General features: G+C 37.3%; 12 protein-coding genes and 1 long non-coding RNA gene across 18 annotated transcripts; 10 read left to right on the top strand and 3 right to left on the bottom strand.

The window, feature by feature from the left end:
• The first annotated feature begins 3,092 nt into the window (after positions 1-3,092).
• Positions 3,093-14,504, top strand: LOC143460079 (condensin complex subunit 3-like). Of its 2 annotated transcripts, none has more exons than XM_076957455.1 (21): positions 3,093-4,274; positions 5,862-5,983; positions 6,686-6,791; positions 7,987-8,096; positions 8,445-8,563; positions 8,784-8,929; positions 9,181-9,324; positions 9,394-9,527; positions 9,795-9,956; positions 10,074-10,219; positions 10,351-10,480; positions 10,604-10,730; positions 11,165-11,362; positions 11,683-11,949; positions 12,358-12,489; positions 12,563-12,658; positions 12,770-12,951; positions 13,113-13,302; positions 13,493-13,669; positions 13,800-13,959; positions 14,164-14,504. In XM_076957455.1, the coding sequence occupies exons 1-21, from the start codon at positions 4,164-4,166 to the stop codon at positions 14,313-14,315; spliced, it is 3,111 nt and encodes a 1,036-aa protein (XP_076813570.1). In that variant the 5' UTR covers positions 3,093-4,163; the 3' UTR covers positions 14,316-14,504. The 2 variants fall into 2 exon arrangements, with proteins under 2 accessions (XP_076813570.1, XP_076813569.1); XM_076957454.1 differs by having other exon boundaries at positions 3,988-4,274; positions 14,128-14,504.
• Positions 14,040-16,775, bottom strand: LOC143460081 (E3 ubiquitin-protein ligase RNF113A-like). Of its 2 annotated transcripts, none has more exons than XM_076957456.1 (8): positions 16,607-16,775; positions 16,301-16,429; positions 15,810-15,911; positions 15,517-15,699; positions 15,205-15,349; positions 14,947-15,130; positions 14,767-14,873; positions 14,040-14,676 (listed from the first exon to the last, which is right to left on the bottom strand). In XM_076957456.1, exons 1-8 carry the CDS (start codon positions 16,679-16,681, stop codon positions 14,621-14,623), a joined length of 981 nt encoding a protein of 326 aa, XP_076813571.1. In that variant the 5' UTR covers positions 16,682-16,775; the 3' UTR covers positions 14,040-14,620. The 2 variants fall into 2 exon arrangements, with proteins under 2 accessions (XP_076813571.1, XP_076813572.1); XM_076957457.1 differs by having other exon boundaries at positions 16,301-16,426.
• A 515-nt stretch (positions 16,776-17,290) lies between these two features.
• LOC143460200 (protein SDA1 homolog) lies at positions 17,291-24,804 on the top strand. Its single transcript, XM_076957624.1, has 16 exons — positions 17,291-17,495; positions 18,178-18,282; positions 18,484-18,582; positions 18,874-18,984; positions 19,131-19,202; positions 19,631-19,789; positions 19,904-20,010; positions 20,304-20,440; positions 20,583-20,744; positions 21,299-21,434; positions 21,842-22,016; positions 22,209-22,341; positions 22,519-22,589; positions 22,805-23,007; positions 23,288-23,447; positions 24,558-24,804. Exons 1-16 carry the CDS (start codon positions 17,412-17,414, stop codon positions 24,687-24,689), a joined length of 2,046 nt encoding a protein of 681 aa, XP_076813739.1. The 5' UTR covers positions 17,291-17,411; the 3' UTR covers positions 24,690-24,804.
• Positions 24,805-25,220: 416 nt separating this feature from the next.
• On the top strand, positions 25,221-27,583 carry LOC143460201 (protein rolling stone-like). The gene is made up of 3 exons (XM_076957625.1): positions 25,221-25,428; positions 25,736-25,955; positions 26,175-27,583. The coding sequence occupies exons 1-3, from the start codon at positions 25,345-25,347 to the stop codon at positions 26,723-26,725; spliced, it is 855 nt and encodes a 284-aa protein (XP_076813740.1). The 5' UTR covers positions 25,221-25,344; the 3' UTR covers positions 26,726-27,583.
• A 4,861-nt stretch (positions 27,584-32,444) lies between these two features.
• LOC143461156 (uncharacterized) lies at positions 32,445-33,157 on the top strand. The gene is made up of 2 exons (XR_013118006.1): positions 32,445-32,723; positions 32,853-33,157. It is a non-coding gene; the product is annotated as an uncharacterized LOC143461156 (long non-coding RNA).
• A 1,941-nt stretch (positions 33,158-35,098) lies between these two features.
• LOC143460994 (carboxypeptidase E-like) lies at positions 35,099-40,553 on the top strand. The gene is made up of 15 exons (XM_076958717.1): positions 35,099-35,411; positions 36,563-36,680; positions 36,821-36,926; positions 37,040-37,149; positions 37,232-37,344; positions 37,468-37,580; positions 37,764-37,931; positions 38,033-38,185; positions 38,450-38,614; positions 38,789-39,001; positions 39,138-39,240; positions 39,315-39,454; positions 39,560-39,659; positions 39,737-39,849; positions 39,985-40,553. The coding sequence occupies exons 1-15, from the start codon at positions 35,294-35,296 to the stop codon at positions 40,126-40,128; spliced, it is 1,977 nt and encodes a 658-aa protein (XP_076814832.1). The 5' UTR covers positions 35,099-35,293; the 3' UTR covers positions 40,129-40,553.
• A 3,177-nt stretch (positions 40,554-43,730) lies between these two features.
• On the top strand, positions 43,731-52,702 carry LOC143460437 (solute carrier family 49 member A3-like). The gene is made up of 10 exons (XM_076957935.1): positions 43,731-44,382; positions 47,073-47,202; positions 47,306-47,562; positions 47,729-47,933; positions 49,593-49,808; positions 50,055-50,178; positions 50,380-50,644; positions 51,080-51,312; positions 51,438-51,614; positions 51,925-52,702. The coding sequence occupies exons 3-10, from the start codon at positions 47,344-47,346 to the stop codon at positions 52,091-52,093; spliced, it is 1,608 nt and encodes a 535-aa protein (XP_076814050.1). The 5' UTR covers positions 43,731-44,382; positions 47,073-47,202; positions 47,306-47,343; the 3' UTR covers positions 52,094-52,702.
• A 1,783-nt stretch (positions 52,703-54,485) lies between these two features.
• On the top strand, positions 54,486-58,731 carry LOC143460695 (synaptobrevin homolog YKT6-like). The gene is made up of 6 exons (XM_076958300.1): positions 54,486-54,639; positions 55,143-55,326; positions 56,838-56,896; positions 57,086-57,197; positions 57,358-57,459; positions 58,028-58,731. Exons 1-6 carry the CDS (start codon positions 54,533-54,535, stop codon positions 58,064-58,066), a joined length of 603 nt encoding a protein of 200 aa, XP_076814415.1. The 5' UTR covers positions 54,486-54,532; the 3' UTR covers positions 58,067-58,731.
• Positions 58,732-62,479: 3,748 nt separating this feature from the next.
• LOC143461032 (large ribosomal subunit protein uL2m-like) lies at positions 62,480-64,682 on the top strand. The gene is made up of 6 exons (XM_076958773.1): positions 62,480-62,880; positions 62,982-63,109; positions 63,324-63,474; positions 63,834-63,994; positions 64,117-64,252; positions 64,454-64,682. The coding sequence occupies exons 1-6, from the start codon at positions 62,586-62,588 to the stop codon at positions 64,564-64,566; spliced, it is 984 nt and encodes a 327-aa protein (XP_076814888.1). The 5' UTR covers positions 62,480-62,585; the 3' UTR covers positions 64,567-64,682.
• A 4,888-nt stretch (positions 64,683-69,570) lies between these two features.
• LOC143460767 (6-phosphofructo-2-kinase/fructose-2,6-bisphosphatase 1-like) lies at positions 69,571-83,444 on the top strand. Of its 3 annotated transcripts, XM_076958387.1 has the most exons (15): positions 69,571-69,751; positions 72,887-73,012; positions 73,339-73,432; positions 73,868-73,931; positions 74,189-74,263; positions 74,437-74,615; positions 74,933-75,068; positions 75,243-75,314; positions 75,500-75,646; positions 75,916-76,020; positions 76,285-76,326; positions 76,492-76,579; positions 77,318-77,445; positions 78,969-79,022; positions 79,364-81,737. In XM_076958387.1, the coding sequence occupies exons 1-15, from the start codon at positions 69,721-69,723 to the stop codon at positions 79,457-79,459; spliced, it is 1,437 nt and encodes a 478-aa protein (XP_076814502.1). In that variant the 5' UTR covers positions 69,571-69,720; the 3' UTR covers positions 79,460-81,737. The 3 variants fall into 3 exon arrangements, with proteins under 3 accessions (XP_076814502.1, XP_076814500.1, XP_076814501.1); XM_076958385.1 differs by lacking the exons at positions 78,969-79,022; positions 79,364-81,737 and adding an exon at positions 81,752-83,444; XM_076958386.1 differs by lacking the exons at positions 69,571-69,751; positions 78,969-79,022; positions 79,364-81,737 and adding exons at positions 72,348-72,400; positions 81,752-83,444.
• A 24-nt stretch (positions 83,445-83,468) lies between these two features.
• On the bottom strand, positions 83,469-84,528 carry LOC143460768 (uncharacterized). Its single transcript, XM_076958388.1, has 3 exons — positions 84,376-84,528; positions 83,969-84,086; positions 83,469-83,893 (listed from the first exon to the last, which is right to left on the bottom strand). The coding sequence occupies exons 1-3, from the start codon at positions 84,461-84,463 to the stop codon at positions 83,731-83,733; spliced, it is 369 nt and encodes a 122-aa protein (XP_076814503.1). The 5' UTR covers positions 84,464-84,528; the 3' UTR covers positions 83,469-83,730.
• Positions 84,529-84,622: 94 nt separating this feature from the next.
• LOC143460766 (uncharacterized) lies at positions 84,623-89,495 on the bottom strand. Of its 2 annotated transcripts, none has more exons than XM_076958384.1 (13): positions 89,311-89,495; positions 88,953-89,151; positions 88,341-88,547; positions 87,737-87,920; positions 87,413-87,571; positions 87,203-87,340; positions 86,992-87,129; positions 86,758-86,901; positions 86,448-86,673; positions 85,669-85,864; positions 85,306-85,536; positions 85,078-85,167; positions 84,623-84,852 (listed from the first exon to the last, which is right to left on the bottom strand). In XM_076958384.1, the coding sequence occupies exons 1-13, from the start codon at positions 89,325-89,327 to the stop codon at positions 84,814-84,816; spliced, it is 1,968 nt and encodes a 655-aa protein (XP_076814499.1). In that variant the 5' UTR covers positions 89,328-89,495; the 3' UTR covers positions 84,623-84,813. The 2 variants fall into 2 exon arrangements, with proteins under 2 accessions (XP_076814499.1, XP_076814498.1); XM_076958383.1 differs by having other exon boundaries at positions 84,987-85,167; positions 89,311-89,491.
• A 1,319-nt stretch (positions 89,496-90,814) lies between these two features.
• Positions 90,815-105,320, top strand: LOC143460765 (uncharacterized). The gene is made up of 20 exons (XM_076958382.1): positions 90,815-92,433; positions 92,642-92,701; positions 93,200-93,287; positions 93,953-93,978; positions 94,389-94,441; positions 99,743-99,847; positions 99,993-100,102; positions 100,239-100,310; positions 100,432-100,475; positions 100,688-100,798; positions 101,065-101,190; positions 101,553-101,648; positions 101,869-101,967; positions 102,219-102,329; positions 102,921-103,095; positions 103,246-103,361; positions 103,885-103,978; positions 104,214-104,293; positions 104,515-104,745; positions 104,904-105,320. The coding sequence occupies exons 1-20, from the start codon at positions 90,907-90,909 to the stop codon at positions 105,198-105,200; spliced, it is 3,621 nt and encodes a 1,206-aa protein (XP_076814497.1). The 5' UTR covers positions 90,815-90,906; the 3' UTR covers positions 105,201-105,320.
• Positions 105,321-105,819: the final 499 nt, after the last annotated feature.

Genomic DNA, 105,819 nt, shown 5'->3' with positions numbered 1-105,819 from the left:
CATCAACTCATCATATATTCGTATCCATTCAAACTATATAGGACTATTTTTATAGTTCTGACCCAAAGTGTTGATTACGAATACGGTAAACAAAAGTAAAGCTACAGGCTGCATTCAAATCTAACAATCGTACATCAACTGACCTTCTCACCGCAAGTTTAGCATAGTTGTTATTCTATTTACTAAAGTTTAAGCTTTGGTATATAAAAGGCCTACACGAGAAAGCACTAAGCTGCTAAGTTCACGAAGAACCCTACTTTACGTATAAAAGACTTGCAGGGAGCCTACTGAGTTTCAAAAGCAACTTAAATAGTTTTTCCTGAGCACGCAAACAAACGAAAAATTAAGCCCGGCTATATAGTAGTTTATAGAATAGGCAATAGCTAAACTTCTTGATTTGGTCAAATCACTCATACGGAGTCCTTTCCGTCTGTTAGTAAATCTTGACGAGCGGGAATTCTTGTGCGGTTCTGATAACTTTGTTTTCCTGTTGGCTAGTTAAAGTGTGCTGTTTGTGGATGATAACGTAGCCTAGATTTCCGTGAAAGCAGATAGAGAAAAACTTTGGTATCTGAAATTATTCCGCAGTTCAAGTTGCTTTTTAATGATTGACTCGTTACGCTATCCTGCATATTGAAAAACCAGAAGGCTAAGATCTTCGGGCTAATCTTGCCTTTCAAATTTGGAAGCGTTATCCTTAACTGTACCACGAAATATTTTTCAAAAATATTTTACCAAAATGATCTGTTAATAATGTTCTTTCATATAAGATCAACTTGTTTTTGGACTTTCCCCTCACTTTAAAGGCTGGTACAGGTGGACAAATAGGCTTGATAGACACAGTGATTTCACGCGAACACTTTTACATGTTAAAAAAGCGAGCGACTTGATATGTTTGATAATTTCAAATAAATCAAGATGTCGGTGTCTTTAATGGCCACGTAGGCCATAGATTATAAATTACACCTTCAACGTAATGTTTACGTGTAGGCTATTGAACACGTTACCCTTGAAATAAACCTTAAATGCCGAAATTCTTTTTGTGCTTTTCACAACATTTTTATATTAGCATACAAATTTAGCCCCGATTAAAGATTAATTGATTAGAATCTGGCCATCGTTTTGTTAACCTCCGTGCCGATATGAAGTGGTACCGGCTCGGCTCGTAAGTTTACATGTTTCTATTGGTCTTAGATTTTCATTTATGAAAATACTGTTTTAAAATATCCTCATGCTGACTCCCAGTGTAAATTTCAACGATGCACTTTGAAAATCCAGGCCAATAAGATAAGTATTGTGTACGATAGACTCTCGTGCCATTGTTTACAATTATTGAACACTTAATTGAACATTAATAGCCTATATTTGTTATTTTATTTGAATATATGTGCAAAGTGTCAAGACAAACTACATAAATTTTTATTCAATATTGTTAGTACTAGTATTGTATTGTTGGGATGAAAATATTTGTCGTCACAAGTTGGCACGGCATTTTCACTATCATCAGTCAAATTTAACATGATCGTGGTTGTGGTCGTTCTGAATCGGGGATCTCTTACAAAGATGTTCTTTGGGCAAAATTGACTCCAGACATTGCTTTTCTTGTTATTGTATATTGTAATATGTTATTGTAGCATAGTTATTGTAATCACTAGCGTGTAGGGGAGACCAGGGGTTAGTTGGAAAGCGGGGTTAGTTGAAAAATCGCAGTTTTAGTACTCCCCGAACATCTTTGTAAATCTTTACTGCCCCTTAGTGATTGATAACGATGTTATCTATTCGCCATGTTAATTTTATTGATCTCGGAGCAGAAGCATAAGAGTGGCACACGTTTTTCTGTTTTTTACACTTTGAACTAAAATTCGAGCTTGTTGGTAGATATAGTGTAACATAGTGCTCTAGAGAGACAATTGAAAGTTCATTAGTCTATATTGACCGTAGGTGCCATGGTACCAGAAAAGGCAGAGGCAATTAAATTACCTGGTTTAATGGCTACATAAAAAGTAAGTTTTCTCTCCCATGTGCATACGGGGTTAGTTGGAAAATTTTGAATGGGGTTAGTTGGAATATGTAAAATCGTATGAGTAAATATTTCTTTTATTAATGCTTGATGGAACTCATATTTTTTACTTATACAACCTCGTACAGTTAAGTTGGAACTTTTTATTTGATACAGATCGATAAATAGGCCTATCTACACTTTTTAATTGAAAGTATGCGCGAGTACAAACGCAAAACTCAACGTGAATCTACGCGGATCAACGAAACGCTGTCAGCAGAAATTTGTTTTCCCTGTTGACTTGTCGGGCTACAATCCACAATAGATTGATTGACATTCAAAGAACAGACACTTTTGAATACTGTATATAACAAATTGATATATTTTCCAACTAACCCCGTATGGTTTCCAACAAACCCCGGCTTCGGGGTTAGTTGAAAAATGTGACTGATATCTGAAAAAATAAAGTTTTTGCGTAAACCTGTAACAATTTCTGGTCAGTCTTTTGTAATAAGTTGTAGACCAGCGTAGTCATTATGCCAGACTAGATAAAGGTTTCGAAGATCATTCTGAATTTTGGTGGTTTAAATTTTCCTAAAATTTTTTCCAACTAACCCCGGTCTCCCCTATAGGTGATAGTCGTCGTATCCACTATTTATCACAAATGCAGTAGTAGAAGAGAATGTAGAAGTATGATTTCCTCATGACATTATTATGGTTTTTATTTGATTCGTACTGTCTATAATTTATATTTTTGTGGGACTCAATGCTCAACAAGATTCCAGTCCCTAGAATAGAGTTTTTTTTTAACCATCCATGTACTGTTGTTTTGTACTTAGATATTCATTTTCATTTTAAGGGAACGATGTCACTTGTGCTATAACTACAACGGTTAGCATCGTAACTGTCGCGCCGCAGAGTTAATGGCGAAATATAAACAATACAATACAATGCTATTTGTACAAAGATTATGATTATTATGTGTCTATGAGAAAATTGCGATGATCCCGCGAAAAGAGTTCGAACGACTCAACCAAAACCAAACATTAAAAATAGAAGGCTAAACAACCCTTCTGGAAAGTTTGTATGATGCGCGGAATTTGTCTGGCGCAAAATTGCCGTTTTACCCTATATTCTGTATTATAAGTATTATGTTGGCGTGACGCAAATTTTAACATCACATTTATTAGCGCATTTATCCGACGCACTGAAAGCAAATTTTCCAGTACCCTACAGGGCTAAACAGTCAAAAGCTTGGCACCGTTACCAACTTAACAGCTCGGCCAACAGCACCCATTCAACTATAACTATAAGGCTATACAAGTTCTTGTCGAAAACGACAAAAAGATGCAGTCACAGACAGAATGTAGTTTATCGTTAAAACGTTGGTACTATAGGCCTAGGCATGGCTTATGTACGTCCATGGGTTAGCCTATAGGTCACCGACTGCTGGTTAGGCTACCTAATGTGAAAAAGCAGTTTCAGTAAACGCGGCGTATCTCATACGTTTGCATTTGGACTTGTTGGCCTGAATGAGAAGGAGTTAAGAAACAATAGAGAATAAATTAGGGCATGATAGCCGATATGCCTGAACTGGCCCAATTCTTCAATCCGAATGAAAACGGCCGTTTTCAACGAGAAATCGTGTGTGCGTAGACGCAAATTTTGGCGTAATGACGTGCACTAAGACGTCATATCTTTCTTTATTTATTATAAATGGGCCTGTAAATAGCTTTTCTTTGTTTATCATACGATAAAAAGTTTGGCGTGCACATTAATGAATCTTCTGCATGCCATAGCCTGGTGGAAAGTGTCAGGCCTGTACCCATATGAAAAGAAATTGTTTCCCGTTTTTTTTTTGTTTTTTTTGAAGACACCAATGTGTTAAACTGCAATTGGGCATATAACTGAAAATATAATCATATGTTAATTAAAGTATCTGCTTATATTATTTCAACTTTAAATGACTCATTAGTTTGTTTTTTTTTTGTTCTATATACTGTAGTCATTTATAAAAATAGGTATAGGCTATGTACATTAGCTACCGGTAGCCTATTTTGTGGACTTGTTTTCAAGCTTTGTAATTTCTATGAGTTTCCCACGTGAACTTTTGCTAAAAGCTTGATATATTGTGCTTGTTTATAAAGTGTAAGTTACGTGAGAAATGATGGATTATAATATCAAGGCCAAGATTCGAAGTTCTTTTGACAAGTGCCAAGAAAGACGATGCAATTTAACAAAACTTTCTGAAACTCTTAAGAAATTCTATGATGAGGTATTAATAATATATGTATAGTATGTGTAGTATGTATGTATAGCCTGAAGAGCTGTATATTTACTACATTAGAATCCGATTAATATGACCATTTGCTACAGTCGCGAATTTTTCCATATTTTTCTGTCATATGTGTTTAACTTTGTCGATCCTGGTGTGGTTAAACAGTTCTGTAACAGTTTCGGTTGTGAACATTTGGATATTATGACCAAAATAGTCTGGTCTCAAAGTGGTCATAATAAGCAGATTCTTCTGTATATAGCCTATGCATGAATTGTTTTAATAACAATGTTATTTTTTTCATACCCTTGGTTATTGACACTTGTCATTAAGTAGGCCTATATACAGTCAAACTTCGTTAACAAAGTTCTCTACGTAACCCGTTTATAACGTTTACACCTCTACAATGTTCAGATTTTTAATTTCCAAACTCAGCTAACATATTATAATATAGCTTTTACTCGTATTAGCTACAGTGAACATCTTTATAACGCCCAAATTTTGGCTGAAAAGGCAGAAAACTGCTTTCTACACAACATATACTTGCTCCAGTCATTGATAAAAGGAGAGCTATAACTGATCAATTAGTAATTTTTACATCACAAAGATCGATAATTGATAAAACGGCAAATGTAAGCGGTGAAACTCATTTACTAGGCCTACTTCATGGTTTAGCCCTGTTTGCCAAGAACTCTTAACTTACGGGAAAGGAAAGTGTTGGCTTTTGTATTTTTTTTGTTAGTTTTAAGGGTGTGATCGACAATTATCTGAACAAAAAACGTCTCATTGTGAGTGTATTTTCAATTCAGTACTATATCCTTATTAGCAAAACTGCAGACATCCAGCAAACATTTAAGTCACTTTATGTGTGCAAATTGATATTATTCTGTGGTCAAGATGACAAGTGATGTGATATGTATTGCTTTAATATTATTTTATGTTTTTCTGCACACTATACATGAATCTGTTGTTTACTTAAATATATAGCTACTGGTTGTAACAGACTATAGATATGTTATTATAATGTATATACATATTTTCGGTGTCCCCAAGTGTATGTTATAACAAGGTTCAAATCTGTACGACTGTACATTTCCTAAAAACTCTTGACCGTAAGTCAGAAAAGGGTTGTCAGTAAGTAGGCTACAGCAAAGAAAAATATTTTCAACGATATTTTTATTTAGTTGTTAAACAGTTGACATACCTGACAGCAATTATGGCATTATATTGTGAAGTCAACATGCTTCGTGGGAATGCCCTTGATGTCTTGACCTCAACATGTCTTAAGCCATGATTGCTTTTTTCTCATATTTTCCTCTTTCACAGTAGACTATAATTGTGTAGGTAAAGTTGGCATTTATGCAGCACTTTTCTGGGCAACAACTACTTAACCACTAAATGTCATTAAAAATTCTTTCTCGGGTATACTTACTGAGAACTAACTACCGACTCTACGCTCTTACGTAATTATATTTTACAGTTAGGTGACAGCTGATTTTTCATACAAAAGCACACGATGTCAATGCATGTAACTGATAACTGTCGATAATTGTCAAATGAGTAATGATTTCTTTGTGTTATTTGTAGAAATGCAGCGAAGCATTGTCAAGAGATGAATTCTTCTCCCAATTTCTTTATCATGTCCAATGTCTGCTTCAAGAACCAGCTCGTGATTTTGCCACCGAAAGATGCATGCAATTTGTTGCAAAGTTAGAGTTTTGCCATCATGTTTGTGATACTATATTGGGTTGGCTGGATCAGTTAGTAACAGTAGAGCAACTGTTTCACAATCTCGTGAACCTGGTTGGATAGATTTTCTGTAGCATCGGAAAAACTCTATTTGCGTGAAGATGATGCAACATATGACTACGAGTATTTTATTTATGCCTGATTATGTAATTTTAGTATTAATGAGTAATAAATTGCCGTTGCTAATAGGCAAGCAGTGTTGTCAATTGCATAATATTGTTCCTTGGAACCGCATGTTTCCTTTGGTTTTTGATACTGCTTTTCAGTTCCGTGCCAAACATTTCATAATGCAATCCTTATGATTCGATCTTCACTACAAAGAAAATATTGAAAGTCACTGTCACGTGCTAAAACCCAATCCAAATAGATATTTTTTTAACAATATGTTTCAAAAATCTTTTACGGGCAAGGGCCTCAGCACATATAAAATTGTATAAATTGACCTAAAGTTGACCAAATTGACCTGAAGTAACCCAAATCTCAAAGCTGGTAGGCTGCCATACCTCCACCACCCCATGCAAAATAAAAGTTGTCGCTTTTGTATATAGATCTCTGTTTTCTGTTTGTGTTCTATTGTACTTTTATAAATATATATACTCTTTAGCGTATATTATATCACTATGTGACATTTTAGCCACGTAACCATGCAAACAAATTCATAGATTTGCTTCTCTTTTTGCGAACACATTTGATGAGGAGGAGGAAACAGAAGAAGTAGTGGATGATGACCTGTTCAACTTCTTACTAAAGTTTGTTTCACAGCCAGAGGTGAGCTTGTTAGTTGCTTATTTCCCATCTTTGGTGACAGCAATTTTTTCAGATTCGGCAAACTTTTTTGAACGATTACAACTTTGCTTTGGATTTTGCACTACGATTTTTACAGCTTACTTTGCTTGGTGCTATAAGCGAATATCATACTATATTATATATATACATTTTTTCATTTTTTGTTTTGTTCATTTATTGTTTTTTATGATGATTTGTACATATTAATTTATAATAGGAGCACAAAAAATTTTATTGACTTAGGTCACACTCAAGATTTTTTCATAGCACACGACTTGCTTGAAAACTGTCATTTGTGGTAACTTGTAGCAGCTTGTTTTGTGATGATGTACGATCATGTATGTACAAAGAAAGTGATTGCCGAATATCAACACATTCACAATCAATCGCATCGAAACAAGCAAGTTTGTTTGATTTGCAGCGTGCGATTTAAGGCAGCCTTGTAACTGGTCGTGCACCTGTCGTACATTCAAACAATTTTGTTGGTCATGCCTGGATGTTATTTCTGAAAATATCAAAGAACTGTCCCAGCAGCAGCTTAAGTTGAAATATGGCTCTGTAGCCTTTTATTGAGTTAACTGAACAAAGCCAGATTTTAGTTTTACTGAACAAAAAGGTTTTTAGTTTAAGTCACATAGTGTACATATGTTATGAAGTAAAAAGTGTGCTAGCCTAGGGCTAAGGTGTAGCCTAACTGATAATTGCATCCAGTGTGCAGAAACCGTAACAAACATTGTCATGAGATTTAAATCGAGTTTTCTTTTATGCTTATGCTTTGACATCCAACTGTAACATATTCTGTCACACTTTGTTTACGCCACACTCAAATATTAGGAGGTGAATTAATATTATTAGTCACATGGCGCAATGATTGGCCGCGTTTTCGCAACAATGATGTAACATGAAGTTGCATAACATACGTTATATCTGTATATCAATTTTAAAATCTTTATTTTTTTACTGAGTGCATGTCATCAAAAATGGTGCAGTAAGCAGTCATAAGTGGAAGCCCACTAAAGTATAGAATTTTGCTTGGTTCTTAGGTAGTTAGTTGGTTAGTTGTCACTTGACAGTTTATGTTATCTATTGCTTTCATGGACTTCCTTAAAGTAATGAATAAAAATATCTCTGCCGACAGCAAAATGTAATTAATTACCGTAATTTTACAATTTTGTAGTATCATTGCCACAGCAACAAAACCATCCGTTTTCGAATATGTCAACTTGTTCAGCTTTTTCTGCACTCAGTTCCACGAGATGCCGCATTGGATGAAGATCTAATGGACTGGTACGAGACTAAATTTTGACTTGAAGTTTTTCAGAGTTTTGGTCCCGTTTTTATTCGTCCTAGTTTTGAGCTCAAGTCAATTTTACCTTCCATTATGACATCACCGTGTAATCAATATTGGCGTGTTACTCCAAGTATATACATACACTTGTTTAAGAGTTTCAAAATGTTAGAAACAGTAAAAAGTGAAGAAAATTTTTTCCTTCAGAAAGCATGGCACCTGGGTCTAAAAACTATGAAATTCTGTGTTCACATCATTGCAGTGAACTACTTTTAAAGTTGTTTGTTTTAAAGTTGCTTTTTATACTTTTTCTTTTCTCTCAGCTGAGCTTTTTTTTATGTTGTTAGCATCACAAAAGTCATGCTTGACCGAATCGATGACAAGAATCCAGTAGTACGATGCCAAGCTGCAAAGTCATTGAGCAGATTACAACAACCTGCTTTGCAAGACTGTCCTGTTATAGAAGGTATGGAGATGTTGATGTTGTATGTTTCTTTGTGATAAAGCGTCACATTTTATCTTGGGTCAGATGTAAGGCTTATGCAGCATCTTAAATTTTATAGAATCATCCATATGATATTCATACTATTCTAAAAATGATAAAATTATTAATTAGGTTAAGGTTAAAGATGTTCTGCAATGGTTGTTTATCCATTCTCGTATGTGTTGAATTTCTTTTCTCTCAGCTTATCTCTTCCACATGGCTTGTGACGAGAGCTCCCAGGTGAGAGCTGCTGTGGTTTCAAACATATCTTTGACAACTAAAACTTTGCCGTGTGTCCTCGATCGAACGAGAGATATATCAGAAGCAGTCAGGAAAATTGCGTTTCAGGTTAGAGCTCACACATTTTTGTTATTCTGATCACAAATTAGGTGTTAAAAAAAGTGTGTCTTTTACTATAATTCCCCAGTTCCAATTTTATGGTTATATGTCGCTAATACTACCAATGACTTACTTCTGTTAAATTAAGATAATTTAATTGCTCCTTTCATCTTTAAACGGACAAGTTTCCACTTTAACAATGAATTTGAATTATTTCCGGTATTATTTTTGCATTTTTTTATCGCTTGTTTTTGATTCAGATTATAGCACAAAAAGTGAGCATCAAAGCATTGACCAGCTCTCAGAGGTTGTATTTGATAAAGCAAGGTCTCCAGGATCGATCAGATGTCGTGCAAAAAGTTGTGAAAACCCAACTTTTCCAGGCTTGGCTGTTGACATTTGATGTAATTCAGCGACTACCTGACTTTTCAAAAACAAATTTCCTGCCGTTAACAAAAACATTTCATATCTAGGCAAACCTGATAAACCTTCTTAAGAAGTTAGATGTGGTAGGTGCATATGAGACATGCTGCAGGGCGGTCAAGGCTATGTATGAGTGGTCTAATATCAAGGACCTTATTGAAGGTTTCAATTTATTGAATGACAAGTAAGGACCATTAGCATTTATTTTTCATTGGTTTAATGTTGTTCTCCCTGGGTTGGTTGGAAAATTTGGTTTAGAATTTTGTTTTCATAATTTAACAAATGGGTAAAAACTTTCATAAATCTTTAAAAGCAATTTTAAAGTTCAGTAGTGACCTTGGGGAACACATTTTTATGAAATTTATGATGGTTCCAATGCCTTTTAAGGCTTATTGGAGGCTGGGGCCACTGCTATGTTATAATTGGTTGTTCTATTTTACCTTGATTTTAGTAAAACTGTCGATTTCAACCAGCTGACCCCAGAAGCAGCATTGTACTGGAGCCAACTGTTTAAATACGTGAGATCAAAGGGGGCTGGAGTGGAGCATTATCTCGATGTCCTCTTGCCAAGTACGCTCTCATTTTCGCAATATTTGGAAGAATTTTTGAACAAGTGAGGACACATTTTGTACGGACGCCACATTAAAGCATGAACTTTTACTTTGCCGTGACAACTAACTTTTGTGTAATATTCATTTCTTTTCAAATCAAACTTAAAACATCTTCACAGATTTCTCCTGCCTTTCATGGACTTAATGGAGAGTAAGAACATAGTTGACATCAGCCCCGAAGAAGAAGATGATCGCATAGAAAAAGAATTTGTCGCTCAGCAGTTAATCAAAATAGCGTCAAAAATGGACATTTCCGACAATACAGGTAATACTAATGTGTCTGTAGCTTTTGTACTATCATCCTTGTAACACTATTTTCTCAATGCATCTAACAGTACGAAACAATCTCGCTGTGGTCAAATTTAGTTGTAGCTTTTTTGTTTCCCCATTTTTCAGGTCGAAATGGATTGCACGAATTTTTTGAGAAAGCCTTGATAAAGATTGACGTACTCTGCTTTCCGTGTCTCGTGTCTCCACTAACTTCCGGATTGCTCGAACTTCTTTCCGCATCATCGGCCTCAGTAGGGTGAGGAAGATAGAAGTTAGATTAGATTTCTTCACAATATTTAAAATATTGAAATATTGAGGAAAAGAAAATTTTAATTATAAAAGGAAAAAAAGGAATTGGAAAATATCACTTATTGTGCAGGGCATGCGAAGAAGGAAAGGTTTGTCTGGTCGCAAAGTTGATTTCGACAATTCGAGATCCTCATGTGCCCAACACACCACCAGCCCTGTGTATGTCTGAGGATGAAATACGAAACCTCAAACAAGAAGTGAGTATTACTTCTAACAGGGTCAGCTTCATTTGTCTGCTGATTTAATTATTTGCTTGAGAAAGTGACAATGAATAAATTTAAGCGAAATATATTTGATGAAATCACAGCTGGATGATGCTGTTACACTAGGCCTACTACATATAGTTTATTTGCGTCACCTGTACCAAGTCTTTTCTGCCCACAATGAATGAGATCTCTAATAACCTTGATGTAGCAAAAATAAATATGTTTGCGTTACAATAGCCGCTGTTGTTGCTAGACATAGTTATGAGCAGGGGCTTATTTACCCAACAGTGAAACCTTGTTAACTTTTAAGTCAAAACTTTAGGTTGCACAAAAGTAACGTTAAAGAAAAAACCCGTGGGCTTGGTGTGGTTTGTTTTTTTTTGCCTCTCAACATTTGTTGTTAAAATTACACAACACTTGTGCAGATAGCAAAGATCAGTGTAAAATTGTTGGAAGCCAAAGAAGACATGGAAATCAGCATCGATGCAAAAGACTTCGTGAAGGCGTCTGAGATACAGAAGTTGATTGAAATCGAATTTGCAAAGAAATCGGAAATGGAAGATAAGCTGAAAATCAACAGTCGGGCTATTCAAATCGAAGATACTTCTTCACTACCTGAAAAGGCATGTTAGTTTCTTTCTGCAAGAGATTTGCATTTATGAGTTTTATTGGTGGCCAACAGTGCCTCATTGTGAAACCTGGTAGAGCTTTTTACTCACCATACACAATTTGAAAGAGAGAGTCTCTTCTTTCAAATTGTGGAAAAAAGTGGAAGAAAGAACCAAGTTGCCGGCCTATAGGTTTAAAATCACTCGACCATGATCCTTTTCTCACATTCTGAATGAAAAGTGAAGGCTCTAATGTAAAATAGATTTTTGCCAAAAGCCTAGGCAAAGGCCATCAGTTGGGAACATAACAGCTTTATTTTTTAATTTGGATACAGAGTGATGTTGGTACGCTTATCAAATGTCTACAAATAATCAAAGACCTTCTGGCATCATTGTTTGAATCACGATGCGCCGCAAGTGGACTAAAAAAGTCTGTTCCCAAAAGCATTCATCCAACACTTTTGCAGTTATTGGACACTCTGGTCATTCCATCAGTTTTAAATACAACGTCTGACGTCCGCAAGGAAGCTATTCGTGGCCTTGGTGTGGCGTGCATGTTTTCTTCTGTGCTAGCAGCTCGTCATTTCCCACTACTCATACAGGTTCACTTTAAAAAATGTTATGACATTTTAATTTTATATTAAACAGAATTAAAATGCGGAATAAAGTGGTTGTATTTTCAATAAGAATAATGATAGGAATCCTACTGAGACTGACCGAAATGTGACTTTATAGTCGAATTGACGTTGTACAAAGCCGATATAGACAAATTCAACTGTAGTAAATGTAAATACAGTACAGCATTTAATTTGGTAAGAAATGGTATTGGACTTGAATTGCGGTGAAAACGAATCTTAAGTAAAGATAAACTCTAGGTATTTGGACCTGTCTATAAATAGATGTCACTGGACAAACAATCTTTGGGTTTAAGTGTGAAGTTGTTATTTTAGTTGGACAAAATATGTTCTTAAACAAAGTGACAAAGCACTTTGCGTATGATTTTAATTCAGGTTGCTCAGGCAGATACATACTTGGTAAGGGTGGCTGCCATCAACGCAACGAATGATTTGATTCGCTTATTTGGCTTGAGACTACTCTTCGCGTGCAAGAAAAACAAATCTTCCAAGGATGAGGGTGTAGAGGTACATCGGACGATTTGTCATGCATTTAAAGAATGATCTCGTGCAAGTTAATAAATAATCATCTTTGCAACAGGAGGAACACACAGCTCACGACAGTGACAATGAATACGATGATGAGGATGTAGGAGCAGCAATCATGACCAAATTCCTTGACATGCTAGACGATGAGGTAATCCAAGGAACCGCCAGACATTTGCTTTTAAAAACAGAGTTAAACCGGTTTAGGTTTTGTCGTATCACAAAATATTGATAACTACAAGATTTACTCGCACCATTCCAGAATGTTGAAGTACGCCAAGCGGTGATATGTCTTCTCGCGAAAGTCCTCGTATCCCATCACATCCTCTCACCGGCCGTAGTGTCCCGGCTCATTCTCACGTGGTACAATCCAGCCACCCAGGATGAGCCGCAGATCCTCCACATGATCAGCAACTTCCTCAACATCTTTCCGTACATGTCAAAGTATGAAGATCGTGACTTCATTTTTGAACAACAGCTTCAGTATCATACTCAGCCAGCTTACTTCTAGTCGATGGACTGTAAATTGTTATCAGTTACGTACTAAACCTCAGTCACAGTGTGAGCAAACCTATTAATGATACATTCCAAAACTTACCTTCCAGACAAGCCCACGAGTGCATGGAAGCTGCTTTTCTTCCTATCCTTCGAATTTTATTTAACGCACCTTGTTCATCACCGTATGCTTCTGTCAACGCCGATAACGTTGCCGAGTTGTTGGTCAGCATCACACGACCATCTATAATTCAGTCGGCTGATCTCAAAGGGATATGTGAAGAACGTGACACAAAATGGGTGGGCTATGTTGTTACTGGGAAGGGTGTGGTGTACGCAAACCACAGTGTTGCTGTTCAAATTTTTATGTTTTATTTTTTTGCTGACGTCGTATTTTAAGAAGGTAGCCCTCAACAAAGTTTTGACGTATTTCAAAATACCATAAACCACAGAGATGTACCATTAGTTTACATTTTCGTCATACTTTTAGTTGAACGATGGGTCAGCTCACGACAACATCGCAATGATGGTCTCAAACGAAATTTTATCTGATGCCCGATCCCCGTATGTCAACACGTTGTGCAAAATCCTGCCCACCTTGGACATCAACCCAGATTTGACGGAAAATGTAAAGGACCTGAAGGTTCTTTGCGAAAATATGCTCAAGGTACAGTGTTTAGTTATATGTGTGCAGTCAGTTGTTGCTAATACCCAGCATTAGCTATTACATCGCAGTTTGTGATTTGAACAGTGGATCACTTTCGCGGTGACGTGTCAAACTTGGCTATGTCTTTTAGGAAGTTAAAGACAAACATGCGATTCGACACATTCGTAAGTTTGAAACTCAACTGACAGGTTTTAAAAAACAAGCAAAAAATATTCCCGCCATTAAGGTAAATGATTTACCAGCAGAAAACGTTCCAGAACCCACTACAAATAAAACAGCACTAAATGAACGTGAGTGTTTCTGTCTACAAAGTGTGTGATCTTGTATTACCGTCATTTAATTGTATTGTGTAACATTTCACAACATACTATGAATGAAAATAATTTTTATTTTGCATCAAAGTGAATAACTGTAGAAAATACCATATGTACGTTGTAATTAGCAAGTTTTCCATTCAGTTTTTGTGTCAACTGCAAGTTCTGCCACCTCTCCAGCACTGCCAGAAAGAACAGGAAAAGGGAAAAAAGCTTCCAAGTCGACGATTATTTCCACAAAAAGTCGAAAAAAACGTGTAAATTCCAAATCAACTCTGCCTTCGACTCCGGTGAAAAATCTCAACAAAGACTTAGTGGAAGCAGAACTTTAATTTTTTTGTGATTTTTTTACGATCCAAATTGCAAACTTTAGCAACTTTACATAGATTTACGTTTGTGTTTGAGCATCATTGCAGCAATATAGACACTGCCATTTGTACGCTCTGTGCCAATACATGTGCCTGATAATCATATTAAAAAGTTGTTTTGTATTTTTTAATAAAACGAACAACGGTACTGTTTCTGTTTTCAGCAGCAGAGCTTTCGGTACAACAAGGGCAGTGCAAGTGCATTGTTAGAGCTCCTGGTATAACTCCACAGTTTAGCGGTGATTGTTAAGTTGTTTGCAGCACTTAGATCAAGCATCCACAATTTCACAATCCCTTCTTTCCTTTTCCATCTTTGCAACAATTTCTTCAAAGCAAAAACATAAAATTTACACCTTAAAGAAATCAACGTGATATATGGGCAATGCTCGTTTCGGTCAGTTTCCAAGGGTAGTACCTTTGGCCGGGTTGAACACACCAGCGGTTGGTTCCCCACACACAAAGCATCGTTTTGATTTGCGATAATGCTTAAGAACACATTTTTCACAGAAGTAATGCTTGCATCTGCATGCATAAGAAATGCATTAAAAATTATATGACATGCGTTATTCGAAGTAATGCAACTAAGTTGATTTACTTAGTTATAACCGGGTCCTTGAAGCTTTCCCTGCAAATAATACATTTAAAAGGAAGTTCATCGTCACTGTCAGACACTTCCCAATTTTCATCTTGGTTTTGGCCAAAAGTTCCTTCATTCATTTCACGTTCTATCTGCCAGCCGTGCTTGTAGTCACTTCGATCGTGAAGGAACTTGCATGAATCTAGACGAATATAATGAACATGAACAGTAATTTTTCCAAAAAAAAAAACCTTTAAAGGAAAATTGTCCACTTACCGCCAAACCCACAAAAACCGGTTTCCTTGTAATCTTTGCAGATGTCAGGCTGATAGTCCCATCTAACCGTGGCACGTAAATGTTCAGGGGCACGGATGGGACCTTTTCTGACCATTCCTGAAGACGCATTCCCTGCAGCTGTATCCTGTTTAATTCCATAAAAATAGAAACCTGCTAATCTTCGCAATTAACTAACTTCACTGGGTATATATATTCTAAAAGTAGACGAAAACATTTTTGTGAACCATGTCATAAAATACTTCTGTAAGTTTACAAATGTGTTTTACTTTTACAGTGCATTGCAAATCATACTCGTGCTTTAATAAACTTTCGATAGCCGGATGAGCCATGGTAAACATTCTCGTCAGCATCTCCTGTCTTCAATTCTTCCTGCAGTTTCTCTCCACGTTCAAATACCGCTTGCGCGTCCCGGTCTTTCTCTGTATCGAGTTCGAACGTCTTTGTGGCTCCCATGTCATCAGGACCAGATGGTTTCTGAATTAATGGACAGTTTCCATGCTAGTTTGTTTTTTAGTTTTTTTCTAAAACAGCAAAGTCTTGATATAAAGTTATAAACAGTTTGCAGGATACAAAGTTGAGTTTACGGCGGATTGTGTTGACTTGTATGAGACGCTGATCGATCCAATCTCCTCTTCACCGGATGAAGTGCTGCTGTATACAGCAGTGTTAAGCTTCTTCTTTTTAGTCTGACAAACATTGGATATTTACAAATTTTCTTTGAAGATGGTACTATGAAGTATCAATCTTAAAGGTATGGCAGTTATATATTCATGAAACATTCTGTGTGTGGAGGCAAACATTTAAACATGATCGCATGATTTAAAACTACAATTGTTTATTTATTTAAAATTCATCTTTCAAACAAATTTGCCTTGTTTGTTTACTAAACTACACTGCATTTGTTTACGTGAGTGTGCATCTCCCTTGTATACTTTTCACTATGGCCATTATTCTGAATATCTATCTATAAATATCTATCATCAAATGTGTCCTTTATTTCAATTTTGTTTAGCTTGGGTGAAATTGAAATTTAAATGAAATCAGTTTCAATAAAATTTATGCAATATTTACATACAGTTTGTTTCATGACATTGTGCAAAGTCTTTCTTTGTTTTTGCACAACTGCTGATTCTTGGTCACTTGAACTTCCATCACTTTCCCGTTGAGCTTTTCTTATGGTTCGTTTATTCCCAGCTCTTTTCTGCTACAACCAAAATGATAAGTTTAATTTGTCAGCAATTAAGCTATTAAAACTGTAAAACTTTTGAAAGCAAATTTTTTTTAATAATATTTATGTTTTGTGTTCAACGGTTGATACTTTTTACTAGGTAAAACTAAAAATAACTAACTTTATTTCGATACACATTTACATAACACTTACAGATTTTTTCTTGAAACCAAATTTTTCGGGCTGCAAAACTTGTGTATCGTCAGCCATATTATAGGTTACTTGCATATAAAATGGCAAATATTAACACCAGGTCACTTAAAAATGAAATTTTATACTGATTACAACAGTTAAGCAATTGTTAAAAAACTGTGTCTTTGATTTTTTCTGCTAAAATAAATTGGTTAATAAACGTCAAAAATCTATTGGCAGGTTATCATTTACTCAGGCTAACACTAAACTCTCTAAAGCAGGTTTTTTAATTTTTTTTCAACAGTCTAGTATTCCACAGCAATTTTTCAAAGGTTTCATCATGGTCTCTTTAAAAAGTAATCTATGGCTCCATAACTTCCATTCAATTTTGAAAGCATTCCAGGGGATAACCCTAAGTAAATCTTTAAAAAATGTAGAGTGAATCATACAAATATCTTGATTTTGAAACTTACATATCTGCTCCAATTTAATAGATAATGTACAGTAAGAAACTCTAATGACAAAAATTGTGAAATAATTTTAATAGTTTTAGCACAAATACGCTTCGCATTGATGAAAGCATTATTTCGAATTTTTAAATATTTCCACAAGTCGCAGTAGTAATTTAGATAAAAAGGGGATTTCCCAAAGTCCAGAGGTTTGTTATCACGTGTCCAACCTGCCTACTTTCTATTAACTTTGAGTGAGAACTGAGAACCTTGAGTTAGAGGATTTTCGTGAAATTTTATTCCAAGGTAAGGATTGAGAAATCACCGTCACTGGCTAACATAGTGTTCACTTAAAGCTCGGTTTACTGTAGAAAGTGATGGGAAAGACAAATCAACTTCCCGACAATCTCCCACAGTTGCAGAATCTAATTAAACGGGATCCAGAATCATATCAGACAGAGGTAAGTTTATTGCGGAAATTATACATCATTTGCATACGCACGAGACTTATCAACGTTAGTAAATGTAGTTGTCTGAACTATATGATAAATAACAAAGATTTCATTCTGATATTTATATTGATAAGATTTGATATTGCATACCATAACTATCACGCTAAATTTAGTGTTTTTGCACGCTCAATTTCTTGTTGAATGCTGCTATAACCTACTTTTCATTTCAAGATAAGTTTCACTTGCAAAAGAGCTCCCATTAGGCTTGATAGCCGGTTGGTTTGAACACTGGCCTTACAGCAAATGTTGCTTGTGTTCTGTGTTTGATACCCAGTGGCACCATACCGTTGCAATGCTCATGGGCAAGATATTAGTGACACTTGCTCTTGTCTGCATGTTCAGTGGACCGGATGCACAGTTCTAAATTCACGCAACGCTCTATAAAAAATCCAAAATAAAGAATGTGTACCAATCGGAACTTGCAGAAAGGCTAGCTTGGTAACTAGGGCTCGAGCGATGAGGAATCATCGCCAGGTTTAAGTCGTACAAAGACTTTCCTTCATCTGAGGATAAAGATTATATCATTCCATACCATTAGGCCTATTTTTTTGGAACAAAATGTTTTACAACTGTTTTATTTTAAAGACTGGCTTGTTTAACGTTTATGAATTCAAACCAACATTTTTTACAGTTCTTGCAACAATATCGGCAATTTGAATCAAATTTTCAAGTGTTTCTTTTGCAACCAAGTGAAGATGCGAAACGTTTATGTGAAACAATAATGTTCATTGCCCAGGTTTGGTTTTGAATAATATATGCTATGGTTGTATAACATTTCTGAAAAAAATCATGTTGCGAATTAATTGATTGTTCACACTGCATCGATTAATCTTATTATTGACATGATTGGATTGGTAACATGACCAGATGTTATTAGGCTTACATACTTTTTAATATTTTACTGAAATTGTCTTTAAAGTTCTTCTGTTTTATTCAGGTAGCACATTGTTACCCAGATACTGTGAAAGATTTTCCCATGAAACTGAAAGATGTTTTGCAAAAACACGGAGCATCACTAAATCCAGAAGTTCGAATGGTGGGCTTATGCTTGAGTTTGCAATTGATAAAGAATAACCAACGTTTTCCGCGTTTCTATTCTAGTTAATTGATCAGTTTAAGCATTGAAGTTAGTGAGTGGTAATACCTTTGGTCATCTGCAATGCTAACAGTTATAAACGCTTTTCCCAAAGATTATCGTCGTTGACATGTAGAATGCTAATTCCAAAAATTGTAGGCTATTGATCACTGTAGTCTTCTGGTTTGCATTGTGTCAGACAAATGGTCCGAAAGAATCATTTTTATTGCTTGGCTTCTACTTTTGATCCAGATGTTCTGTCGTGCTCTCATGTTGTTGCGAAACAAGAACCTTATCACTCCGTCTTCTCTTTTTGAGCTGTTCTTTGAGCTTCTGCGATGCCCTGACAAGCTTCTTAGAAAAGTAAATAAAAATTTTTATATAATTTTTATTTTAGGTTCAAATCATAAATGGTAAAACTGTAATAGAGCAGTTTATAGTATATATATGTATGATTTGATAACAGTTTTTATATGATTTATTTTCGTTTTAACATGTATTTTTCTTAGACATTGTACAACTTTATTGTTCAAGACATTAAGAACTTAAACACTGGTCACAAGGACAATAAGTTAAACAAGGTATGTGAATGTCATTAGAAAAATAAAAAGCTTTGTTCTATCAGTAACGTGGCTTAGTTTTTGATGTGGCTGATTGCAATACACTACGGCATGATACTAAAAGATCTTAGTTAAGAATTATTTAGTTGAGTTGAGTTATTTAGTTACTGTAGCTAATCAAAAAAACTGGTTGACATTATTTCTTTCACCAGAAAATATGTTTAAAGTAATTATATATTTACAATTTAACAGTAACTATACTTGAAACTACTTTTCCTTATCTCACTCAACCAGATATTACTAAAATCTTCTAATTTAACTGGAACTCTATTTTAGTCTTAAACTATTTTTAATTCGTGTCTCACTGTTGACCTGCTTCAGATAAACTAGTCATTTTCTAAAATTACATATATCTACCTAAACTACTTAAATTCACATGGCGTTTGCAGGGATTGCAAAATTTCATGTATACCATGCTGTCCGATAACAATGCAACTGCGGCTAAGATGTCGTTGAATGTCATGATGGAACTTTACCACAGAAAGATATGGAATGATTCCAAGACAGTTAATGTGATTAGTACGGCATGCTTTTCGAAATATTCTAAGGTAAAAATTCCTTATTTAACATCAGTTGTTTGGTGAAGTCCTGTATTGCCTGAGTAGCAATGTGTTTTATATTCAAACTGCATATTTTTAACTTAAAATATTTCTGATTTCCAGGTTTTAGCAACAGCACTTAGATTTTTTCTTGGACAAGATCAACAAAAAGATGAATCAGATTCGGATTCCGGAGAAGAAGGTCCAAGTGCTCGTGACATCATAATGAGGTAATTATTCCATTAAAATGTTTCTTTTTATAAAGAACTTTTTTAAATGAAACCTTCATAAACATATCTTTGCAAAATCAAATGGATGAAATTAAACGAAATGAGAATTTTTTATTCCACTTTGATTTGATTATCACAACCAAAACAGTGGTAATGAAACTACAGTATTTGTGATAAAAAATGAGACTAGTTTCAACTAAACATTTCTTTTATTAATTTTTTTACTTTGTTACGTAATGTAATTTTCTAGGCAAATTAATAAATGAAGTTTAAATTTGTTTGTTTTGTTTTAGATTCGCCGTAAATAAAAAATCAACAAGAGCAAAGCAGAAACGTGACAAGGCATTGAAGGTTTTGAATAAACACAAAAAGAAGGCGAAGAAATCAAACACAGATTTTTCTGCCACCCATTTACTTCATGACCCCCAAGGTAAAGTTGCCGTACCTGTGCATGTTATATCGTAAATAATTCGATTTTCTTGCTTATCTATAGTTAATTATTTATATTATGAATCTATTTTATTGTATTTCTTTAATTTTAAAACGTGTCATAATGCTGTGTGTATTGATAGGTTTTTCAGAGCGACTTTTTAAAAAGCTGCAAAAATCAAATGACAGTTTCGAAATAAGACTTTTGATGATAATTGTCATATCACGGGTTGTTGGGACTCATCAGCTTTTCCTTTTTAACTTCTACCCGTTTCTACAGCGCTTTCTTCAACCCCATCAAAGAGGTTTGTGCCGAGTAGTTTTTTAGTGTTTAGTCTGCTTACTTAATGTATTTTAAGTAACGTTGCGACATCAACTTTGCTTCCATTGAAACATTTGTCATCAGTGTAGAGCATAGGTGTCAAACTCCCGGCCCGCGGGCCACATCCGGCCCGCTTTACAATAAAACTTGGCCCGCAATGCTATTTTATACATTGAACTATTTCCGGCCCGCGAGATCATTGTGCAGTATAACTTACTTTTTTCAAGCAAAAACAAGATTATAACAAATCGCACAATACAGCAGCACAACAGTTGCCTCATCATACGATAGAATAAATCGATTTATTCCCAGCCAAAACCGTCAAAAAAAACAAAAATTTGGTGCTCTTTCGCTGACTGTTCCATTTCATATACTCGTGTCACGAAACGTTCAATCAAGTTTTATCCTTACGGCCCGCGGCGTTAAATAAGTTTTGAGTTTTGGCCCCTGGTGCGATTGAGTTTGACACCCCTGGTGTAGAGTGATCATGATCTGTTCAACTTCTCATGTTATGACTAGTTATCCTTCTCTTTACAGAAGTAACAAAGATTTTGCTGGCTCTAGCTCAAGCCAGCCATGAGCTGGTTCCACCAGACATAATCCAGTCTTCAATCATGACCATTGCGAACAATTTCGTTACTGAGAGAAATTCTAGTGAAGTCATGGGTGTTGGGTATGTGTCTGTATCTCACTGCGCTTGCAATATGCAGTGTGCAACTGTGCAATGACTTTGTATGTCATCCATTTACAATTTAAGTTGATGTTTAATGTAATTCTTGTTTTTAAACTTTTTTTTACCAAATGCAATAACAAACTCACTAATCATGCAAACATGTAAAAAAGAAAGTTGTACCAAAGTATTGACACTAATATCCGTTGATTACGTCCTTATAATAGCAGTAGAGTTGAATAAGAAATTTACAACAGTATGTTAATACTGTGATATGCAAACCTATACTTTTATAATGCTTTAAGTTTTTTATGTAACTGTTTTGTTAGCATTTTATTCTTACGTTAAATTTTTGTTGTTTATTAAATTTAAGCGATTTTAGTCGCATTGCTCATTGTTTTCATTTCTAGGTTGAATGCAATTCGTGAAATTTGTGCAAGATGTCCGCTTGCTATGACTGACGAACTGCTGCGTGATTTGACCATGTACAAAACAAAACACGATAAAGCAGTTACTTCTGCCGCCAGATCACTCATGCAGTTATACCGAAGAGTAAATCCAACACTTCTACGCAAAAGGGATAGGGTTTGTCCATATATTTGTTTTTCCGGGTTTTTTGCGTTGTTTTAGAATTTCTTTGAATAGCAAACAACTATGACCTCAAGGTAGAAAGAGTTGCTGTAGATGAAATGCATTATGCGACACTATTTGGCACTTTTACAACAGTTAGACGGTTTGTGTTGATTATGAAAGCTACATAATAACTTGTCACTTCAGGGCAAACCGACTGAAGCCAGTGCAGAACTTACAACTGTGGCATACGGAGAAGTGGTATCTAAGGATTATATTGCTGGTGCAGAAGCCTTGCCAGAAGAGCAGGGGAAGGATGATGATTATAAAAAGGCACAAGGTGGGAAAAATATCTTTCACAAACGTTGATAGATCAGCATACATCTTAGACTCATATCGATGGCGATGTATCGATTACGGAAATAAGACAAATACATTCGAGATTTGACTGATATTAATCATTTGTGTGGTTTTTGAGGTTTATTTTATACAAATATTTTCAATATATGTTGTACAGATGGATGGGAATCATGTTCGGATGAAAGTGACTCAGATGGAAGCTGGCATGATGTCTCATCTGATGATGAGGTAGTTATCCTAACGTTTAACTCTTTGATTAATTATTGTTTTCTATGTGGATAATTTCTTGTTCAATAAATTCATACAGCTAGTAAATTGAATTTTAACCTTTGGTGATTTTAACTACCCTGTTAAAATAATTTGTTGATCCAGGTAATGAATTAATTCATTTTTACCCATAAGTTAAATACATAAGTTACCCATAGTTTACTTATTCGTCGTAGACAAAGGATGTCAATGCAGAAAGTCTCCCGAAAATGAGCGAAAATGAAAAAGTTGCCAAATCAAAACTCGTCAGTCAATCCCGGATCTTAAGTCAGGATGACTTCAAGCTGATGCGAGCTGAGCAAGCCGCCAAAGAAGTGACTCCCTCTTCCAGGAAAGCTCTGAAACGGAAGATCACTGACATGGAGGAGTCGAAAGAAAGGTGGAAAGTGACTCTTATCTTTTTGTTCTCAATTTCAGGAAGAAGTGGGAAGAGTTAATGAGTGATTGAATATACTCCTTCAAAAATTTACATGTTTTTGTTTTTTTTGGAAACCTCCGCAGTGCCAATTACAAACAATATAAATGAACACACTTAACTAATCGACGACTTGGTGAATTAATCACTGACTAATACAAACTAGTAACAACTTTCTATCAAAATCATATCCTAGAACGTTTAAATTTAAAAATATCTAATATATTCCTGACTTTTTTCTTAGTGGCGAATTGGTGGCACTGAACGACATCGAACTAGTCCATTCGAAGCGCCCCCACGACAGAGAGAGCAGACTAGCGACGGTACTGGCTGGTCGCCAGGATCGGGAAAAGTTCGGTCGACGAAAAACGAAAATAGATCCCTACGCCAGCACAACTAATAAAGTGAGATTATTATAATACATTTTGCGTTTATATATTTTTCATAGAAAACTGAAGTTTACTGTCATACCATGGCCGCCTTGCGGTTACAAAGATATGATTGTGCTAGTGTTTGGCAACATTTCGGCACACCTGCTATGCTCATTTTCTCAGAAGAAGTAAACAACACCTGCTTCACCTACTTTATTTATTACCTTTTGCTATTTGTGCATTCGTAAATCGACGAGTTGTATACATTCCGATATTAGCTATCAAACGTACATTGCTACGTAATGTAGAAGATATCACCTAGTAATATATAAACAAGAGATGTCGTGTTGAGCGTGAGGCAGGAGCACTGTTTGGGGAAGTTACGCCCGGAATCTACACCTTTATCTTTAGCTTGCAATTTGTGGCAATCTTTCGCGCGAAATAGTTTCGTGTAAAAATTGAATGCGGTGTCATTATGCATGGCCAATCGAACGTGAACTTTTTGTCATTAGGATTTTGCTGGTTGCACTTACCCGGGTTTAAATTTTACCGCTATTCCCGATTTCTGGTTTCCTTTAACACGCAATATTAGTTGCAGTTTATGATGTGGCATTTGTGCTGGTATTAACACAATGCGCATATTCCTGCTAGTCGTTGCATTGCATGTGACGTCAGACTGTCTGGTCACACGTTTGACCGGAAGTGACATTTCATTTACTTCATTCTGGCTAATTAAGTCATTATAAATCATACGCCCGGTCATGCTTTGTCTGTCTGTAATTTTAGCCCTTCAAAGTTTGGGCATTTTTACATGTCTAAGTTTGCCCGATGCTTTCAAGCGGGGGGGGAAACGTTCGGTTTCGAACAAAATTTGAACAGTATGCACGCTAGGCCTCTATCTTCGGAACATTTGGAACCAGAGAACCGCAGTGTTAAGCCCGTATTCTTTCGTTCAAAAGTTCCTATCATTGTGCAATTACCACGTTGTCGTCACTTGTATGTTTGAAACAACATAATAACCCCTTTTTAATATCCCTGCCTTTCACGCAGAACAATTTTTGAGCAATTTCTGCTCAGCTATGCTTTGCTTTGAATAACCCAGTTTTATTTTTGTTTACTATTTATCTATTTTTCTTTTTGCAGCAAAAACTGAAAAAGAAACCGTTCATGATGGTAAGGCAGAAGATGAAGAAAAAGCAATCTGGAAGATCCTTCAGAGAAAAACAAGTGGCGCTCCGAAATTCTCTTTTGAAACGAGCGAAGCACTACAAATGATGGTTGTCTGAGCCCAGTCATTCATGGTTCAGTAACTTTTTCGCTTAGCGATTTTTACTTCGGTCCGGTGAACTTTTTTCCAGTGTTTAACAAATAAAAATGATCCTTGTCCGTACCCATTCAAAGTTGCTTTTGTCCGGCTCACGTAATTGCGTACGTCTTCACAAAAGCGTAGGTGCAGTATTTTTAAATCCGAATAGGTGTATAAAGGTAGATCGCTCTAGTGAACCGGTACGTATATAGCCCGAAGCCCACAGGTGTATGGTATTCACGGTAGTATACAGTAAGAGTGCATGTAATGGTCGTTTAAAAAGCCTCCTATTAATTCTAGTTCCGGCACTGACGAGGCTTTTTGATGACGAACTAGTCAAGAAATCGTGAAGCACATTTTACAGTAACGTCATTGTGACTGATGTTAGAGTTTAAGATACCCACATACAGCCATCTCTCTGTTTATCATCGCTTGCATCTTTCACACCGTGAACTCACGCAAAGCATTTCGATATTAGGATAGCACAAAACGGAATTTGTAGGTTTAGGAGTAGCTCGGTTTGTTTCAGAAGTAAGGTAGGCTATTTCTAACGTTATTTTAATCTTAACCAATGTTTTATGGACAGCCCAAAGTGCACGTAAACCGTGTTTTAAGCCTAAGATAATGGCGACCAGTTGTAGATATGAGTTTCAAGCAAAGCATTTTGGCTTCACCGACGCAACACCGGATTTATTTCATCAAATACAGGTGAGAGGAAAATTGTTAACATTTGGAATAACTTTAGGTATATCATCGTTTAATGATATAATACTCCTCAACCGGGTAGGTAGTAAAAGTAGAGAAATTTTCTGCGGCTAATTACTGTAACTTATTGGAGACTATTTTCTTGTAAAAACTTAATTCACAAACTCTACGTCCCTGAACTATCTCTCTATAGGCCTAGTGTTGAGTCTGAGAAATGAAAATCTAAATAAAGACGTTGTAGGCCAAACAAAACACCAAATAATGTCAAATTGATTAATTTCACCTGTTGGTAAAATTTGTTACATATCAGTGGACCAAAAATCGATGGGTGTTTCTTGGATACCGCTTCTTCATGGCGGCTTACTGCGTTGCATGGTTCTTGTACGCCTATATCGACGTAAGAAACGACAACTTCTATCAACTGCTCAGTAATTGGACGGAAGGGGTCATGAATGTCTATTTTCTTTGGGCATTTTTTGTGTCTATTTATGCAGTCGTCACTCGCAAACGATATTTTGAGCAGACACTAGGTAATTGATGGTTACAGTCTAGGCCTCTAGGCTTATATAGGGTCGATTGAAATATTCTAGAGTGATCTTGAAAAAAATATGCATAACGTAAAAGCATTGTAAATTTGTCACACGAAATATAGTAAAGTATTTGTCACGTATGGCCTACTGTATAAGCTATACAAGCAGGTGAGAAATAAATTGGTTAAAAAAACAAATTCAAGCCGTTCTGTTTTACAGGCAAGCTTCGATGGTTCCACATCGTCAACTGGTTACTTTTTTGCGTTGCTGCAGATGCAGTTTTCCAGATCAGCATCTTCTATTGGGCTCTTATTGCTCCAGGAAGAACTGCGGAACAAAATCTCCGACCGGTCACTTTTCACATCCACGCCACTAACTCTATTCTTCTTCTAATCGATATCTTCATGGTTGCTTTTCCAACACGCCTCCTGCATTTTATATACACTGTCTTGTACGGTGTTCTGTACGCTGTCGCTCTACTGGTCTTTCACTTTACCGGTCTCAATTCACAAGTGTATAGCGTCATAGATTTTGCCAATTCTCCAGGCATCGCCGCAGCGTATGTTGTAGTCTCGGTAGTGATTTTTCCGACCATTCTACACTCGGTTGTGTTCGGGTTCTACCATCTCCGAGCGTTTATTGCCAGAAATACTGTCCTCAAGGATTCCTCAACGTCGCGGCCAGCCGGTAATCTAGAAATGGGAACTTTCAATCAGGCGTTTGAGGATACCAGCCCTTCGACACACCACAACGGGACGCTAAAGAGTTAACGGAAAATTGTTGACAATTCAAACTTCGGGCAACATTTAGTATCAGTGGAAACCAGTCGGAGCAAGATCAAATGTATTAAAAATTAGATGAGATAAGTGAAGAATTAAATCTGTGCTTAGTTATACTTAAGTCAGTGGAGATTGGGGCTTATTCTATGAAGAACTTGTGATGTGTATTATGTGATGTTCGTTTCGGCATACAGTATATTCCAATTTAATCTAACGGTCGTAAATGGATTTTAAAACCTTATTTTGGCTACAGCTTCCGACCTTGGATGGTCCATTAGCATAAAGCTTTGTTGATTTTAATATGCGCACAATCATTAATAATTTTTAATACAAGTTTTACGATTTTTACCTTTATCTTGCAAGAGGTGTATATTGTACATACACATTATTTAGACTTTTAGTCAATGAGCACTGCTACATATACGCTCTCGAGGTTGCAATGCTAAATGGTTACACATATCTCGTTCCCATTTATCTATTATTTTATCTTATCGTCTTATTTCTGAATATAGTATTAATTACTGTATTTGCTACTGTACTGTAGCTCTAAATATGTCATATATATTTCCTAAGCTTGTTCACCGATTAATCGTCGCATATTGTATACAGCTGAGAATATTGTTTTCTGCTTATGAGTACACTGTGCAAATTGTTTGAATTGTTTTGCTGATGTTGTCAGCAAAGTAAATAATTACGAAAATAATCCATAATTTTTTTTTCAACAATTCGTTCACGCTCTGATTTCTGTTTCCATCATCTTTACAACCCGTTTTTTATCGGTCAACAAAATCAACAGCATTGATGCGAAAAATCGGTTGTATTCCGTAATACAACATGAGCATAAGCATCTTTCAGGTACAGCATATCTATATTGATACAATAATCACGTACGATTTTGAAGCAAAATAGACCATATTTTTGATACAATTTATCTAACGGACAGTGCAGAGAATGTCGGCTGTTACGTATATTTTATAAACCAAGGCTGCCAGCGTTTTTTAAAATTACTCTGTTACATCCGGATGATCAATTATATCGCTCAAAACGCCAGCTAAATTAGTTTTACTTTTATGGATAGAATGCTTTGGTATTTCTCGTAAAAGCTATATCACTTGGGAACATGTTTAGTTATTTATAGCATTTCCGTTTTGTTTGTCATGATGATTTTATGACTTTTGCCTATTCTAATCAGGGGAAAATTATTTCCTCATCACAATTCCAATGATGTTGACAAAATGTCCAAACGCATTTTCCAAGAAACTTGTCAAAGCGTAAATATAGCTGCTGCAGGACTTCATACTGAAACGAGAGAGGAAATAAAAACGTGAAAGTCACAAACAGGGAATATTTGAAAACCAGAGCTGTAAACAAATATATTTGATTTACATCTCGAGTACAACTGCTTATACTGTAGTTTAGACAGTGACTATTTCACTGAAAGTAGGTAACCCAACCTGTTGTTAAAGATGGGCGGTGACGTTAGGAAAATTGCAAAACCTAGAACTTTAAAACAGAGCTTTGCATGCACGATTTTTCCGGTGAAAAAGTGGCAGCCTTTAGTTTATCAAAATATTCGAGTACTGTAAAAGGTTATTTTTCTCGCGTAAAGAAGCTCTGCTGGGGATTTACTTGTAACCTTCCTCTAGGATAGAATAATAAGTTTCTTGTAAAAATCAACTATCCTAATGTAGAAATGTAGGCTACGTAGAGACCCGTAGTTTTGCTGATTAATCGGTTGCGCTTACTTAAACTCTACTTCCGTAATGTGCATTTACATCAGCAAGGAATTGAAAAACTTTGTTTGTGGTGCGAGCGTTTGAGGGTGTTGAATAATTTATTTTGTTCAATGACAGGTAACGCCATATCTTCCAGCAACAGCCATTCTGGCTACGATAGCAATCTGTCAAGGTTCGGCGCCTGTGTAGATTTATTTTATGTAGAAACCATTCTGCGATTATTTACGTTAAGACGGTGAGTCAGACAAACAAATACCGTCATATAAGGTCTCCACTGGTTTGTCGCTAGGCACTAGGAAAGAAGAATAATAAGACCGCAGAGCCTGGGTGTGATAATAAAAAACGGTTTTCATTGCGGTACGAGTGCTGGTTTGCTGCGTGTTATATCGGTCCATTTTGAATAAGAAACCATAGGAGATTCGAAGTGGACATTGAGCATAAACACAACCGCTTTCTCAATGAGCGATGTATGAGCCCGCGGGCAAAATAGGAATTTAAAATATCGTCTTGAGTAACCGTTCGGCCTATTTACAGTAGGATTCTCGGAAGACCTCGTGTTATCCGAATTAGCACGTTGCTGATGTAGCTGACTCGATAGTGAAAAAGGCACTCTTGAAGTGTAAGAGAAAAATTAATTTCGATGACCTAATCAAGTTAGTTAGTTAGTTAGCCAATGCTCGTTTCCGTTTAGTTTCCAACGACAGGGATTGCTGACGCTTTTGTTGACGTGTCATTACGCAAGACCTACAGCTGAGGTTTGTGAAAAACCTTCCCATGCTTTCAACTGAGTGACATACGATCGGCAGAAAGGATGTATTTATAGGCCAGGTTAAGCTTTTCCGCTGAAAAATGAAAAGGGCCTTAGACCAAAGGAAAAATAATTTTGTGGATGTATTTGCATTGTGCACCACAGTTAAGTCGTCTTTTAACTTCGAAGTCAGGGTAATTCTAACGCTTTAAACGTAAGCTGTAATGTTCAAATATTGGTGGCATGCAACTGTAAGGTATCTTTGTGCTAAAAGAGTACGTCTGTTACAGCGTTGAGTAGCTAAACGGCATTGCATATTTAACGGAGAGCGAAAGTTAAATATATAGGATACGGCAATTTTTACTTAAGTGTTCGTCAGAGCTATACTAAAGCTGTTCGCATGGTATTAGGCTTATGTCTGATACCCAGTGGCGTTAAGTTCTTGGGCAAGACATTAACGACGCTTGCTCCTGTTCAGTGGACCTGGTAAGTAGCGGCAAGATGAGGCAAAAATACAAAGAAATATGCATTTGAAAACGCATACTGACGAGCTTGGTGATCTGGACTCCAGCGGTGAGGAAACATCGCCGAGTTTAACTTGTGCAAAGACTTTCCTCCGTTCGTGGATAGAGATCGCGATGTGACGTCTAACATGCAATCACTTATACGGACAACGCCCTTGTATTTTCGTACAGCAAATCCTCACTTTGTAGCGTAACCGTTCAATTTTGGTGATGCTTTTTCGAAAAGGACAGAAACGTAATTGTACAAGACAGTTGAATTGCAAACGTTGAATTTTTTTAAACCTTATTGGCAATATTCCTGCAACACACGCCAATATATGAAATCGTGCAGCGCAGGTCGCTCGGGTTTCACGGTTTAACAGAAAATTTTTATTCATGATTTGCGGGATATGCTTATTAATTATAAGCCGGCAAGTCGTGCATCTGGTTATGATGAATGACTGTCTCTGGCACGGATTTCCTGCATGTGGGCGCGGATGTCGAAAAACTTAATGGCGGTTGCGCAAGAGATTAGCGATTGCAGTATATCGTAATTAAAACCTCGCTCGTTACATTTCGGCAAACTCAGACCTATTATATTACTTTATTCAATGAGGTAATTCTTGCCGGCATGTGTTTGCGCATTACGCACCTATTCACCCTATCCGATCTGCTGACTATGCCTCACTTTTTCTCCAGCTGTTTTCTGGCTCACACACTTTGTTGACGTCAGGGTGTCTCACTGATTTGAGCGGGAAACGTGCGCAAGACTTTTGAACGATCACGAAGTCACGTGATTCAACATAAATCGTGGCAATTTTACGTGACTCCACAAACAATTGTAATTATAACAGTTTCTCTCTTTGAAATGTTTTTTTTCAAAGTAATTGGAAAGATTATGAATAATCAAAGCGATTTACAAGACGTCTGGAGCCTTTGCAAAGTTGTAACATGTCATGGCAATAGACTGTGTTTGTATTGCGCTAAAGCTAATTGCGCCGTACGTATATAGCCGCTAACGCACAGGGAGTGGATTTCTTCATTAAGAAGTACACTACAAAGATGTACAAAAAGACTGGATTTGAAATATAATGGTTGCGTAACATCTTTACTAATTACTACAATTTTATTTCAACCATACGACTTCCAACTACCAAAATGCTATTTCGTTTCAAAACGTCAGCAGCAACAGACCTAGTCACTGCAACGAGTCAGTTCAAAAGAGGACATATCAAGATTTAAGCTACGTCATATAAATGTTACTGTATTGCAAAATGATTGGTTTGTTACAGGCTTTAGCAGATTAGATATGCTTATCTTGTTGTTGCTGGAACGGGTGGCAATTTCTTTTTACTGTTGCTCACATGAGTTTTAAGTCTTTAATTAAAAGTTTCGCGGTGATCAAATGACCAAAATTGTCTGTGACATTGAGCAATTAACAGCTGCTTAACTGTGATTTAACATTGTGCGTTGCAGGTGTGGTATTTGCTACCATTTCTATGAGCGCAATTAGAAAGCTTTTGTAGTTGCTAAAAGACTAATGTTATCTATTTGTGGTATGGCACCGCTTGCGGGGCTTTGCTTTATAAGTGGTTATTACGACGTAGTTTGTGATGTTAGCAGGCAGTGGTAACGACTTGCCTGCTGAATGCTCGCCTTCAGCCGACAGTGATACAGTTAAAACTGGTTTTTAAAAGGAAGTTCTGACAGCGAGGCTACGACTACTGCGCGTGACTGACGTTTTTACTGTAATTCTGCAATAACCATGTCTCGTAAGGTTATGTTATTTCAACCAATTTGCTTAGTTTGGAAACAGCTCCGTTTGACCAGTCGACGAAGTAATAGAACAAAGCAAAATCGCGTGATTGGCCGGAACCGACTAAAATGGCTAAAATAAAAGCAATAAATAAATTGAAGGCAGTTTGGTAGACAAGCCTGAAACTATGCAATACACTTATGCCGGCGAACGACCTGTTTCGGTTATTGGGCTCATGAATCACGACGGAATCGCAAGCTAAAAGCACTTCCAGGAAAACGATAATTCATCGCGTAATGCGTGGTAGAGGTGCAACCCATTAATCGTACCTACAGTGCCGCTTGTCTTTTGAGCATTGCAGTAGCTACCTTATTTAACATCATATTATCAGCGTTAGTTTCGAATGTTTTGATTTAATTATCAGCAAGTATGCTTATACAGTTTCAGTCAAGTTTTGTAACCGTAAAGTTACGAAAACCTCCATGCTGCTAAGCGACAGTATATGTTTGTGGAAGAAACCCTGTCATATACCAGCCGGGGCCTTATCAAGCAGCTTGTTTAGTGTCCGGCTTAACAACGTTCTGCCATGACAAACGACTACTTCCGAAATAAGTACATCTGATCATCTGCTGATTGATGGCGAACTGATGGTTAACTTGCCACAGTGCGCGCTATATCTTCAACAGTTTTGCGCGTCAGTCTTAGCCTAGACTTCTCTCCGCTGGTGGCATGTTGGAAAGTTAGAAGGAGCCCTTATAACTATAACGTAGGGTAATTTTTTGAGCTGATTAAACAGATTTAAAATAAAAAGGGTCAACTGGTTTATAGGATCATTTCCCTAAAAATACCGTAAGGCGAAAAGCTATTTACAATGTCATTTAGTAGCAAAATAAAAACTTAGTTGACATGAACCATTTCATTTTATGCATGGAAAAAGGCATCTCATTCTTCACAGTGGAGGTAAAGATTGTGCCTAAATCGTCCACAATTTTTATCTGACGCTGCACAAGAATGTGTTTGTAGAATACAACTGCGAGGCTCCATTCACATAGCAGCAGTTAATCTAGCACTGTTTAATTTGGCGCAGAATAGCCTGACCGCAGTCAACGATAACCCATCGGGAATTATGGCGATTTAACTGCGGTTGGGATCCTGTTGGTTACCAAGTAATCCGAGTATCGACATCAACCATGGACGCTTCATACTAATGGGAACTCGATAGCAGAACACCACTCAGCAACAGCTGGTATACGATGCTTTGGTTAGAATGTAATCGTAGTATGCTATGGACATTGAAATCATTTTCTTTAAATTAAGAATAATTGTAAGCTTATGCTTAACTTTTGTTGAAGTTTAATGTTTATTTTTTATGTAGAAGATGGCAGCTCATCTGACTTCACGCCAGGATAATGAGTCCCATCAAGATAAAGAGAACAAAGAAACCGTCCTGAGAACTCAAACAGCAAACATTTTCATCTTTAGAGTCCAGAACACGAAAACGCTCATATTTTAGTAGTCACGTGTTAGTTGGTCGTCACCATTCCGTCACACTTTTGTGTTATTCAGAGTTACACTGTGGCATGTGGGCTAAACTGCAATTTACACCACCTGCACTGTACTATATACAATAGGGTATTTAGCAAATTCTATTGAAAGCCTAAAATAAAAGGAGAAAGCTCATTTCAACATGTCATTGCTTAGAAATGGTAGGCAGCGATGTTGTTTTATACAGTACAAACCAAAATACTTTTATCTTAGTTATGTTTAAAGTGAGCGCTGAGGGGGCAAGTGTACCGAAAAAAATAATTTTTTTTTAAATCTTTAGTTCAGTGGTTAAGCTTAAGTAATTATTGCCGAAACTGTCACATAAAACGCTAATTTAGCCATAATTACGACATACGTGATGCTGGCAGGAACAATATGAACGCAATATGCATCATGACAGGGGTGTACCCGTGTTTGCATCAAAATGAACAGAGCGTCTCGTGTGGACGACAAGAAACAGGTGTGGTTAAAACGTACATAAGAGCACATAAAAATATCTTACTTTGAATTAAACCTAACCTTACTCAAAGACGGTGTATTTATGCCGAGGAAAGTAGATGCTAAGCTAAAGCTCACTGTTTGCTCTTGATGCAAGCCTAGTCCGGTACTGGTAATTACAAAGGACACGAATGCTTCACTAGTTCATGTGTTGTCTTGTGCAAAATTTGAATGCTGAAAATAAACATCAACTGCAATTACAATCGCCTATCTGTGAAATCGTTTTCCACTCAAAGGTTTAGCTTACTTACTTCTACTAAACTTGGTGGACTTACCTACACAAGTACTTTTTGATTTAAGGTCAACTTGTTTCTGGATTTGCTCAACACTTGAAGGCTTATGGATCAGTAGTCAGCGCCTTGCTATCCTGACTTGAATGTGAACAGACAAATGTTGTGGTATATTAGGGAATTACCCAAGGCAAGACCTAGGCTATGTGCTTTAACTTTGCAAGTTATGTCAATAGCAGAACGTAGCAAATCATTCAAAACATTTAGTGTCGACGATTTCCAAATAATTTCCATGAATTCTAACTTATTACGATAAATTTATTTTGCTAAAGTTATTTTTCGAAATCGGACATAAAAGACCATTTACGAAATTATCATCATAATGTCAATATGACTTCAACCTCTCAAAATATAAAAGTATCATTCCCAAGAAATGTCCATGCAAAATAGGGTACCTAGTAAACCAACTATTTGGCATATTCGTTCTCGAGCTTCTCTTTAAACCGTACAACAATGAATGTAACAAACATTTTCACGTTTTATTTACGAATCGTAGATTTGAAACCAAACAGCAGTTATCGCTCAAGTTGACAAGGACACCGACAATTTAGTAGAATTTAGCTGCAGTACGGGTTCGATACTTTATATCGAACACAGTAACAAGTTTTCCCAGTTAATATCGTGTCAAAAAGTGCAGTAACGGTATAATGTAGAACAGGGGCGGGCAACTTCTTCGGTCGGCGGGCCTGATATGAGAAAATGAAGTACTTGGCGGGCCGGATTCCTGAATCGATACATTAATCGTGTATCGTGGCCGACCGACATTAATCGTGTATCGTGGAATCGTATCCTGAATCGATACATTAATTGTGTATCGTGGCCGCATGCCACGTTATCATGTAAGACCGGAAACTGTCTGCGGGCCGCTCAAAATCCCGTCGCGGGCCGGACCCGGCCCGCGGGCCGTATGTTGCCCACCCCTGATGTAGAAGCATACTGAAACATTACTAAACTCTATTATAGATGTAAAGGTTATGTCTTTGGCTAAGTGGCACCTTGTCGAAGGTTTTGCATTTATGGCTACAATAACTTTCTTTTGTATAATTGAGACTAACAACTCACAGATAACTTGAATAAATTTGGTGATCGGTTAAATTTTAGTCTGAGACGCTTCGAGCGGAAATTTAGAAAACACGCGCAAACATGTGCAAGTCCGGTAGAGTAAACCCTCAAAGATTTCATTAAAACATAAAGAAACGAAACCGTTTTTCACAACCAGAACAAAGCATACGTAAACAGCGGCTTTAGTCACGTAGCACTATTGGTATTATAGGTTCTTTGTCTGAAATCTGAAGATGACACCTGCCAGATCTTACAAAAAGCGTGGTCTCATGCTGACGGCGGTCGCGCGTCCAATGTTTTTACTCTATTTTACGCTTCATTGGTTACGGTTGACGCAAACCACTTGCCCACACAAGACCGAAGAATAACAGAGCTTCGGCCGCAGTTTAGTATTTTACCTGAGTTCACCGATCGGTTCGTAATGTTTTGGAGAAAGACCGCTATTTTAGTCTATCTGTTTATTGTAGCTGTTTGTAGCTCCGATACAGGAGTGTTGGACCACAAGCTGAAAGTTCCACAGCTCCATCTAACTGATCAAAGTAAGTCCATGCAGAATAAAAATATTTTTTTCTAAAATGGCAAAAGATGGGAGTTTATTTTGCGTATGGATTTCCCGGACAAGCACATCGTGTAGTCAATTTCCAGCAAAATCAACTCGAGGATTACGTGTGGTCTGTGTAGTAGCTGAACGAACAAGCTCCCTTGAACTTCTATACTGAGCCGCTTGTTGCTGAGAACGCGCGCTTATTTGCAATTCATGGTAGAATACGCTGTGTAAATAGTCTTTTGAATACCGACTATGAGTAAAAGATATAGATTTCATGAACTTCGAATTGCGTTGGTAAACTGGCAAGAATAGTTAGGAAGTATTTTGTTAACTGAGGTTATAGTTACGACGATGTTACATTACGTCTTATGACGAAAGGCTAGGAATTCTTCCAATGTTAACAAATCAAGCAATTAGTTATAAACAAAGTGAAATTATATCATGCAAGAAACGTTGCTACGGGCAAATGCAGAAAAGAGCAAAGCCTTGCAGAGTTTCAACATGGCTCAGCATTTCATATTCAGTTAATTGAATTACTCAACTACATAAGTAATTCAAGTAGTTGCGGTAATTTAAAATATATTCCCAACAACTTTACACGTGAGCTGAAGATACAACGCAACTACTTTAGGATAGTTAGCCCAGCTGAAAGTTATGAAAACCTGTCGGTCTGAAACAGAATTCTTTGTTCTCAACAATTAAGGCTCGCTAACTTCAGCCATTGTGGGAATATCAATAGATGTTTACAAGCCCCTAAAATCGTACAGTCATCGAACTGTTTCACCAGGGTGATTGCGGTTTACCGTGATTTCCTTGAGACTGACTTTATCATTGTTTGATCGGTCGCGCTGCGTTCATTTTTCGTCTCATAGCGAGTTTCAGTCGTAAATATCACTTGCTATAGCTGTAGTCTATATTGGTGTCTCAAATGGCATAAATTGGTGAAATCTGTTCAGATTGATAATACTTCTGTTTTGTTATTTTTTATTCATGGCTGATCAACTTAATTTCTTTTTTAATTCAAAACATATTACTCTCTACGTGTTACTTAAGTTGAATCAAGAAATGTTCTAAAGTGAAGCTTAATTATTGCGCGGGCCCGATTAGAATGCAAACTCACGAGTTTATGGATTTTATTTTTAGGAGAATGTGAATTTTTGACCCTTCCACGTTGCAGAGATTTAGACAAGGGATGGATCAATTTGCCTAACGGCCTAGGTCATCAAAGTCAATTGGAGATAATCAACAGCTCTGCGTATAGGTGAGAACAGTAAGGCAACTCTAATCGTCCAAGACAAATTAACTGCATTTCTTGGGATGCTCTGACATGGACACACCAAAGGAACTTTTTGTTTTCTTTCTTTGTTTACTGAGACTGAATTTTTTACTTATTTTTAAAAGATTTCTTAACAACGTTACTAATGCCTTTTCTGACGACAAACAAACCTCTTGGGTTTCAAATGTTACGGGACTTAGCTTTGAAGAAATACAACGTTGTGAAATTCAGGTACTGATGGAGAGATTTTTCTTGCTTCGTTAGCATAATTACATAGATGATGCTCTCAAACGGCAACACCAAACGTTTACCAAACCGATTAAGTGTTGAGTGTTTGCTCACAGATTTATCAATTCGCTTGCTCCGTTCTCGCCCCGAAATGTTTTAACTTTGATCGTCTTCGCATGGGAGGGATTCCCCCCTGTCAGAGCGTGTGCGTCGAAGTCAGGGGCAGGTATACAGGATTAGGCTGATGCTTTGAAGTTTGGTTTAACGATCAGCTCCTTGTAACTTTGCAATCGTTCCTTTGTGTGTAGATGCCTTGATGTGCTCAAGGCGATCGGCTTGGACTGGCCCGATTACCTCGCCTGTCAATCGCTTATCGACTGTGACGTTAGAAATGTCTGCCGCGGACCAAGAGAAGTCTTGAGTGAGAATATTTCTATGAATATTATCTAATTCTACGATGGATGAATTATTGTTAAATTTTTTCATTCTACTGTGCAAATAACAAGTAAAAAGTTTGAAATTGTTAAAAATTTGTCTTTTTTAGTCTCCGTTTCTCGTTCGAGTTGGAGCAAAATAAGTTGGAGGATGAAAAGACGAAAACCAAAACGGCGACATTCAATTCACCACCGCCACCACAGTTTGCCAGCAATGCAAAAGGTTTGTTTAGAGATTTGATGGTCCTAACAATATGCAGCCTGTAACCGTTGCAGTCTGTTATTGCGCAAATATTCCCTTTGTAAACATCAGTTTAATAAGCTTCAGTCTTTCTATTTCTATTATTTTTATTATCAAAAAATAGCTCTCAGTTTCTTATCATAGACGATAAATCTTTGCACTTAGATTTTTAACAAACTGACCCGCGCATGCCCAGATATCACGAGAATATATAAGATCGGGAAATCGGTCGAAAAACGACCTTTCCTTGTCCTAGAAATATCAGACAATCCCGGAATACACGAAATCCTTGAACCAGAGGTGAAGTTGATTGGAGGAATTCATGGAAATGAAGTATGGCATTCACACAAGTTGTTCTTTCTTCATCATTATGTTTTCTATCTTGTAATTTAACGTAATTAGGAAGTTGTTATACAATTGCTCTTATTTTTGAGGTTTTGGGGAGAGAAATGTTGATACATTTCGCTCAATATCTCTGCCAAGAATGGTTGAACGGTAACAAGAGGATACAGACAATGATCAAAAACATCCGAATCCACATAATGCCTGGCATGAATCCAGACGGGTATCACAAAGCATCTCTGCAGGTGCGCAACTTGATATCAAAGCAAAAAATACGAAACAATTTTATGCTTGTCAAACTTTATTTTTTTTCGACCATATACTTTTGTTATATATTTGCAGTGGTTCAAATTTGCAAAGTTAAACGGGGTGTTGCATATAGAATTATACACATAATACAAATAACCCGAAGTAACTGTCAGATACTGTATATAAAGATGTCAATAAAGAAAGTCTCATACAAACGCAAATTCTGAAAAGTTTGTTACGTTTCTAATATGTTTTATCAGGCTCCAAACGCCCGGGATTGGTTGACTGGAAGATACACAGCTAAAGGTTACGATCTAAATCGAAACTTTCCTGATTTAACTAGCCTTGTTTATCGATATGAGAAACATGGAGGCCCCAATAACCATCTGAAGATACCAAGATCTTATTGGCGACGGCATACAGTTGTGAGGATTGTTTTTTCTTTCGAACATTTCAGTTTATCTATTGTTTACTTTTTGTTTATGCTTTGCTGCCCTGAAAATGGTTTTTGTATTACAGAATACATATTACCTCAAAAATGTGCGTCTGAATTTTAATGTAACCTCCCTATACTCAGCGGGCAATGTTTTTCGTTCAAGGCTCGTTTACCTGAGGTTCACGTTATGATAAATTGGATAACTCGCTATCCCTTTGTACTCTCTGCCCAACTTCACGGAGGCGACCTTGTTGCAAATTACCCGTATGACGTCAAACGCTTTTCTCCAAAACACTATGCTCGAAAATTAGAGCCGAAGTACGCAGCCTGTCCAGATGACGCAGTTTTTCGTCGTTTAGCTACTACCTATGCTGCTGTAAGTTTTTTAAACTTTAAGATTTTCTTTTGAACACTTTATCGAATTGACGAATTGTATAACTTATTTTATTCTGATGTATTTGTCGAATAACAAAATATAGAATATATGCTGGTTATAAGATATTTGTTTCTAGAATCATGGCATTATGGCTGACCCCTCTCTTAACACTTGTGGCAGCAGGTTCGGTGACGATGAAGGAATAACAAATGGCGCCGCTTGGTATACAGTTCGTGGAGGTAAGAAGTACCGTTAGATGTCGCGTCAAGCAGTACGGTTGCACTTTTTGCAGTGCTACTTATGGGTTTTACAGGGATGCAAGATTTCAACTACCTTCATACAAATTGCTTTGAAATAACGATTGAGCTTGGATGCCAAAAATTTCCTCCTGAATCCAAGTTGGGGCAGGAATGGGAGAACAACAAAGAAAGCCTCATCACCTTCACGGAGCAGGTAGGAGCCTATTTCGTGAAAACTTTGAAGATCTTTGAATCTTTGTACTGCAGTGTGCAGTACCGTTGTAAATTAACTTTACCACCGTTCTTTGTGCATTTAAAGGCGTTGATTGGAGTAAAAGGGATGGTTACAGATAGCCAAGGAAAACCTGTCGAGAAAGCTGTTGTAAAAGTCAGTGGAATTGACCATGACATAACAACAAGTAAGTGATTAACGTACTTGCAAAATCGACTTTTATTTCGTGTGCAATGGATATTATCTACAAGCTGTAATATTTAGCACCACATGGCGAGTATTGGCGACTTTTAATTCCTGGCAATTACGTCATAACCGTCAGTCATGAAACGTTTCTTCCGTCCGTGAGAAATGTGACAATTTCTTCAGAGTTGGAGGTAAGGTTTTATGATTTCCATAAAATTAATAATTCTTCTCATAGGCATATTTTTCAATCTGTTTGCGGCAGGCTTTATATAAGCTAAATCTGTTCAAAGTATTGGTTTTAAACTTCCCATGTTTTTATTCTGTAGAGTGTTCGGGAAGATTTTACTCTGCTCACTCCACTGGAAGTCCGTGAGGATGAAACGGTTGCAAATCCTGTTTCAGTAAATTTTGTTTTTGAGGCGTCGTTGGTAGAGTCCAGATCTAGACACCGTCGTAAACAGAAGCCATAGGCTTTAGCCAACATTTCGCGTCGAGCTCAAGAAACAGCTGATAAAACTTTTTTCACAGTATATGTTGCCTCAGACTTTCTCGTTAATCAGAGCTAAAACCTACAATTGCTTTATAAACTGTGTATTTTGAGAAGGAGTTTGGTTCTAGGTCAGTCAGGCATATACGCTATTGTATATACTGCGTATTACGGTACATCTTTAATGCATTTAAATTCATGTACAAATGCTTTTTGACGGAGTATATTATGTGACACATGCCTTTTTATAGGAACGCCGTTCTTTTGTGTATTTGGCCTACATACTTAGTTTATGTCAGTCAGCTTAGCTGACGTATACGTATACGTAGCTGGTATACGGCTATAGCCTATATGAAGTCTGCATCAACGGAAATACAGCCGTTTTTTGCATGCCAAAAGGATGGTATATAGCTATAGCTTATATCCTACTCTCTACAACTTCAGTAATAAATACAGGTTTGAAAGCCACCAGTTTTATGATAGGAATGTTACAAACCATTTTCACTGTGACTTGGGGTATTGATCTGAAAATTGAAATGGGTAACTCTAAATTTCAAACTATAGAACCTAAGATCCAAGTGTCTCAGAGTTTTTATGAAAGTAAGGTTGTCACTATTTCACGGAAAAATCGTGCGTTGAAAGCTATTTTTCAGTGTTTCTTGCTAACTTAAATGTTATAACATAGTAAGCTAAACCTAACCTAAATCTTACCTTCTAATCTAAGTCTACCTTCCATCAAACCCTAAATAGCTTAAATCGACTTTTTGCGACCCATTCTCCTAACCTAACCGCCTATCTTTAACAACGGACTGCTTGACCTACTTACGGTGAAATAGTCACTTGGTATTGGGAAACTAATCGTTTGTGGAAACATTTAAATTTATATCTCGAGAGATAAACGAGGGAAAAGTTGTTTGAATCTTCCATAGGTGGTCTTCAAGGGTCCCAACTCCTTGAACTTGGTCATGAAATGAGTAATTAACTTAAAATCTTTATGGATTCAGAACAACAGGAGTCATAGTATTGACATTCGGAGTCAGTGTGAGTCACAAGAGGTTAAGAACCCCAGGCTTAAACGAATACAATGTTATAAGTTAAAAGTATTATAAATGTTAAAACAAAGAGTCTCAACCTTATACTCAGGGTTGCCATACCGTCCTTATTTCTAAGATTTGTCCTTATTTTAAAGGTCCGTGTCTTAGAAAATATGTTTGTCCTTTTTTCTAAGAAATGTCCTTATTTTCACATTCGTCCTTATTTTTAGGGCGGAGGTTCGTATTTTGGGCATTTTGTCACCTTTACGATACCATTTTGTACCAAAGAGATACCAAAATTATGAACATGCAGATAGTGTCTTGTTCTTTTTTTTTTTTTTAGGAACACTGGTTGCTTTCTCCGGTTGTGCACTGTTTAAGGTGGTATTCGTCTTTCATTTTCTAGTCGTCCTTATTTTTGAGTTGAGACTGATGGCAACCCTGCTTATACTGCAAAACTTTTTCTGTCGAAAACACAAAAAAGTAGCAGTTAAAATGGATATTTTCCTAAGGAGAATTTCCTTATATAAATACCTACAGATTTTGAAAAAAAGTTTTGGCGCTGTTTCTAAACTTTTATTTTAAAATTTCTATCGCACTGTTCAATAGTGGGACACAAATCTTTATGATGAAATAATCATAACACTATAGTATTGTGTAATTATTACTTCATCGCTTGCATGAAAATCATTTCTTACGTTTTTCTGTTTTTTACTCTTCTAGTAAGTTTGACTACAAAATTATTGCGTACCAGTTTCGGTTTGTTAATTAAGTTTCGGTTAATCTGCGCTATTTCGCCATTTGACATCAAATTTAAAAGCAAACATAGAATGAGTTTCAGCAGAAACCGGTAAGAAAATTGAGTTTTGCAGAAATAACCAAGTTATATGACGAAACCATGTAACGATTTGGTCTCCAAAGCTCTTTCGGTACGGCGTCAATGCATTTATGACGTAAAGTTATAGACACGTGCATATCGATAAAATAAATCAGCATTTTTGAAATCAGTAATCTGAGAAATTGTGTTTGTGCTATAATCAGATGGCTCAAGCTTTTCTAAACGAGCCGAGAATAATAAACTGCAGACCTATACAATTTCCTGTCTCATGCAATGATGTGCTCGATTTTCATGATACAAGTACAAACGATCACTTGTATCAACCCTTCCAGTCTAACTTCATCTAACTTTCATCAGCCTAGTACTCAAGTCTGTATCTCGTGGTGTTATTCTAGTCTTTAATGGAATTGGAATAAAGTATATTACGATGTCAATAAAATGAACATTTATTTGTACAATCTTTGTTGAGTTGAATGTAAGTTCAATGATATCAGAATTCTGGCTGCGAAAGATTTCACGACCGATAGATAGGAGACTCATTGAATATAGCCAGAACAAGTCAAGCCATGACCAAGTAACCGTGAACTGCAAGTGTAACTCAATACCAACTAAAGCAATAAAAGGTTGCAACATTTGATTACACAATGATGACATAATTTTTTAACTGATTACGCATTACTGCGTATGAGAATGTCGTGCTTCGATAATAATTAATAATTATTAACATAATAATGCAACCGGTACGTATGTTATGCTATACGTAAGTTTTATAATGAGATTTCTGTTAATAATTAATCCATCATGTTTACTATAGCCGCGAAACATTCTGTCACTCTGTCAAGTTAAGTTCCTCAATGGCATAAAATTGTGTATTAATTACAGTAGCGCGTGCTACTGGTATAGCTTGTCACATAGCGGTTGGAAAAGATTGTTGAAAATTGAAGAAGTTTCAATATAACTAAATGTTTACAGTCTATACATGCTTAAATTTGTATCCTTGCGCGTGCTAAGCCATCTTATCCCGTCAATAATGTTTTGTGCAATTGTTGTACCGTATTTCGATCCGTTTCTATTTTTTTCCGGATTGGGTACGGAAAAGTAAAGTGAGGTTTTTAGTTGTCATTTGATCCAAAAGCGAAGAAGATGCGCAAACAGGTTTCCAAAATTAGTTTTATATCCTCGTAACTCCTGAAAGGCGTGCCAGACGCGGTTTGTGCAGAACGAACAAACTGGAATATAGTACAGTAAACTGTAATCTGGTAAACGTAAACGAACAACTAGTAACAACTGTAGCGAACTGTAAACGGAAAACTAGTAAACTGGAATAAGGTAAACAAATATAGTTGGCAGATATGGTAAATTGAAAACTATGAAAAAACAAAGTGACTATTTCATCGTATGCAGCCTGTTGTTAAAGATAGGCGGTTAAAGGTTAGGAGAATGGATATGCAAAAAGTTGATTTCAGCTATTTAAGGTTTTATTGGAGTTAGGTTTAGATTTGTCGGAAGATTTAGGTTAGGTTTAGGTTACTACGTTATAACTTATATAATATTTAGATTATTTTAACAAGAAACCATAAAAATCGCTTTGAACGTAGGATTGTTTCCGCTGAAATAGTGACAGCCATAAAACATCAAGTCTATAGACGAGGTAGGTGATATCTTTCGTTGCATGAAGATCTTTGTTTGCACTTCATTACCACAAGTTTGCGACTCATAACGTTGCTTTTATACGTCGTAGTTTGATTGACCGCTGATGAATTACTGATGAATTTGGTACCTTTCGTGACTACGAGCGTATATGATTACATTTTTGCGCCGCACAGCATGCGTCATCTGCGAACATATTCACCATCATACAGTAGTAATTACAAGTACAAAAATATTTGTTGCAGACTAGATTTGAGTCTATCAAATTAAAAGCTAGTTATGCAGATAAGTTTAGCACCACAATACAGTCTTTCAAGCCCATAAGCAAAGCATATTTATGAATCATCTGATCGAATGATCGCAGTGTTACAGCTTCATCGGGCATGCAAAAATATTTGTTTTTTAACGTAGTCACAACCTCACAGACCGTGTTTACAAGAACCTAAGTTACAGGCAGATGAAAACACGCGTTAACGGCAGTTTACGAGCTTAATACAGAGATGAAGGTATAGCCTACTGGCTACTGTATAGGCTTCACAGTAATGCCTACAATGCAGAAATGTAAGCGGTTGACTTGTGGTTTAACTTGGCTGAGTTCCCGAGTGCATGCAAAGCAAGTATAGCCTTCTTGATTCCAAGAACTACACGGTAGACTGATAACACTGGATACAATATTCGCCAGTGATGGTAAACAAAACTATGGCGGTACCCTCAGGTGACTTATGAAGACTATGTTGTTCATCAAATTGTTACATTTCAGTTAACATGTTCAACTTGAAACGTAAACAAACTAATTGCGTCATTATTGTATGTTATATGATTGCATCTTAGACTGCAATTGGCTTTTGGTGAACTGTTTCATTGCGGTAAACACAGACTTGTCATAAGTTCTTCGTATACATGCTTTAGTTATACTGTACACTGTTTAGAGTTTTGAAGTAACTTGACACTGATTAGGATTTTTACGGTTCTTGTGGTTGGGTTTATTGTTTACTGGAATTACTGTGTTGTTTGCTTTTTACGATCTATGTTAAAACAATGGCAAAAAATTTAGCTTTGACAAATCTCTGTCTTGGGATATAGCCTAGCCCTATAACATACGACATTTTATGCCAACATAATATGTCTAACGCGTGTGTGGCTGTAGTCAAAAGCCGTATTCATTTCTCGCTAAACTTTTTCAATTCGTGATATCAAGCAGTTCGTCGGCTAATGGCACGCGTAAACTGATGATATCGATGAACCATACATGCAGCGGTCTGATCGCGAAGTTTGCCCAAGCAAGCAATCGTTTAGTACCCAAGCATTTCGATGTTTGGTTTGTTTGATCGCCGATGCTGATCGAAATCTCTCGTAGCTATAAGGAAAGCACAGCTATAAGGGAATGTACAAATTATTAAACGTCATCAAAGTGAGACGTAGAGGTAATTTTAGGTACTTCAATTTACTTTAGGCAACTGGGGTGTAACCTGAGATCAGGTTTTAATGCAGAGGATTAATTGGAATAACTGCAATAACAGCGGGTACGTGAACATATAGGTTTTCATAGCGACAGCCATGTAAGATTAGGTATAGATGATAAAGTATACGCTTTGTACAGTATAGTTATCATATATAGAGAGTAAACAAACTTTAACACGGGCACAGTTGTTACTAAATGCCGGGATTTGTGTCGTTTGCTAAAACCGTCAGATGCGTCGGCCAGGCTAGCTTCAACTATTTTCTATTTATATTTTAGACAAAATTGACATTGTGCTATCGTTGGGATAGACGGTTGTGCTTTGAAGTTTACGGTCTGGTCAGGCAATGTTTCTCCTAAATTTTAGCCTTACATGTGGGCAAACTGTAATTGTTGTGCAGCTTTTAACCTGATGTCTATAATAGGCTATGTGTGTTTTGTGTACTGTGAATGTGAATGCTAGGGAATTTCAGGTTTCGAAAGGATATACTTTTGGTATTTGTGCGCTCCGAAAACTTTTGCGTGCGCTTCAAGCAAAACATCTGTGCGCTAGCGCAAAAGCGTACAGCTTACAGGGAAAGTTGCCGTCGGGTTTTTCGCTTTGCACTTTTTCCCTGGTAAAATCAACACCAAGAAATACGATACAGTTGTGGAATGCCTGTTCGACAAAGGCTAGCGTAAGTGTTGATTGAAACCCACTACACGCTGAGTACAAACCGATGGTAGTGTTACATCACTTCAGGTGTGTTACGAAAGTCGTTAAAAGTAGGAAACTGGGTTAAATAAAAGGTTGCACAAGGAAGTATAGCTGCTAGCAAGAGATATTTGATAAAATAATTAGACGTGTTAATAATTTTTAACTATATTTACGTCAGCAAACGTTTTCGTCCCGTACAATAATGGTGTATGTAAACAAATTGAGTGGATGAATCAGATTAAAGATAATTTAATTAATATTATCATACCTTTCTATTCAACGTAATTTTTAACGTCGACGTTTTAATAATTTTAATAACGTTTTAATATCGACGAGTTTCTATTCACGCGAAAAACAATTTGTGCTTGCATGTGTGCGTGCTATCAAAAAGTTCGAACTTGGTTTGTGGTTGTGCACACAATACAATGTTTATGCACCCGAACCATTTCTGACTCCTGAGAGCTTTACAGCGATCATACCACATCTGGACTTGACCCAGCTGACCATCTTCAAACATTTTAAGCTGGTTATATTGATATTTAGTTACCGTGATTGACCGTAGTCGATGCTTACAAGTATGCATTTATTAACTATGGATAAACCAAATTGTGGTATTAAAATCAGCCGCAGTTGATCATTAATTATGTTGAGTCAGGCATACAGGTATTTCCCGCCTACACAGTACACACCCCTACAAATTGAGCATTGTTTTGCGTGGCATCGTAATCCATTGTGCGTCGAGATAGAGATAGATTTTGTACAGTCATTTTACGAATTATTATACTAAAACCATAACTTTTCAGGCGGAAAATAGGATCGATCTTGTAATACTTGTTTCTTCATCAATTGAACTACACGCCGCTTGGCGCTTTTTCGTTTGGTTTTTGACGTGTCAAGTGATGGCATAAGGCATGTGAGCTCGATTTTCATTCATTTTGTCCTTTTAGTTTCTGCAGATGCGAAATCAAACATATTTCGATGTAGAGTTGAAGGTAAAGAATGAGATTGTCCGCATAGTTTATTGGCGGCAGGAGATCGGCAGCAAGCCTTATTTAGATTTCCATCGACGTGCGGTTGCATAGGCCTAAACTGTTTCTAGGCAATGTTCATAGTTAATGATACTAATTTATAGTATATATATAGCATTTATAGTATATGTATAGTATATTCTTGTTATGTCATATAATATGACACGATAACTAATGGTTCGTTTTTGACATAATTTTGTGTATTGTCGATTTATTTCAAGCATTTTTATAAACACGTTTGTCAAGAAAAAAAGGCTGGCTGGCCTGAAGGCGTCGCCTGGGGCAGCAATTCACGATTTCCATGCATGGTTCTGACTCAAACCCTCGCTATAACGCTCCAACAAAACATGGGTATTATAATTTTACATGGTTTTTAAAGGCTTTAATCAGGTTTTTTAAAGTTTTAACTTTGATTAGATTTAGTCTTCAGAGTATTAAGGCTTTGTCTTTGTAGCTGTAAAACATTAATAAGCGGCATCCTTGGCCTCTGATATGAACAACCTGAAAAACCGGGGCTGCTGCGACACAAGCCAAGGAATAAAACATGACGACCCTGGTGAAGAGATGGAGAAAAGTCCACCTGAAATTCATACCTACAAAACAAGATGGTTCATCCTTTTTGTCTTGTCGATACTCATCTTGTCAAATTCAATGTCAAGAATCGCGTTCGGACCTGTTGCTTACACTAGCGCTGCATTTTACGAAACAAAGGCATGCATACCATCATTTTGATAAATTGTATAATAAATTGCTGATTACTAGCTAACATAATGGACATAAGTAGTCATTTTAGTTGCATAACATATCTTAAACTGGTTTACATTAAGCGTGACTTATCAATTTATTAACTAACTTTTTGATTATTATTCCCTTTCAGATCGAAGTTATCAATTGGTTTGCAATAGTTTATATGGTCGTGGGTATCCCGAGCGGCATCTTAGCAACTTGGATTATGGATAGGATCGGGTTACGTTATTCTCTGCTGCTGTCGTCATGGTTGCATTGTGTAGGCAGCGTACTGCGCGTAATAAGCGCAATTGAAAATCTTGGGTACACAGAAAGTTTAGCGACTGTGTTCGCAGGTAAGTCCTTTTCGATGACGTCGTTAATTGACTGCTTGTAATTATTTGTGTATTTTAAATTATGGTAATTGCCGTACGACTTTCTTTTCTGGAATCGACGTTTAACCATGGGCCTGAAACGTTAAAACGCACGCGACGAGAATTCACAATAAATGACCACATCACCATACAGATCGTTAGTCAAATATTAATAAACCAACAGTTTGGTGGAAAATTGGGAACCTAATACACCGCTTTATGAATTAAGAATTATAATTTTTCTCCAACTGTCGCGTGATTTGTAGCAACGTATTATAACAAACGTTAATTTTGCCTTATTGTTTTTAAGAAATATTATCACCCATGCAAAAGTATAATGACAATTTTTATAATGTTTACTTCGTATTTTTTTGAATTTTAGTTTGTGTGGACCGAAGTAACTCAAACTATTGTTATGCCTATTTAGCACGTGCGCAATGTTGCGTGTTGCTGCAACATAGCGCTTTTGACTTGTTGCTAAGCTCAAAACCCGTCTACGCAATAAGTACCAATTTATTATGCAATCCAGCTCTAAGAGCTCTTTTTCCTAACTTTTAAGAAGCTCCTCAACAGTCGTTACGAGCCATTAGCTGCTAATGTAGATCATTTTCTCTTCCACAAATTGGTCATTCACGATTGCAGAGGTTGCCGATTTCTGAGTTTTGAAAAACGCAGTAGGAATACACTTTGCAAATTTTGTTTGTGCCCCGTACGTATGGTGGGTCAACTGAACTAATATTGACGTCACTAAAACCATCACAGCACGGCATATTTTAACGAATAGATTTCCTTTTGGCCCATGTACACATCCAACTCAATACAGCCTGGACAGTTAATATGCGAACATAGTTTATCATCTCCATCATTCATCATTTTACACTTCGTTTATTATTTGTACTACAGACGGTATACAGGTTAAACACACATATGGGTGGTGCCTAATATAAAGGGTGACTATTTCTCCGTATGTAGGTCACGCAACCTGTTGTCAAAGATAGGCGATTACTGTATGTTTGAAGAAGGACAATGCAAAAAATTGATTTTAGCTATTTTAGGTTTTATTGGAGTTAAAGTTAGATTAGATCATTAGAAGGTAGATCTAGGTTAAGTTTAGGTTACTAAGTTATAACATTTAAGTTCGGATGACAAGAAACTGTGAAGAATATAGCTTTCAACACTCGAATTTTTCTGATGAAATAGTGGCAGCCTAACGTAAAGGCAACGTCACCAATACCCACGTAGTTGCGTCGGAAATGGTTGAATGGCATTTCGGACGCAACTCTAATTAAGCACTGATTGCATTTCTAAACATCACCTACGTCCAGTTTCAATGCACTCCTAGTGTGTGACCTGACCTGACCGAAAATTGCGTCCCTATATTTTAAAAGTGGAATCTACTGCTCCTCGAGACCGTTGGCATATTTTGCAAAAAATACTTTACAGGAAACTTAAGTGGCCGCTTTACTTGAAAATTAAGAAACTTTATATCGGTCTAACTAAGTGTATGTTTGACTTTTTACTTGGATTCGCGTTATATTAGCATATTCTGTTTTGATTTTGATACGACCTATTATTTATTGAAACGTTTGGATGAATTTCTGGAAACTATATACGTTTTAATTGAGAATATTTCTATTTCAGGACATATCTTGTCAGGCATTGCGCAGCCATTTCTCATGTTTGCGCCGACAAAGGTGGCAGCGTTATGGTTCCCAGACAACCAGCGAGCACTCGCTAACACCATTGCCACTTCCAGTAATCCGTTGGGGATTATGACTGCAAACATCTTATCTCCTGTGATTGTTAAAACACCTAAGGATATTTTGACGATGCTGATCGTCTACGCATGCCCGGCAGGTGAGGTCTTTGTGTGGTTTAATTCCGTTAATTGCCCGTGGTACATTTTTAAATTGCTTTTCGCCGCCCGTGGCTCGCATTGCACCATGACATTGTAGCGCGTGACCGGTGACGTTTATCTACGCATCCTATCATGTTTTGGCTATATACGAACAATATTACAAATACCTGTGTCAAAGAGCCGCGACCACACGACCACATTACGTGATATGGCTCTTATACTTAAGCGTTTTAAATAACTTCCAGTGCTTGGAGCGATTTTGGTTTCTGCCGGTGTTCGACAAAGCAGGCCATCGCTTCCACCTTCTGCAAGCGCCGAGACGGAACCAGAACCGTTTTGGATGGGAATAAAGAAATTGCTTTCTAACCGGTAAGTGTTCTTAAAACTCCATATTGTTCGTGTTGAAGGAAGTGCGTGTTATATAGTACGTCCTGCTGATCCCAATATGCTGGCATGCCATTTGTATTTAACCAAGCTCAGTTGGTTAGCACCATAACCGGTTTATTTGGCTTATTGTACTTAAAACCTATTCCCAAACTAAAGCTACACAAAAAGTGTTTTTCCTTCCAGGCAATACTGGCTGATATTTCTTTGTATTGGAGGTGGTATTGGAATATACACCGCGATCACCGTCTTCTTAGAACAAATGTTATGTCCGTGGGGTTACGAAGACTTTTTTGCGGGGGTGGTTTGTGGTACTTGCCTTGTCCTGGGGGGAGTTGTTGGAGGCTTGATAGCTGGAATCATTGCCGATAGAACTAAACGATTCACTCTCATCTCAAAGTTGTCCTATTTTTTTTGTATCGGATCTGTGGCATTCTTCACTTTTATACACGTCAGTACATAGGCCTATGTCCATTTTACATGATATGGTCCATGTAAGGATTTTAGTATTTGTGAGATACCGGATGGTCTGCATTTAAATTAAATGTGGTGGTTCTCAACCTTTTTTGACTTACGGCATCCTGCAAACAACCAGAAGATTTGGCGGCACCCACAGTCAAACCAAAAAGTTTCTGCATTAAATAAAACTAATTTTCGCAACCGTTTTCCTGAACTAGTGATTAGTGCGCAATAACTTGCGGCACCCTTGCGAAACGTAAATGGCACCCCGGTTGAAAACCACTGGTCTATAATATTGATATACCGTACCTCAATCTAGTATACATAGACCTGATCGAGGCATAAGCTATGTTCCTGCAAGCGTGTTAACGATGGTTATTATGTTGCTAGTTTTGTAATAGTTGCTGCAAATTTTTTTCTGTTGTAGAATAAACGCAGCCAGGAGGCCCTAATCGCACTGTCATGTGCTTTGATCGGTTTTTTTGGATTGCCCTTGTTTCCCCTCGGCAACGAATTGGTCGTCGAAACGACTTACCCCGTGGAAGTGGCGACCAGTTCTGGCCTCGTATTCTTAAGCGGTCAATTGCAAGGAATGTTGCTAATTCTCGTTCTACAAAAACTTGCCACTCCGGTCGCCCCAGAATTTGCTAACATCACAAAGTAAGCTTAAACTTGTCCGAATAGTTCTTTAAAGTGGTTTTTCATGGGATAAAAGCAAATTTCCTATGTACTGTTAGCACATAAAGTGGCCTACTGGCCCTAAACCTTATTTGTATTTTTGACAGATGTCACAGTTCAGATTCTTCCGTACCACCGACTGGTGGAATGACTAAGCCCGTTCCAATAAGGGACATGACAATATCCTCTTATGCTTTGTTCGGTTATTCGGCCTTTATATGTTTGATATTTCTGGTACTTTTCCGCACAACCTATCGTCGAAGGAACATGGAGCAAATTTTAAGGTATAATATTGTGTTTGTATTGGGGTGAATTCGGCGGTTTCCAAATGTCATTAATACTGCCAAAATATTGACAACTTGGGTTTCATGAAACGTTTTATAAAATGAATGATTTTGAAAGAAGTCTTTCTATAGAATTTAGACGTTTTATACCAATTATAACTTCATAGGCCAGTAAATAAGCTAATTAAGCTTATAAGCTAATTATTCGATAATCTACCAGTTATAACGTTTAAATGACATGAAATGTTAGGAACAAGTGTTACGTAAGTTGCGGTTGTCCTCAAATCAGAATTTCTCTATTAAATTTTAGTCGGCGCAAAAGCTACTTGAAAAGCGCTGACATCCTTGAAGACAATGATGTCGGTAATGTGGAATGTATTTCACCAAACTTTGATTCGAAAAATGCTGTAGATGTACGACGCCTACCCTCCACGTCTTTAGATGACTCATCTGCAAAAACATCAAAGTCAAATTTTTAGAAAAAGACTTGGGTTCAAGCCAAAGTTCAAGATTTTGAGAAAACCTACGTTTTTTGAACCAGTTTAAAAAACTGGCTGGTTTTGCTCACAGCAAGTGAAAATGATTGCTGTAATGTGCAGTCTAGTGCAATTGCAATGCAGGAATGCACAACCTTTCTAGCTTGATCGACCACCGTATCATTTCGTAATTTAGCTGCCTACGATTCCTATGTATGCTCAAATAGGTTTTACATTGTACAGTTGATACTGTGTTGATTTAGCTGCCTTTAGCCTACAGTAAGCTATAGGTTTACCGATTACCTTTTGTTTGTTCTACTTTTTGAACGAAATGCTAACAATATGCTGCCTAAAATGAAAATGTAGGCTTATGTGTTTTTTTTGTTGTTGGCGTATTTGTAACACGGTTTATGCAAGTAGTAAATTTAACGTATTATGTGACAAAAATTTCGTTTATAGGCCTAACAATATTTTAAACGAAATTGTGAAGTTTTTAAAACAAATGTCGCATCCATGATATTCAGCTGTGTACCCTAGCATTAAATTTTTGCACTCTGTCTTTTTCATGGCGTTTTTAACTTGTGAGTTGTGACACTAAAATTATGAAACATATTGTCGTTTTCTTAACGTACCGTGTAGACTCACAACTAATTTGAAGCACCAGACAAGGCGAAAAGTATTCTGTTGGGGTAGCACAAACATTAGGTCGACTACAAATTCAGAACAAGGGACTGAGTCAATCTCCAATATGGACCGATATCGGAAAAAAAGACATTTCAATCTTGATCAAAAATAAAATTCTTGCCGAAGAAATGATCTCCAAAATAAGAAACGCTAACGCTCACAAAAGGTTTTAAAGTGAGGGGCAAGTCCAAAAACAAGTTGGCCTTAAATCAAACAGTAATTGTCGGTCAATATCCTGGTAAAAAGATTTGTACCAGTATATGGTAGTTAAGCAGTTATTGCTACAAATAAGTGACAAAAAACACAAATTAATCGCTTAATTATGACAAGTTTAGCGGTTCAAATTACGTCACAATATAAGAAACAACAGGTATGACTCAAGTATTTGGATCAGGTATGAATTGAATGTTTCATGTAGCCGACAAGTGAATAGTTAATAGTAATAGGTATAATTAAAGCGTATTTAAGTCTGTAATAGGAACATTTTGCCTTAAATAAGCCTAAACTAGCTCACCGTTGGTGTATTTGTACTGGATAATAATGTAAATACTAAATACGTGGCCGAAGCAGCTCAGGACCAAACCAAGGAGGAAAGAAACCGGCTGAAGATTCTGATCGTGCGGTAGGCATGAATCTCTTCGAAGACAGTGATTGAAACGTCAAACGCCACACTAAGGTGGGAACCTTGAGTCATGGTATCCGTTGTTGCACTCAAAAGGGAAATTGTCGACCCACTTTAATTCTTTTTTAAATTATAAGCGTTTTAGGCATTGGATTGTAATGATTTTACTGATATGAATTTTTTTACGCATTAAAAAATATATAGAAAATATGTTTCTTAGCTTTTTTGTAGTACAGTATATATATACCTACAGTACCCATCGCTTTTAAAGAAAGGAATCAAGAACTGTTAAAATTATAAGATATTTATAGGACTTGGTATCCTATGACATCATCTCACGTAAAAACTTTCCTGCTGTACCAAGATGATGTTTCTGCTATTTTTGTAGCCAAGGTTTCGGAAGCAACAAAAGAAAGGAAATTTTTTTGACATTGAAGGTCCCAGCAGGTTAAAGTCTGTGTGGGAAGAAGTTATGAGGTAGGCCAATAAAAAAGAAATTAAGACGTAATAATTTGTCAATAGTCGATCCTGATATGTGAGTGTAAAAGTAAAGAAGGCAAGGGAGGCCCAACTGGTAGGATCTTTTCCATTATCTTACTATCTATCTATCTTATCAGCAACAAAAGAAGGGTCACCGTCTAAAATCGGAGTGAAAAAACACAAGAAATTTTTTGTTGCTTCAGATTCAGAATACTATGTTCTCCAAACTTCCAGCATCAAAACTGATGTATCAGTTTATTTATTTAAAAAAAATAAATTAGTGCAGTCCAGAGCTTCAGTTGTGTTTTCACGCAGCAAAAATTTTTGTAAACAAACAAGTTATCATATTATGTTTTAGAGGAAGTGAAATTGTTGTTGTTGGTCAGCAGTCGCATAGCCTAGGCTATCTTTTTGTAAAATTGAAATTATTTGGAAATGATTGTTTCGTCACTACAGTATTTCATTAACCTTAAGAGTAAATTTAAGCATATGCATATAATCACTAAACTTCTGAACTACCATATAAATGAGATTGTGGACAAATCAGCCATTTGTTACTTAATTAGCCTATGTTATTAGCCTACAAGGTGACATTTTTTATTTTTGAAGGTATTATATTGTCATTGATAAACAGATTAATTCCATCTGCAACAAAAATGGTAAAACTGTTTTCCATGAGCCTCCTTTATAAGGGGCCCGCCGTAGTTATTCCACTCACTTCTACTTATGACTTAATGTCCTTCAACTACTTCCAAAGAAAAAGGTATATATTATATGTATGATATTCATAGGCCACCGCCTCCATAACTATATTTATGTAGTTGCATTGAGTTTGGGCCTGTATTGTGTCTTGCCAGAAATAAGTAAAGTCCTAACTGGATTAATAGACCTACTTCTTCCATAATAAGAACCCTTCCTCAAATTAGCCTTGAATACTAAAACCAATCTATAGTGAAGGTGCCTCATGGCATATAGTCTTTTTCCATTTCTATAGCTATAATTTGCTTGTTTAAAAAAACATAACCTCGCAAACAATACCATTTTGTAATTGATTGATTTTATGTAGTCCAAGACATTACGACTAGAAGCCAACTTCTAATTAAGTTGTAAGGGATTTTTTAACCGGCAGACAAATGCACTTTTAAGACTCAGATTTCTTTCAGAAGAAAAGTAATGTATTGTTGATGTAGTAATTTTTAACTTAGGCTAGGAAATATTATAGAGTTAAACATTATTTTTGACAATAATCATCTTCTTTCCTTAAAGCATTCAAGAATTTATGACATTTACAACACAAATAATTACTGAACGTACTCAAACTGGTCAAAGACAGTCTGTAAAAGAACAAGAATATCTATGTCATGTGTATGTACGAGAAGATCGGCTAACTGGTGTAATAATAGCTGACCAAGACTACCCAAGAAGGGTTGCATTTACTATTTTAAGCAAGGTATGGGTATTCTACACTATATATTCTTAATGCATTACAGTATATTTTTTGTTTTTATGTAATGTTGATATTGTTGATGTAATGTTTAATATTTTCCTGTAGTATCCCTTTTTTACTGCAGCATGTAATAGAATAATAATCACCCACCCTGTAAGTTTATTCTGTACCATTAACAAAAGCTGGACTTTTGAATGAATAGCCAAAATTAGAACGTTTTTAAATGCTATGGTTAACCAGCCAATGAACCTATGACAGTCCAAGGAACACAGACAAAGTAAATCAAGGGTCAACCTGAGTAATTAGAGCAGTGGTCGGCAAACTATGGGCCGCGGCCCAAATGTTGGCCTTTTAACAATTTTTAGTGGGCCGCGAGCTATTTATTATTATTTCAGTTTTATCATGTAGTCGTGGGCCGCGTGATAGCTGTACATTCATTGTACTGTATTTTACAAATTGGTGTAGCTAAGAGTTTTTATTTATGCTCATTGCTTCATCACAGTTTCATTGTTAAGTCTAGTATTGCTATTATTTGGGCTACTTTTGAGGCGGTCATCTTTATTTTATCTTTATTTAAATATTTAAATTTCAACTGGAACTATTGCAACTTCAGTGTGACGAAAATCTGCAAAGCAGAGCCCCCAAAAGCGATACCAATGGTAATTATAGTAAATCTGTCTTGCAGTTTTGGCAGGAGCTTCATCACGAGCAATTTCCATATTTGAAAAAACAAACAACCAAATTACATCCATGTTCAGCACTACGTATATGTGCGAGCAGTCTTTCTCAGTAATGAAAGAAATAAAATCAGCTCACGGAAACCGCTTGTTGGATACAAGCTTGAAAAAACTTACTCGTTGTGACAACAACAAACAATCTTGCTACTAGCGAATGCAAACAATTTTACTCATCACATTGATTGATTGATGAAATAAAGAAAATACTGCTACTTTCTTAGATTATCGGACTACCAAAAGCGACATGCTGAAAACTGCGTTTTTGTGAGCTGCGAAGCAGCGAGCTCTGGTTAGCCTGGCAATTACTAACAATGGTGTGTGCGAGTAATATCAGTATTTTGTCAATTTAATGTCAAATTTTGTGAATCTATTTGCTTTGCCTTCAACCGAGGAAACTGCAATTATGATTTTTTACTTTTTGTTATTGTTGTTTTCTTTCTTTTTGACCCGAAAATCCTGTTAAAAAACACAATTTTTGCCTGTCGCTTTTGGTAGTGCAATAATCTGAGAAAGTACCAAAGTATTAGTAGCAAGCTATTGCGTTGTACAACGATTAATGTTTTTGTGTAACAATTAAATTATTTGTTTTGTCGTAGTGGTTTCACGTAGTGCGCCTTCAATAGCTCTTGAAAGAGTAATTTGGGCCATGACAAAAAAGTTTGCCGACCACTGAATTAGAGGAATAAGGGTCAACCCAGAGTAATTAGAGGAACCCATCCAAAGGTAACACATGACACACTGTTGGCAGCAGATACGTATAACATGTTTTTGTTATAGGCTTGTGAAGATTTTGCTTCCAAAGTACCATCCAAAGATTGGCCATATGGACAACAAGCGTAAGTGCCAAAAATTAATCACTTAACATTCATTTTTAGTGATCAATCTGACACATGTTTAACACATAAAATCATAATGTAATGTTAACAATAATTATATACATTTTTATAAATAAATATTTTTCATTTGAGTAATATTCCGACGCAGATCTAAATAAAGGGTGAAAAATAATTTAACATGTATTTCAGGAATATACAGTATAATGGATTGGAGCCAATGCTCTTGAAATATCAGGATCCCAAAGAAGCAGATGCTATGACAAGAGTGCAAGTCGAGCTTGATGAAACTAAAATCGTTTTGGTGAAAAAATTTGACATAAATCGTATTTATTTTGTGGTACTTTCACTTTAACTGAGCTGATAGTACTGCTGTCTGCCATGTAGCATTTTCAATTAAATTATTTGTCCAGTTTTGCCTTGCTGTTTTCCATACTAGTATTTGAAATTTGTTTTGATTTTAGCACGGCACAATGGAATCCTTATTACAGAGAGGTGAAAAGTTAGATGATCTCGTCGCAAAATCAGATGCATTAAGTTTGCAATCAAAAACGTTTTATAAACAGGTACCTGTTTGATTACAGTAAATTTGATTTCAATTTCTGTAGCATGCATTCATGTGGAATTTAGTATGACGACTATCACGTATACTGTAACTGTATTGACTTTTTTGCATAATAAGAAAATATCGTAGAATTCGTTTATAATGGCTTTGTCATTTTTCTACTAAGTTAACATTTCGGTTGGTCCTGACAGAAACCTGTATTTTGCATACATTAAAGTTCGCCTATAATGGCATCCTGTTACTGGCCCCTGAGCCAAGACATATATTATTTTATTTGTTCATAATAGCACTCTAGACCATCATCTCTGCCACAAAAGGTCATTATCACGTAACTAGAAGTACTGCACAAAAGTTTTTCTTCGTGTACTGTACTTCCTGTGTGATTTTTGCCAACTTGGTTGTTTTCATTACACTAACAAACCTGAATAACACACTTGTAATGCTACATGGTACACTTGTAGGTAATTTGTGTATAACGGCAAATTTGCACTCCCATAGAGGCGCCCTTATAGGCGTATTCTACTGTGTTTATGGTCAGATACAAAGGTTGATTGCTGTAAATTTTACAGGCAAAGAAAGCAAATTCTTGGTGCTGTGTGATCCAGTGATGAGGGTTGTGGTGGGTTGTGTGCAATAATTCAGATACATTTACGCCACAAAACCTGGAGGCCAGATATAACTGGAACTTTCGTGGGTGCTTGTTGTATATTTCTCCATAATATGAAGTGGAAAGATATTTATTTTTCTTTATCAAACTTTACTTTGTGTTTTAACATTTTTAGCATTATCATTTTTTCGCTTTTGAATGGAGAAAATATTGTTCTTACGATGAAGTGAAGTTTCATATGTGAAAGTTTGTTATGATATGTTGGCAACTTGGCATCCCTGTCTTTTTGGTTTTTTCACTATGATGGAGTTCCTTAATTTCCGATATCATTTACAATGTTTCGACTAAGTGAAATACAACCGGCATTAAGTAGGGACAAGTATTGATGAAAAGCACAATGCTATCTTTGAAGAAGTTCTTGGGTGCATTATAGCTCATCTATGCAAGAAACGAATTTAGTTTCGGATAGAATTGACACTCCGAATGAGTTGTATTATAAAAATAAGACTGGCACAATATAGTACCGGTAACTACAATATTACATAGCAGCTGTGAAATAGCGCACTCTCCTGGGGCTCCGTTGTTATTGTCATGTCGTGTTATATCATCTCATTTTTTGTGTAAATATTTACAGCAAATAGTTAAATAAATCTACACGTGATTGAACGTTTTCACCAGTAACGGTAAAACAAAAGTTGTTCTCACTGACTATGACTTGTGTAAAAAGTATCACATGATAATGCAAAGCACAAACATCTTCTGTAACGCTAATATTATATTAAACACTAGGGGTGTGCCACGAGGAGGATTATTCAGGTTCGTGCGAATCCTGATATCATAAAGGTCAACCTGAATGAACCCGAATCTATTTGTATCAGCACCAAATGATAAAATTGTATCAGAAAGTTTCCAAATCTTGCTTGTGGCATAATATGATGTAAGAAATGTTGACTCTAGTTTAGCTTATCCAGGAAAATAGATCATTATTTCATAAATAAATAGTATAGACATTAACAAGTAGTATTGTATATGGACTCGCCATTGTTAGTATCTGTGTTCGCCCAAATCTTCCACACAGGTGGTATTCAGCGAATCTATAATATAATAGGTTTGGGTATATAGGGGCCCATCCATATTAAGTATCCAACACCAAATTACACTTACTGTGCTTACCTTGATGTTACAATAAGAAACTTATTTGAATTTTCGCAAATCACAGTTCACGAAGTGTTGGTGAAATCTTGCACAGTGAAAAGAAAATCTTTTATATTGCAAGGTACACATAGAATAACCAGGTTATCAACCTGAGGAGCCGAAAACGGAGAGTATGTACACATGAAAATTCCCATGTATAATACTACCTAGCCTTACTTCTTACATTTATTCAAAAAAAAATCCCAGAAGACATTAATCCAAGATATCGCCATCTTAGTGTTCAAATGAAACAAATTAATTGTCCCGTTTTACATCATCCAAGAAGAAAGTTGATACCAACCTTCTGAAAAAGACAAACCTTTTCTAGAAATAACACTGTGGACACAAACTCCCCTAAAAAATAACTGGCAACGTTAACTTACTGACTGTTTCACTTTATTTACACAGATGGTTCCATAAAAACTCTACCTATGCAAAAATTATATCTATCAAAAACAAATAACCCTATAAGATAATACGATTAGAGCCAGTGTAACAGGTTTACTACAAAACAAATTATGCCCATGGGTGCAATATTGTGGCCAACAACACCAATGCAAAGTTACAAACCACATAGTCTGTTGTTTTTAAATGGTAATTTCACTACACACAAAATTGAATTTTTATTCATCACAAACTCTGATCAAACTGCTTCACTGTTACTCCAATCAAAGTTTGAAATAGCATTTACAATGTCAAGTCTCTAATTAAAAGCTGTTCGACTTTAGGCAGAAGCTCAGTATCAGTGCCAGGAAGATTGCAGCTGACATATGTTTGTTTTCCTGTTCTTTTGCTAAGACGCTGTGCTAAATTAGCCGATATTGGGTCACTCATATCTCCCAGAAGATTGACCGCAGTTGCACTTTTTTCATATTTTGTTTGTGTCGCAACTGCCAAATTTTTCATCGAGGGAGTGTTTTTATTAATCCACAACATCTGACTGTTTTTTAGATGCAAAATATGAATGTGTATCAGAGTATCATTAATGGTGTAAGGTTTGTGCTCAATTTTCAAAGCAGGATTGTTATTTTCGACTTCTTCAGCCATTGAGCAGATTTCCTTTCATATAACTAAGCGGATGCTGCAAGCAAAACTAATAAAGACAAAAAGTCCTGGAAAAACAAAGGTAGTCTAGAGATAAAATTTACTAACTAATTAGTGTCAAAAACAGAAAATAAAACTAAAACAGTTTTTTCCTTATGTCATTACTAATATTAATTCGCATCGTTTATTTTCTACCATGGTAAAGTCTTACAGCTTTACCTTGTTACGTCGTCATCATGATAAAACAACAACATGCTCGCAAATGACTTTTTTGTATTGAATTGTATCGTTTTATTCGTTTATTTCAACATGAAACAATCTGCAGCAGGTGCAAACCCTAAACATCAGTTCATGGAAAGTGAAAAAACCGTCTGGAATACCCAGGGTTGCCATCTGGATTAAAAAATATGGGCCACTTGGAAACAAAAGAAGAATAATACCTTAAACAGTGCACAACGGGAGAAGGCAATCAAGGTTTCTAACAATAAAATGAGACACTATTTGCATGTTCTTAATTTTGGTCTCTCTTTGGTCCAAAATAGTATACTAAAGGTGTCGAAATGTTCAAAATTGGAACCTTTCCCCTAAAAATAAGACATAAGACGTTTCTTGGAAAAAAAGACAAAAATATTTTCTAAGACCTTCAAAATAAGGACAAATCTTAGAAATAAGGACGGTATGGAAACCCTGGAAATACCGTATAAACTAGAGCCGATTTACCTTATCTTTTGCACAACCGTAGCACCAGGACTTTTCACTATATCACAGAAGGTTATTGAGATTAATGTAAAGACTTACCCTATAATCTCTAAAGTCTGAACCTAAACTCAAAGTACAGTACTCCTCATTTTACTTTCTTAATTTAGGGTATTCACCAAATTAGTTGCTTGCTTACCGCATAAAAAACAAGAGTTTTGTATTTATTGCACAATTATTTAGTAAGGCAGAAAACTACATTTCATCATTGAGCTTAAAGTGTCTGAACATTTGGTAAAGCTTTTTGCCTATCCATATAAAATGTAAAGTAGAGAAGCTTTCTTTTCGCCTTCTGAGTGGTGTGTAACTAAGTAGCTCTCCATTGATTTCTGTGCAAAGTTGCGAACAGGGGAATTTTTTCATTCCTAGTTTAGTTCTTCCGTTTCGTCCGACATCCAATCATATAAAACGAAAGCTGGTAAGCTAGCACTAAGCTACGTTAGTAGTCTATGTTCTTTAGTAATCCTATAGCGTGCACCAAAACCTCAATTTTTTTTATTTATTATAATTTGGCGTTCAAACAACCAGCTTTTCTCTGTTTGTTTAGTATAAATTGGCATGAAGATAAAAAATTCGGTTAGCACGATGATGAATCACGTGCGTGCAGCTGCTACATTTTCCACTACGGCCCGCGCACTTAGCAAACTCTTCAATATGGGTTGCTTTGTGTTTACATGACATACTGGCTTTCCAGACTGTAAACATACATTTTGTAGACTTCAGTATATAGCCTAGAACATACGAGTTTAGTATACAAGTGCACAATCAGATGGTGTTACAATTTGAGTAGATGCTGGGGAGTGGAGCCTAGTAAACAAAGGCATCCTGTGGTTGTACACTTTTATACTAGACCCGAACATACGTTTGTGAATATGTCAGCTTACTTGTGCAGTCATCCTGTAGTTAGACTTGTCATGGCTTAAATTAATGATTAAATTAAATGAAGACCAAATTGAAATTTAGCTTAATTGTAAATCTTCTAAAAGTCACACAAACTTGTCATTACCAAATACCATCAAAAATTTTCAGTGGAAAAGGTGGAAATCCAGTTCATTTATCTCAGATGCATTAGGTCACGTGTTTTGTTGTTCCTTTGTCCTAATGATGATTTCAGCTACAGCCATATTTTCACGTATTGTACAGAGTTTGTATCATCTACACTCATATATGTTTATTGTAGAAAATAGGCAAAGTTTCCAAACCACTTCTATGCTTTTATTTGCATTGGTGGACCACTATCTGCATAGTGTCTCGGAAAAACCCTTCAGCTGAGATTTTATTTTGCAAAAACAAATTAGTCTAGCTCTAACAGTGCCTGTACTGAAATAATTTAGTCAGTGCAGTCCACATTTTACTGTAGTGAAAGCAATTTTTTTTTGCTATCTTGACATTAATTGAATATGCAAATATTTTCTTTATAGAATTTCAATATATTTTAACTAGTGTTGTAGTGGTTTATATGTGACAAATACTGGTGTTACCTTTCTCTGAACAACTGGTTAGAAAGCAGTCATTTGGCTGTCAAAATGCTTATTGACGGAGTGAAACGAACACTTGTTCAGCAACTTAATATCTGCTTTAAACAGCTCAAAATATTTGGAAAAGTGCAACCACTTTCACCCACAATTTTCATTCATTCACAAAGACAATTTTTACAAAAGTTGAACATATTTAATTCCGCAAGAAAGTTTCATTCCTCACCATTTATAAATGGTAGATATGGTCACAGACTTGTAAAACTATGGGAACAACCTGAGTACACAACAAAACCATTGCATGTTTATCGTACTGGTGGTCGTTTACCAGTAAAAAATTGGAAAGGTAAGATAGTGAAGGATGCGTAATTAATTAATATTTTCATTGCCATTGTACCATAATTTATGCATGTTACCCAGCCTTTCACCTCCTATTTAACTTTTTAGATGAAATTGTTCCTGGTCGAGTTTGGACAGCTAAACTTGGTGGTGGTTTACCTCGTAAATGGTATTGGGTTGATACCCATCGCATGACAGCTGAGGAAGTTGTTGCTGGTGCTGTCTTTCAAGAAAAGGTAAATCAAATTATTCCATTTTTTGTGGTTTAAACCTTTATCATACCATAATCATGATTGTATAAACGATGGTAAAGTTATCTACTTCTGGTTACACCAGAATAAAACCATACTATCAAAAGTTAAATAGGAAAGAAGGTACTTTTTTGTGAAATAATTCTGGTCATATTGCTTTTGCATTGCAGGAGTAAATAAAACTTTGCTTTCTTGTTAGATCACCAAAATCATGCCTGACGACAATAGGTCTGCATTTATAGCGCTTGTTGCTGGACCTGTGAAGCGGCGATGGATACTGTGCACAGAAAACATGAAGGTTGGAGACCTGGTAACCAACTCTGCACAATTAACAGAATCTCTCACAGGATGTACGTCAATTGTAATTTGTTTAGTATTATTGGTATTTTGCTTAATGTCAATTTATTTTCTACTCTTTGCTGAATAATATTAGTGATATGACATCATCAACATCATCTTATGTTGCTGAGTATGCTGCACGAGATATTTTTTCACTTTATCAAAAATATACTTAGTTATTGATAAAGTGACAAATGTCTAGTGCAGAATACTAAAAAACCTTAGTTATAAATAATTATAAATATGTTTGGTTAAAAACTTCGTCGATATAATGTTGATAAAAAATGCAATTTTCATAATTTTGAAATCTAAACACATAGCCATATAGCTCTAGAAAAAGTTGAATCTGAAATCGTACAATTTACGTTAGGGACACCAAATGATGGAGATGCTTATCCACTGTGTTTGCTGGCAATTGGCACCAAAGTTTGCTCTGTAGAATTCTTCCCTGGTAAGGGAGGTCAGATTGCTAGATCAGCAGGTGCCTTTTGCACCATCACAAAGAAATTTGATGATCGTGTACAGTTGCAGGTCAGCAAATTTATTCAAAATTACAAAAAATACACAAAACTTTTTTCTGCTTATAATACCATGTAATCTAAAAGTGTAACCATTTCTGGATAAAACTTTTAATGTTATTTGTGAAATGGAAGATGCCATCAAAGCGAGAGATTGTAGTAAATGAGAAATGTGTTGCTGTTGTTGGAACTGTGTCCAACTCGAATCATTGGAACGAGGATTGGGGAAGTGCATTTCGAAGAAGAGAATATGGATTAAGACCAAGAACAGGTAGAGTTTTTTGGTTTCTTTATTTAATCTTTGTTTCTCTATTTAGCTTTTTAATTAGATACTTAAAACAAAATGAAATGATTGCAAAATGTGGCATATGCTGTACCACACTTGTTTTGCGGTTGTTTTTTTTTGGCTCAGTACTATGTAATGTGCTGGTTAATAAAAGGTTTAGTAAATTACCAAAATCTGAATTTTCAGGAAGAAAACACAAAAACGATGGTCGGTTCGCACGAAGGGCAATGCCTGTAAGAGCACCTTTAATAATGCCAGACAAGCCATTTCTTCAGAAGGATAACAACTTTGAAGAATAATATAATATTGCTTGTGTACGCGCAAAATCACAGTTCACTTCACAGCTATGTGGCATTGGTGCATTCTATTTTTATTGCTGTCTTATATGATAACATGGTACCATTTGCTGCTACAACACTCTTTGGCTTATCCACAGTTACAGCTCTGGCGTCATGCAAATTTCTAGTCAATTCGTCTCCATCCTTATTTTGCTTAAATTGTTTATTTTTAAATCGTGACCGCGACGCCAATTGCACAATTTGGATTCGGTTAATTTCATGTCCTGTGCACATCAGAATCGAAAAAATAACGGTAAGGTAAACAACATAACTTTGATCCTTGGATGTACGGTTGGATACAACTGGAAAGGTTTGTAAATGAATTTGTCGACTTGAGCAAGATATGAATGACGCTTACTTCTGTTCTGGTAAATAATTTCAAATTCGGCAATATAACAAAAAAATCCGAATTACCAATGTATATCAACTTGCACAAAAGATAAGCTCGGTAACCAGGGTTCTAGAGGTGAGGAATTAAATGTAAGTCGTGCATAGACTTTCCTCAGTCAAAGAACAAAGATTGTGATATCATTCATAAAATTAATTCGATGAAACGAAAGTGACATAACCTTGGTGCACATCATTTCTACAAACAACTTCGTGCAGATAAAGCCTACTTGTACATGTAGATGCTCTGCACATAGGAAATATCTGTTGGTATCATACTCTGTCTAACATCCTTCTCACGCCTTATTTCTTGAAATAAAAGCTGCACTGGTATGGAATATAAGATGGTGATAAAACCGGTAATTCACCGAAATTAGGCAATCAGCCTCTTCCAAGGATATGCAGAAAAGCTGGTAAGACCGATTGTGGGTAAACTTAGATTAAAAGATTTGTCTGGCTTTAAGGCAATTTCAAGTTGTTTTGAGTGAGCTATGTTTTATTTGGAAAACGTAGTAATGGAAACTGACCTTACGTATAAGCCGTACAAAATGTACCGATTATTAGCGAGTAATTGTATAATATATACATCTAAGATTTGATTTGAAGAAGTACGCTACCATGCCTGATGTGGTAATTCATTCAAGTAGGAACCACTATCAGCGCTGCACTGTCGTTCTAATAGCAGTAGCCTACCCATGAACAAGGCATCAAAATCGTAGTTTTTATCCTCAAAAAAACAAGGCATAAATGATCAGTGATCCTGATTGGTAGTTTTTTATATAATTAAAAAATACCCCATAAAATTAAATGAAAACGCCTGAAACACTTATTAAAGTTATTACTGTAATAAAGATTCCTTGCATGGAACGCTCAACCTCCAAGGGTGTGCCGGTAAATGTTGATTTGATTGGTCCGATCTGTTGCGGTTGAGTAATTACAACTTATTAACCCTGCTTAACTCACACGTCCAAGCATGAAATCTGCACCCATTACAAGGACTGTTTGCGTCACGTTTCAAAAGAAAATATTTGGTTTTCAGTGGTCTTTGCACGCAGTTTTGAAATAATCAGTTCGTACTTGTAGAGTAGGTGAATGCATGAACTTTGATTTATTGCTTATAGGGCATGCCGTTGGCCGCATAATAAGACATACGTAGAGTGAGTAAGCCAGCGTCAAGTTCGTAGAGTGCAGAACGGTGCTTCTGCCCATTGCTCATAACTCGGTCTGTCAGTAAACAAGAGAAAATTTCATCCGAACTAAGCAGTGTTTCCTAATTAAGGAATTCATAGCTGCATTTTTATTTTCTAGTGTTACGCAGAAAACTTCGGTTTGCAACTGAATTCGTTTTCCGAGAAGCCTATATAGCCTGATTGAATCTATTATTGTAGGCCTAATTGAAGCTAATAAATAAGTCTATGCTTTAAATTTCTAAAATAATCGTAGATTAAAGCCAAGTACCATCAGGCTGCAGAGCAGGCTACGGTATGTTGGTGCAAAGTAGCTTGCACACCGGCTCAGTGGCCCACGAATTTGGGTAAAAGTGCTGCGATGTGCAAAATATGGTACTTGGGACTATAACCCTAAAATTCAACCAAAAATTTGACCTAGACCTGACATGGTTTGGGCTAATCTATCTTATCTGTATTCTGATAGGCTATAGAATTCAAAATTTGTGAAAATTTAAAGGTTGGTGCAGGCCAACGAGCAACATAGGGTATCGTACCATTTTCACACCATCTTACCAGTGCGATTGTCTCTACACATCGAAGATCTTGTCAGATTTATGTATTTTGCAGACCGGGCCAAGCATAGTAAAAAAAAACATGAAAATATTTTTTTGTACGTTAGCCTAATTCCAGAATTGTCAATGTACTGTAGATTAATTAATTAATTAATTTAACTTTCAAGGAGTTTTTTATTTGTCTGGTCTACTAACAGTCTGATGCAGACTGCTTGAAGTCAATTTTATATGCGTATGTATGTAAGTGATAGTAATTTAGTTATTTTGATATATATAAATAAGCTGGCTAATGGTACTAGGCCTATATACCTAAGAACAGTAAGAATGTTGGGGAAAAGCCAAGATCGTCAGTGTTCCCAGTCATTTTGAGTAAGAGGCGTCGTCTAAAAGTTATATGATTAGCAATCTATGAGTCTGGAGATTACCAAAACCGCGGGCGTTCATCCGAGCGATTTCGTTTTGTCAGTATTTATTTGTATTAATTAGAGATGTAAAAACTTGAGTCAGATTTTTGGAAAGACTTCTTGACTTTTAGTGCTTAAAAGACTCGACTTGACTCGAGTCCTAAAAGAAATTATTTCAAATCGTTGTTAAATCGGTTTTTATATTTGTGAAAGAATTTATTCAAAAATCACTGCGCTACACATTCTGTTGAATGTGCAAAAGCATCAAAAATGGATAAGATCAGATTTTATGCTTAAAGGCTGTTTACGTTACGAGTATTTAGAAATAAAATTTATTATCAATCTAACTGACTAGAATTGACTTAAGAATGTAAACAATAGTCTTACTTGGACTTGCATTGTTAATGACTTTGACTTGTGTCACGACCATTTAGACTTGTTTCCATCACTGGTATTAATACATACTCCTATGTAATGTTATAATCTTGTTTGACAAACACGTTAATGCGAATTGCCGTTTACTTGATTGTAAGTTTGCCACCTACTTCATGATTGATTGCAGTTTTGACAGCTTGTGCCTAACGTATAACAATCAATATTTCTTCTTCATAGTTTAATAGAACCTTAAAACAAAATATTTTCTTCTCATCATTCCTGTAAAGCTTATTTACAATTTGCAATTAATTTGTGAAAATTGCCCCAAGCAACCTTAGAGTGATCTCAAGTACACATAAGCTTTATATTTACACCATAATCATTCCACTGCACAAGAGATAACAGCAAAAAAAAATTTTTTTGATAATTTCAACAATTTTGGATAAAATTTTGAGTTTGAGACATTGAGTTTTTGAGTTAGTTTGAGTATTATATTGAAATAATTTGGGCACTAGTCAAACAATAAGTTTTTATCCATGACTATTTAGACAGATACATTTGTAAATAATTTAAAATTTGATTAAACATAATTTATAAGTAGTTAGTTAAAGCAAGCCCTGATTTGAGTCATATGTTACAATGTGCAAAATAAAGACATGTCTGTCAAAAGCTTTTACAAAAGAAAGTACCAATAATTTTCATTTTTTTTTTATCATTTAATGTTTCTATTTATTATATAACTTTTATCTGCTGTTATTGTTAGTTTTTTTGTTGCTTAGTGGCTTAGTAGTACATGGAGCATTAATTAGAATTAAAAATAACTATTTCTTACCTTCAACGAATTAATTATTAAGTATAGCCTGTCTATGCGTTATGCGTATACCCTTATTGCTTGATTCGTGAATTGTCATTCAGGTGTTGTAAACAGTATATTATGCACCAGCTGTTAGTAGGTCGTTATATGTTTCACTGTGTCGTGTATGGATACAATTTCCTGTTGAGAACGTTTATAGTACTATGAATTAGCCTATCATGTCTGTCTCTAGCATTGCAAAACAAAAGAGTAGATTTGCATAATTGCTTTGGACAAAAATGCTATTACCGGTTGCTATTCTAAATAAATTCAATTTTCAGCCAACTTATAAGCTCCAACTCAAAGGCAAGACCAAAAACAAGTTAGCCTTAAATCAAATAGTAGTTGTTAGTAAATATACTGGTGAAAGGATTTGTAGAATATGTAGTAGTTAGGCAAAAGTGGCAAAAAAATGCAAATTCATTGTTTAATTATGGCAAGGATGGTGGTTCTTGTTAGGTCACAATGTATAAAATGATAAGGATGACTCAGGTATTTGGATTAAATTTGAATAGAATGTTTCGTGTGACAGACAAGTAAGGAACAATAGTTGTAGCATACTAAAGTGTATAACAGGAACCTATTACATGAACTGAACGCTTAAACTAGCTTGCAGTTGGTGTATTCATACTGGTTGATGTAAATGCTAACCTACAGTTCAGTCTTGGATGCTGACTCTTTAGCCTAGTCCGGTACCGGTAACCGCAGTAAAAACAAAAATGATTCACCAGTTTATGTGTACTCAGAATGTTGATAAGTTTCATTTGGGCTATTTGAATATGTGTATATGAGTGTATAATTTTTGCCATGAAGTGTGCAATTTAGTGAATTTACAATCACTTGGAGAAATTCAAAGAACTGAAGTGCATTTGTAAAACAAATGTGATGGTACAATAAAAAGTAGGAAAGTAGTAATAATTTGGATACACTTAAAGTAAGATAAGATACAATATAAGAAATAATTTTACCAAGTTTTGTTTTAATAAATGGCTTCAAACTAAGCAGTGTGCGTTTTTCCAGTTATAGGTATATATGTTCTTACTATATGGTGACTTAACTTGGTCTTCATTGACTGGAAGTTTGTTATGTTTGTTTTATGTTCATTCAGTTATATGACAGGTCTTTTGTTTTCATCCATTTTTAGTTTGTTTAAAGTGGGTTGATCTGTGAAAAAAGTGTGTTAATCTGCTTGTTTTTACAGATCAGAACTAGGTGCAACCACTCAGTCACTAAATAACTAGGTTTGTAGGTGTCTGTTTGCACTTGTCCAGGTTATCTGTATCGAATACAGATAGAATCAATAACTGTTCAGACTTGAACTTGCTCTTCATCGTTGGAACTTGGAATTATCTTTAATGGCAAATTCAGAAGATCACGCCAGAAAAGGTGGGCTTAGGTCATCAGTATTTTGGTATTTTTATTGAAAAGTATCTTGTGTTAGTTTTGTTAAGTATTTTTAAGGTAATTGACAAATTGACCATAGAATTTAATTCTGCATGCCTTCATCCATTACTTATGAGCATTGTGCAGTGATATTCTATATCTCCTCTTTGTTAACTGTGTACTGCACAAACAGTAAGGCTACAACTATCTGGTTTTAACAACTCTTATGTTTACATCACTGTGTTTTGTCACAGTCCTTGTATTTTACATCTTTTTGATCAGCAAATGAGTTTGTTTTGACATTTGCCAAATGTCATGGGAAAGACAATTTTTGGATGTTAATTGATCTTAATCGTAATATCACTATATATATCATTGTATGATGCAGCCAACGAGTTGCTATTGTGTGTTTTTTGATGCATTTGGTTTTATGGATAAATAATGATTAAGATATCAATGGCCACAATCTTCATTTTTAACTGAAGGCTTCTGGAACAAGTTAAAACAAGAATCATTCTTTCACAACCAACTAACCAAGGGAAAAAGGCAAAAAGGCAACAAAGCCAAAGGGCTTAAACTACAGTGGTGCAGTAACCATAGAAGGTTAGCAAGGCTACCAAACCCAGAAAGCGTTTAGGTTCAGACCAATTAAAAAAGTAATGAACAAGCTATTAACAAATTGCATAAATCACACACGGATATAAAAAGTTAAGCCAAAAGCGTTTCTGAAAACGTAGGGGTGAACTGCGATGAACGAAAAGGAATGGAGACGTAAAAATGCCTATGATGCCTCCTAAAAACGATGTGTGAGCGAAGGGCCATGACCCAATGGTATCTAAGTGAACGTGCATTTATAACGTCACTTATTGCTAGGTTATTGGTAAATTACCCATTGATTAAACGTTTTTGAATATCGCTAGTAGTTAGTATCATAACTCTTTTATGGTTTGTTCTTTCTCACCAATGCTGATATCCAAAAATTAAGAAATTTGTTTTGTCACAAGTAGCATAGTACGTCCTGTAATATACTGATCTCTTGTGTTAACAGATACGCCCTTAACCCACCTACTCCCAAGAAAGTGTTAAAGACAGTACCGACGTCACGTACTTTTGGATCGCCTTATCACGTCCAACCCATAATTTTTCCCAATTGTAATATTTGTCCCATGAGTTACGCCTTCGAATTGTTACAAAATTCCCACACAACTATAGTAGCGTAGGTGGCCAGTGATCTCTTTCACGTGCTTGACTCGGTCACGCGGAGAACGCGTGCTCAACTCGTGGCATTTTCTGGCTCCTATTTTAAAAGGCGCTGGCAGCTTTTACTCTCCATGTAGTACGATCCGTGGTGTTGGGGAAAGAGTGTAGCCGCTGTTTGTTGCTAGTCATAACGCGTGGTTATGAAAACATTTTACTTGAGGACGTTTTGTGCCGTGTCGTTGAAGGTCGATTGGTCGTCTACCAGTCTAATCTAGTTTTAGTAAAAATTCTTCGGTAAGGGTAGAGTGTTTGACATAGGGCAATTTTTAGCGTGGGTGTATTGTGGATTTGCATTACATGAGTGTTATAACGATACCGGTAATCTATTTTAGTTCGTTGGGGTCAAGTCATACGATCTAAAAATGTAAACAGAAAGACTGTGTACCTTAGTATCAGCTTCTAGCGGATCTGTTAGCATTAGTTGCAGAATATCGCACTCAAGGTGATAACTATTTTAATCATATTATCGACCTTCGTTTAGTAAATATTTGATTTGAATTGGACAACGGATGCCTCGATTGTATAGATTTAAATACGGTATGTCTGCACAACGAGCGCTACAACTGTTAATTTGTGCAACGAAATTTTCTTATCGGTTACTTACGCATTTCACTGTATGGGTAAGTAGATCACGCAGCCCTTTGTTGAAAATACGTGGCAAGGTCCGGGAAACTGTAGATTATAGAAAGTCGATCATAACTAGTTGGGGTTTATTAAAGTCAGACTTATAGTTTCGAACATACGATTTTTCCGTTGAATTAGTGACAACCTATGCTTTGAAGTTCAGCAGCATCAAAATGTCGCAAAAGCATACAGCCCGAGGTAGTTTGCTTTTTTGTTTAATACAAGCCAGTCTGTAGTGAAACAGTACGTTTTTCTTTGCCTTATAGCATGTTGGATAGTTGGCCTATTTATGGCCGCTGCCAACAATGGCGACAAGACCTCCAACAGTGTTTGGTGAACTACTCAAATGCCCGCGACAAATAATAGAAACAAAGAATGGAATGCTCTCATTAGTAGAGCGTTTCCCGTCTTTAGCTTAGAGTTTGTAGCGTTCTCAACGAAGAAAGGTTACTGTCGGTCAATTTGAAGAAGGGAGAGAAACCACTAAGAGTCTTTTCAGACGAAAAAAAAATTTGAACATCATAAAACGACCAGTACTGTTGGTTTGACGTATTTATTGCTCAGCCTGGGGCAGGTGTTGTAGCTGCTACTAGTTGTAGAAGTATGAGTACTACGTTTATCTATATAGCTCTATAGATGTAGGAAAGGTGTCTGCTGGTACTGTTAATAAAGGAATGTTGTTTGATGACCTATTTTTACTTTTGTTTGTAGACATTATTTATTTAAAAATTATTTATTTCAAGGAAGTTAAAATGCCTCACCTTATCGGTAAGTGAAACTGTTTTGAGTCATTTGTCGCATTTTTAGGTTTTCCCAGTAGCATAGGGCTGATGATATCATAATTTGACTTCCGTTTGAATAACGCTGCTTACGTGTACGTGCGTAGTAAACTTCACGTTCCATATTACGTAACTATAGAAATGTTGTAATATGGTTAGCTGAATATTTCTCATACCTTGCTAGTTGTATTAGTGTTGTAAATCCGCTTTCTCAAAGACTCGCTGGTAGAATGACAAACAGCATTTTTTTCTTTGGAATACAATCACATTTCATATAGACAACGGTTAATAGTTGAATTATAGAAGTTTGCTTTGCTTTCAAAGGCGTTTGTATCTCAAGACTCAGTTCCTTGGGTGTGATAACAAATGCGCCTTCTTGATGACATCTGTAAGCAGCAGAAGCTGTTGCTGATCAAATATACGGTTTGAATCACAAGCATCTGGGCATGTTTGAATAAATTGATTTTCTTTCTAGGATGTGGACCAAAATTAAGCAATGCACCAACCATTGTTGTCATGGTGGGGTTACCTGCCAGAGGAAAGACGTATATTGCAAAGAAACTTACCAGATATTTCAACTGGGTCGGTCTTAATACAAAAGGTAGGTTTATTACGCACTACGTGGTTTTAAATATTAAACTGACGTTCTGTTATGATAACCAATGAATAAAACAACACCGAACAATGAACACCGTGCGTAGGCTATAATTGTACGTATTAATAGCATTATCACAATGATGTATGTTTAAGGTTTTGAAAGGCTGCGTTGGCACCTAAGGATGACGTAGTATGGTGTTTTTAATGCTTTTTTGACTAAATTGTTTGCGCCTTTTCTCACAATACGTCATAATTTGACCCGTGGACTGGTTTACTTAATTTTTTAGTGCTTTTGTCTACATCTTACGTAACTCTCCTTTTTTCGTCTAGTTTTCAATGTCGGCCAGTACAGGCGAGAGACGGTGCACTTTACGTCACATGACTTCTTCCGCGCAGACAACGAAGAAGCCATGAAAATTCGCAAGTAAATAAAAAAGTATTCGTAAATAATTTCCTCTGTTACGGGAAATGTATACAACCTAGAAACGGTGGAATTTTTACATCACCTATGGGATATTCTGTTTATCTCAATTTGGTCGAAGGTCAAGGTTCAAAGTCCCACTACAGTTATTTTTGCAGACTTTGCATCTATACATCAGTTTATTGTGATACGCGTGTTTCATGGACTGCCAAAAATGCAAATGTCTTTCCTGTTTTACGAACAATAGATAAAGTAGTGATGCAAACTTTGCGCATATTTGCACCATCTTTGTATGGATCGATGAACCGATTGGGAAAATACCCCTCATAACAAAGCAATGACGTCTAAGTGTGATAACCTATTAAACAGTTATAAATTAAGGTAGCGCAATGGCTGCAATCAAACACGAAATGATGTTAAATCTCCTCTTTTTCACAGGCAATGTGCTATGGAGGCGCTAAAGGACGTTTGCAAATGGCTAAAAGGCGACGGAATGATCGCGGTTAGTATGGCGTGCCAGCCAGCCGTACTGTTTGCACAATACAAGTGTTCAACATTTATTTAATATTCGTTGCTATTACATTAATTAACCTTAATCATATTTGCAGTAGAACTTGATTATTTCTATAACGGTCACCGACTGTACTCAAATAGCGAGACCAATATTAAACGTTTGTTGTGCGGGTGCTGCTGTTAACCACCGTGATTTTCCAACCCAGGTAAGTAACCACTCATGTAATTATTGACTTTTCTTCTCAGGTGTACGACGCGACGAACACGACAAGGGCTCGACGAAACGCCATACTTGACTTCGCCGAAGAGCATTGTTTCAGGGTAAGTCGCGTAAAGCTCCAAACCGCCTGTATTTTATATCGACAACATGCTTTGTAACGTGCTAGTATGATAAACCGCATTTGCGTTTGATAGCGTTTCTTCGCACTGTTAGAACGCACATCTCGTGTCAGGTAAAGAAACAAACTGGGACTAGAGAAAATTATACGTCACAGGTTTTCTTCATCGAGTCGATTTGCGACGACCCGGGCGTTGTCGAACAGAACGTGGCTGAGGTTAAAGTGAACGGACCCGACTACAGGGACGTAGAACCGGATGAGGCGATGCATGATTTCAACAAAAGAATCTCCCACTACAAGGACACGTACGAGGCGATCGACCCGGTGCTTGACGAGTACGTGTAATTTTCCACACTATTTTCGCTCGATAACGGTGGTTTCCAGCTGGGAGTCCACGAATAATACTTTTAAACACTCACAAAGAAACCTATTAAGTAACTATTTTGAAGTTGGAGGTCCGCGAGAAAGAAATTATCGCAGCTAGGGCAAGCAGAAAAGGCTGGGAACTACCGTCCTGTAACCTTAATCTTGCTACACAGAATGCGATTATTGTCTATTATTGTTTATCAAAAACTATTATTGTCGTGCGTAATAAAGATCAATGTCAGGCTTTCGGATTCATTCAGTAAAATTGATCGCCTTCGTCCATTAGGGAATTGTCCTACATCAAAGTAGTTGACGTCGGTCGTCGATTCCAGGTCAATAGAGTGGCGGATCACATCCAAAGCCGGATCGTTTACTATCTGATGAATATTCACGTCGCGCCGAGGTCGATATATCTGTGCAGGGTAAGTGTTATGTTGTTTGGTATTGGTGAATAATGCACGCATCATGTTTCAGCTAGTCAAGAGTTGTAAGTGTGTAGTTGTAACTTCGACAGCGGTGTTAGTTTTCTCAATTTGAATACTCGACAGTTTCTAGTAGTCGTACTTTTAACGAATTAATCCGTTTTGTCTGAACAGCACGGAGAAAGCGACATGAACATAAAAGGCAGGATTGGAGGAGATTCTTCATTATCGCCAAATGGAGAGCAGGTAATTGCCTCTTGCATGCCATTGCACCATTATTAGAAATTGCTTTTTAATGGACATTTTATGGCATGTGTGTCAGTGCAATTAAGGTCGATTACGTACTATTTGGTCATATCTGGTACAGTATTATGAAGTACGGCTGCGTTGTTTTAAACATTCGAGATTAATAACAATACGCTTTTGCTCAGTTTTCAATCAAACTGGCCGAATTTATTGAAGGCCAGGATATCAACGACTTGAAAGTTTGGACGAGCGAGTTAAAACGAACTTCGCAAACCGCCGAGCACATCAAAGCACCGGTGGAAAGCTGGAAGGCCCTGAACGAAATCAGCGCTGTAAGTTGCCAGAACTGATCCTTGTTTGCGATTTTCTACGTTAAGATGATCTGACGCTTTAGCTTCGATTTTTCCTCTCACTGCTACCATATTTAAATTAACGCTAAATATAGAATATAAGTCAAACATTGCCAGTTAGATGCAAGGAGGCCAGACCTCTCCCTCCGGCGAAAAAATTCCGTTCAATGTTTGGCGAAACTTTCGAGAAATGCCAAAAGAGATTTTAACAGAAATTCGACGGAATTCTTATCTTACTTGTAATTTTCCAGGGAGTGTGCGAAGGTATGACGTACGCCGAAATTCAGGAGAACTTCTCAGACGAATTCGCTTTGCGGGACCAGGACAAGTACCACTACAGATATCCAATGGGAGAAGTAAGTGTTACTGAATCTATTTGCTTCACCAACGCGTTAACCTTTCATAATTCTAAAGCAGAAAGTTAACATTTTCTTGTCTTTTCTACGTCCTGTTGTTTTGTAGTTGCATGACGTCATAATCGCTTTTTAAACGACAATACGCGTTGGTGTTTCGCGTAGCTACCGACGTGAAACGACTCTATTAAAGCGTTCATATAATTTAAACAGCCTTTTTTAGATCAATATCTTGTTGTAATAATTAACAATTTACTTTACTTACAGTCGTATCATGATCTCGTCACAAGATTGGAGCCAGTTATAATGGTATGTTATGTGGAAGTACATTAAAGAATTTCAACGCCATTACTTAATGCTTTTGCATTAAACGAACTGCCTTAATGTATGATTGAACGATGTTGGTTGAAAATGTAATTCAAGCATTTGCCGATAATGACATCTCTTAGACGTCACGTTCTTTTTGCGTGACAGGAATTGGAACGTTCCGAAAATGTCCTCGTTATATGCCACCAGGCCGTCATGCGATGCATCCTAGCCTACTATTTCAACGAGACATCAGGTAGGTTGTCTGGTTCAAATTTGCAAGAAGCCGAACACGGAATATAACCGAATCCAGCGCCAAATTCGTTAATATTTGAATCGATTCGGTATAAATTGGAACCTACATGTACTTTTAATCCTCCATGGCTATTTTCCATTCATGGCATCCGTCGGGGTCTAACCTCCAGAGAGCATTAACTACGTCATTACTGCACACGCGCTTGGTGCCTGTCTAACTGCAGAATCCAGCAGATTTCCTGCAGTGAGTTGCGTGCTAAGGTTGGAAGCTTGACCTTTTGATGCTAATCTGCAGCAACGCTTAAAAGCAATCGTGTATTGACTTCGTTCTTAGTAATTACGGTCGAAAGGATTTTGCATTATTTATGCACTTTTCATTCATTGATGTCACTCAATCGTATTTGCAGCGTTTAAGACCATTGAATAACCATTAAGTACCGATTGGTTAATCTGGAATTAAATTAATCACTAGTTGCGTAACACTTCGCTGAAACCCATTTTATCTTTTAAGGAGGATTTTCATGTACTGTATTTCATTTTTTATGGGAATGTATCGACGTTATTAAAACATGATTATCAAGCGCTTTTAAAGGTATTAGTTATTCTGTATTTTGCAACGATCGAAACTTCGTAAAAATTCGAGCAAAATAAAAATTAAACATCAAATATCTTTGACGTCAGACGCGCTGTTTTACTGCTCCAGCATTTGCAATTCTTAACAGCAAAGCTTTTTCGTTAGATTCCCTCCCCTATATTCGTTGCCCTCTTCACACGGTCGTGAAACTGACTCCAGTCGCATATGGATGCAAAGTGGAAAGTTACCCACTGGGAGTGCAAGCCGTCGACACGCATCGGCCCAAACCCGAGGTAGGTGAACTCTTTAGCAAACATTTGGCAAGAACCAGCTTGTTGAGTGGGCGCTAGTTGTGTATTTTTAGGCTCAATACATTCACGTTCTGACACGCGCGTTGTTAAGATGTCGTTGTTGTTGTTGTTGTTGTTGTTGTTGTTGTTGAGAATCACTTTAAATGTTTCAATCAGGCAAAGGTGCTTGGTATGAGTGACTGTGTATCTAATTTGAACAGCCTGTCAATCCATTCATTTTCCTAATAATTTTGATGGACTTTGTTCTATTTTTAAGCCCATTACTGTGGCAGCTGTGTCAAGCCCAGTTGGTTATCAGCCGGTACCTATTGAAAAGTAGCCGTTATTAAGTATTTTACAATGAACACATAAAGCGCAGTCGGCAACCGCAGCTAAATAATTCTATTTCAAGTAATTATTGGAAGTTAATAAACGTTAAATTACTTACAAATGCATAGTAAATTGGGAGAATCGAAAGGAGTTAGATAATCGGTTTACAAGTCAGCACCACATAAATGGTCACAACTTTTTCTCCCTATTTGATATCGGAATACTGTCGTAGTTTGGCTTTCACAGTTATATGACATATATATTGGATTTGAGCAAACAGGAAATTGTGCAACAAAGACCGTTGATTTTTGTTACGTGCTTTTTGTCGGTTTCCTTTAAAACTTCAAGACAGCAGTACATTAGCAGTACAAGTGGCCCATGTACCTGCATACTCCACGCTGGCATGACCCCTACCAGCACTGGCTTTAACGTTGTTTTTTACCACTTATACGTTCTTTGCGATCGGTTGTTTTGTGTAATTGCTAACACCGTGCAAGAATTTATATGATTTCTATTTCCACACAAAGGAAGATAAACAACCGCGCGAAACCAGTCAGACCGATCGGCATTGTGACATATGCCAGTTGTCAATTGGTCTGCCAGATGAGTCTGAGCCATTTGACGCCAAGCCACGAATCCTAATCGCCAGTACGTCGCAACTGTCTCGGTTAATGTCGAAACGGTCGGACGTGGCAAGGGCAGCGTTGCAGGACAACCGACTGATCTTGCAACCAGGGGACGTATCATCGGTGCATTCCCTTGTGTCGTTTTCCAGCCATTTTGTACGACCTTCAACCGCTGTTACATACAGCCAGGTTACAGCAGAGGAAGAAGGCACAGACAGGCCAAGCACAGAATAATAAAGATGCGCAGGTTCACAGCAAATGTTTGTTAGATTATTCAGATCGCCTGCAGTTAGGTGTAGTTTGGTTTGAAATTGTTTTAAAGTTGAGCAGCAGAAGGTACCTCGCTATCAAAACCAGCTGCAAAATCGCTTAAAACGGCCTCGCCATAGAACGTTCAGTTTAACATGGACTAGTAAGGCAATGGGCACAAACCTCCCACTCATAAAACATTGGCTTATCCTGTCCATGTTTTGCTGAAAGTTTTCTTTCATTAATGAAAACGCGTGCAAAATATTGTGCCCAGTGTCTTTATGCTACCCATGTTTAACTGCATGTTCTCACTTGTTGCAGGCGCCGTCAAGCCAAGGTGATCTGAACGGCTTTTCTTCGCCCACGCAATGCGAGGTGAGTGACTATGATACAGTGGATATTAAATCGTCGTAAACGTAGATCGTATTTGATCATCACATGACATGCTGAAGCATCTCCATTACTCTCACATAAGTTAGCTAGAGCTTTTTTCTTTGCTTGTTTCGAAAGGTAGTAGTTAAAACCTATAGGCCTTCTAAATTAACATCATATTAACAGTATCTTTTGTACTTTCAGTAGTCACTGCAAAATCACCTCTGTTGCTTACTATAGGCTAGGTTACCCAGTTACAACTTGTTTCTTGCAACTGGGGAACACAAACGTTAAGTGTAAGATAAATAAAATTTGCCAACAGATAGTTTATTCTTATTGTTCAGACTTGCAGCCGTGAAGCACATCGTGATGATGCCATGATTCAGAATGGTTTTGTCAGTTGCAAGAAAGATAAGCTTTTTGCCGCGACCATTTTTTAAAGCAATGAACTGATTGTGTTGTTTTTCTATGAACGAGCAAATTTCCTTTGTTTTCTAACTGCCTATTTATTACACTAATTTCAGTGTTTGGTATTGTTTGTGCTGATACTAATGTTGGCTATTATCTTGTGTATTCTATTTATTTTCTTCGCTGTGCTTTGCGTTTGTTTTGGAGGTATTTTAGATTGCCTACTGAGCTTTCTAACATTTTCCGGTATTTATTATTCGTACCTTGCGAGTGGTGGTCTAGGCAACATATCTTATGTCAAGTTAAAGTAATCCATTTTGTAAATAATTCTAGATTTTGGTAGACCCCTGTACTATATGTTACCTGTCAACCCGAGCATTGGTAAAATAATATTTCTCTCCGACATGCTGTAAACGTATCTGTTATGGTCAGCGTTAGGTAAACTGAAATGTACTATACATTTTAAGTTGGGCCACACTAATTTTCAGAATGTTTCAAAGTAAGAATTTATATAATATCTTACTTCATATTTTGATTTTGCATTCATCCGGCGATATCTATTGATTGGTTATAACATGAACAGTAGTCCATTTTCTGGTTCAATGTATTTCTTGTTTTGAGTTTAGTTAATTTATGTTTTAAACGATACCAATTTACCACCTAAATTTAAACTGTGAATCGTCGGTTATATACATGTTATGAATCTTAAAGACTGAAATTCGATCCTTCATAATTCCTTACTTTAAGCCATCCTGGTAAAATTAGTATTACCCAGTCTATCCGTAACAGTTTCACGTGGTTTGAAGCTTTCCAAACTGCCTCAGTTCGTTTAACAGTGTTTGTAGTGTTTCTGGGATCGCAATGTTTCAGTTGTGTTTGTAAACACTGTGACCACTTCGCCAACCGAATTCAGTATTTGGAGGCACGTCACATCTAGGCAATTCTGATCTACTTTCATCTGCTGTAAACTCTATGCACTACCGTGATATTCTACCCGCACCATGAAAACTTAAGCTGAAGTATTCTCTCCTGTCATGCTTTTGGTTATAAAAGCCCAAAAGCTTGCTCGATAACTTATTTATTTATTGGGCCTCCACCAGTACAGCGGTGTTGCGTCATGTTGTTGATGTTTTCATTCTTTTTCACTGCTTGAACGTGATTTCTTGATCTTTGTTACTACCGGTCGATGTGCTATAAAATTGTACATACCGTGTGAACGTTTCCGAATTGTCTATGAGCGTATCGTGTGTGATTAGTTGCATTTCATATCAGATTTACCGTAATTACTTACTGAAGGATTCGTCACGAACTGTGGTAACTGTTAGCACATACCTTACTTATGTAAATTATTATCGGCGATGATTTGTATTTATTGTGGAAAAATTACTTTCACTGTTTGTGTTGGAATAAACGTTAGTTTTCAGAAAATTTATTGTTTTACCTTGCATTGGCAACATATAAGCGAGGCCGGGCACGAAAACTCTCCTTTTTTAGGAGCGATGCTCTTTTTCTAATGGAAGTGGATCCACACGCGCGCTCTTTTTAGGAGATATCCGCTCGTCGCTCTTTTGCACGAACAACGTTGCAAACGCACAAACATAAGCGGAGCGAAAGGGGCCATGGCCCTCCCCCCCAACTTTTTGTGTATCTATAGGCTTCAACATGAGGTGGCGGTGTCTTAAAACAAACACTTTGTAGTTCACTTGAACTCATGAAATATTTGCCCCCTCCCATTTTTTTTCTGGCTACGCCACTGCGCACAAAATGGGTTCAAATGATTGGATGAAAAGAATCAAGAATTGAACTGCTTAAAAGTATAATTTTATGTAGTGAATAAAAAAATATTGCTTTGAAACTAATTGTACGCACAAATTTCGCTTCGCAAAGTTAATGGCGAAAAAATAAACAATACGGTCTCCCATTGTTGAAGTTAGGTTAGGAGAAGATTCGTGGTAAATTAATTTCTGTTGTTCACTATTAAAGTGAAGTTAGATTTTGGCGAGAAGATGGAATTAATTTAGGTTTGCTACAAAGTGATAACATTGGAATTAGGGAGTCGCAAAGATGGCTTCAAACGGTCACAGTTTTCCGATCAAACAGTGACAGCCTACAGGTAATGGTCAAAATTGCTAAACCAGAGGTTCAAGTGTAGAAAATTACATAAATACAAGTGGACAAACCTGTTTTCGAACATCTTATTATATTTTTTCTGCGAACGTAAGATGACTTTAACTATTTTAGAATGTTCTAATGCCTTGCAAATTTTTACACTAAACATTTTCACTCGAAGGAATTTTGAATCTAGTGAAAATTTCCTTTTGCAGGTCGTATCACCAGGTCGAAATCCAGATGAAGCTCTTTCGACGGCTCCAGATTACCCGGTTGCATCCCCCATCGTTACCGTTAATCCTAATCCGGTTCCTGCCATAGAAGAGCCGAAGGAGGAGTGTCCGATGCTGACCGAAAGCTCACGGAAGAGAACCTTCAGCTTCCCAGGATCACACGTTCCTCTTCACTACTCCAAGCACCTGGTCTATCACGATCAGTCGGACATGAACGCGGCTCGACTGAGAGCAAGAATTCGGCATCGCTCCGACAACGCGGACGATCTTGCAAAGCTCACAGAGTTGGATGGAAGCGGAGACATTCGCCGCGGGAGGAGCATGCCGCTCTTCAAGGGAATCGAAGAGGAGCTCACTCCTCTCGTGTCCAGCGATGAGGAAAACGCAAGCGATAGTGATAAGAAAGACTCCACATCGAACAAAGTGTCCTTCGGATGCGGGCATGCTGATGATGATTTCACCGGGCTGGAAGATGAACCCCCTATCGCTCTTCAATAACTTCCATGTGAAGTACCCGGTGTCAGACCAGTTACCCTTGATCTGGTATAGTACATCTGCGTAGCAGTATTGCACTGTTATGTGCATTTTGAAATCACCATCACGTGTTAAGGAATTCAGTGGAGTAAAGAAGATAACAGAGTTTTTTCTGCCACACCATCACACCGTTAAGCTGTTGTTCCTGCACCATATGTTTTTGTTTTGCGTTCTTCACGTATTATTGCGATTGTTGGACGTGGTTTCATATGTAATATTGAGGTTGATCTTGTTGTTGGCGAAAAGCTATTAGAATAATTTAAATTACTTCGTAGGTTTGAGGCAAATACTCGTTCTGCCTTTAAGCTGTGCAAATTCTTACAAACCTGTCTAGGTACGATCGTTTGTATAGGTTTGTCTAAGTAACACACAATCTCACTGCTTCTTTACTTTTTTTTGCTTACAAATTTTGATTTGCTACTTTTTGCCAATTTATTTCTTTGTATCATTTAAATACCTTGTCCGTTAAGTGTTTGTATGAAAACCATTATTTTTGTCAAGCTTTGTCGCCCGGTATTTTTTCGCCCATTCCAATTAGTTCAAATGTTCCTACTTTAGCGCATTGGCGAAGGTCCCATAAGGTCTCACATCACGTTGCGCACCAAGTATAAGAAATCTGTCGATGTCGGCAGAAATTGGTTGGAATGTGACCGGTTTGTGTGAGCTCGCTAGCACAACAATTGATAAAGTGCTGGACCTACTGTATGTTACAAGTTTATATCAAATTATAATTATGCTCGTACGTTCCGGTTCTGCTTGTCTCGTTAAAATTAGTAACATTTCTATGGATTTCTACCTCCAAGTTATTTTTTCAAAAACAGAACTGAATAGATTTTGGTTGGTTCAAGCGGACAAGTTTCGTGAAAGTTGACCTGATGTTTGACTGCTTTGTTAAACGTTTTCTTCTCAAGACGGAGTCCACGAATAGTGCGCGTTTCCTTCTTTTAACAGCAACTTAACTTTACGTTGTTCAAGCGTTCGTTTTTATGCACTTGATGTTGATGTTAATTTATTAAGTTAAGACCACGTAGCGCAATACGATTTTTTCTTTTTTTTGAACATTTCGTCCTAGGCATGCACGTGATCCTTATTAAGACTATTGTTATTCGCTCTTGAACCTAATAAACATGCATTCACTGATTGCTCTCTTTCTCTATGTAAGATCCATTGTTTATTACGAAATAGACAAGCGACCAAGCAAAGTCCAATGACGTAGAAGTGGCCAATGTAATGAATCGGAGAAAGAGTGATATGCAGGGCAATAAAACAAGGACACATATAAGCTACTAAAACATTAGGTTTCGCTTTATATATACACGGACTAGAAATGTTTGTGCCTGCGAAGTAGTTCACGAATCACCATAACTGTATACACTTGGTGGCGGTATGACACAAGTTTGCTACAACATAAAAATAACCGCAATTTTCTACGGCATGTTATCTTTGTCGCTGACCCAAGTCAGGTAGGAATAACTTGTATAAGCGAGAACCTTACACAGTTGGTACTGGTTTTCCACACGCACCACTTCGTACTTGCAGTCGTTGCGTTGAACCTCGCAGTTTCCAAGCCAGCTCGTGGGTCTGGGATGCCTTGCAGCCCCCAAAGAACACAATTTGCTGTGAGCGTTTTGGGTCGGTTTGAGTGTAAAACTATGCAATACTCACGTTTCACATTCTTTCCATAGCGACCCGTCTTTCTCAGTGCATGTACACTTTAAGCAACCTTCCCGGAAGCCTTCTGACCAACGATATCCTTCCACCGCCTTTGCCCAGTTACACCTGCCTAAAATCTGCACGTCACTATAGGCATAGAGTTGCGTGTTCCACAATAAAGATTACGTTTTGGTATGAGAGTTACAAAACTCAAAAACAGTACCAATAAAAAATATTCAGTGGACTTGGTGAGTTGTAAATTCAGGCAATACGGTATACTGTAAAAAATCAAATAAAGCAAATAGAAAATGTGTGACCATCGGAACTTTCGCGAAGGCCAGCTCGACGATGAAGATCATCTATATAATGTAATGACGTAATAACCATATAATGATTAACATTGAAGTATTTTCCCGTACCTGAATGGAGTGGACGATAGTCAAACACACCTCGTCCGGTCACAACAGTCGCAATCAGCAGCAGCAGCAGGAAAGCCTGTTTTTCCATTTCATACGCCTTGTTGTAAACGCAGCTAGTGCTTGATAGCAAGCTCTAAGCTGTCGTCCTATATATAACCTCGCTTCCATTTACACCCAGTTGCTAACATGCATTAACCTATCACTGTTAGGTCAACCTCATCAGAACTTTCTATAAATCAGTGCTCAGATTAAACTGCATGGCTTGTAATGAACCTCATATGTTGACGCTTTAAACTAAAAAAGCACAAAAACGAAGTGAGAAAATCAAAAAACTCATGAAAACGATCTCGAATGAAAATTATAAGGATGTTCATCAGCGCAATCTCTTGACTAACGTATAAATTGCAAATCCAACCATCAACACGAGCAAAAGAATGATCAATACAGCGAGTGGAGGCCACCATGGTAACTTGTCGCCTGTGACAAAAAAATAGACATGTAAAACAATTTGTTAGCTAGGTTCACTCCATATAATGAAATTTTCGCTTTACAAAGTTGAAAATTATTTTCAACCGGTTGTTTCATAGAAGTAAAATTCTGTGCGGCCTCACGTGATCTGTTGTTGTCGGGATGTTCAGGACTCGCTGGAAAAACTCGCACGACTTTCTCAGGGGCATTTGGTAGAACAAATATCGGGCCCACCTTAGTTTCTTCCACCGAATAAGAGCGTCGCCGCCTTTCGGCTATTGCATTTGTCGCGTTATGCTGAAATCCATGCCCATCGTTGCAACGCTATGGAAAACAAATACGATTAATTAGCTTATACGCGATGAGACAAACACGAGATCGTACGGGTGTCGTTAGTAGTCTAGCAGGCTACATTTAACGCATTAATATCGATTAACCAAGAAGCACAAGGATTAGGCTTACTTTAACATAACTTCGTGGAACCACTTTCAACTGAGCGTAGATGTAAAAAACTCGGCAATTTTTTGGCCGTGGCGTTTGAAAGGACAAGCAAACCGTATTGCTAAGCTCGTTTACTCCGATGTTAGTTGGTAGAACTAGAGTCCTGCATCCTTCTTCAACAAGTAACATTTGCATTACGTCATCTTTCGCCCCACATGACAACCAGGCTCTTTCTAATATGGCGATGCTTAGCTGAAGTGAAAAAAACCAGCATGGGTTATTGAAATCTAGGAGATAGTTGACAAGTAAAACCAGTTAATCGTTTTCGGAGACTTTTCGTGGTAACATATTGTTGACATTTACAGAAAATAGCTCATTGCTAACCTTGGAAGAACTTCCGTCTTTCCCTCTGAGAACCCTTAACTTGACGTGGATCATTTCACCAACTGTGTAACTTGCTTTTTCGCGCACGAGGTATTCAGCTGGACAAGACGTTGTACAACTCCGCTCCACTTTGCAAAGCTGTACGTCGGTGTCGTAAACGCCCTGTTTGGTGACGTGAAGGTGGTTTTCAAAGAGACTGGTAAACAAAGTTCATTATGACGACATTGCAAAAAGACTAATTGTAAAATGCGTTTTTGCAGAAGGGTCATAATTGTCATCATTTTAATCAGTTCCACAGTAACCTGTTATTTCTTTCCTGTTGAGAAACGATAAAAAGCTTTAAACTTACAAGCTTATCTATCATTTCCCGGAAGAGAAAATTTAAGGAAGTTTAAACGATTAACGCCTTTTTGGTTCACCTTGCATATTTCTATTTTAAGTAGAAACCATTGAAATATATGGGAGTTTACAGTCTAAAGCAGGGGTTCCCAACCTTTTTTGCTGCTCGTACCCCTTTATCAGGTCAGAGCCTTCTTGTATCCCGAAAAAATTCTGATGGAATTTTTCATATATATATTGCTAAATTAAATTGCTTTTATAGCTCAATTAAACGTTAATTCGGTATTTCACACAAAAATGCAAAAATCATAATTTGCGGCGCAAGGATCTTCGTACCCCTTGCTGTTCAATCTCGTACCCCCAGTTGGGAACCCCTGGTCTAAAGCATACAACACTTTTCAGTGCACAATTTTAAGTCGATTTGCCCTGCATATACCCACCTGGACCGAAGAGAGGTCACTAGCTGATAATCTTCCTCATATCTGCAAGCAAAGCTAACAACAGGCACGGGCATGCTGAGACCACCGGACAATTCACGACCAATCCACACTCGATTGGACACCACAATGTCCCCTGTGTCGTCACTGTCGACTGCCATTTCAGTTGAACAAGATTGGAATGGGAGAGATATTGAAAGGACATGTTCTCCTTGCGACGTTTCGCGAGCTTTAACGTATCACAAAAGCTGGAATTGTTTTTAAAACAAAGCAATTTATCCGGGAAAAACGGTAAGAGTGATATTTTCCTGACCTTTGCACTCTGACGGAACAGGGTCGTTTCCGTCTGGCGATAAATAGACGAAGCTGTTATCGATGCCTTGTGAGAAATCTTCGACAAAATCTCTCGATACAGCGACAACAATCATGTCGTTTTGGCAATCCACCTCGGGACCACCTGGAAAATATCTACCGTTAAATAAGTTCATAATTTCGCGGGGTGATGCGGATAGTAGAAATTGATCGCGTAACTTAAGGTCGATCTTACGTATTGAACAGTTTTTCCCAAGATACCCTCCGGGACTCCGGCAAAAGTACCCGAGTTCGTGTTGGCAGGACGGAATGCAATTACAGTCGCCGACGCATGGATTAGGCTGGCATACTGTTTGGTCATTCTCGGGGTAGTCTTGAAAAATATATCAAATGTCAGCTTGATTATAAGTGCTTGGCAATGACTGTCATATTGCGATATAACTTACCACATTTTTCACAATGAAATCCGTAGCAGAAGTTCCCGCAAACGCACTTATACGAACTATCACGCGGTCCATCAATGCAAGTGCCGCCATTCCGACATATTTCACTATTGGCATCGCAAAAAGAATTTGACAAAATGTCTGCTCAAGAAATATAATGTCATTTCGTGTCGAGGCAATTTCTAAAATGAAAACATTTTATCAGCTACTTGCCTTCGCATTCCGAACCAGTGAATTCGTCAGAGCATGTGCAGGTGTAGCCTCCATTTCCTTGAAGACATTTCCCACGACCGTTGCACGGGTCAGGGTAGCAAAAGTCACAGCTTAGCTTTGCGGTTAATCGGTCGGCCAAGGAAGTGCTTATGTAGGCATCTGTACAAGGTAAATGCATTAAGGTCATGACAGTCATGTGGATTGCAAAACCCATGAAACAACCTTCCTGTACAGGACCTTCATAATTGTCATTGCCCTTAAACTAAATACACAAAAAAACGTTTCTGTACAGAATTCACTACGACATATAGCATTGACTATAACCTCCTTTTTTTGAAAGCGGTCCCGCTGAAGTTGATGAAGTTCTGGTTTCGTATATTGAAGCAACTTCGTCACACTTGGTCACACATACGACGTGTATGTCGATTTTGGAAACGTTCAGGGCGACATTGATTAAATCAAGCTGAGGTTGTGGAATGACGGGAGAGTCGGCCATCACGACAAGCATCTGAATCGACGTATGCACCAGTTACAGCTTTACGGTTAACTACAGGTGCGAGGTTAACCTCATGATTAATGACACTTCGTGTGATTTCCTTGTCTTAATCTTTATTTATTGATTTATTATTATACAAGTTATTCAATTACTTATGGGATACGTTGCCTAAGATTACACTAATTTAAACCTTTTCAGTGTTTTGGCTTTAGATATTGATCGATGCATTGAAGCAAAATGGGTTGGGATCCCACTAAATCACTAAGCATGTGCCGTAATTCTTTGTTAGGCATATGTTGCAATAAACAACCGATTCCAAAATGGCAACGGAAAGCGGACAGTACTTACAAGCACGTAGCATCATGTATCGTAAACTAGGATAAAAATTTTTTTAATTATAGAACTACAGACATCATATATTACTATCCTTACCTTTTGAACATCTGGGTTATTGGTTCTTGCCCCGAACTTCGGGGTCCAGAAATGCACAATCGCAAAGATCACAGCATCAGCAGTGTCGTTTCCTCCCAGTGAACTTACTTCAAAACGGTAGACTTCATCTTGAAATTCAGCTTCATTACGAAGTCGGTTGAAATCGAAAATTACTCGGGGTCCTTGAGAGTACTGCATTAATGCTACCTGAAAGATAGAATTTATTGCATAATGGGATAATATATGGAAGATGATGCACGTCACCGTATTGTTTATTGTTAATTTTCGTCATTGACTGTGGGGAGCGAAAAGTATGGCGCTAATCTCGTGGTAGGTTGGTCAAATAAGAAATACATTCACTATAGTAATCAATGACCGGGAAGAAGCGCCAAAGACCTGAGGGCATAAAACGTGCAAGATATGAAGTACAGCGGTGCTACAACGATGGAAGGTTAGCGCGGCCACCAAACCAAGATCACCGTAACGATCTTTAAAAGGCCGATAAAAAGTATTTACTGTAACATTGTGAAAAAACATGCAAGAATACAAGGTTATTATTTTAATCTCTCATCACATCGTGATAGAATTAAGAAACGAAGCCGATTATGTTACCTTGGTGTGATCGGGGTCTATAAGGAATCTTTCAAATGTAAGCAGAATGAACGTTTTCATGTCGTCAATAACCTCCGGGTCACGAGCGTCAGAAAGCTGAACAAGAATGGCAACATCTGTTGGCCGAGTCACCGTACAATCGTGAGTCGCAGTATTTGCCAAAGTTGGTCGGACGCTCCCAACAAACCAAAGAAAAAAACTGAAATATAAACAGACCTTTGAAAAAGATGTTAAAAACAAAAGACCAAGCCTTGGATCCGAAATAACCCTACCAGCATACACCAATGCATACAATAACATATGTTTGTTTAACTTGTGTATTATAATTATAACAGTAATATATCAGCCTAACACTTACAACAAAACAGGATCCATCACAAAATTTAACAAAAAATGAACTGTTAGTTTAACATAAGAAGTTCTGTTCTAATGTTCGCGTTTGACGACAGCAGGTTAACAGGTAAAAATCAAGGCGAGGCAAATTTTGGAAAGCGCAAAATTAATTAAGTGGAATGGAGTACTTCGGGCAGAATTAGCAGTTGTGGCATTCTATGCCACGTCCGCTATGACGTGACCGTTTCGTGCCAGGGTTGCCGGTGATTTTGTTTGGATTTGTTTTCCAGTAAGCACCAACCCGAACCTCCTACGTTGAGGCGTGAAATTTTTTGGAATGTTAACAACCGCGTTTGATTAAGTGCGTCACATTGGCATGTTGTTTTCCATGTTGGTTCTTTTCTCAAATGTGACTGTTTGTACGACGCTTCTTTCAAAGGTTTACAGAATTTATGATGTCTGTAGGAACTATCCAAAGGTTGTTATTGTCGTCTCTTCAAAGCCGAAGCAGTTTGCGAATTCCACAAGCGACCCTGTTCCAATGTATGACACATTTTAACAAGTTTAAATGATATAACTTATCTAGCAAAATCTTAGTAGGCCTATCAGTTATGGACAAAACGTTTCGATGAATAAGACAAGAGTTAAAGAAGGGAGTAAATTTGTTTGCCTAGTATCGACAATTTCAAGATTGTTTCCTCGATTTTTCGTTCAAGTATTACACGCGTGCCCTCGTTAAGCGGATGAATGACATAAAGTTGCGATAAGTCAGCAACGGACAAAGGCGAGAAGACGTTCAAGTCTTTTTGATAGAACACTTGTACGTCATATCATTTTCCTCTTCACTTGTCCAAGTGCGTTGATATGTGAGTTTAATTACGTCAACAAACCATGAAAAGTCACTTTGACGCGCTTTGGCGTTTGGAAAGCTTTTCTGTATTGGGCCCATTCTTCCCTACTTCCATTTTGCTTCATTGTTATACCTGCCGTCTTACTAGAAACGCGCTGATGCGGCTGAATATGTGCACAAATATTGACACAACTCGTAATCCAAGTTATTCTTTTCGTGTTGGCTTCGAGATTACAAAGTTTTTAACGTCGGAAACGTATCAAGACAAATTAACCGATACGTTTTAAATATACTAAAACGATATAAAGGTATCTTACAAGGTCACGTCTGGCACAGTTCGTTTAAAAATAGATTTATAAGGAAAGCATAAAAAAGATATCTATGGTATGTGCTTACTTCAGCTGATAATACTTGCAGATGTGGCGGTGATTACTGGGCCAAGAGAACGTAGAGTTAAGCAGCTTCGTAGTTAAAGACTCGAACATATCGCAAACCGTAGGCAACAGGAAATTTCAAAAAATTTTGCTGTGAACTTCATTTTTTATTCATGAAAATTGATTAGCAAAGCAGAGGGTATTTAATTAGTGGCAGGTTCTAAATACAAGGAACACGTAACGTATACATTAAAAGTCTAAGAATGTAATGAAAATACAGGATCATGTTAGCGCCGAGGTTTCACAGTATTAGCTTTTACTTGTAGGGATAAGCTGTTCCACTATTGAAGTGCTATTGCTTGCAAAATAAACAGGGGATTTGATTTTAAAATCTGCCATGGCTACACGATATGGCCCAACTTTGCGAACTGACGGGACAACGTCACTATCTCATTTTTCGGAGCTCAGCAGATCAATTGAAATGGGAAGAAGCGCCGTTTTTCATGTGCCGCAGAAAACACATCAAAGGCAGAAAAGATTATCAATTGATCCGGGTGAAAAAACGAAAGACGAAGGGAATCTCGACGACAGTTCGGGTCCCAAAAAACTTCAGATCGGTGATTTGTCGTCGTTAGGTATCAACAAGAAGAAACAGAAATGGTCAAAAGAAAATACGAGCTCAAACTTACCAACGAATGAAGTGCGCAGAGCGAGCTTTGCAGCTGAACAGAGTCAAACTTTCCAATCGGACGATTTTGCACCTGTGGAGAAATACAACCCTCCACAATACAACAGGGATCCAATAAACGATCCTGTTTACGAAAGAAGGGCGTCTGATGACGTCAGGAGACCGGGTGTAACAGCAAGTACAGCTGCTGACAACTTTAATCTTCGCCAAAGGTCAGAAGTCACGTTTGTCGGTTATCGATCCTCTGGAATTAGAAAGGAAAGTGAAAAGGCTTTTTTAGTTAAAACCAACAGAAAGTTGAGCATAGACACCACAGCCTGTCGACCTCGTCATCACGTCACAATTTCTGAAAAGAAAAACGTTGTGAAAGTTCTCGGAAAGGAATCAGTAGACGGCGGATCTGTCAGAGGTAGAAACCCGGCTAAATCAAGCCGAAGGACAAGCGTCGTCTCATCCGAAGCTAAACGAAGGTCGCGCAGTGAACCGCCTGTTCCTCGGCCCACAAATACAGAAAGCGACTTGGCCTCATCTTTGTTAATTGAGAATTCAAACGAAAGCCGAGTGAAAAGCAGCAAGATGGAGGAACGTGATTATTCCAGAAGAAGATCTTCCTCTTTCCTGGTGCCGGTGCCAATGAAGGTCACTTCTTTCACCTCATCTGGGGACGAAATCACTCAGGAGTATTTTTTCTTGAATAAATTTCATGACGGAAATTTCTTGAAACAAGCTTATCCAGACAGAGGCAAAGCGTGCAAGACAGAGAGCAACAAGAAAACATCGAAAGAAATGCACCTCAAATATGGGGACAAACTGGAGAAAGCGAAAGCGACGTTTTCCAAGCTGGAAAGAAAATCCTCCGACTTTCCTTCCACAGCCAAGCAACACAAAGGAAGAGGAAAAGTGAAAAGTCCGGATGAAGAGGACCAGGAACAGCCGTTCACAGAAGCACCCGTCGGTGAACGTTTTAACCCAACGCTTGAAACTAAAAGCAGCGGAAAACATCCCAAATCTGAGTCTTTTCACTTGGATAGTGAACGATTTCCCAGGCGCACAGCACGTCCGTCTTTTTCGGCGCCCAGTTCTCCGACTATGCTCGCCAAGAAACCCCGGAAAAGTGAATTCAGCCGTAAAGCAAAACGGGAAAAATGCCCTAGTGCGGGAAATAGCCCACAAACTGCTTCGAGCGGATCACAAGAAAGTCTTAATTCTCTTTCGCATCATATAAACCACACTCACGTAAGTTTCAACTCTTTGGTTTCGTAAAAGAAAAAATATAATGCATAGTTTCAGGCAATAGCACCTTTATTTGTTTATTTGTTAGTTTGTTTTGAAATATCATTGGTAAACGTTGGTTTTGCAGCGGTAGGTGTTACTAGGTTATAGGCTACTAGTCATCCATTAAAACGGTGATAGACGTTTACAAAGTTTTTCTTTTGGTTTTTAGTCACCCTCGCTGTTGGAACAAGAATTTTCACCCAATCAAGAAAATATCAAGAGTACACAGGTAACCCATACCCATTAATTGTTCCGTGTTTATGTATTTGCTTTGTTGTGTACAGCTGTATGTGTCATGTGAGAAGAAAGTCGGTGCTCGGATGCGCCGTCAAACGGTTAATATGCTGTTAATTCACGTTTTGTTTTTCCCCGAATAACCGCAGGAAGATTTACGATGATAAATGAACTAGCACTAAAGCGGGAACGCGATATTCAGCTATTTCAACTAAAATTACTGTTAGTCATAGCTGTTAAACTGGTCGAGTTGAAAAATATTTTGAACATTGCTGTAGCAACCTGAAAGTGAAGCCCCCAAAATTATGGTTCATTCATCATTGTTATATGCTAGAATTTATTGTAAAAACTTCAGCACGGGAACAGATCTTTAAAACTGCGCTAAAAACGCCAATTTCTCGTAGGGTTCAAGGAAAACCCTAACAGTTTATTATCTCTTTTGTAAGCAAGACATCGGCTTCATATTAATTTTTGTCTATTTCACATTCTGCAGAGAGAAAACAAAAGTTTGCAGGTAGATGACGTCACCCGGAAACCTCAAGCTACCTCTCGTTCTTCATCCGACCCCACCACTAGCAAAGGTGAAGTAAAATGCAATTGCATTATAAAGCACTATAAAGTCAGACTTTAAAATAAAATTTTTTACCGATTTAAGGAATAGCAAATTTGTAATAAAACTTCTACTTTTTCGAAATTCTGAAAAAACCTAGATCTATTTTATGAGTGACAGTGATTGCCCATAGTACTTTGAGCTATAATTAAATCGAGTGTTTGACAAACCGGATCATCTAAAAATCTTGACACCTCCAAAGTACTAATGTGCTTTTATGCGTAGAATAAAACGAATAATTAAAATTAAATGAGTGAAGTCAAACGTGTAATTTTGAACAACACTTTGCCCCAGGCGAACTGCATCGAAACTGTTAAAGTAACAGGGCTTTCGCGCAGCTGCTCTTGCAAACAAAATGCTACGCAGGCCTTTAAGTTATGTTGTTTGGTGTTATGCCAATTTGGTATTTACCAGAGGTCTACCACATTAGTTTTAGCACAAGAAAAAGTGTAACCGAGACCAAACGAAGCGTAAACGAGGCGCATTTTTTTCTACATTTGCTGCGCAAAGTCGTCGTATTTCCGCGTCGGTAATTCGTCACCGCGGTTATGATTTTCGGTCAATGTTAATTGGTTGCAGATTAAATTAAGTAGTTGTCTAAGTAACACTGTTAAAGTTTGTTGATTATGTTTGAAGGACCGCAAATGAGAAAAGGCAACCAGGTAAGTGATTACAAATATAGTGATTGCGTGCATAAAAATATTTCTAATTGACTTTCCTAAAATCACAATCTTGTTTATGAGATTCGTCAGCAATCCATTCAAACTTCTTTAAATCTGCATGCGAGTTAAGACAACTATTTTAATATAACTTCAGACCAAATTTTACAATGATTAAAAAGCGAACAAATTGTTAGCAAAAGTATAGTAGTGAACGCTAAGCAGTTCTGACAACATCACCTTTTAAGTTAGAAAGAATTATTCTCATTTTCCGTATTTTTCTGAGGTTTTGCAATGTGTAGATCACTAAATTTGGTTTCACAAAAGCATTTGTATTTGGTGTTTCTAATTACTTCGATACGCTTAAATTACATTATTTTAATCTCACTTTGGATCGAATTCTTGATCGACAGGCGGTTTACAACAACAACACCTTGCCTAGAAATCGAAGATTACACGGTCAAATGTAAGTCAGTCTACGTTGTATCATAGAGACTATATTATATAGTAATAATAGCAGTCTATGCATAAAAATTTTCATAAATTTCAATTTTGTTCTTTTATCGACGCCGCTGGTGTTTTAGCATGCTGTGTAATAACTTCATGGTCTTTGCTTGTAATTCGTGAATTCATCCTTAGTAAGTTTTTGTTTCAATTAATTATTTTTTGAACTATGATTGGTTACGTGGCGGAGATTGTTTTCCAGTTTTCTGTCGCCACTTTTGGTGTCGAGTTACCTCGCTTTGCTGTGGCAGTCATAATGTATAAGCAGGGGATTCAGGATGTGCTAACATTAACAGTATTAAAATAACACTCTACGCGGGTGTAGCAATACTGTCCTTGCCTTTATATTGTAGTATATTGAAGGCTTGAGCTAAAATTAATATAGTTTTATTAATGTTAGTGAGGCAAGGGTAATGTTTGGGACAATCTTCATTAGCTGCTGAAATGATAAGATGCTTTGGTTGCTGATTAGAAATTTTACCTTAAAGCAGCAACTTCCATTGTTAACAATAATCGCAGATTAGTGTTTTAAAAACAAGAATATTTGTATTTGGTCGGAGGCAGGCACCAAGAAGGTTTATTTAGCCTTTTAGAGTTTTCAGCGATCGGATTAACCTGTGCAAACCTTTGTCTCGTTAATCTTATTCCTGTTAAATAGACACCTTGACAAAAGGAAAACAATTTTGAAAAAAGCTGTCGCTGTCTATTTGCGTAACAGCTAAATGATTTTATCTTTTAAACTAAGTATTATATTAAGCGTCAGACGTAATATTATCTCAAATTCTTGGAAATATGCGTGAAGTGTAAATTTGGATAAAGTTGGGGTAATTCCAAGCATTAAAATTAACAGGTTTGCAAAAGATCACAGAGCCGGCCTAAATCCTTTCAAGCTTGCGGAATGCGTATATAACCTACCACAGTTTTGGCAAAAGATAGCTACAATCGTTTCAAATGACCGGTTCCGAACCACACACAACACTGCAATATAAGATAGGACACGGGGTAATAATAAACAGGTTCTTTGTTGTGTAGGCCGAACTAGTAAAGTGCTTTAAGTTCAGTTCTGCCCTTCATACCTCCTAGAAATGAGACTTACGGTGTCACGAATGCTTCTCAATACATGAAATCCACCGATTACAAATTAAAAACATCTTAACCTAAAACGAACCTGCCAGCGTGTTACATTCATGAGAAGCCTTGCGTTGATCCCATTATTACATTTCATCACGTGACAAAAGACCTTTCCGACTGCAATGACAGAAAGGTTATTGTGAGCAGAGAAGCCTGTCATCCGTTCGCAGCCTACGCTCTTGCATACAGCAAATCATGCTGGCATGCGTCAACTAACATGTTGTGTAGTGAAAGGTTGAGAAGGAGAACGACACAGCAAAGCCAGGGTAGATCCGTGATGAATAAAACAATACTCTCCGAATATATTTCGGTTGCTGCGCTGTAACAGCAAGCTCTATGATTAATGCTTCCCCACAGGGACAAATTGCAGTAGCGCTTCAGGCAAAGGGATATGATTATAATAATAACACAATATGTTTTGGCCACGCCGAGTGAGAATTGCGGTATGCACACCTGCTACTTTAAACTATAAGTATTCGCTGTTTTAGCTTCACTACCTTAAAAGCAACCAGGTTGAGCTGGATTTGGTTGGTTTTGTGTCTTTAAACTTAGGATTGACAGACAGTCAAGGTGGCAAACGTAATAATTACACGCTTGAAAAGGCACTGTTTATTGTACAGATTTTTAACGCACCTTTTACTCTTTATGCTGGCGACAGGTCTAAAGACATTTAGGCAGTGCAACGTTGTAGAACGCTCTAACAGCCATCGAGCACAGGCCTAAACAACAGTTATACACGCCAGCGTATTGAGTTACATAATCGCTGTAAGTTATGATTTTTTACTGCGCTTTAATGACAGACCGTGTCAAAATAAATGTGCATGGAGATACTCAGTCGCTAACAACCGATGTTCTATTAGGTTGTAGGGCAAAATCTGTAGTCTGCTTCAGGGTAATAATAAGCAATGACAGAGTACACGTAATTGCTTTGATTCATCTTTGCGTCGAATGGGCAACGCTCAGCGTGACTGCTTTTTTTAGTTTTTCTTTAGGAGAGTTTTTGTCGATTCTGTTGAAATATTGTTCATTAGCGCCCAACAACGCTTTTGTGCCGACAAAGGACCCGCAACTGCACGATAAAGGGAGTAGTTGAGAAGCAAAGTAATATCAAAATCCTTCGCATTTTGTAGCAGCCCTAGTGCACTGTTATGATTTTGTAAAGCTATGTTTATGTGCTTATAGATAAAGACGTAATACCACGAAAGGTGTGTCCCGAAGTTGAGATCAGTTGAAAAAGCTTTACGCTGTATGCCTAAACGTCAAAACATATATTTTTGTCTTAATGTACCCGGGGAAAGGTTTTTCGTACCTCGTGACGGTAGCCCTGCGAAATATGCTTATACAGTACCTGGACCGGTTAATCCCACCACCATGTCAGAGAAAGCTAGTTAAAATAGGTATACTTGTCGGTTATTCCAAAGCGTTTAGATAATTTAATGTGCAAATAATAAGATGGCTTAAGCATTCTCATCATTGAATAAAATTGCTTTTGAAAAATTCTTGAACTTGCTTTTTTCTAATTCTTTTTACGGAGTTCGGATTAAGATTACGTTGGGATTAAGGTATAGTGTTCCGTCATGGCTTTTCCCTGCAATTAAGAGACAGGTATTTGGACACACTACGACTACGCCATACGCAGTCGTTAATGATGCAGATAGTGTTAACTCATCAGTCATCACTTAACATTCAATTCAAACTTTTCATGCTTAAAGAAAACTTTTAGTGTTAACAATCTTAATCTAAAAGGACTGGTTTATTACGTAAAACTTGATAATTGTTCGCTGAGAATGAAATCCTGGAGGAAACTTAGCTCCTCTTCTCGGCGAAAGTCGAGTACGAGCAGCACTTGCTTCTTTTCTCCTCCTCCTGTGACGGAGAATAACTCCTACATGGAGGATCTGTTCAATTTTGAAGATGAACCCTGGTTCATCCGATCTTCATCATACGATTCTGATCCGGAACACTCCAGCGACGAGGATAAAGGAAGCAATCATGTTTATCCCATTTGGCATCCGAGAGCTTTTGCGACAAACATCCGGGCAAAAACATCCACTACAGAGGCAAAACCTCCAGTCATCCGATCCCGTTCCATTGCATCGGTGTCCGAGTATTGCAACAACTTCCAGAGTTGCACACATCGCGACTACTCCCGGAGGCCAAAGCTCGGTCGAACTTCAAGCGAAGGTTCTCCCCGTCTAAATCGGTTCGTATTTCTGTCATTTGGCCAAGAAGTTAGCGCTTGGTTGTGAAACGTGATAGACGTTTATCCAGCTTAGATGAGATCGCAACTAATTATCTTAATGTAGAAGTTGCAACGATAACAGAAACATGCTGGGGCGTATGCCAGCTTTCCTATATGCTATACCCTGCGTTTGTGATATGGAATGGTTGTGAAATATTGCATACAGGTGATTGGAATCTTTCTCCATATACTCGCAATTGCTTGATCAATGTAAGGGCGGGTTGGAAATTTTACCAATAGCGCTGGGTCAATCGTTTGCAGCGGGTATTGGTGTTTTATGTACAAAGATCGTTATTGGTTAAGGTAGCTGAATAGCTGCAATAATTTTGTGGCCATATTGTATAGAGTTTGCCCACCCACCAAGGAACGTAGGCTGTTTGTGTTGCGGAAACGTTTAGTCTTTTTGTAACCTGTTCGTTGTTGTATTTTGAGTCATTTACCACATCAGTAATCTATGAAGTACTCTTGTAATATCTCTTTGATACGTTGAACACCGAATCTATGTTGGCGGAGGCTGCCGACTGACAGGCGATCTTAGTCACGTCTTAAAATATGCCTAATCCAATTCACATTACCGGTTACAAGCGCAGGCCTTCGTGATGCTATTAGTTAATCTATTATCCTACTTATGCTGTCTTTCAGAAAACCGCAAAGTTCGCGTCGTTTCAGAATTCCTTCAGTGTTGTTCTTCATGACAAATCGGTGTTTTTGCTATTTCTATTTCTTTTAATAATCTTCTTCTTCCAGCGAAACACTCCTTTCTTTTAAGTACTATCCAGTAATTTCTTTGGAATGCAAAAATCTTAGTAAGCTGCTATTTCTTCGTTCATTTTCTCGGTACGGTTGAACAAGTCTGTGCGCGAAGTTTTTTTGAAGGCTTAATTGCGTTATCAATTTGTGTATAAGGAAACTTTGTTTTATGTAAGCCTTTAAAAAACACGTCTTTGCTTTGCGCTTATGGACTGGGAAATAGATAGATTAGGAATTTCGAACTTCATCATTTACAGTAGTGATAGTTCCTACCAAAGGCGAAGACACGGCTCGCAAAGTAGGTTGTACGATTAAGTCGAATTTGCGGCGACGATGGTTCGTCTCTTCCATGCTATACTGTCATATTAGTATCACAAAACAGCGTTTTTTAAATACGTTATTGGTTTTTAATCGTCTTTGCGCGTTTTGTAAATTAATGCATGGAGAAACGCATGAAGTGTATAGCCTAATTCTTAGCGTTCAAAGCCGCGTTATTGGAGTGTTGTAGTCCGGAATGTAGACAAAAGACACATTGTGTGAAGTGAGCAAATGGTGTTTCCGCAGCGTCAGAACTGGTCAACCAGCAGCTTAAAGCCTGTCATAGTTTGACTGATAATAAGTGGAAGAGTCCAAATCAGAGGCTGCGGATGGTTATTCTTCTCATAGTTATACAGTTGAAATGCTTTCAGCATGCCGAGCGCCATAGTGTACAAGTTTTTCCGATGGACTGCTTTGTGCTGTTGCAAGCATTCTCCTGACCAATCCTTCCACCAGCCGTTACTGATGAGGTTCATATACGACTCCATTGTTTACGTTTTGTAGCCTATTGTAAGTTCTAAGTTTTTCGCCGAGACGAAGCGACAAGCAGGCTACGTTTGAAACATATGTTTTGGGACTTGGTTGCTTGTCTTCGTAGTAGGCTAACCTCCCCTCATGTTTACGATGTTAAATTGACTTTTGTCTCTTTTATGTTTGTGTTTTTTTATCCTTATTGTTAGTCTGTATTATGCATTTTATTATTGAAGCTTGGTTGGCAGTTTTAGTCGCTTGCATCAAATTGAAATCCATTTTTTATTACAAAATAATAAACTGTATCGTCATCTTGTTAGAAAATTATTAATCCTCTTTTTATAACTTCAGAGTTGATTTGACGAATTGGGACATACAGGATTCCGAGAACAGACGAAGGTCAGACACGGTTGTCAACGCATATGACACCCAAGGAAAAGAACCTTTGTACGAAAAGTAAGTCTGTTACTATACTTGGTACCATGACACCATGAGTTCATTGTTGAGGTTGTGTAGTCGTCCTGGTTAATTAATTTACTGGGTAATGTTTCGATATGAATTAACAACAACATTAAGTCAATCTTCCACTTACTGCTGACAGTGGAGAAAGGATCCAGACAAACGGTGTCCCAGTCACGATTCAGGAAAGTCCTTCTGAGCCAGCCGTCCGCCCAACAGCTCGTCGTGCAGCCGTGGTTTCAACTTTACCGGGTACTCGTCGATAAACTCTATACGTTAATGGAGTTATTAAAACGTGCCAGCTGCCAAGACATACTCATCAGCTGTTACAGACAAGATTTGGATTTTGTTTATCTGTCGTCTGATGTCGATTTCAATTTTCTTGCAGATTCCGACTTGTCCGTGTTGTCCGACACCATTGCTAACTTGCAAAGAAATCAACCAATCGCATTGTCCACACGTGAGTTTAAATCAAAGGTTGAGTTATATTTTGCACACTTTAAAACTGTTTAAGCCTAATTCATTGTGTTATTTATCAGCCTAGCATGTACCTGCAAAGTTAACATTTTCTATTTCTGTAGAACTTAAAAGATCAAAGTGGAATTTCCCCAAGCTCAATTTTATGGTGGGTAATTTTTAAGTATTAAAACACTGGCTTGTTTGGACAAAACGTTAACCGCAAGTTCTTGGTATTTGGAATTTGGTTGTTGAACTTGCAGTTTGCATTTACCCATTAAGATCTTAAAGACGCCAAACGCGCGATGTGTTACCTTGGCGACTTGTACATGGATATTCGGTTGTTTTGCGGTTCGGTACGGGGTATTTTTTGCTTCACAGACCAAAGATAAAGACAGGGAACAAAAGCTGGAAGACGTGCTTATGAGTTGGAAAGCAAACAAGCCCGACGAGGCCATAGACGCCATTCTTCAAGAAATAAAGAGTTGCAAAGTAAGTTTGTAAGGGAGCGTAAATCAAACAGATTTTGAAATACAATATTTTTTGTCAGGATCGTGCAGTTGCACGTAAAGATCAAAGCTAAGATATTGTGGAATCAATCATCAACGTTCTAGACAACCTTTTTGTTCCGATTATGGTCTACAGCATTAACATTTAAACATAGTCAAGTATAGTCCTAATATACGTACGATATTTCTGCTTCAGCCTCGTGATTTCTGTGATGTTTATTGTTGCTTTCGGATATCTTCTATCTGTAGAAATCGAACAAGTGCGCTTCAGAGGTCAACGGAAATAACCGTGAACGAAAACGTCACGATGCAGTTTGGGAGTTGTTTTCTTCCGAGAGGACTTATCTTCTTAATCATTTGCTTGTCTTACGTCAGGTCTTCATCTTTGTTTCATTAATTACTAGGTTTTGTGAATTTGCTTTTATTTGGTATTTGTTGCATTTGACTTGAAACTTTCAACTCGTGTAGCTTACAGCATAATCAAAACGAAATGTAGCCCAACTTGTTGTCCGTTTGTCACAAAAGATCCCAACCATTATTATGTATAGTCGGTTTTTTTAACGCGGTCAAAAAGCAAGACTCAAGAAATGACCTTTTATTAAGTCTGCCATTTGTAATCGCTCTGTCAACATCATGCGGATGAATTCTTCACCGCTTTACATGTTGACAAGTATTCTTAACATTGTTTTGTATCTTTTGCGTCACTTTGCACCAGCTACAATGGAGATATTATTTAGGTTTTTATGGAACCTTTGCAAGAGTTACAATGTGAAGGTTTTCTTCTTACTGTCGATGTTCGTTCGCTTTTCGGAAATTTAGAAGAACTTTGCAAGGTAGCTCTGCATTACGATTACATTTACAGCGTCCATAGTAATTAACAGCCTTCCGTACTTAATTGACCGCCTTCTCTATTTGGACAAATTCAGGCCGCAACTTACTTTGTCACCACCATGGCACTATTATTGCCCATCGTTAGCAATCCGTTTAATAATGAGTGGTCGTTAAACTGTCTCAATATTTGTTTGGGTAACTTTTTCATTAACTTCGCCACAGGTCAGCCTGGATTTCTGTCACGCCCTGCTTAAAGTGGTCGGCAATAAACATCCCGGGGACTTCGGGTGTGCTGATTCCATTGACATAGCCTTTGAGAATGTAAGTCACGAGATCTGACTATACTGCTTGCTATCACAAGATTCAATTTTTTAATAGCACGCCTCTACCAGCTTATAATAGCGTCGACAATAGAAGCAATATTTGCTTAAACGGTGTGGAGAGCGCTTGTTTTGGTAGTGATGATACTGAACGGTCGACAGTTGTCAATGACCCACAGCATTGTTGTCTATTTTTGTACCACCCACACCTGTGCTGCTGTTAGATGATGATCCAAGTAACTTCTGTTTCAGTTCGACAAGACCATTTGTCCGCCCTACCAACGATATTTCAGCGGTTATCGGAATTCACTGACCGATCGTGAGGACCTAAAATCAAATGAAGATTACCTAATATTCATGAAAGTGAGTTTAATCATGAACATGCTAAATCGATTTGATAAATGGTAAGCTACTCGATAATCATTCGGCGTAATCCAACAATCACATTTTTATCGAGGTTGTATGAGTAACCAGCATTCAATTCACGCAGAAAAACTATGACAAATCTATGATTACGTAACAGATGCGGTTTAGTCATTTTCATCTCACATGATAAGCCTCCCTGCTTGGAAGACAATTAACAAACTGTAATTGTCTTTAATTGCATGACGTAGCGTTTAACGATTAGATTGGCCAATTACTGAAACTTGTTAGTCAGTAATATATTTTGATGACTAGATTTTACAATCAAGCACTACGCCCATGAGCACAGTATAGTAACTTTTTTAATGGGTTAACAGTGATTTCGGAATCTTTTCCACTGCTGGGTAAATTCTTACTCGCAATGCAATACGACTGGGTTTATCCCGAACACTTGAACTAACTATTCTCCGAGTCAGAATGAATGCCTATGTTGTTTATACAGAACGTGCATCGGGAGCACTTTATAACAAAATACTGTATAGGCCTAGTTGTGCATCTCCAGGCTACAACAATATCGTATGTTATATGCAGTGGTGCGAGAGAAATCCTAGATGCCAGAGACTGAAGTTGAACGACTTCCTAGTTTCTCCTATGCAACGTTTGACCAAATTCCCGCTTCTGCTGCGCAACATAGCCGCATACACTGCTGATCAAAGTCAAACTGCTTCGATTTTTAAGACCCTTTCGGCGGTACAGGAGTCTTTGAGTGAGTGATAAGCAACGTCGTTAATATCTTCATTTGGTTTATGGAATGTTCCAATACAGTGCTAAAGTATTCACTTTGAAGTAGTGTATAGAAATCCCCTGTTTTTTCTCATTACGTAACGGATGGTCATAATCTTTTTTTAACTTTTAGAGGCCCTCGAAGGCAAAGTGACATGGCTAAACCACTTCCAGTTTCTCCAAGATCTTCAGAATTCAATTTCGTGGCCCCCCGTGTACGAGATTGATACAAAGACTGTCCTACCTGAGGTTAGTCGCTCTTTGAAATCTTGGCATCGACGCTTTCAAATACTTTGCATTCTTTCACGATTATGTGGTCACAGTATACTAATGTGCGAAGAGACAGCAACCGAACAAAGTAACAGAAACACTCAGCTCTGAGCTATCAATAAAAACATAACATGCCTTTCAGTAGATTACGTCTACTGTTGATGTATTAACTCATCGTTCGTTGTCCTGCAGTATATGATACAATTTTAAATAATTCTAGCGTGTAGTTTGCATACATAGTATACATATACATAAATTTGTTGTCAAAACGCAGTTGGGTTTCCTTGGAATTGCACCTTAGTGAAATTTATACCCATACCTGATAAACTCACTCAATCAATTTGATGAATTAATTTTGATAATAAATCTAAAATGGCATTGTAAGATAATATTTACCAGCAAACCAGTTAAAAAGAGTTCCCACGCAACAAATCATGCTCGCGGGCGCCACACCGTGGTTGCCCGCATTTGTCAACATAAGTTTATTTTTTCTCTTATTTAGTCTCTTCGAAATGCTCTTTCACATCAAACTTGTAAAAATATCATTGCGAACCCAAACCGTCGGCTTATACTGGAAGGACCGTTGTCAGTTATAGGTGAGAACTCTAAAAAGCAGTGTAATGATGTTCATGATAGAACCGTTAAACTTTGTATTAACTCTCCTATAGACATCCTACTTGTAAATCGATTTGCTAACACTGTTAGGCATATACGTGGCTTTGGTGTAACATCCTTGTGGGTTCTCGTAAATCGACGACGGTCAAAGACAGACAAAATCTTCAACTGAGAAATGCTACATATAAGAAACACGTAATTATTTCGCTTTTGCAGAAAACGGAAAACCTATTGAGTTATATGCGTTTCTTTTCGACGACATGCTTCTGCTAACCAAGCCTAAGAAAGGAAAAAGGGTAAAAAATGAAATTAAATTTGTTTTTTCAGATTCCTGCAGCATAAGTTCAACATTTTTTGCACTATCTTCCATTATCGTACTAATTACTTTGCCTCGGAAAGAAAATAAGCTGAATGACATCTAATATAAGCTCTTATAACTAAAACTTAACGTTACCAACATATACCGTTAACACAGTAATGGGTTATTTTAGCTAACAAAACTATACCATCAATTAAGAAAACCTCCGAAGTACCTTCAAGTTTAAAAAGGCACTCACTACTGAAAGATGGCACCGTGCTTTCTGTGCACCGTCAGCCGATAGCTCTTGACCGATTCATGGTGTACGACGTGGACGTCGACAATGTCACCTCAATGGGCATAAAAAGAGCGTTTGTTCTCGTTCAGGAAAACCGTTTTCAGCAAATGTGCGCCATTACAATGTTGCAAGCACCGTCTGAAGATGCGAAGGTTTGTGTTTTGATTGTTAATAACTTAATATAATTGTGTTGTCGCTACTGACAAAGGTGTTAACAATTTTGTTTTAGTGACGCTTTTTTCGTTGACTATTTGGGAACTAATTTCACAACTGAACTGAAACGACGTATATTTCACAATTCACATTGCAGCGCTCGTGGCTAACTCAACTTGCCTCTACCGCCGCCCAGTGGATGGAGAAAAACGTTTATAGTGGTGAAAATACAACAATGAATTCACCGGTTGTGAAGAGAAACAATCGATTAGCGAAGAATTCCGAGTCCTTTCAAAGGACAACTGGGAAACAGCGAACTGCATTTGCAAGTGCTACCTCAAAGACCAGTGACGGCCAGTCAAGTAACAACGATAGCGAAAGCAGCAGGCGATCTTCCAGCACATCGGATACGAAAAATGACGTTTATTCCAGCGATACTTGCGAAAGCGTTTAACCTTGTCTGTCATTTTTTGTTTTTTAGAGTCTCGTTTATTTAGGTCTCAGCCTGGAAGTAACTTTTACCGGCAAGCTGTTGCCTAAGCGGTACTTGTCCTCTTTTTTTCTATCGCGCCCATCTCTACCACTTCAAATATTGAACAGGGGCTTTGTTTCTATCTATTTCTAATTTTACCTCGCCAGCTGTTGCAGTTATACAAAATTATTTACCGTGTTATTATGCTCACTTTTGAGCATAATACAGTCGTTTTTTTATAAAATTATTTTGGCTGGAGCTTTCAGTAATCTTGGCCCTAAGTTTCTTAAGCTTTGGTACCGATATTATCGTGTCTACGTTTCTTAGAACTTCCTAATTGATCAACATCGAAACTTATTTTAAAGCAAATTTGATTGATCAAAGGCCGGCACTTTGCCGTTTTAAGCAATAAACAACAGAATCGGGTTATACTGCAAAGTTTTGAAAATAGTCATACAATTTTAATGCTGTGCCTTTATATTGCATTTAAAACTATCAATTATATGACTGCTTGTTTACAAACCAAACGAAAAAAGTCGACACGATCCGCCACTAAACAAGAGTTGTTTAGCTTTTCCATTAGAAGCTTCCACAATTTCTT

The sequence above is a fragment of the Clavelina lepadiformis genome, chromosome 5 (assembly GCF_947623445.1).
Source record: "Clavelina lepadiformis chromosome 5, kaClaLepa1.1, whole genome shotgun sequence".
NCBI classification, from domain to species: Eukaryota; Metazoa; Chordata; class Ascidiacea; order Aplousobranchia; family Clavelinidae; genus Clavelina; species Clavelina lepadiformis.
Note: the sequence above shows the minus strand (reverse complement) of the source record. Positions and strands in the feature narration are given on the sequence as shown.

What these genes read in the sequence shown, in the direction of transcription:
- LOC143460079 (XM_076957454.1), top strand. Translation starts at nt 4,164, where the DNA reads ATGATGGATTATAATATCAAGGCCAAGATTCGAAGTTCTTTTGACAAG. An exon ending in TGCATGCAATTTGTTGCAAA is followed by an intron (nt 5,984 to 6,685) that starts GTTAGAGTTTTG and finishes ACAAATTCATAG; the next exon opens with ATTTGCTTCTCTTTTTGCGA. An exon ending in TCAGGAAAATTGCGTTTCAG is followed by an intron (nt 8,930 to 9,180) that starts GTTAGAGCTCAC and finishes TTTTTGATTCAG; the next exon opens with ATTATAGCACAAAAAGTGAG.
- LOC143460081 (XM_076957456.1), bottom strand. Translation starts at nt 16,681, where the DNA reads ATGCAAGTAACCTATAATATGGCTGACGATACACAAGTTTTGCAGCCC. An exon ending in ACAATGTCATGAAACAAACT is followed by an intron (nt 15,912 to 16,300) that starts GTATGTAAATAT and finishes AATGTTTGTCAG; the next exon opens with ACTAAAAAGAAGAAGCTTAA. An exon ending in TGTGTTCAACCCGGCCAAAG is followed by an intron (nt 14,677 to 14,766) that starts GTACTACCCTTG and finishes TTTGCTTTGAAG; the next exon opens with AAATTGTTGCAAAGATGGAA.
- LOC143460200 (XM_076957624.1), top strand. Translation starts at nt 17,412, where the DNA reads ATGGGAAAGACAAATCAACTTCCCGACAATCTCCCACAGTTGCAGAAT. An exon ending in AGGACAATAAGTTAAACAAG is followed by an intron (nt 19,203 to 19,630) that starts GTATGTGAATGT and finishes TGGCGTTTGCAG; the next exon opens with GGATTGCAAAATTTCATGTA. An exon ending in GCTTTTCGAAATATTCTAAG is followed by an intron (nt 19,790 to 19,903) that starts GTAAAAATTCCT and finishes TCTGATTTCCAG; the next exon opens with GTTTTAGCAACAGCACTTAG.
- LOC143460201 (XM_076957625.1), top strand. Translation starts at nt 25,345, where the DNA reads ATGGCGACCAGTTGTAGATATGAGTTTCAAGCAAAGCATTTTGGCTTC. An exon ending in ATTTATTTCATCAAATACAG is followed by an intron (nt 25,429 to 25,735) that starts GTGAGAGGAAAA and finishes GTTACATATCAG; the next exon opens with TGGACCAAAAATCGATGGGT. An exon ending in ATATTTTGAGCAGACACTAG is followed by an intron (nt 25,956 to 26,174) that starts GTAATTGATGGT and finishes TCTGTTTTACAG; the next exon opens with GCAAGCTTCGATGGTTCCAC.
- LOC143460994 (XM_076958717.1), top strand. Translation starts at nt 35,294, where the DNA reads ATGTTTTGGAGAAAGACCGCTATTTTAGTCTATCTGTTTATTGTAGCT. An exon ending in GAGGAATTCATGGAAATGAA is followed by an intron (nt 37,932 to 38,032) that starts GTATGGCATTCA and finishes CTTATTTTTGAG; the next exon opens with GTTTTGGGGAGAGAAATGTT. An exon ending in TCATCACCTTCACGGAGCAG is followed by an intron (nt 39,455 to 39,559) that starts GTAGGAGCCTAT and finishes GTGCATTTAAAG; the next exon opens with GCGTTGATTGGAGTAAAAGG.
- LOC143460437 (XM_076957935.1), top strand. Translation starts at nt 47,344, where the DNA reads ATGAACAACCTGAAAAACCGGGGCTGCTGCGACACAAGCCAAGGAATA. An exon ending in CGTCTACGCATGCCCGGCAG is followed by an intron (nt 49,809 to 50,054) that starts GTGAGGTCTTTG and finishes AATAACTTCCAG; the next exon opens with TGCTTGGAGCGATTTTGGTT. An exon ending in AAGAAATTGCTTTCTAACCG is followed by an intron (nt 50,179 to 50,379) that starts GTAAGTGTTCTT and finishes TTTTCCTTCCAG; the next exon opens with GCAATACTGGCTGATATTTC.
- LOC143460695 (XM_076958300.1), top strand. Translation starts at nt 54,533, where the DNA reads ATGGTAAAACTGTTTTCCATGAGCCTCCTTTATAAGGGGCCCGCCGTA. An exon ending in TGGCCATATGGACAACAAGC is followed by an intron (nt 56,897 to 57,085) that starts GTAAGTGCCAAA and finishes CATGTATTTCAG; the next exon opens with GAATATACAGTATAATGGAT. An exon ending in ATGAAACTAAAATCGTTTTG is followed by an intron (nt 57,198 to 57,357) that starts GTGAAAAAATTT and finishes TTTTGATTTTAG; the next exon opens with CACGGCACAATGGAATCCTT.
- LOC143461032 (XM_076958773.1), top strand. Translation starts at nt 62,586, where the DNA reads ATGCTTATTGACGGAGTGAAACGAACACTTGTTCAGCAACTTAATATC. An exon ending in AACAGAATCTCTCACAGGAT is followed by an intron (nt 63,475 to 63,833) that starts GTACGTCAATTG and finishes AATTTACGTTAG; the next exon opens with GGACACCAAATGATGGAGAT. An exon ending in TGGATTAAGACCAAGAACAG is followed by an intron (nt 64,253 to 64,453) that starts GTAGAGTTTTTT and finishes CTGAATTTTCAG; the next exon opens with GAAGAAAACACAAAAACGAT.
- LOC143460767 (XM_076958385.1), top strand. Translation starts at nt 69,721, where the DNA reads ATGGCAAATTCAGAAGATCACGCCAGAAAAG. An exon ending in ATCGACCCGGTGCTTGACGA is followed by an intron (nt 74,616 to 74,932) that starts GTACGTGTAATT and finishes TTCGTCCATTAG; the next exon opens with GGAATTGTCCTACATCAAAG. An exon ending in GGTCGATATATCTGTGCAGG is followed by an intron (nt 75,069 to 75,242) that starts GTAAGTGTTATG and finishes TTGTCTGAACAG; the next exon opens with CACGGAGAAAGCGACATGAA.
- LOC143460768 (XM_076958388.1), bottom strand. Translation starts at nt 84,463, where the DNA reads ATGGAAAAACAGGCTTTCCTGCTGCTGCTGCTGATTGCGACTGTTGTG. An exon ending in CTATCGTCCACTCCATTCAG is followed by an intron (nt 84,087 to 84,375) that starts GTACGGGAAAAT and finishes TGCAGATTTTAG; the next exon opens with GCAGGTGTAACTGGGCAAAG. An exon ending in CTATGGAAAGAATGTGAAAC is followed by an intron (nt 83,894 to 83,968) that starts GTGAGTATTGCA and finishes GGGGGCTGCAAG; the next exon opens with GCATCCCAGACCCACGAGCT.
- LOC143460766 (XM_076958383.1), bottom strand. An exon ending in TAGACCCCGATCACACCAAG is followed by an intron (nt 88,548 to 88,952) that starts GTAACATAATCG and finishes TCTATCTTTCAG; the next exon opens with GTAGCATTAATGCAGTACTC. An exon ending in AAGACGGAAGTTCTTCCAAG is followed by an intron (nt 85,537 to 85,668) that starts GTTAGCAATGAG and finishes TTTTCACTTCAG; the next exon opens with CTAAGCATCGCCATATTAGA.
- LOC143460765 (XM_076958382.1), top strand. Translation starts at nt 90,907, where the DNA reads ATGGCTACACGATATGGCCCAACTTTGCGAACTGACGGGACAACGTCA. An exon ending in CGAAGATTACACGGTCAAAT is followed by an intron (nt 94,442 to 99,742) that starts GTAAGTCAGTCT and finishes TTATAACTTCAG; the next exon opens with AGTTGATTTGACGAATTGGG. An exon ending in ACCAATCGCATTGTCCACAC is followed by an intron (nt 100,311 to 100,431) that starts GTGAGTTTAAAT and finishes CTATTTCTGTAG; the next exon opens with AACTTAAAAGATCAAAGTGG.